A 144,179-nucleotide genomic window follows, 5' to 3' on the forward strand; every position below is an offset into this window, starting at 1 on the left:
CTTTACATTCCTACATCTACAGACCAGTTAATTCTTGAGTGGATTGATGGAGTTCCTTCAGCCTGTCTTGGCAAGATGTTTCAGAAGAGTTCAGCACCCTTCAGATATTAAAGATGCAATTCATATTAAAATTTATACTGTGTCTTATGTCTGCTTACCTAAACTTCAGTAGATCTTACTCTTAAACATCTTTTAAATTAAATGACACTATAGGGCATAGGACTCCAGCTGTTTTATATATATATATATATATATATATATATATATATATATATATATATATATATATATATATATATATATATATATATATATATATATATATATATATATATATATATATATATATATATATATATATATATATATATATATATATATATATATACAACTTTAATGATAAACAGAAACATAAAGTTAACTTATTTTTCAGACAGCCCAAGATACCTTCCTCAGCAATTTGTTTTTCTACTGAACTACTTTGTTAGGAAGTTTTTCTAGCAATGCCAAAATCTTGCAACATCATTTTGTATCTGGCTCTCTGGGATGATGGTTATAGCGGTTATTTGTAAGCTCTATTCTTTCAATTATCTTTTGTCAAAGCTAAATGTACATCTCTTCCTTAAGTCTCTTCTGGTAAGACAGCTTCAATTCAATGTTGTCCTTCTAAAAGTAGTACTGATCCCAATTTGTCTTTCACAAAGAGAACAAAATTATCTTGGAATTATATTTGAGTAGTATCTGTGATTATCTATAATTCTTGCCAGATTGTTTTCACATGTATTATTACCAAGTCCGATATCCACCATCCCATATATTTTCTTAGGTTTTCTCATTTGCCTGTATTAAATTTCAGTCTGTTATTTCAGCCCATTTGTTTATTGTATTAAAATCAGGTTGAATTTTTATTTCTACTCTATTTGCTATCACACCCCATTTTGCTTCATCTACAAATTTGATAAAGTAGTGCTTGGTCAGAATCTTCCATCCTTTTCCACAAGCTATTAATTAAAATGTGTGAAATGCCAGGACTGAGCCCTCCAGCCTCTAGATGACGTGCCATTTCCAAGCACTCTCTCAAACCAGCAATGAGTCTGCCTAATAGACATGTCATCCAGCTAATAGTCATCTAGCTTGCTAATATATCTTGTCATCGCTTTGAAGAAATCTAGATATGTTCCTGCAATATATTTAGGAAGTTACCCGAAGTGAAATGTGATTTCTTCCAAATAAATTCAGGCTGATTATTATACTGTACTTCAGATTCATATGCAATACATCTCTAGCCTGAAGATCCGAACTAGTTCAAGGTTCAATATTCTGTTTCCAACAAGCTCAAGGTGGAAACTTTCAGTCAGGTCCTCACAGTTGCCCAGTGGAAAGCATATACAGACTTAGGCAAAGAAGAAGTTGAGTAAATTTGTTATTATTCTGTTATCATCTGCACTGAGGAGCTATGCCATAAATTCTGTTCTCTTGTTCGTATTTTGAACATATCTGGAAAAAAACTTTTGTTTTTAGCATTCTTCACTAAGCCTTAGTTCATTTTGATCCTTAGCTTTTCTGACATAAATTCTACAATTCTAGGCTATAAATATGCACTATTTCTTCATGCTGTTCCTCTTCCTTCATCCTCTGTTCCTCTTTCTAGTTCCAGACTTTCTCTAAGCCTATTATGTAGCCACATTTCTTCTGCTGTCTTTCTTCCCCTATATATGGACACACTCCCTGGAAATGTTTGCTAACTCCCTTCTTAGAAACTCCCATCCTTCTTGTCCATTAGCTTCTTCTAACATGAAATTCTAATAATCCTCATTCTAAGTTTATCAAAATCTACTTTTTTGAAGTATCAATAAGACCAGCATTATGTGATCATTTAACAGCAGATGTTTTTCCTCTCTCCTTTATGTAAGATAAAGGAAACCAGAAGAGAAACATACTTCACTTCACTGCTTCTCTTTTGTGGGTACTATGAAAAAGTGGCTAAGCCAAGCTTGTCTTGAGATTGCCTATATTATGACTAACATCTGTATACTACTAAAACACTCATGTCTGTAACCTTTAACTGAGAGAAAGTGTATCATAGGCAACAATGTTTGAACGAAGACACCTCAAATGGGCTAAGTTAGAGAATGCACTCAAAATCTGGGAGTCATGATTCCCGTGGGATTGAAATTTGGCAAATTTCAGATTGCTTCATCTTTGGCATTTGAGCTCCTCTCTCTTTCCATTTACAAGTTCACCTCTTCGAACCACTCTTTCGGATTGTTTTCAAGACTATATATCAAATGTGGTATACGCGTTTGGGATAAGTATCTACTATTTTTTGAGTGGCTTGCTCTATTGTATTGCAGGGGTTGGAGGACGAGGACCGGCGTGCATCATGTCTGGCCGGGGAATTCCGGGAGCTGAAATCCAAACATCTGAATGTTGCAAAAGTTGAAAAACAGGGCTCTAGTCTAGAAAGAGCAACTCCTCCGCTCAAGTGCCCGGTTGACGAGACTGAACACCCAATAATGAGCGTTCCATTCCTTTCGCTGTCCCCCGCATCTCTGATAGCGTGCGCGCATGCCCATTTCCCCGCAGCCGTGAAAGTGAAGGAGGCGGGGCGATGGCAGGGCGTGGGTCTTTGGAGAAACGCTTGGTACCAGCGTTGCTAAGCGACGCGTGCTTGTCTCGTCTCTCTGCGACTACTCGCCGGAGGGCGCAATTCGCGATGGACACCGCCGGTGAATCTAGTGAGTCACAATTCATGGGAATTGACTCGGGCGGGCTCATTTTGCTCCTTTCTTCTCTTTTTTTCCAGTCCCGCCGCTTTTGTTAGCAATGCAGTAACATGTTTCCAAGTAACAATTATGAAGAGGGCTTTAAAAAGCGAGAGCCCAACTGTTAACTCTTGCGGTGCCCTAGTCCTTAATTGGTGGAACAGCTTTCATGGAAGTCCTTTGCGCATTTTGAATGGAAACATAATAAATAGAAGAATATGTAGACTTTGTGTAAAATAGCTTTTGGAATCACTAGGCAGATATACCAAGGACTGGTTATAAAGTGAAATTGGCAAAGCTGCTAAGTTTGTTTTTTCTCCACTGTTGCTCCTTCTTGAAAATCTTGTAATTCTAGAAATTCTCTCTAGTCAAAATTTTGGAAGTCAAGGAGTTTCCTTTTTGTTCCAGTGATATACAATTAGAAGTCCCTGAGAATGCTGGGAAGAGCTTTGAGCCTCTGGAAGAGAGGTGAGATGTAATACAATGAATAAAAAGTCAAAGTAGAGTTGTATATTAAGAGTTAAAAACAATGCATATTTTGCTGCAATCCATTAATCACAATTGGAATATAAGGTGGCAATGTAGTATGGGTTTTAAATTAAGATCCAAGATGCCCAGGCCCTTTCCTGGCATTCCTCATTTAGTGTGTCGCCTTGCTGGCTCTCAGAGGATGTCCCTGGCATCCTACCCACCCCATGGCACTTCCCATCCCTATGTTCCTTACCTGATATTCTGTCTCATCCTACCTAACAACCCTCCCATTACGCCACAGGAACTGCCAAGATTGCCATTACTAAACAATGACATTGCACTTTACAACCGCATCATTTATGCAGGCAATCCTGGTCCCAATTGCCATCATTACCCAGGGACTACCTCTGTATGGTCAGTTCTTTATCATGAGGAGTGTGGCTGAGTGCATCGGTTAGGTTTGGTTAACTTGTGACTAGTGGATTCGTTTTTAACCATGAATACTGCTTCTTTATGTGTTGTTTTTTGGTTTTCTGGTTTTTTAATAATTTTATATTTTAACACTGATAGCAATCCAGAATCATGAATTTGATGAATAAGTAAGTAAGTAAATATGCTTACCCAATGAGGTCACTGGGAAATAATTGGAAATCAGTCCAAGAAGCAATTCTTAAAAAAAAAAGGCTGGTATCCTAAGGAAAGTGGGAATTAAAGGCGAAGCAAGTAACCATTTCTCAAGCTTGAGTATGTGTCTCAGTTTTTATTACAGACAGGAATAATATAAAAGAGAAAAATGAAGACAACCAGTGAATCTCTGCCTTGGGAACATAGTACTGAGACTGTTCTCCAGTGCATTTTAAAGGAGTCCAGTAGTGAATTGGATAGTTTACAATGGCTATCCCATCAAGGTAACAAAACAATACACATTCTAGCTTTCACAGTTCATTTTTTATCACATGGTTGGGATAAGGCGAAGGGATACTTCCATAGTACTTGAATTATAAGAAGCCACACTCTTGTTTCCTGAACAAATGGAGGAACAAAATTACAGGAGCTATAAATAGCCAGAACCTCTGCCAAGAAAAGGAAGAGAGGTTTTTGCAGTGTCATAGATTGTCTTCTTTAAAATGGCGGTTCTTTTTCTCAAGAAAGGTAGAGGGATTATGCTGCTGACCTCTCACTATAAATGAGCTAATCTTCCAGGGAATCATGCTTTTTTCTCCCTCTTCTCTATTACTCGCAGCTAGAACAAAAACACTGCTCAGAAAATTCTGCCTAATTATTATACATGGGATAAAATCCTGGTTTAATTAAACAACTAAACAAACTTATAAAACCATAGCAGTTAGATTTGATCCTTTTGATTTAGTTCTCAGTGTAAACCACCTTACATCTCTTCCTCTACTATATGCATAGCTCTGCAGAGTTAGACATATCAATAACACCACAGGGCTTCTCAGCAAAGCATTGACCTTTTGTTGGGGAATTGTATTTCATAGAATTTGTTTAGAAAATAACCCCCTTATGGTATTGCAGTTTATTTTGTAATACTTTCCTTCAACAAATGGAGGGACAGTTGTATAAGCGGCAACACATTTGCTCTGTCTCTATTTTTTGTATTTTGACATGCAGTTAACAACTTGATGTAATCAATGACTCCAAATTGCATTTCATTTGGAGGCTTTTTTCTTTTTGTTTCATTTCATTGTCAAGTTTACATTCAAATAATGTTAAAGTTTAGGCACCCCAGTGCAGCAAAAAATCCAAGCTTTCTGGGTAAGATTCCTCTTGAAGTATTCCACCTACAAATATGGTATCCACATAGTAGTACAATGAATGATGGAGTGCATTTGTGTGTATATTTCCTGACAGATAATGCAGTCAGCATTGAGAGTTGTAGAGAGTAAGGAGAGGAGAAATGTAACTCTTTTCTTCCTGAGCATGATCGAGCATGATCAGTATTTTCAAAACTAAGTAACCATCTGCATACATGTTGTGCTCAAATATCTTTGGATTGGGGCCATTTTCTTTGCCTACAGGATCTTGAAAAAAAACAGTTGAAGGAAAAAATATCAGAACTGAGATGTGAACTGAGCTTTTAACATGACTTTCTATAATACAATCAGGATCACACCCCTAAGATGTGTCTACTTGCCAACTAATCAAGTCACCAGGCGTCTGGATCCAACTCCTTGTATCCTTGTCACACTACTTCTTCTGTTCATCCATCCCTCGTTCTAAATGAGTTTGATTCCCATCCACCTATAACTGACATGCAGCTTCAACAAATGCCTATGAAGAAAAATAATTTTTCTGGTCCAAAAAGCTTCTCCACATCTGCTTTATATGTTGATTATTGTATAAACAACCACAGCTGTGTCTCTGTTTTTAAACAGGGGCTTCCGATCATAGTTTTCTGCTTGCAAAGGCTGAAGAACTTCTGGAAAAGCGAATCAAAGATGGAGAGTCACTGGCATATTTTCTCAAAGGGCAACTTTATTTTGAAGAGGTGAAACTGTACAACTTTTAAAAGAAAGTAAAGTATATTGGAGGGAGACAGCATCAAAAGCAAGGATTAAGGACAATTTCAGATGCCAATATTTTAGAACTCATTCCCCCAATGTGGTGCTCTCCAGAAACAGTAGCATTTATAATTCCCAACTCTACTGGTCCTACTAGCTGGGGAGTATGATATTTCCAACACAGTAGAATAGCTTCAAGCTTGAGAAAATAATTGATTTTAGTGTAATTAAGAATATAGAAAATTACACTACTAGCTTGGTTTACATAGTCCTGTATTTGATTTAGTGTAAGTAAATCAGGCCTATATGTCTTGTTCAATAAATATTGGTTGCAAATACTGGAAGACTGCTATGTGTGGTCTTAGTTTAGGCATTCATATTCTACCCCAGGAGTAGGCAGCATGTGGCACTGACTTATATTGGTAAAACTTTAGTTCCCAAGCATTCCCCACCATTTCTCATGCTTGCTTGGGTTGTTGGGTGCTGCAAGGTTTCCAGTTTGATTGACAATAGGAATCCAGAGTCATTAACAAAGGGTTTGCACAACCTCCTCTTTTTAACACAAAGGTCAATGATCTACTCAACAAACATGCCAACAAGGATACTGCAATTCATTTCATAGGAACCATGTAGATTGAGAACAATGGCCTAATTAATCTGCACTATTCACATAGCCAAGGCGATTGGATGCTTGGGTGCAATAACAATCTCCTAATGTTCCCTAGTACCCAATAGGAAGAAGCATACTTTCTCCAACATAGCTTCCAGAATATTTTCTTCAGTGGAGAAATATGCATTTATCTTATAGCAGATGCAGATCCAAGGATTTGGATCCAAGCATTTTACTCTTTTTCAAGGTTTCTGTCCAGGAACCTATTTGCTGTTAGGCTTTTGTTTATGTTCTGAGGATCTAAGCCAGAATCAGGTATAAATATATCTTATAAGCATTTTCTTCTGAACATGCTTACCTATCATTTCAGGTCCTAATATTGTTTGAATTTGATGAAGTACTACTGTCCTTGATGCACTTAATTTCAAATTTCTAAGATGCTTAGTCACCCTTTTAATTATTTTAAATTAATATAGTATCTAGATAGGAATAATATTCTGAAAGCTTCAGCAGTTTGTAAGATTTACTAGCTGATTTAATCCTAAATATTTGATTTTCTATGTGCTTGGTGCAGAAACGTTATGAAGATGCATTATTACAATTTGAACAAAACACAGATTTTCAGTCCATGTATCAGTTGGGTGTAATGTACTATGATGGATTGGGAACTCCTCCAAATTCTGTAAGTTGTAACCAGAAAGTAAATATTCATTAATTTTCATAATTTATATACATACAGTGAGGGAAAGATTATTTGATCCCCATGCTGATTTTGTACATTTGCCCACTGACAAAGAAATACTCGGTCTATAATTTTAATGGTAGGTTTAACAGTGAGACACAGAATAACAACCAAAAAAATCCAGAAAAACACCTTTCAAAAAAGTTATACATTGATTTAAGTAAGTATTTGACCCCTTCACAAAACATGACTTAGTACTTGGTGGCAAAACCCTTGTTGGCAATCACAGAGATCAGACGTTTCTTGTAGTTGGCCACCAGGTTTGCATACATCTCAGGAGGGATTTTGTCCCACTCCTCTTTGCAGATCCTTTCCAGTCATTAAGGTTTGGAGGCTGACATTTGGCAGCTTGAACCTTCAGCTCTCTCCCATTTTCTATGGGATTAAGGTCTGGAGATTGGCTAGGCCACTCCAGGCCCTTAATGTTCTTCTTGAGGCACTCCTTTGTTGCCTTGGCCATGTGTTTTGGGTCATTGCCATGCTGACCTATCGACGACCCATTTTCAATGCCCTGGCTGAGGGAAGAAGGTTCTCACCCAAGATTTGATGGTACATGGCTCCATCCATCGTCCCTTTGATGCGGTGAAGTTATCCTGTTCCCTTAGCAGAAAAACACCCCTAAAGCATAATGTTTCCACCTCATGTTTGACAATGGGGTCTTGGCCATAGTGGAGAGTTTGGAATCTGATTGATTGCTTCTGTGGACAGATGTCTTTTATAGAAGTAACAAACTGAGATTAGGAGAGTGCTCCTAATCTCAGCTCGTTACCTATATAAAAGACACCTGGGAGTCAGAAATCTTGCTGATTGATAGGGGATCAAATACTTATTTCACTCATTAAAATGCAAATCAATTTATAACTTTTTTGAAATGCATTTTTGTGGATTTTTTTGTCGCTATTCTGTCTTTCACTGTTAAAATAAACCTACCATTAAAATTATAGACTGATCATTTCTTTGTCAGTGGGCAAACATACAAAATCAGGGGATCAAATAATTCTTTCCCTCACTGTACATTTATTATTCAACAGTAGCACAAATTCTGAACAAGAAAAATGCAAAGGGAATGAAACTGCAAATCTTTTAATTCCATGGTTCAATATATGAAGTTGTCCCCTCTCATGGGAGGTAGCTACAAATCTACAAGATAGTGGATTGCCTATATCAGGGCTTTTCAAACTTTTCACCCATTGTACCACTTTTAGTTTATGGCAACATCCGAGCACCACCAGTGGGCCTAGCAAGGTGTCAAAAACTTACAATGGCACTGAAAAAAGTGCCCCCCAAGCAACAGCCGAGCAAGACACCTGCCTGCCCGCCCGGCAGCGCTCTTCCTCCTGTCCGAGGTTTTCATTGTTGTGAGCATTTCTGTTGAGGACTGGCAGCAGGGGTGGGCTGTGTTTGGTTTGGTGGGCTGTGTTTTTATTCCCCCCAACTGCTGGGTGGTTGCAGCAGGTTTTGGTCACTTCACGTGACCCTGGGACACTGTGACTGTCATAAATATGAATCAGTTGCCAAGCATCTGAATGTAAATCACAAGACCCTGGGGATGCTGCAACATTCCAGCTGATCGGCGTTCCTTCTGGGCTCAGCAGAAGCGCCAGGATCAGCGCTGAGCTCCAGCTGGAGCCTGGAGCTAATCCTGGTGCTTCCGCTGAGCCCTGACAGCCCTGCAGCTCCAGCCATCTCTCGCTCAGGCTTGTGTGGTGCTGCCACCGGTTCAGCTCATTCCCCTCCCCCACTACCACTTTTGTAGGATGGTCGCGTACCACCTGCCAGGTGCCAATGTACCACAGGTGGTACCCGTACCACTGGTTGAAAAGCCTTGGTCTATATGGCATCTGCAAAATACAAAACTACAATGACTGGGAATCTTCTGCATGAATAGTCCATTTTTGACAACATGGATTTGTCAAAAACAAATCATGCCAAACAAATCTTATTTCATTCTTTGATAAAGTGACTAAATTAGTGGACTAGTGAAATGCAGCGGACATAGTATACTTGGATTTCAGTAAGGCATTTGACAAAGTAGGTCAAAACTTACTTTGAAAATGTGGGACAGGCATCATCATCACTAGATGGATTCGTAATTGGCTCACAAATCACATTCGTGTGATCCCTGTAGGCACCTATCAATTTAAATGAATGTCCATAAAAGTGGTTTATGAAAATCTATCAGAGGCAACCATCTCCAAAACCTATAGGCCACAAGACTTAAGTTGGATCTGCCAAGGTTTCTGTAAATTCGGAGTCGGGAATGGCAGAGGACAGATTTGAGATTGCTATTAATATGGAAGGTTTTCCCCAACTGGCTTAAGATGTTTTTCATTAGGGCAGCAATAGCTTAATTTTCAGAGCCAAACCTTTATTATGATTTTCTGAACCGAAAAGTCCTTTTAATAAAAGAGTTTATTTATACAAGATTTCTTGCTTGAATTTTGATAATTTTTCCTGAAGATTCTACTGGTTTTTAAGTGAAATAGCAATAGTACTTATATACCTCTTCATAGTGCTTTACAGCACTCTCTAAGGCAGGGGTATCAAACTCCTGGCCTGTGGGCCAGACGTGTCATCGGGAAGCCACACCCATCCCATTACCGGCAATGGCAAAACTATCCTGATACATTGCGCAACATCACGTGACGTCATGAGTTTGACATGTCTGCTCTAAGGGGTTTACAGAGTCAGCATATTGCCCCCAACAATCTGGGTCCTTATTTTACCGATCTTGGAAACATGGAAGGCTGAGTAAACCTTGAGCCGGTCAGAATCAAACTCCGGCTTATATTCCATTTTAATGTTACGTTGCAAAGCACCAAGTATCTTAGCTAGACACACCTCCTCTGGGTTTCACCTCAATAGAAATTGCTGTTGGAATCATATCTCCATCAATTAAATGTTTTAACATTTCATCTCAAACATGAAACCTTCATGACTTGGTCTGGCATGCAAGTAGATTGCTTGTTCACAAGTGAGTCATGTCCTGACATGATCACTTACTCTTTGCTTTGGTTCACCTGCAGAAGAAAGGAGCTGAATATATGAAGAAGATTCTCAATTCTGACTCTCCTAAAGCAAGACATTTAAAATTTGCTGCTGCATACAACCTTGGCCGAGCTTACTTCGAAGGACGTGGGACTCAATTTTCTGAAGAAGAAGCTGAAAGGTAACCTTTCTTTATAGTGCATCTATGTGTGGGCATATCAGCCTGACAATTTTGCAGCGAACTAGAATAATATAGTCTGAGCCATGATTTCAACACAATGGACTAATGCAAGGATAAGGGACTTGTAGTTCTCCCAGTGATGTTGAACTACAACACCCAAAATGCTTTAGCATTGGTTATGCTGGATGGGACTGCTTAGTTACAGTTTGATGGTTTTTGAAGAACTGTGTACAGTAAGTTTCACAACATCTGAGAAACTTCCACATGGCTATGAATGAAAATAATCCATCAATGTTACTATTGTTTTCTAGATTATGGCTTTTTGCTGCAGACCATGGGAACCCAAAAGCAAGTGTAAAGGCTCAGAGTACGCTTGGAATGCTGTATTCAGCACATGCTAAGGATCTTAAAAAGGTAGCTTTTTCTTTGGGGTAGTTTTATTCCAAGCCCTGCATTCAACTGGCCAAATAGAGTCTCTTTCCATTTGGAAATGACAAAAAAGAGGCAGCAAGACGAGGAGAACAGAGACCCAATGTGGTATAGTGACTAAGGAATTGGACCAGGACTGGGAAAACCCAGTCTACCATCAGCTACAGAATCTCACTGGATGATTTTGGGCCAAAGGCTCAAACAACATTCTTGAGGGATCTTATCTATTGGCTAAGTTAGGACGCTGAACTTGTCGATCGGAAGGTCGGCAGTTTGGCGGGTCGAATCCCGAGTGCCGCGTAGCAGAGTGAGCGCCTGTTACTCGTCCCAGCTTCTGCCCACCTAGCAGTTCGAAAGCATGTAAAAATGCAAGTAGAAAAATAGGGACCACTACGGTGGGAAGGTAACAGCGTTCCGTGTGCCTTTGGCGTCTAGTCATGCCGGCCACATGACCACGGAGACGTCCTCGGACAAGCGCTGGCTCTTCGGCTTTGAAACGGAGATGAGCACCGGCCCCTAGAGTCGGAAACGACTAGCACGCATGTGCGGGGGAACCTTTACCTTTACCTTTTATATATATATATATATATATATATATATATATATATATATATATATATATATATATATATATATATATATATATATATATATATATATATATATATATATATATATATATATATATATATATATATATATATATATATATATATATATATATATATATATATGCCAATAGATAAGATCCCTCAAGAATGTTGATATATATATATGTGTGTGTGTGTCTGTGTGTGTGTGTGTGTGTGTGTGTATAAATTACTAACAAAGAATTAAGGGAGACTAAGATGCATTTCTGACTCTTTAGTCTTCATCAGTCAGTCATACCCTGACTGACTGATGAAGACTAAAGAGTCAGAAATGCATCTTAGTCTCCCTTAATTCTTTGTTAGTAATTTACACAAATATATGAACTGTCCGGTGTGACTACAGCCTGTTCGATGGCCTTTGAGATAAGGCTGAAAACAGGAAATAAAGATTTGCCCCATGTTTGGGGTCTAGCAAGGTAATCTAATAGTTAACATTTGACTCATATATATATATATATATATATATATATATATATATATATATATATATATATATATATATATATATATATATATATATATATACATACATATACACACACACATATACATATATATATATACATATATATGTGTATGTGTATGTGTGTATATATATATACGCATGCATGCATGCATGCATACATACATACATACATACATACATACATACATACATACATATATATATATATATATATATATATATATATATATATATATATATATATATATATATATATGCGCATTTATTTTAAATTGGAAATTATGGTGTCTTATTTTTCACTCCAGAATAATGAAATAGAGTTATTTCCTATCTAAACAGCACAGGCAACTGCTGAAGAATGTCAGTTACGTACACAGTATCACTGCCAGTTTGAAGATTGACAATCTTCATATTTCTGGGTAGCTAGAGAGGTTTTTCCTAAACCCAAAGCATAATCTTTAGCTCTGTATCTATCAATCCACATAGCCTCAATATAGCAAAGATCTCTTTCTTCTTCCCGCCCAAATGATCTTTGGAAAGTTGTTTTTCTGCAGGCATTCTTTTGGCATTCAGAAGCTTGTGGGAATGGAAGCTTGGAATCGCAAGGCATCCTTGGGATTATGTATCTTCACGGACATGGCATACGTCAAAACGTGAAGGCTGCTTTGGAGTGCCTCAATCAGGCATCGGATCGAGGAAATGTCTATGCTAAAGGCCATTTGGTGGAATATTATTACAAAAGAAAATGTTTTATAAAAGCGGCCGAGTTTGCCAAAAGGTGAATTCATTTTAGTTTGTTCTTCAAGGGGAAGCTAATTGAGAAAAAGAAAGCATAAATCAAATTCACCAGTATTTATGTGGGTAGACAACTGAACATTTGTACCTAACGGGCAAGAGGTCAGCATATGTATTTCAGATGCTATGTGATATATACATTATTTAAAAATAAATAACATTTTAAAATCTCTCCTGTTGTGGCTTTTAAAGTCCTCAGGCACAAAGATTTTTATGCAAGAGCTTTTCCTATCTATGAGCAATTAGTATTTGCTATGCTTGTACACTACATTAATTCTGGATATAGTTTATGACTGTATAAAATCTCTTTTATGTACAGGCAGTCTTTATGACAATTTGTTTAGTGACCATTTGACATTACGATGGTATTGAACGAATGGTGGCTATGACCAGTTCTTGGAGATCCTGCCATCTGAATACTTCCATAGTCACCTGATCACAGTCTGTGTGCTTGACAACTTATTGCTGGTGGCAGCATCTGTGATCACGTGATCATTTGCAAATTCTCTGCTCTTTTTAATGCAATGTCATTGAGAGTTTTCAAAACAAGAATAATTAATACAATCTAAAGTAAGAAGGAAAAAATAAAATGAATTTAAAAATAATCTAAAGTGTGAAAAGGAAAAAATAAAAAAAAATTGGCTCCTGATCTTGTTATAGTAATTGTAAAGTATAGTCTCTTCTTTCTACAATGTATCCTATCTACGGTAATTGTCATAATCATAGATCATAAGTCGCTCTACAAGGGGCCATCCTTTAATAGCATCCAGAAGCTTCAGATGGTACTGAATGTAGTGGCATGTTACAAGTCTGCTCCACAAGCTGCATTGACAGCTAGTTTCCTACCAGGTCCAGTTCAAGGTGCTGGCTGGCTGGTTGGTTGTACCTACCTACCTACCTACCTATATCTATCTATCTATCTATCTATCTGTCTATCATCTATCTGTTAAATTTATTTGCCATCTCTTTCACAGTGGGGCTACTCTGTTTGCAATAATAAAGGAAGAAAATGAAAAGAATGTAAATAGAACAAAATAACGAATATACTGTATATCTTCTCTCTAATAAAACATGTTAATCTGGCCATGTCAGCACGTTTTATGTTCACAGAGTATTTCTGCGCTATAGATATTGCAATAATCTTACTGTATCATTTATAAAAACAAAGTTACATGTCTTTTTCCCAATTTTTTATCTTTCAACCCCAAGTCAATGGGGAATCCTAACACACTTCCCCGGCAGGGAAGGTCTCTCCCACCTGCGCACCCCTCCTGCACTTGTACCACTCGGGCCACTCACACACTTTCCCCAACCTTCACTGTGCTTTCCCTCTCGCTCTTGTACACCCTCCTTGTGCTGCCTCTCGTGCATTCCCCTGCACCTTCCCCAATCCAAGCAATACCGCTCTTGCACCCTCAAACTGTCTCTGACCCATGCTGTATCCCTTGCTCACCCTTTCTGACCTTGCCATGCTTCACACCCCACCCTCCCCAACATGTGCATCTCATGAACCCTCTACCTCTTCCCATGTTCTATGGTATCCCCTACCTGGAAGCAGCCACTTAACTTCCTGCCTGGAACTTGCAACTTCCTGCTGAGTTCCCCATTGAGCTTGGGTGTGGAAAGCAGGAAGTTGCTTCACCTAACAACTGTGGAATTCAATTAATGACTGCAACTGGGACTATAGGGATTGTCATCATTAGGCAACATGTTTGTGCTTTACAGATGCATCATTTAATGACAGCAATTCCAGTCCAATTGCCATCATAAGTCAAGGACTACCTGTATGTGAACTTAGGGCTTATAAACTATGGGCACATTTTTGTATAAAAGTCTAACCCATTAGACTTTTATACAAAAAGTCTAGTCTTTGGCAAAATTGTTCTTAGTAATTATTTGAATTATTCTTTCGTGTTCTGAAGTTACTATTTTTTTAACCTATGGTGCATCTCCAAATAGAGTAACAGAAAATGACAATGTTGAAAAGATAGCAGAGGAAACAGATTGTCTTCCTTTTTACATAAGCAGAGGACTTGCAATGGCTTCTTTCTACTTGGCCAGATGCCTCCAGCTTGGCCGAGGAACCCAACAAGATATAACAGCAGCTAAAAGTTATTATTCTAAGGTAAGAAAGGGGTGGCTCTATCTTTTTTAATTGGATGTGAGTTTACTTTCTTAAGTTTACTGTTAGGCTTATCTGTAATATACGAAACAGAATTACGGTATACATGAAAATTAAACCGTTTATAAAATATTTGAAAAGAATTTAACAAAAACATCAGATTGACTTAAATTAGGTTTGTGCCCCATTTGTTACTTCCACTTGAAGTGAAAGATTTCAAAGCCAACTTTAAGATAGATGGTACAGACATAATCATACAAATTCTAAATAGATATTCTTACTGTTCATGTGATTATCAAAGGCATGTATACTCTGCAGCCTGCAATCTCGCTGCTTTGAAGGACACTGTAATCTTAAGTGTGGGGAATACCAGTTTCTGACTAAGTCTACCATATTTCCAGGTTTATATGTTCCCTGCTTTCTCCACTTCTGTTTTTAGATTAATTAAAGTTTACGGAAGCTTCACTTGTTAATATTAAGTAAATTTATTGTGGATAAATTAGTTTTATGAGCTATGGCCTGAAGCTAGCTTGTTTCTAGTAAGTATAGTTAACATCACTCACTTTTTCTTCAAGCTTAAGACCATAAGGCAAGCTGCAAATACTCAAAAATGAAGTGAAAGCATTTAAATTTCTTGACAGCTATATTGGAGGAATGTGCTAACTTAGGTCGAGCTATGATTTAGTAGTATTCTTGACTCAGTTCCCTGTTTGTGTTTCAATTTTTTAAAAATTAAGTACCTTGTGACTGAGATTGGACATTTTCTGTGGAATAAATGTGAATATCCTCTATAAATAATCACTTTTTTCTTTTACAAATATCAAATAAAATAACCAATTATCAGTTTTCATTTTAACTATAGCAATAATGGAGTGAATTTATAATCCAAGAATAGTAATAATGATGCTTTTAATATTATTAAACAACATGTGCCTATCCTAGGTTCTTGGGAAGGATTTGATAAATGGACAAAAATGCAAAATCCAGTCTAAACATCTGGCAAGTATAGAATTCAGTTTAACTTTTTCCATGATAGATTTTCCATATTTGAAAGCCACCTTGCCATATCAGTTAATCTTGAGAGTTTTAAAAAAACAGATTAAGGAGATCAAAAGTATTTTTAGTTTAATGATTTAACCCAAAGAAGCTTAGGAAACAATATCTACTAGCACAGTGAGCTTGTACAATACACACAAGATCAATTTTATTTTTTAAAATATATTTTTCTGTTTTTAAAGGCATGTCGATTGGATCCTGCTTTAGCTGCTGATCTTGAGCTGACTGCTAATCATGGGAGAATTTAGAATATTATTTTGCTGAATCTGAGGCACACATTTCTTTCAGCTTCTGATTAATATGAGCAAACTTCTTTTGTCTCCCTTTTCTTCATTCAGAGTAATGCATATAAATTTCTTTCAGTAAAGTTATAACCATTACTTTTGTAAAACTATTCTTTAATTCTGTTAATATAATAAAAGTTGACTGATGATCACTGACTACATTTCTGAAGGCATTTGCAATTAGCTATCCATGGTTAAGACTGTGTGCTACGTCAATACTCTGCCTTACATAATATTTCTTGTTATCCTTTGTAGTTATAGTGGAGAAAGGTTGGCTAGCCTCTCGGAAGAAAAAGAAAGCATCTAGTAGTCCTTGCCTTAAGTACAAATTCTGTCATAATCATGAGGTTTAGAGAATGCAATTCTCTTGGGTTTCTCAGAACTGATTTCAAGCAAGATCATTTCTACGTCGAATGAGATAAAGGATAAGGGATAAAGAGAAAGCATAAAAACACTTCAAGAAAACAAACCTATACATTCACTAACCTATACCAGCTTCTTTCATACACTGGTAAAAAACAGAAGTCACTACAGGTAATCCTGCACAACGTGTCTTCAGATGCTGAAGAAAAGGACAGAATACAGAAAACCTATTTTTTTATTTACGATGCGCTGTGAGGTCGGCCACAAACAAAAGGAAATGTGGCCAGTCTACTGCATAGCTTCACACAGCTTATATGGATTCTGTCTTCTAGGTAAAAAATGGGTTCCAAAAAACTCCAGGAAAACCTTGGATGATTATTTGTCACATCAGAGTGCTTTCAGTTTGTGAATATCAAAGTGCCAGGAATTCTTCAGTTATCTTAAAGAAATATGGACTACTTAGCTATACAGCCTAAGATGATATAGTTTTAACAAGTTGTATACTGGATTAGTAGGCTTGTGTCACAGTACTTATTTTTGTTTACTATAAAATATATGAAATAACTTTGTCTAATATATAAAAACATTTCATTGTATATTAGAAAAAACACTGAGAACATTAAATCAGCAGTGTGCACATTTGTATAATTAATTTTAGAAATAAATTTAAAACATCCTTTGAAAGCCCTAACTTCCTAAAGGATTCTTCCACAGTTGCTGAAAAATTATTTGGTATTTTTTTTGCATCTGTTTAAATCTACTATTAGACCACATCCATATGAATAATTACTTGAAATCAATAAACCCTGAAATCCCTGGTAGATATAGGTTACCAATTGTGATATACAGATAATGCATTGCAGAAGTAAAGTACATGATAATTCAGGCCGCTGTGTATTGGATCCGTAATTACCATAAAATCACTGCAACACATTGTGTATTTAAAATCATTACATAAAGGTCATTGCTGCTAAAAAGAACAAGTTAATTGGCTTAATGTGTGAATCATTAAGTTTTTTAAAAAATATATATAAAAAGGTCAACCATCTCATAATTTGCTGGATTATGATTCTTCTCTGCACCTGTTGTTGGTAGTATTATGTTTAAGATATACATACCCTGAAAATACTGTAATTTTTTTAGCAGAACACATTAATAAATTAAGTTCAGAATACACATTGCTACTCTAACAACAATAGCTTACTATCTGTTCTTTAAATGGCTAAATGGGCAACCTTGACATAGGATTAAATATGGGTGTAACAGCCCTTTTAAAAGAGATACGTTTGCAGACAACATGCCCTGGAGAACATCAAAACGGGCTGGATGATTTAACTGCACTTCCAATTTATTAGGATGATAAGATATTTATATCCTGCTTAAGGATGATTCGCTCACAATGTATTTCAAGGTAGCACTAAAGTTTGGTTGTCTGTAATGTTCAAACAAATAAATACGTACATTTCTCTGAAACAACACTCCAACTTTCAAGCTGTAATAAAAGTTGTAAATATGAAGCGGTGCACTCTACTTTTATAATTTATTGCTTACAAATGCTGCAAACTATGGAAAATCTTTGGTAAAAATAAAAGCAATAAAATTTACACAGTATCTTTACATATATTGCACAAGGCTCATCAATACACAAGAAAATAGAGGAACAGTCAGTATCCTCAGCGAAAAAAATAACTGTACAACATCCATTAAGATATTACTAAAGCAAAATGCCTTTTGTAAATGTTTAAAATACTTTATATTTCATATATCTTATATTAACATTCACATTTCAATCTGTATCTTAAAGAGATTTATTCATATAACAAGTTAAATAAAAGCCAGAAACTACACATTGCTGGCATTCTACTCTATTATCTGTTCTTTTTAAGTCTGCTTTGCGTTGTGTGAATCTAAAAAAAAAGAAAAGAAAAATATACAAATTCTCAGAAGTTTTCAGTCAACCCTCCGTGGAAAAGAGGGAAATGTTTAAGTCTATTATTACCAATAGACATTCTTCTTACTAATTCACCTGAACATTCAAACCTGAGCTGCTTTAACCTTTTCTAAATGAATTCGCAGTTCAGGACACAATTCAAGTAGCAGCATTTCCAATAATACCTAAGAGAGAAAAATTAAAATGTGATTTTTTTTCCTTCTAAACTGACATTAGAACATCAAATATTACAGTATAAAGAGGACTGAAGCACACTTCCTCTGAAGGGACATCTTGGGGACCCAACAATGGCCAATTTAGGGGTTTCAGGGAGGCTGGAGGTATAACCATTCCAAAGAATAAGGCCTTCTGGTAAAAGCCTTTATTGCCCATTACAGCATGTTTCCTGATCTGTAACCAAATTTAAATAAATATTTTGTGTAGAGAAGTATAATGAAAAGGTCTCCTAATAATTTGTCAGAAGGCCCTCTGTTCTGGAACAGGATTGCTCTACTTCAGATTATGTGTAACAGCAAGTACACAAATGCACATGTGTACTCATTGCTTCAGCTACTACTCAGCTAGAGAAGATAAGAAATTGAAGGAAACATGGCCATAGTTCATTTAGGTGTGAATTATAAAAAAGGTAAAGGTAAAGGTTTCCCCGCACATGCGTGCTAGTTGCGTGCTAGGGGCCAGTGCTCATCTCCATTTCAAAGCCAAAGAGCCAGCGCTTGTCCAAGGACGTCTCCGTGGTCATGTAGCTGGCATGACTAGATGCCAAAGGTGCACGGAACGCTGTTACCTTCCCACCGTAATGGTCCCTATTTTTCTACTTGCATTTTTACATGCTTTCGAACTGCTAGGTTGGCAGAAGCTGGGACGAGTAACAGGCGCTCACTCTGTTACGCAGCACTCAGGATTCGACCCGCCAAACTGCCAACCTTCTGATCGACAAGCTCAGCGTCCTAACCCACTGAGCCACCGCATCCCTATATTATACTGTATATTCTCGTAATTGGGTTTCACCCATTCTAAGTAAAAAAAATAAAGTTCTATGAAACATTATATTAGACAGTGAAGCTTCTAGATCTGAAAAGTTTTAAATAACAAGCTGAGTCTGAGTTAAACTCACATAAAGAAGATGCTTATTGGCCTTGGTTTCTTGAAGTGCGTTGAACACTTTTATTACACCATGGCGAGCATTTTGCTGTCCAACAAGACTTTGGAGAGTGTCTGAAAGAAGCATTTTTTTTAAAAAAAAAAGAGTCTGACTCTGATTTTAATACTTTCAACCATTTATGAGGGAATATAATCTAAAAAATCAGTGTATAAATAAATAGGAGTATATCCACACTAGTGCAATTATATAATGATCCAAACTGGGTGCAATGGCAACAAAATAGTCTAACTACTGTAATAGAATAAAAGAAATGATGGAAGTTCAATTATCTCAAGTTCCTGTACTCTTTCTTCTAAATTCTTTATCCTCACTCTGAAATATCAATACCATGGAAGAGCTGTGGTGGCGTGATAGTTAGAATGCTGTATTACAGATTAACTCTGCCGGCTGCCAGCAGTTTGATCCTGACCAGCTCAAGGTTGACTCAACCTTCCATCCTTCTGAGGGCCCAGATTGTTGTGGGTAATATGCTGACTCTAAACTGCTAGAGAGGGCTATAAAATACTATGAAGAGGTATGTAAGTCTAAATCCTATTGCTATTAAATAGCCAAGGAGAAGATTTACTTAAACATGTTTGTTCATCAAATTTGACCTCTGCTGTCAAAAGAACATATATGTTAGCATGTAAAAGTAGACTGTAGACTGCAGTGTTATTATTCTGTTCTACTGCACTCAAGAATCAGAACTCACTGTTTTTCTTTCCCCCCTTTCCCTCTACATTTTTTCCCTTCCCTTTTTCCTCCTGCATTTTCCCACTATTTTCATTTTCTTTTGTATTTTATATCTTGATAAACCTAACAGTTTATCTAATAAAAATCTGAAACAAAAAATAATGTTCTAATATTGAAATAATGTCAGAATATCTCACCTGGAATGTTTTCAAGTAGTTTCTGCTGTGCTTTCTCTTTTGTTTCTTGACTTTGCTGTTCATTTGTTGGCTTTGGGCTGGATGCCAGTTTCCCATTTGGCCAAAATGCATCTCGAAAAATATTGATATAGTAAACAAGCATTGGCTCACTGAAGATCCAATTTACAGTGTCACGAATTTGTCTTGGAGGAAAGGCATTAAGAAAAAAGTTTTAACCACTTTTCCCTTTCTAGAGATACACACACACACACACACACACACACACACACACACAATAAAGTCAGGCCCCACATTGTCAGACAATCTAAAGAAGACTGTCACATCATAATTTGTAAATATAAAAGAAAATATAATTATACCAAGAAATATTCAGAGGTCATGAAGTCAAACTAAGTGTTTAGAAAAAATGGCAACCAATTTGAACACTTAATGTAATTTACATAAGAGTCTGTGACTTTTTGTATACCGTGTATTTTAGGTAGTATACACTAGTTGGTATCATGAAATTTCCTTACATCCCCATGTTATATTATGATACTCAAGCAATACAGCATGGAGCAATTGGAAATAAGTAAAATTGTAAGCAAGATTGCTAAGGAGAACCATAAAAATAGTCTCAAAGTATCATTTTATAACTAGGATCCTTCTAGAAAAATGAGTGCTAATAATTATACAGTACCAAATATGGTTGAGTGGAACAACCAAATGAAATATTGTTCAGATCAGCTTTCCACAATCCTAACAAGGACAATGATCTGGAATATTCAGCTGGCCAGGAAACTATGGGAGTTGAAGTCTACACACCTTAATTTCAAGGTGCTGGTGATGACCTATAAAGCCCTAAATGGCTTGGGTCCGGGATATCTGAGGGAGCACCTGCTGCTGGCATCAAGCTCCCTTTGTCCTGTGCGCTCCCACAGGGAGGGTCTTCTCAGGGTACCACCGGTAAAAGATTGCCGGCGGACAAAACCCAGGGGGAGGGCCTTCTCTGTGGGTGCGCCTGCCCTTTGGAACCAGCTGCCTGTAGAGCTTAGGACTGCCCCTGACCTTCGCTCATTCCGCCGGGACCTGAAGTCCTGGCTCTTTGAGCTTTCTGGCCTGGACTGAGAGTATTAATTGGGGTTTTAATTGGATTCTAATTGGGATTTTTATGTATTCAAGGTTAATGTAATCATTTTAATTGTTTTTAATTTTTGTAATTGTATTGTTTTTTAAAAAACCTTGTGAACTGCCCTGAGTCCTACAGGAGAAGGGCAGTATATAAGTTTAATAAATAATAATAATAATAATAATAATAATAATAATAATAATAATAATAATAATAATAATAATAATAATAATAATAATAATAATAATAATAATAAATTTGCAAAATTTGTTCTATACATTACAGTGGAAATAGTAATTATTATAATTATAATTATATTAATAATTACTTTATTGTAATAGAATAAATTATCATTTCTAATTTCAGTTAATGTGTTTGACACAATATAATTCATCATCCCATCAGAATTCTACAAATAGAATCTGAATGCTAGAAATGGAGACAGAGACAGGAAAAGTCACTTTCATTAATGCTCACCAATACACTGGAAAGTCTATTTTTAAGTCTTTTTAATGCAATCTAGTTATGTCACTGTTGCTTTAGGTGATAAATGTTAGGTTGAATAGATTGTTTTCCATTTAATATAATTTAATATTTTAATATAATTGAAGCATGATGTAAACTAAATAAGTAAATTGTATAGTTTAATAATGCAAAAAGCAGCATTTACCAAATTTTACTTGCCACTGTACTGTTTAAAAGTACAAGTGTTTTACTGATTTACCAAAAAATAGACTACTAATTGTCTACATTATATTCATGTAAATTGGAAAGAGGGGGGGTCATTTGATCAATTTTCCCCACATTTTAGGAAACCACAGAGATGTCTTTGGAAAAAGAATACATCAGTTAGCAAAACATGAATTAAGCCTAGGGAAGGAAGAAAACGTTAGGAAAAAATTAAATTGCTCTTCCGTAAAAGGAGGAGGGAAAGAAAAATACGGTTAGGCTTTCAAGATTCTGTTCTTATAGGCTAAAATAGAGCTCCAGTATTTCTCTGGAGACTGTTTTCTGATGCGGATATCTCAGATGTTGACACAAGCTGTTGTCCTGGCTAGGAATTACAGTCCTAATAGAAGAGAATATATGTAGCTAAGAGTTGAACTGTGGAGTCTTCAGTGCTCTCTGAGCTTCATTGATTGCAGACGCTTCATTTCCCAACTAAAATAACATTTCCAGTGATAATGAATGTGGAATTTATCTATTAAATTTAATAATTCTGCTCTGTTTATATGCAGTAGCTTGCCCTGCCAGTATTGCTGGGATATGTGGTCTTCTCCCTGGTACTTCCTTGATTAGGTCATTGTTTTCTGCTTGATATTAAGGTCCTACCACATTCAGGGACACCAGATTGAGAAAGAATAATTTTAAATATAAGACCTTCTAGGCATTTTAAGGTCTTCTTGCAATTCTAACATAGTTCAATATTATTTAGATGCTGAAAAAAATTATTTGTCTGTTTTAATATTTCTGAGGTTTCTCTTTTTCACAGCATTACAGCTAAAAAAAGATATTGCTATTCACACTGTTTCTCTGCTCATTTGCCTGTTCAGCAGAAAATCAGCTAATGATTTGGCACTTCTATTTCCATTAAAACTTTCTAAACCAGGGGTCTTCAAACTTGGCCCTTTTATGACTTGTGGACTTCAACTCCCAGAATTCCTCAGCCAGCGTACGCTGGCTGAGGAATTCTGGGAGTTGAAGTCCACAAGTCATAAAAGGGCCAAGTTTGAAGACCCCTGTTCTAAACTGTACCGTAGTTTGGAAAAACTCCCTTTTGCCTTAAACAGAGTGCTGTGCAAAGCAATCAAAACACATCCTTCGCAGAGAGCAAGGAAGCAAAAGACACCCCTTTGTTTGAGACATTAAAACAACCACATTTTCATATCTCCTGGTACAACTGGGCCAATGTGCTTCACAAAATGCCCACTGCAATGCTTTGCACAGTCCTACAGAACAGTAAACAAGTCTACCTTTCCCTTTGGACCTAACTTGCTTATTTATTTTATTGAATTTGTATACCACCCTCTTCCCGTAGGACTCAGGGCGGTTTACAGGGCAGTTAAAACCATGAAATACAAAAATTAAAATCAATTAAAACAATTAAATTAAATTCAAGCCCCAAGAGTAAATCTAAAACCCAATTAAATTAACAACCCCACAGTCTGGGCCAAACAGCTCAAAGAGCCAAGTTTTCAGGTCCCGGCGAAATGAGCGAAGGTCAGGGGCAGTCCTAAGTTCCGTGGGTAGTTGGTTCCATAGGGCAGGCGCACCCACAGAGAACGCCCTCCCCCTGGGAATAACCCGCTGGCATTCATTAACCGGCGGTACCCTGAGAAGGCCCTCCCTGTGGGGGCGCACAGGACGATGGGAAGATGATGCCGGCAGCAGGTGTTCCCTTAGATAGATATTTTAGAATAATAGAGCAGTTTTGAGCCTCTAATGTAATCACACGCCAAATCTCTTAGGTACCACCCAGTGTGATCAGTGACTGATCAACCACACATAGGATAGTAATCTTACTACACTACATTATTGGACCTGATTAACTTTTTATTATCTATTTTCCCATCATTATATCCGACTGAGGATATTACAAATGGCATTGCCATCAAAATGATTATCGCCGCCATCATCATCATCATCATCATCATCATCATCATCATCATCATCATCACTTTCTGCTATCTTTGAGCAGTACAATAGATCTCTCAATATCAATCACTGATCAAAATATATACCATTCACTGAATTAGTGTATTCTAAAGTATAATCATAGAAAAAGTATCACTTGTGTCTCCTGCTGATGGCATTTAATAATTGAAAGCAAGTTGGCTTGTGTCTGCCTAAGTGCACTGAACAGTATAAGTACTATTGTTTCATCTCCAGACTCTTTCTTCCTCTCCCCTGAGCCAACTGCACCACAGCACCTACTCTTTTATAATCCACATAAGAAAGAGGCTGTACCCTGCATTGTATTCCTGTAAGTCATATTTAATTCTGTTTCAATGCACGTCACTTAAATGTTAAAAATCAAAACATACATGGAAACTCATTAAATGCTGGTGATAGTCTTGCAATTTCTTGTAGAAAGGGAGTTATGATCAAGTATCTCCCCTGCCAGGTAACTCAGGACTTAGGACCATACGTGATTTAGAGTACACCTTATTTCAAAGTGTGTCAGAAATGTTGTTCTACGGAAACATGTTAGCGTACAGACTCTTATCATTATATACACTCTCATAGCTCATATTTGTATATAAGCATATATACATTTGATATCAGCTGAAAAATTCAGGGTCCCATCTCAACCTGTTTCAAAGCAGGTTTGTTTCCTGTCTAAATACCTCTGCTGTATCTGATGAAATAGTACAATGCAATTCTGTATCTTTATATTCAGAAGTTAATTGCACTGCTTTCAGTGTTATTTCTTCATTATTGTTACTTCTAGGCGTGGAATAATAATGTTTCTATTCAAATCAATAGAGATTACAAATCCAGACTTCATTGGCACAACTTCTGGTATATCTTGGGATAGAATGTTTACTGCATCATTCAACGTAGCACACCTTAGAAAGAACCCTTTCTATTTGTATGTAAATAAATACATCTATATAAACAAGTTTTGTCTGATTTCAGGATCAGGTCAATCAGAACCTCTATTTGGATTACTTCTGACTGCTTATGCATCAAACAACTAATTCTTAGACAGTACTTTTAGAAGCAAAGGAAGTATAGTACACTCACTTGTTGATGGTTCTTCCAAAAGTGATCTGAACTAGTGCAATTAGTGTCTTCCTCACCCACTTAAACACTAAAAAAAGAAAAGCAAGCAGCGCAAAGAAGTAAATGCAAAACCTGCAGTTAATGTCCATTTAAGTATACTGTTGTATACCTGGGCAAATAATTTACCTACATGAAATTGTGAGGAGAGATAATCCAGGGTTGTACAGAGTAATTTTCAACAGATGGTACAGGACTTTTCTTCAAACATATTCAGTGGAAAATTAAGGGCAAAATTCAGCTGAGTCACTTGTCATCTGATTCTGTGAAAGCCATACAAGTCTGTAGTGTCTGAGATCAAGTGACAGGTAAAATGAGGATAAACAAGTGAAATTAAATCCAGATATGAAAAGAGGTTCTATGGATCAGGCTCATTGATAGAGGCATCATTCTGTTCTGGCCAGCAGCTTTAGAATATACACCAGGCCTTCTTGTTAATTGTTTGAATAGTGATATGGGACAGGAGTGACTGTCTCATTAGAAATGACTGCTGGATCAATCTCTCCTGATAAGTGTATTAGTTACTGTTTGATTGGGATACTGGCAAAGTCCTTCATACCAACCTTGGTCACCACGCAGTCTGCAACCAAAACTACGATCGGGTCAAGTGATCCTATCGTGTAATCTCAGTATAACAATTGTACTAATTACCAATCCATTTCTACTTTCAGAATGCTACTTGATTACCTTTAATACCTTAAATTACTCTTGAGTTAGTTGAGAGATTATATTACTTTTAACCTGGTAGGGGATCATACAATGGTTATAAAAAAGTCCATACACCCTAATTAAAATGCCAGGTTTCTGAGATGTACAAAAAATTAGATAAATAAGATAAATCAGTTCAAAATTGGTCTGTTTTTTTACATGTCAAAAACTGGCATTTTAACAGGGGTATGTAGAATTTTTATATCTCCTGTATTTAGAACCTCCAGTTGATGTTCTTTCATTATGTATTAACATCAGTGTCAACTCCAACAACCACTTTAATTAAATTTACATTCAGCCAACCTTACCTATTTCAAGTATTTGTTTATAATTCACCAGTCACATTCAGCTATAAGCTTTTTCTTGTTTCAGAATAAATGTAACTAAGTCCATCTGCCTTGCTGCTGATTGCCCCCTTCTTTCTTCAACCTTTCCCAACATTAGGGCTTTCTCTAGGGAGCTAGGTCTTTGCATAATGCCCCCAAGTAGGATCTGAGCCTGGTCATTTATGCCTTCAGAGAGAACTGCGGGTTAATTTGTTCAATGAGTCATTTATTTGTTTTCTTGGTGTTCACAGTATTCTTGAGAGTCTTCTCCAACACAAATGTCCAAAAGCATTAATATTCTGCCTACCGAGCTTCTTCAAATTCCATATTTTGCTTCTGTAATGTCAAGGTAATACTACTGCTTGCTTGATTCTGATCTTTTAAGTATAGGCAGATCACAGTTTTTTAATATCTTTTCAAGGCCTTCATGGGTATTTTGTCAACTGCTGATTTGAAATATACTTATTGACTGCTTGTTCTTTTAAAATTGATGGTTGATTCTAAAAGGTAGACGTTATCTACCTTTTTCACTGACAATTCTAAGGTAGGTCGTTCTTTCTACTGTCATTAGCTTGCTCTTCTTTATATTTATTTTTAGTCCCATTTTTCAATGTATTGCTTGAATTTTATTACTTCTAGATCCTTTACTTTTCAACTATCAGACTAATGTCATCAGCAATACTGCAGGTTATTGATGTTTCTTCCTCCAATTTTAAAACCATGCTTATCTCCTTCTATGACATCTATAAATATATAAATTGTTTTATAAAGATATGTTCTTAAGATCCACAACAGAAATTGTATTAGTGGATCTAATGAGGCAGAAAAATAATCTTCCCAGGTTTAAAAATTATACAAGATGTAAATATTTTATTTGTTTAGTTTTCTGTCTTGAGCAAAAGCTGTGACTTTCCTTCATTTTATCTTCACAACGACTACGCTAAGAACTAAACTGAACTGAAATAGGGCCCAATTGGACCAAAGATGTCCAATCCATCTCTGCCTAGGGCACACTTCAACCTGGGCCTTTCAAGTTCTAATGTCACTTATTACTACTCAATTGCTTTTTATGTGCTAAACAACCAGTTCGTTACTTACTTCCTCGCAGCTCAAAAATCTCTCCTATTAGCATGAAACAAGGCTCTGCAAGGGCATCCCGTTTCCCATCCACATCATCCCCGTAGTCAGATAGATCATCATCTTCAGTTTCTTCCTGAATATCATAAAAATAGCATGGAAATTTAACTGAACTTTTAAATGCATTTCTGTTCTCTCTGTCTCTAAGACAGGAATAATGATTTGCTGTTTCAAATATTGACATATTGTGGGATAAATATAGGAACTAACTGTTAGAACCACTCTGAAACTAGTGAAATTAAAGACAATGTATACAACAGATCCTCCAATGTTTTGTTTATTGCAAAATATTTTTAAAAAACATTTATTATCTTGGTCATTGATTCATTTAAAATTACTCATAATTCTATCTGAATTTACTCCATATGTTCTGCTCTTTTTACATTAGTAAGATTAACAAACCTATTCCCCTACCTTTGTAATTTAGTTGCTTCCTTGAATGACATATCACTCTAAGTCAGAAACTAACAAACCATGTTATGGCTTAACACAATGTGACCTAGGTCTAGTTGTCTCATTATTTACCAATGCTTATCTACCAAAAACAATTTGCCTTCATCCACTTACCTCCTGATGAGAAAAGAAGTCACCAGGAAGCCTCTCCAAAAAGGAAGAGAGTGAAAAAGTTGACTTCTTTCCCTGTATGTCAATAATCTTAAGGTATTCAGGAGAAGGACTTAAAAAGGCATAAAGTGCTTCACTCTGACACAGCCTTTCATCAGAAAGCAATTTCTGCAGGAAAATGATATGGTATTTGAAGATACCAAGCAGTAGATTATTTTATATTTTAAAAAAGAAATATCTGCATATTACAATCCATTATAGTTGATTTAGTTATTTTGTAACAAAGCAAAAATATTTATCAGTAGCATCAACATCTTAGAAAATTGTAAAGTCAACAGTTATTCCTGGAATCAGTGTTTTGGGAAGGGGCTTCCAAGTGCATTCTGACAAAAGAACTGAATGCTGGTATACAATTAAAAAAAGAAGAAAACATGATTACAATTTATACCCTAAGAATGTTTTTTCCATCAGGGGATACAGATGTACTCAAATAAACCAAGGAGCTGTTAAGGGATGATCTGTAGACTTTGCCACCAGGAGAGCCAATGCTAATAATGTTGCATCCCTGGGGCACCAAGATGTGACATATTCACCCATATTGTGCAGCACCTTATTTTCACTTCTACCTTATGTTTTCTTTGATTATAAACTGATCAGAGTTGATTGCACACATGCATAATTTCGGGTAAGCAATCTGTAACACTCTACATATCACTGAATTTCAATTTCCAAAAGCCCAGCTAGGCAGATGGTAAGAGATCCCATAGCATTTAAATAAAAAAATATAAACGAGGGATATAGATCGGCAGTGAACTTATAGTTAATACAAAAAGTTGGGGAAATGCAAATTAGTTGGTTTGCCAAGTTGCATATATCTCTAGAAAGAAATGTATGTTTCACACTAAGAAAATTAAGTTATATATATTGTATTATGAATACTTGTTTCACATATCTCTTTGTTCTTTGCGTTATTCCTGTCATATCACGCGGTCAATAGTTTTGCATTTCACCCGCCACTTTGTCCTGTTCGCAGCATCGGCAGGACACACTCCTATGGCTTGCATGTGTTCATGCAGGCAGTCCATCCATTACTTTTTTGGTTGCCCTTGGAGCTGCCGGCCAGCTGGCCATCAGCTCTGACCACGTGTATGTACCACTGCAGGCACTTCAAGAAACATGGGCTTAGGTTTTTAAAAAGTATTCTACAAGCACTTTTGGTGTAATAACTTGATTTGATTTTCTGTAAACAAATAAGGGACGCGGTGGCTCAATGGGTTAGGACGCTGAGCTTGTCGATCAGAAGATCAGCAGTTTGGCGGGTCGAATCCCGAGTGCCGCGTAATAGAGTGAGCGCCTGTTACTCGTCCCAGCTTCTGCCAACCTAGCAGTTCGAAAGCACGTAAAAATGCAAGTAGAAAAATAGGGACCACTACGGTGGGAATGTAACAGCGTTCCGTGCGCCTTTGGCATCTAGTCATGCCGGCCACATGACCACGGAGACATCCTCGGACAAATGCTGGCTCTTCATCTTTGAAACGGAGATGAGCCCCTAGAGTTGGAAACGACTAGCACGCATGTGCGGGGGAACCTTTACCTTTAAACAAATATTCTGTAGTAACTGAATATATTGTAGTCTATTAATTAGTTATTATGGTTAATTATTGCATCCAGCAGAAATGTAAAATCTCAAATCTGGAAGCTCAGTCTTCAAATTCTGTAACTGGGACTTTTTTTGAGATTGGAAAACACTGATGAGGTCTCACTGTGGTAGGCACAGTGAACTATTTAACCATTTGTTCAAAGTTATGAATGCACTGAACAAAAGGCAGTTATAATCGGTTCTTGAAATAACAGCCATTGCAGCACCTTCAGGGTCATGTGATTAAAATTTGGGTGCTTGGCAGCCCACCTGCATTTGTGACCACAGATGTCCTTCAACTCTCCCCACCCCATCTATCTCACCTCCATCTTTGCCAATTTCTTCCTCCCACTGCTGATGAAGCATTCCTGGCTGAGGCAGCTGATGCCCCTTCATGAGGCCCACCTCTCTCACCTCTATCTCTGCCATTTTGACCACCCTGCACTTGCTCTTCGCGAGGCCTCATCAGCAGTGGGAGGAAGAAGATGATGATCAGATGGGGTGCAGCTGAGCTAGGATAGGTAGGCTGCAGTGGAGAGAAGGTCAGCAAAAAGGGCAAAGATGGGGGAGGAAGATAGATGGGTGGGGAGAACTGAAGAACAGGTAAGTTTGGCAGGGCAGGAGAAGCATGAGGTCTCCACCTAACAACGGCATGGTCCTCACCTAATGACCAAAACCGAGACATACCATCACTAAATGGTATGATCACATGATGTTTCGCCACTTTGCAGAAATCCCAGTCCTAATTAGGATCATTAAGCTAGGACTACCTGTACAACAGAACTTATTAAAAGACAGCCACTAAGAGTATTTTTTAGAGTCTGTAGTCTTTCCTCCCAAAACATATCAGAAAGTATCTGCTTATAGATGCAAAAATGGAACAAAGCATAGGTCCTTAGAGAATATAACACGATAAATGCAAGCTTACCTTTTTTTAACCAATTCTATCTCCTTAACAAGAATTTACATTCAACGTATTTTGAAACACTGACCTGTCACACTATTTATTCAAAAGTATATTTAAGCATTAAATCCCAGTGAAAGAAAAGGTATATAGACTGATGACAAAATTAGGTCATTTTATCAATCTAGAGGCTGAATTTGGAATGCAGTGTGAAACAATGTATTATCAGAAAAAGTAAAAAGGTGGGGGGAAACTTCTACAATGAACTCTCTGGAATTATCAACACATTAAGGAATCTTACCTTTAAGAAGTTATTTAATTGGTTCTTAGATTTCTCCATGAATTTCTGGTCTACAGATTTAAAGGGCAATTTGCTGAGTGATGGCAACTGAGTTTTCTTTAATGATGGAAAACACTAGGTAAGAAGAAGCAATTCCTAATTATTAATCCATTTTAATTGATAGGCCTAACTAAAGTCAACAAAGTATTAAATGAAATGACTAGGTAATCCTGATTTTCAATTTCTCTGCATGTTATACCAATACAAGGCAAGATAATATTGTGATACATTTAAAAAAAATCTCTGAGAAACAGATTTTTACAACTGCATAACATCACCATAGCACATAAACCAATTAAACCTCTCCAAAATATCTTAAATAAGCCAAAAGACCCAACAATCCAACAAAAAAAAACCACAGGCATCATCTAAAACAGCCTAAGGACTGTAACAGCTCCTATTTTTTAATTTATTTATTTTAATCCCATTATTACTTTTATACAAAATTCAAGGCAGCAAACATACATAATACTCATTCCTCATCCTATTTTCCCCACAACAACAACCCTGTGAGGTAGGTTGGGCTGGAAGAGACTGACTGGCCAAAGTCACCCAGTCAGCTTTCCACTTGGGGCAACCCCCAAGTCCTGCCTTATTAAATGAAACTATACAGTGCCCTTACATCCAAAAAACTCACCTACTGATTTACTGATTTACTTATTCATCACATTTATACAGCCCACCCATCACACAAAACAAGACTCTGGGCAAAACAGATTATAAAAAGAAACAAACATTAAAAATAATTCATAATAAAATTATAAATATTATTTAAACTATTTAAATAAGATTTAAACTAGTTCAGTAAGAACTCTCAAGGTAAGCAAGAATTCTCTCCACAATTTCAATGTACCTCGCTGAGTTTCCGATGCAGACTTTGAAACTCGTTGAGCTTTCGGACAACTGTCCACTCCTTCACTTCAACCATGCCAATCTCCCGTAATATCACTACAACAGAATAATACGGCACTTGTTCACCATTTTCTTCAATGACCTAGGAAAACAGTTATACAATGTTAATTCTACAGACCATTACTTTAAAGAACATTTATATTAACTTGTTTATATTTTCACAAGAATTATTGCACTTAACAGATTTTGTAGCAAGCTTATTTTCCATGTATGACAGAAATACAGAAGATTCAAATTGTCTTTTGAAGGTAAGAAACAAATATATTCCTATTTGGCTCTGGATAGGAAATATATAAAGAAAGAAAGACTGCATTAGGACTGGCAGACAGTTCAGAAGAGATCCTTACAATGGGATAATACATATGAAGCACCTTTCTTAGAAACATTCTGGCAGCCATGCTTGTGTGGCATTTTCAGAAGCTGCTCCAACTGTCTCTGTATGAACATACATTCAAATGCTGGGATAAATGATAAGCTGTGCCTTTGCATGCTCTCTGTCTCTCATTTCACACAATTCAAGAAACAAAGGAGGTGATACAAGTCTTATGTGCATGTTTTCAATAGCCTTTCCCAAAGTTTTAACAATAAAACTATAGAATATTGCAGCTTCATCTACACCTGATGACATCACAGTAGACATACTATACTTCTTTATGGTTTATTTCTAAACAATGAAACAACCCCTACCTGTACCTCATTCTTAGGTAAAGGTAAAGGTTACCCCGCACATGCGTGCTAGTCGTTTCCAACTCTAGGGGCCGGTGCTCATCTCTGTTTCAAAGCCGAAGAGCCAGCGCTTGTCCGAGGACGTCTCCGTGGTCATGTGGCCGGCATGACTAGACGCCAAAGGCGCACAGAACGCTGTTACCTTCCCACAGTAGTGGTCCCTATTTTTCTACTTGCATTTTTACGTGCTTTCGAACTGCTAGGTTGGCAGAAGCTGGGACGAGTAACAGGCGCTCACTCTGTTACGCAGCACTCGGGATTGGACCCGCCAAACTGTCGACCTTCTGATCGACAAGCTCAGCATCCTAACCCACTGAGCCACCGCGTCCCTCTACCTCATTCTTAGAGACCCCTGAAGTAAACATTTGACTAGCAAGACTCCATTCATTTAACAGAAGCAGCAGCAAAAAGATGAAAGAACATGCCATACCTCTCCAGTATTAATGAAGGCTTTCCACATGCCAAGATTTTCACACCAGCAATCTGTTCTTTCAATATGCAATTGAAGGTCACTGTGTTCTCGCTCCATCAGACTGATTTCATCTTTCAATTTAGAAACAATCTGCCAAGGGAAAAATATCTGCACAGTTGATTTAGATATCAGTGTTAAGCCTTAAACTGATACTGATCAGTAGCAGTTTTCAGCAAACCAGTTTATTTAAAGTAAGTTAGTCAATCTCAGCAACTTTATATGAGGACTTCAACTCCTTTGATTCCCTACCCAGCGTAAGTTCACACACCTTAAATTTGCTGAAATCGAGAAACACCAGTATGAGCAACAATTCACTCTGTATCCAGGGATTAAACTTGTTTATAATCCCAGATTGTTTTGGTCTCTTTTATTCCTGGTTTGTTTTTATGTTCTAAGTCCATTTCCAACCCACAAAGGAACAAGGCAAAATAGTTAAAGTGTGGAAAGAAACTAACAAGAAATTGCATACACACTCTCAAATCAGGTACCTGGCTTAGAGTTGGATATCAAGGCAACTGATGATGTTGCCAATGGCTTTTCTGGCAGATATGTTATTTCGCATCTTCATAATCAAAGACAATATGACCAGAGTGAAGGAAAGAACACACACGTGCACTCCGTCAGCTTTGATCCAATTTTCTCTCTTTTGTCCAGTGCAGAACAGAACCAAATAGCAAATAATGAAATCTGGCTTTGTGACATAAACAAAAATCTGGGATCTTCATGTTCCAAAACTATTTGCCAGCCACTGGTATTTTGTAAGAGGATTTCAGGCTAGGAATCAGGATTTGGAGACCAATAAATATAAAACAGACATCAATAGAGAAATAATTACCGCACCTACCGGAGGAAATACTGATATTGAATGGATTCCATACATGTTTTAAGATCTTTACAAAGGCAGTAATATATAATCAATAGTAAATGAGAAGACAGGATAGCAACACTTAAATTTACCTTTGAAGGAAAGACCCCTTAAGCAAAACTACCTATTACTCTAAAATACATTGATTGATATGCTTTAAAAAAATATAGCCATCTACCTTTTTGTCAGGTTTTGGTGAACTGCAGAGAGAATTTAGAGCTTGTCTCTTATATTCAAGTTTGTCATTTAATAGGCGTAGTTTATTTACAGCATAACTGGTCTGCTCATTAATTTCTGAGCTTCCTCCATCAATAACTTCTTCACAAACATGTCTCTAGGAAAAACAGAATTCATTATCAAGTAAGAGTTTCATGGATGCCTGGCATATTATCAAGTAAGAGTTTCATGGACGCCTGGCATGTTATCATGCAAAGAACAACAAGTGCAAACTAATAATGAAAATATGAAACTAAAATGAGATTTTGATTTAAATCTCTTTGACTTTATGAAAGTGTGCCAGTTCAGGCAAGTTTCCTTTGGTATGTTTAGTTTCTGAGCAGAGAATGAAAATATTAATAAATAAAGACACCCATAATATTTACAAAACTATTCATCAATATTTTTTATATTCACAGATGAAAAACATATTTAGGATTTACAGCCTTGTAACTGTGTACGACAAGTCCTTTGCCATAACTTTACTTATGTTTCTCCTCAAATACAGAAGTCCTTGGCTAAGAGAATCAAAGCGTCTTCACCAGAAGTGTCATAAAATTTTAGTTCTGATTTTGTTCTCAAAATCAATAGAAAGTGCATTTGTTTTCAAAATGCTGTAGAATACTCAAATGTTTTATATATTATATTCTTACATCTTCTAATACTTTAATACAAGTCACAAGTCTTATATATAGAATTGCAATAGTAGAATACTTGCTCATTCTATTCTCATTTTGGAACATGGTTTCTAAAATCAGGAGTTCATACAACTTCTAATTATGATAAATGTACCAAAGAATGCTTGACTAGGAAACATGCATGAACATTCTACTGTACCTGTGCTAATGCAAGTATAATAATATGCTAGCTGGGAACATTGCTATCAGATTAGTCATAACTAAAAGCAGCAAGAAGGTAAGAAAAAAATCTTTTTATTTATTTATACAATTTATAGGTTGCCTCATATCCATTATGTTTGGTCGCTTACAATTACAATTTTTAAAAAATACACAAAAAATCATGAAAGGCCATAGAAATAATATATAAAAAAGAAAAAAGGGCAACCCCATGTAAACTGTGTTATGGTAACCCATTCATGAGGTAACACTAGGGCACAAGTGATGGTCTGAAGAGCTTCTTGATCAAACAAAGGCCACTGCCACACTAAGTACACTTGTACAAAGGCCATTTTGATCACAGCTGCCACCTGCTGGTTGTGCACTAGTCTCTTGTGGTGAAGTGCAACCCCTTCCCAGACCAGAAAGGAAATTTCTCCGCAGTCAGATATATGTAGTCATGCATCATGTAGTCATGATTGAGCCAGAGTCTGGCCTCCCATTCAAACCAAACAGCCTCCAGAAACTGGGACAAGCACTTGACTGACATAGCATCACTTCACTGACACAGAACCAAGAAGCGTAGTTTGGAATCATCAGTATACTGATAATACATGATCCTAATCAACAGATAACCTCACCCAGCAGATTCATGAGGATGTTAAATGGAAGCAGCATTACCTATCAAGCCCTGCAGAAACCTCAATTTCCACCCCATCTCCTTTAGCCCTGACTGAAACTGGCCATAGAAAAAGAAGACCAATGTAAAACAGTGATCCCATCCCCAAATCTCAAGCTGCTGCGATTGACAGTATTAAAAGTCATTGAGGACTCAAGGTCATCCACAAGAATGTCCAACGCTGGCTGAATAATGTGACTTGGCCTGAAAGCCAAATGAAAGGGGTCCAGATAATCAGTCTGCTCTGGAATTGAAGCCCAACCCCATTCTCAACAAACTTTCCTATAAAGGATGATTTGAGAGTAGATGGAAATTGTCCAGAATTGTTGGATTCAGTGATGGCCTCTTGAGGAGAGGGTGTACCTACAAGACTGCAAAGACAATCCCCTTCATACAGTTATCACTACACGGACCCAATGGCAGGTCACCTCTCAGAAAGCCTTGATCAATGGGGGGAGGGGGGACATGTATTTAACAAACAGGTGGTTGAGCTCACAGATTGGAGGATCCTGCCCACTTGATTAGGAATTACAGGCAAAAATACATTCCAGGTAACTTTATAAAACTGCCCCAGGTACCCCTGTTGGAATTGTCCAGTTGGAAGCCAACTCCAAGTGAATCTGAACCACTTTAACAGTCAAATAGCAAGAATAATCCTCACAATGGTCAAAAAATGTTCCTGTCACTTATCCCCCACTCCAGAGAGCAGGTTACCTTAAAAAGGGCCATCAAAGACAAATGTGTCATATTTTATTTTAAAAAAGAAATTTCTAGGAAAAAAGTTAAGGGCAATCATAAGGAAACAGGTTATTTCACCTTAAAAGGTGTATATAAATCAGATAGGAAACTATCTTCATCTCTTCAGAAACAAGCTCTCCCAGGCATAGTTCTTCCAAGAATTTCCTTATTTGTTTTCCATAAAACCTCCTTCCTCAAAAAGTAGAGTAAGAGAATCATCTATCTGTGAATTTCATGCTATTCGATTGAGAAAACAGTTTCACTGGCAAAATGAGACCATTTAGAACTGGAGTTTTTGGACTTTAAAGAAAATTAAAGGAGAACATAATACGTCTTGCTGTTGAAGATAAAACATGTTAGTAATTTCACAACAATTACAGTAAAGGCTCTAAAAGAGGAAAAGGTAATTGGAAAATAGTCTAAGATACCTGAAAGTTCCTGAAATACAGTAAGGGATACTAGTAAAGGAAAGAGCTACCTGGACAAAGGGGGGAAAAAGCAGAAAGGCATTTGTAGGCCCAACTCACATCATCTTTGTCATCAGATGCCATCTGGACAGAACTCCTCTCTTCTTTCTTGATCAGCCTCTCATACAAATCACTGACAATGAATGATGGATAGTATCTGTCTTTCAGTGTTTCATAAACATCAGCCTGAATTTTATAAAACACCTCAATGCCCTTGTTACCCACAAGACTCTGTTGTATCTCTTTGTAGAGTATTTTTTCCACAGGAATTTCTCTGCTTTCTACAAAAAAATCCTGATAGATTTGACTCACAAGTTGAGGTATTTCAGCCTGAGAAGAAAGAAAAACATCCATAATCATCAGCAATTGTTAAATGTTTGTTCCAGCTGAGAACCACAATACAATATTGTTTTAATTTGAAAATTTAACATTATACTGACAATTCCTCCTCTAACCCAATGATCAAAAAACAGTTACATGAGAAAATAAAATTCCACAGAACTTCACTAGATACAACCAAAATGAAAGAACAGGCTCGAAATATTGAAGTTCTCCAAAGTTTTTCAATGGGTGAGGATGGTCAAGAAACAGCAGATAATGAAAGAAACCAAAGTATATGCTATCATTATTGCCTACAGGTAGTACAGAACTCAAAAGCTTTCATATTTTTCTTTGTTCTACAAACTGAATATTCTTAGCTGTTTTGATGATTGCCAAATACTGATTCTGGATCTTATTACCCTAATTCAATTTTCTGAAGCAGAGTCCCAATTTAATATACCTGTATTTGTATACAATTGTATCATTTGTAGATTTGGCGGTTTGACTGTTCTTCACCAGCCTGTGTCCTCAAATAGTGCAGTGCCCCTAAAAGCACCACAATGGAAAACAATCTCAGAGTATTGAATTCCATATTCAAATCATTGTCTCTTAACTCAATCAATCCTACAAAGTTATTGTAAGAAGTAGGAACTGGAATGTAGGGAATATCATGAATAAATTTAATAAAGTGTAAATGACAATATCAAATTCAAGTGAAATATATAAATAAACAAAAGATTACAGATATGATATGCTAGAGAGTTCATAAAACAAAATCAAGTTTTCCACTGGAAAATTGATACCCAAATATGGTGAACTATTTTCCTGTTATTACTTTTGAAAAATTGGGTGAATGTCAGGCATTCAATAGGAAGGAAATATATTAACAGCCTTCCTTAACCAGTTATAGTGCAGATATGCTGACATGCTGGCTGAGAATTGTACGAGGTACATACGGAACACATCTGGAGGCATCAGGTTAGGAGGATGATCATAATGGGGTCAATTTAAGTTAAGCAGCAAAATAATATTCATAAAACACAACTCAGTTCTCGGTTTTAGAATTAAAACATAACAAGGAACAAAAAACATGCAGCTATAAAATTTTGGATTTGAATTCCAGCCTCCATTAGCACCCATGATTCAATCATCAGATACCATAGCTTACATTTTCAGTACCTCATTTTCTTAATTCTCTCTTCTTTTCATATGATAAATGAGTCTGAGGTCTGTCCCCTATATCATCCCATCAAAGAAATGATTTATGTACTAAAGCAACTGCCATTTATGAGCTACATTAAAAAAAACTAAAGTGCCTTTTTCCATTTGCATATAAACATGGAGCCAAGATGGTCTGGCAACACTGTTTTTATGCCACATCCCCACATTGTTGCCCTCATACAGCCCAAGGATGAGATACTTTAAGTTGTTCTTAAATGGGCTTGTAGTGTTTTCTCTCTTATTCCAACATGATCCAAGGGCAGCACAGGTATACAAAATCTGCTAGGCCATCTGTCACCTATTTGTTTGGAGAGAAGTCACTGTAGGAAATTGAAACAGGGCAATAGAGACAGGATAGAAATTGACAATGAGATTACCAACAGTTCATACCTGTTTTGAATTTTTGCCAATTCAAACATAGCAACGGGAAAGGCCTTTAAGTATTTTGGTGCAACACTTACAAACTAAATTTTGCCACAATAAAGACTAATTTTCAGTAACCACACTTGTCATACTTATTCATGTACCTTGTTAGCATTCTTCAAGTATTCTACAGATTCCCAATAGCTGATCAGCACTCGTTTATCCATTCTTTCCATGTATATTTGAAAGTGCTCTCTGTAGGATGGATTACACAATATATCTTCAAACTGAAGTATCTGAGAGGTAGGAATGAATAACATTATGACAGTTAACTATTTATAAGCAAGCCGACTGGTTACAATCTCTATTACATGGAATAAACCCACACATGCCATTACTTACTTAAGGCTGCAAGGAGCAGTAAGAATTTGTTGGATCCCGAAAGCTTTTTTGTGCCTCACAGATTTTATAATACCCTCTAAACTCAACGTTCTTCTAAAAACATGCCATGCTGTTAGAGCAGAAAAATATTTCCTTCAATCCAAAAGAACTCCTTATAGTATTTGTGAGAATCTGCATATGTCAATAAGTTCACGTTCTTTGATTAGTAGCTCTGATAGTATAAGTAGTTGCATTTCAGCTTCTTTTTTCAAATTTTAGTAAGAATACAATAATATAAACACTCAGAAAATAAAAAGATAATGCATAAGTTCCCCATACATGCTGTGGAGAGGTGTAAAAAGATTGCAGTCATAATTGACAGGTTAGTTGTATTACTCTCAAATTAGATATTCTACACAAATAATGCCCGTTCTTGAAACAGTATCTCATAGACTAAGTCCTAATAATTCTGGCATGAGCATTAGTTTAATGTCCTCTAGGATATGAGTTTTAGCTTCTTTGTGTCTTAAAATGTGCAATTTATCCATAAATATAAGACACAGCATGCAGAGTATTTCATTTGATGTTTCAAATAGTGCTACATGGACAGTGTGGTACAAACTGCACTACTAGCAATATGGCAGTTTTGGCCACATTTCTTCACAAATGTCACTGAATTCGTTAAGACCTGCTACCTAGCAAATTAAATTTGAAAGGACTCTGGAAACATGTGAAAGGGGCACTATGCCCTTTCACTGTGGTATGAATGAATGATTTCCTTAAAGCATTAAAGTAGCCATGTCCTCTGGAAGGCTTACTGTCATCGCCCCATCGGAGCCTGGTTTGGAGCAGGAGTTGGAACCGGGACCGTCCAATGGGCATGGCACGTCTCCCTTGGAATGTTTGGAGAGGCCAGGGGCTGAAGATGATGCTATCCCAGGTCCCTCAGGCATTGGGGGAGGTGGTTGACCGGACAGAGACCTGCCTGCCCTCATAGACATTGGGGAGGATTGGCTGCAGACAGGCAGTGATGTTAATAAGCAGCAGATCCCCGCTGATGTGGAACAGCTGCCTCCCTCATTCAATCCAAGCGCATGGAGAGTAGAGCAGAGGCAAGCTCAAAGGAGGGCTTGCCCTTTGTACCTGGACTCTGGACACTGCCCCGTGAGTTTGCACCTTCTTTTTGGACTTTCTTTGTTGCTTTCTGGCTTTGGGGGACTGAGGGTGGCTGCCTTCTTGGTAGTGTAGAGTAGAGCCTTACTGGCCACAGTAGGGCTCGTTGTTGTGGCATTTAATCAGAGCAATAAAGGATGCCTGTGTTCTGTACCAGCCTGCTACCGGCCCTGCAGAAAAGGCAGGGACAACCCCTTTTACAAGAAGGCAAAAGGCTGGAACTAAGCCTGCCAAATTTATGGATACAAAAGCAAACAGAACAAGACACGAACCATGAAACAGGAGCTATTCAAGCGGTTGCCTTCAGCAAACCAGCCCTCCCATGCATTCCCTTTTTATACAGTTCAGGGCGTGGCTTCTCTCTGCCTCCTTCCGAGGTGCCCCATTGCCTTCCTCTGTTTACTCCTGATTGACTGCCTCCTGACTGCCTCCTTGAACAGGGCCAGCTGTGGGTCATCTTCATCCACGCTGTCAGGCTCACACAGCTGGGTCTGCGTCATGACCAGGTGGGAGGGGCCTGGCTGAGGGCTCTGTGGAGCCTCAATATTATTCTCAGCAAGCTCTTCAACACCCCCCTCCTCCTCCTCTGAGTCGTCCGACCCAACTGCCGAACCCACAGGCTGACCCTGAATCACAACAGCCTGCCTCTGCCTAGGCAACCTGGATCATAACATTTGCACGCTTGCCATGAATATACTCTGTATATGACTGACATTTCTTGAGTTGCACCAAGTACGAAGGAAGAACAGCCAGCAATGGTTTTACCTAGAAATGAACTGCAAGAGTCAAAAACATACCTTTAAAAATTGGTATCTCCATTTTTAGTCTGCAGAGAGCCAATTTAGTGTAGTGGTTAAGGCACCAGGCTAGAATTCAAGAGATGGTAAATTCTAGTCCCACTTTGGGCATGAAGGTAGCTGGGTGATCTTGGGCCAGTAACTTTTTCTCTCAGCCCTATGAAGGAGGCAACCCACTTCTGAAAATTCTTGCCAACAAAACAGCAGGGACTAGTCTAGGCCATCAGCAGAAGTCAAGACCAACTCAAAAGCACAAAATAAAAAGAGTTTCCTACATTTCCCTGGTCTTCCCAGTTGCAATGTATGGCAGTGAAAGTTGGACCATCAGAAAGGCTGAGCGCCAAAGAATTGAGGCCTTTGAACTATGGTGCTGGAGAAGACTCCTGCGAGTCCCTTGGACTGCAAGGCGATCAAACCGGTCAGTCCTAGAGGAGATCAACCCTGACTGCTCTTTAGAAGGCCAGATCCTGAAGCTAAAACTCAAATACTTTGGCCACCTAATGAGAAGGAAGGACTCACTGGAGAAGAGCCTAATGCTGGGAAAGATTGAGGGCAATAGAAGAAGGGGACGACAGAGAATGAGGTGGCTGGATGGAGTCACTGAAGCAGTAGGTGTGAGCCTAGATGGACTCCAGAAGATGGTAGAGGACAGGAAGGCCTGGAGGAACATTGTCCATAGGGTCGCGATGGGTCGGACACGACTTCGCAACTAACAACAACACATTTCCCTGATCCCATGGTGTCAAGCACCAGGAACAAAGCAAGACCTCCCAGTTGGTTTTCAAAGACAATGTGAACTTGATTCTTCCAACCTTTTCTCAATATTGAAAAAAGCCTGGAAAACCTTGAAATGTAATATGCACCAAGCTCTATAAGAATGAAATTCAATGTACAGTAACGTCACTATTAAGCCCCTAAGAAAGTATAAGCATCAGTGGCAAAAAAAGGCAAACCATTGTCTATAAACTAACATTTATTTCAGTTCCTGAAGTTAGAAACTTAAGATTTTTACATCTCTGAATCTCTTTTAAGTTTTAGGTAACTACATACGTCCCTATATGTATAGAAACTGATTCTGGAATCTTGGCTTGGATATGCCATTTCCATACTCTTTTTTCAATAGACTACATGGCAGAGCAACACCTTTTTTCCCCATCTCAAATTTTGGATTCCCTCCCCCCAAAGATAGTAATCATGTTTTAGATGCAACATAAAGAAGAAAAGGTAGCACTATTTCTTTGGGAAGAGCCCTGGTGGTACAGTGGTTAAAGTGCAGTATTGCAGGCAAATTCTGCCCACAGCCTGGAGTTTGATCCTGACAGGGCTCAAGGTTGACTCAGCTTTCCATCCTTCTGAGGTCAGTAAAATGAAGACCCAGACTGTTGAAGCAAAAATAGTGCTTCAACACTATAAACCATCCAGAGAGTGATGTAAAGCAGAATGGTGGTGGTGGTGAGGAACTACAGTATATATAAGCCTAATGCTATTGCTTTTGTATCCTTCCAATTCTACAAATGCCACTTCTCCTATCCATTTTGCCTCCTTTACTGATTTATATAGGGGCCTCCAAATAAATGTACTTTTGCATTTTCTGACTGGTTCCACCAACACTTTTCATTCCCCCAGAAAAAAAATAGTAAAGAAAAAAACAGAACAGTTTTTAGAAAAATGAACCTCTGTCTCTGTTGTTCTCCAAATAATTTTAGGCAGGCCTTCTATTCTGTTCTCCCATGCATTTTAGAAAATGTGCTAGTTCTGGACCAGCTCTACTGGACACATTAATATGTCTCTTGAGAGTCATGGCAAAAATGTTCAGCAATGGCTTAACTTCTGAACTGTTTTTAGGCACGCAAACAAGTCCCTTCTGATTATTTTTTTAGACAACGCATGAGCTATAACAATGCAACCTTTTCTCAAATTGATCACTCTTACTGGACGTTTGCATGAAGGAAACATGTCAGAGCACTTTTCAGTGGCAATTGCATGCTTGGTAGAAACTGGACTAAGTGCTGGTTGAGAAAAAAGTGCAGTGCTGACTCCCCCAGTCTAAATGCTTCTAATTTTGTTGAGTATTATAGGGAGGAGGCATAGTGCAATCACCACTTAGCTGCTAAAATTAAAACCCAAATACTCTGCACGTGGCACCTCACTCATTCCCTCTACTCCATATGTCTCAGCCAGCCCCACCTCAAACAAAGCTTTCTTACCTTTTGGCTCTGAGGACCTTCGCTATCCTCAAAAATACCATCTTCTGGTTGGTCATAAGCAGGGCCTCCCAGAAGTCGTATGCGTTTTTCACATTGTTTTTTTGCTACTGTTAGTTGATTAATATATCTTTTCATATTTCTGGCCCTCAAATGATCTGCTTTCATTGCAGCAGTCTCTTTAACCTTGTTCTCTGTAGTAAAATTAAATGTCTGGTATTAAAAAATAAATATAGACTACATTTTAATCCATATAGCAGTAAAATCTACTTAAAATCACAGTGCATGGAATTCTGAATGTCTTACATTATGAAATGCATATTGAAATATTACATACTGCAGTCCATCCATAGAAGTAGGCTGGCTTGGTCACTCAACAGCGAGACACTGGTGAAGTGGGCACAGCAGTGCCTACATTTTCTGCATCTCCTGAGAAAAGTACATCTTCCTTCCCCTGTCCTTACCACTTTCTATAGAGCAGACATGTCAAACACAAGGCCTGGGGGCCGGATTTGACCCGCGAAGTGGTTTCATGTGGCCCGCAAAGCCATCCTGGAAACAGTGAGGGAACGGCCCCCACTGCCTTGGCCCTGGCCCAGAGACCCTCCTTCTGCCAGAGACCCTCAGATCTGTCCCACTCCTGCCCAGGCACCCTTGATGCGAACGATGTAGAGCTGGCCACGCCCACCCAGTAGGCTATACACACTCTAGCCACACCCACCCAGTAGGCCACGTCTACCCTGGCCATACCCACCCGGCCCCCTGAGGGCAACCGCAATGTTGATGCGGCCCTCAATGAAATTGAGTTTGACACCCCTGCTATAGAGGGACGATCAAGAGCATCCTATCATATTGCATTACAGTCTGGTTTGGAAGCATTACTGCTTCAGAGAGGAAGGCACTGCAGAGAGTGGTGAGGATGGCAGAAAAGATTATTGGCAGTTCAGTCCCTTCTATCCCGGACATGGCATATAAGCATTGCTTGAGAGGGTCCGAAGCAGAACATCCAGATTCAGTCACAGTTTTGTTCCATACAGTATCAACCTTGTGAATTCTTAAGCTTCCTCTTTCCGCTATGTATTCAAGATGCACAGTGATTAATGTTTATATGTATTTATATGTAAGGGTATAGGTATATACATATGCATGTATATAGCATGTTTATATGTATGATATGTATGTGTACACTTTTGACAGCAGGCAACAGAATTTCATTTTTAATATGTGCCAGTGTGTCCATAGTAAAAAATGACAATAAAGGTTATCTTACATAAGATAACATAGGTATTTGCTTCTAAATGTGGTCAGTTAGATGGTTTAGCATTTAATTCTATATTCTGGGTTGAGTAAAACTTCCTCAGATTAGGGGAAGCAATGTCAACAATCCTGGTTAATTATCAATGATAAATATGAATTATCTCCAGCAAACAAGCCAAAAAGATTTGTAAGAGTTCTAGTTTTTCTTTATTTTTTGATTTTAATAAAATCCAAATTATGTATCCTAGCTAGTAAAATCTGGAGGAAAAATAGTACATTTTATTAACATTACACCAATGTATTGCTCACAAAAGCATATATGCAAATGTATAATCAATCATTCTCTTCATATATTTTAGTGTAGTCTTTGTGCTCCCAAATGAAGCATCTTTTTTTTAATAATCGCTAATTTCCCTATAATTTACTCTAAAAAAATCCCACAAACCACTTTTTAACATACCAGTGAAAAGGAATGAAAAGATAATAGGTAAAAAACCAAGAAGGCTGCCTCTACAAATAAATTATCTTGACTGTAAATGATGCTTCCATAGCAACTATTCAAAATAGCTGAAGGAAATTGCTGTATATTTGTGCCACTCTAAACCTGAATATTAAAAAAAAATCAGACAAGTAGTTTTTTCCACATAATCATACATAATCGCACTATATCAAACTAAGGTGCAGATTTTATATTTATCAGCAAATAACAATCTTGCTGCATTTAAATATGCATAAAATGATTAATCTTGTCAGATGGAAATATATGTAATTTAAACATTTTAGTTTAGCTGTTGCAAACTTTGAAGCTGAAAAAAACATAAGAGCAAAAGATAGAACTGTTCATTCAAATAACCTTTGTATGCATCAGGTTTGAGGCCACTCAATAATTCTGTTTTTTTAACTCAAATAGCTTAAGACGATATTTTCAGAACAATGAAAATACAGACCTGATCTATATATTACATTGAGAAACCAAACGTAATGCTTAAGGTGATTGGCGAGGCTGGTTAAATAGCATTCAAAATATTAATAAAGTATCATATATATTGTGAAAACTTTTTTTTTCAAATCCTGAATTCCCTCCACCAATTCAGTTATAGTTCCCAGCAAGAACCACAACAAATAATTGCAGACCAGCAATTATCCTCTTTTCATAGCAGTCCATGAAATAATGCAAAATACTGATCACATAGTAGTCAATTAAAATTGCATTAGTTGCTTAATATACAAACTCTCAGGTCAGAGCATAACATTACCACTACCTACAGTATTTGGTAGCAATGGGTAAGAGTTCATAAATATAAATTCCACTGAGTGCTTGCAGTAATACCCCCATGGTTTTTCATCATAACTGATTACAACACCCATGTCACAATCAGTGATTCAAATTTGAATTATCAATGGATTCAGCCATTCCATTACATGTGTGCAACTTAGAAGAATGAACCCTGTATTATAAAATTACAAAAACATTAAATTTTCCAGGTCAACTATCCCTGAAGCAGTTGATCTTCAGTCAAATCTAAAACTGTTTCTCAATCGCAGGGCCTTTAAGATGTGTCAACTTCAACTTTCAGAATTCCCCAGCCAGCATGGAAGCTGAAATCCACACATTTGAGAACTGAGAAGCACTTCTATTTTATTGCTTATTTTATCCTTTTCGACAAATGTTAAGAGAATCCCTAACTCAATTTACAGGAAATAATTTGGGAAGAAAATCTCATCTTCCTATTATTTATTTATTTAGACTTGTATGTTGCCAATCTTGCCTACAGACATTAAATTATGGGACTTATTCCTTTCTCTGAAGAAAGAGAAGACTTTAAAAGGGATTTCTTTATTTTTTTTTCTGCTGGATGGGTGCTTTGGATATTCAGAAACCAGTGACTGGTTGAATCAGAGATCATCCATGGTTGAATGGATAGTTCTTTGCAAGCTTCTCCAGCAAATGAAGCTTTCTAGTGACCACGATGGCTAATAATTGCCACTCACAGTCATTTCAATATGAGATGGGCAGCAAATAAATTTAATAAAATAATAAATAAGCCTCATAAACATAAGCTGAATGCTCAGTCTAAAAAGTGTATACAGTTGAAAAATTGTGTTAATGAACAATGTACATCTCTAATTAGTTCCAGTGAAGTTAAGGAATATATTAAAGAGGGAACTGTACCAATAATCAATAAATGTATTCAACTGTCATACTGTGTTTTTGTGGGACTGTGCCCATCAGGCACAAAGATCCCCAAAGCAGGAAAATAAATTCTGTTTTCCTGCTCTTCTACAATTTCCAAGACACAATTATTTGATTTTTGGCTAACTGAGCTAGTAATAAGGATCGATCAGATTTTTGTTATAAATTAAATTCAATCTGAGTGAAAACCAAGGATTGTTGCATTCTGCAACGCATTCTTGGAGATTTTTAGAATACATGATCACAGTGAAAGGAGCAATGGTTTTGATATCAATTTATCCCATGCAAGTACTAATCAGCTCTGATCATCCTTCTTAGATGCAGAGTTGATACACAGTCAGCTTCTTGCTGTCACCTGTTTAAACAGGAAGGCATAGCATTTCTCTTAATGGTGATTAAATACTACATTTCCCTAAGGGTACCAGTACTGAAGGTTTAGCAGGTTTAATTCTTAATCAGAATTTGAAATTACTTTGGTTTAAAAAACCCTCATTAGGAGAAAACCCAGGTTAGATTTTTAAGCCAGGGAGTAAAGAAGAGAGGGGATACATCAGCCTTATGAGGCAGTCCAGACAAGAAGCACACCTAGAAGTACTAGTTCTAATTTTAGTGTAAGTTTAATTAAGGGAATCCTGCTAGTGTAAAAGGACCTCTCTCCCTCCTCAACTTTATAGTCCAAAAAATGCCTAGGTTCCCTTCTGAGATGTTTGCTTATACCCACATTCTTTTTGTGGACTAAGCTACCCTTGTCTGACTATTGTCTAGTTCAGGGGTAGGCAATGCTGGCTCAGGAATTCTGGGAGTTGACGTCCACGTGTCATAAAAGAGCCAAGGTTGCCTACCCCAGGTCTAGTTCATGGCTCTTCCACCTATCTCCTAAGGTCATTCCTACCACCATTAGAGGGTGCTACAAAAAAAGGAAGGGAGTTAGGTATCAACAGTTAACTTTCAATCATATTATGAAATCAAGTGACTACCGGCATTAGCTCAGTATAGGTTAATCCATGAAAATCATGTGCCAAAAGTTTTAAAAAGGGATGACTTCACGATTATTATTGTCTCTCTGAAAAATACATGCTGGCCTTCCTTAAATTTGTTTCAAAGAAATGAGGAAAATGGTGTAATTAATTACAGAGCTGTGGAAAAAAAATAGAAGAAGTCTGGTAGCACCTTTACCATTTAACAAATTTTATTAAAAGGAATAGGCTTTCGTGAACTGCAGACTTTTAGTTTACATCTTTTCATACAATATGCTAGAAAAGAAGCTACCAGACTGCTAATATGATTCTTCTCTTCCAAATCAGAAATATATGAAACACAAAATATTTAATGATCAAAACATCTTGACTTCAGCTGTTCCAACTTTTCCAGATATGTTCCAACAACAGAACAGGCCATTTGTATGTTAGAGCAGGGGTCCCCAACCTATGGGCCGTGACCTCTTGGCCAGTGGGCCACGGCAATGGCTGGACGGTACAAGCACATGTATGCATGTACTCCCCCCCACCCATACTAGAGCCCGTGACCCCATTTGCGCATGCACGAATGGGGCTGCTAGTGCTGGGTGGATGTGCGCGGCCTGTTTGCACATGCACAAATGAGACTGCTAGCGGGGACAGGTGTGTGAGGCCCGTTTGCCCATGTGCAAATGGGACTGCTAGCGCCAGGTGGGTGTATGCAGCCCGTTTGTGCATGCTAGTGCTGGGCGGGTGTGTTCTACCCCATTTGCGTGGTGTGCACACCAATTTAGAAGCTGCTCTCCTTCCCTTCGAGCCGTGAGCACGGAAAGGTTGGAGACCTCTGTATTAGAACACTTCTGATAAGATTGGAACAGCTCATTCCAAAATCAGATTAATTCTCTTTCCATCTCCCTCTGCCAGCTTAGGTTAAAACCCGTGAAACACTTAATAGGCTTGTTCTACAAATGCAGGGTGCAACTTACAAAATAGGGGATATACACTGCTATAACTCTAATGCATTATTGTCATCCAAAAATCTATTTTTCCTGATAGAAATGATGCAAAAATGGTAAAATATGATAAAATAGCTAAAAAATTCAGAATTAAAATTGGCAATGCTTTGTTACCTAGAACCACCAGTAAGCTTCTTCTGCCTACAGAATTGTGTGTTTTCCCACAACAGCTTAAAAGCTACACATACATTACCTATCCACATGGAAATGTTTAAGGGGCAGAAAGCTGTTTCATATATAATTTAACTTATAATTAACTGAGACACTAACTGATACTACTGTATTTACTCAAACTGAAATCTCTTTTAAGTAGAGGTGGGAACAAACCCTTCTGAAAAAGAATGTTCACTAATGGAGTGTTTGTTCAAATTTTGAAAGAGACGACTAACCTCATGCTGAAAAGTACAGCAAACAGGTACTCCTAGTGGCCCATGACCAAGTAGGTGAAAGAAGAAAGAAATACATGTCTTTAATCACACCTTTCCTTGAAAGCACTTGGCAGGCTGATATGTAAGAATACCACCATTCTTTTAAAGTCTTTCCATTCTCCCTCTTCTTTCTGAATGAGCTTAAAATTAAAACTTTGTGGAATAGCATATATTTATGAGATAAAATTTTTTATTTATTTTTTATTTTAATCCCATTTATATCCCGCCCTTCTCCGAAGACTCAGGGCGGCTTACAATTTAAGCACAAACCAATGTGCTTAGCAATAGCCTTCATTCTATGTATATGCCTGCTTAGGGCTTTCCCACCCCAAGCGGCATTATTACAAAGTCAGCTTATTGCCCCCAACAGTCTGGGTCCTCATTTTACCTACCTCGGAAGGATGGAAGGCTGAGTCAACCTTGAGCCTGGTGGGATGCGAACCTGCACTAATTGCAGGCAGCTGGTGTTACTTAAGGAGGCATTAGCCCACTGCTCCACCAAGGCTCTTAAATGATTGATATTTCATCACATTGTGCTTGTTTCTGATACAATGTCAGTGCATGAGCCTATTATTCAGCTCAAACCTAAAACCAAAATAAGTACTCATTGTAACCACATGTATTATGTCTTATTAGTCCAGAAACACATTAAACCCAATATATCTTATAACCAACTTGCTTCTCCAGTTTCACATGTTTTCCATGTGGACAAAAGGCAGACTGGGCTGATTCCAATCAAAGATAAAGCAAACAATCCTCTAGCAATATCTAGTAATATATAATTAACACTGAATTATGTGAATTATTCTAATCCTTTTCCTCTCCAGACCAAATATAAAATATCCTGCAAGTCACGAAGCATTATTTTAAAAATTGACATACTGATCATTAAAATATATTTAAGTGGAGGGGAGGGGAAATGTTGTGAACTAAGACTGCCATCATACTCTATTCTGGATCCAGCTAACTGTGGTTAGAATTAAAAAGCAGAAGCATTTGCGTGAGGGCCAAGGGAAGACAGAAAGATGAAAGTTGCACAATGCAAGCTTATCTTTTTTATAAGTGCGCTACGCATGACACACTTACTGTATATGAAATGGACAGGGCTTGCAATGTAAATCCAGCAATGCTGTCTTGTCATTCTGATAAAATTCTGAAAGCTTCTGCAGATATTGATGTTTAGAGAGCTGTCACAGTCAAGTTGGTTTCAATAAGAGGTGACTACCTTGAAGAAGTAACAGCACAATCAGCTATCCTGTCACTATCTTCTAGAATCCCCAGAACTAGGTGTCCAAAAGTATAAAGTTATGTTTTCAGAACAGCCAATATGAAGCCTGATTACAGTCAGAGACTAATTTAATAAACAAACCATATTATCTTTCAAAATCCCATTACTTCATCCAAATAAAGCACGTGAAAAGATGTTTCCTCTGCAAAGAAAGACAGCTAGCTCCTGGTTTTTCTTTTTTTAAACTAGAGGAGAATATCCAGGGTGTATGATTTTTCAATAACACCTCTTAATGATTTTATAGAACATTGGAATTGAGGGAAAATTCAATTTCCTGTCAAAGAAAGAGAGATGCACTCAGATTGAAAAGCTACATAGAAAAGCTCTGTGATATTTATGCCATGTCCAGCATTTCATTCTCATCATTGCAAAAATTCAATAAGGATTAGGTGTCAGCTTGTCAGAATGCCATTTTTGGCAGAATGTATAGCCAAGGATATAGGAAAGAAACATCTGAAGCTGAAATCATTTTGCAGAGAAGAGGATTTATCTCTCTTTGGGGGGAAAAAGGAGGGGGGGAGATATATTAGCCTTGGTGGAGCAGTGGGCTAATGCCTCCTTAAGTAACACCAGCTGCCTGCAATTAGTGCAAGTTCGCATCCCACCAGGCTCAAGGTTGACTCAGCCTTCCATCCTTCCGAGGTAGGTAAAATGAGGACCCAGATTGTTGGGGGCAATTAAGCTGACTTTGTAATAATGCCGCTTGGGAGGGGGTGTGAAAGCCCTAATAAGCAGGCATATACATAGAATGAAGGCTACTGCTAAGCTTGTAAGCCGCCCTGAGTCTTCGGAGAAGGGCGGGATATAAATGGAATTAAAATAAATAAATAAATAAAATAAAAAAGGGGCACTTAAGGGAAAGTGTGTAGTAGCAATGCTTACCAGTCATGATGCTGGAGGGCAGAAGGAAAAGAAGCAATTGCCTCTACCCTTATTTTAACTCTCGCCAACTGGTCACAGCAGAACATAGTGGCTGTGCTTACTTTTTTTTCTCCTCTCCTCTCATTTCATCTCTTGTATATTTTTCTTTCAGATTGCAAAGGAAAATATTGTATTTGTAAGTTACTGTCAGAGCCTTTTTGATTCAAGGCTGGAGTAAAAATAATCCAACCATCATTCATACATATTCATGATATTTTTTTTTAAAAAAATTAGTAATGACATTGGAAAAAAATATTTTCTAACTCCAACATAGATCTAGTACCCAAAGTAGAGAATATATGAAGCGGGGCTCTTACTATTACCTGAACTTGGTTGTTGTTACAGATATTTTATTACCCAGCTAGGTAACATTGCCATATCAATCTGTGTATCATATCTCCCATGCCTGTTTCCAATGATGTTATTTAGCCGGGTAATCAAACTTCTGCAGGAAATCCAGAAGCCCAGAAAATGCCAGGAACCCAGCATGACTATTTGTGGTGATCTCATATCAGAGTTACTACTAATGTTTAATAGGTAGTGCCACTCATGAAAGAATTAGTCTTGCTGTTTTTTCCTGGAGGATTATCATCAGCCCCACTAAGACCTTTGGGTAGCTGGAATATTGAAAGAAATGAGCCATCCACTTAAGACCCACTCCCACCAAGACCACTGAAATCACACAAACTCCCTGCAGACAAATACTAGATTAACCTCTACCTTACACTGCACCCAAAACAGCAGCATTATTCAACAGCAATAAAAGAAATTACACCTCAAGCACTTCAGCTAGTTTTGTCAACACAATTAGTTCTGCCATATTTTAAAGACAGTCTGCTAAATGATGTATAGCAAAGGGTCAAGGCATAGCATAACAACATTAAAGTTATACAAGCAGTTTCAGCACAACGTGAGGAATTAGGATCAGATTAGTTATTTTGAACCTATCCTATATTTGAGTTCCAAAGATATAATCAGATCAGAGAGGCCTGGAGGTTAAATGTGCCTACATTTATACTGCATCAGTGATATTTTTCCTCTATAGTTTTTTATCCATTGAAATAAACAATCAAACCCCAAAAATATGGAGGGAACCCCAAAATACTAATTTTGGGATTATATTATGCCCAATTAGTTTTATTGCCTTGAATGAAAAGTATAAATCATTTCAAATAAAGTACCAATCTTTGTGCAGGCTGACTTTTGTATATAGGATATGGAATAGCTGCTTCCTTTAAAACCCGCTGCATTAACCCTAGAGATTCCTAAAAATGTACTGTAGGTGTTTTAGTTTGCCCCCCCAAAAAATTGAAAACCTCTTCTAGAAAAAATAAAGTTGCTGCAGTATTCTGCTTGCAAATTTGATCAAGACTTTAACTAGGAAGTAACTAAAGCAAAATTTCTGGGTACCACTGATACAAATGCCTGATAGAAATGGGACCATAACGCACCATAGGTAAAGGTTCCCCCGCACATGCGTGCTAGTCGTTTCTGACTCTAGGGGCCGGCGCTTATCTCCGTTTCAAAGCCGAAGAGCCAGCGCTTGTCCGAGGACGTCTCCGTGGTCATGTGGCCGGCATGACTAGACGCCAAAGGCGCACGGAGCGCTGTTACCTTCCCACTGTAGTGGTCCCTATTTTTCTACTTGCATTTTGATGTGCTTTCGAACTGCTAGGTTGGCAGAAGCTGGGACAAGTAACAGGCGCTCACTCTGCTACGCGGCACTTGGGATTCAACCCGCCAAACTGCCGACCTTCTGATCGACAAGCTCAGCGTCCTAACCCACTGAGCCACCGCGTCCCTTTTATAACGCACCATAGTCTTCCTCTATTAAGTCTTTCTCTACTTATCTACCCATTCAGATACTTTGCAAAAGGGAAGCAACAAAGAACCCAATCTGTTCACAGTAAACCCTGTAAGCTTTTCTTCCAAAGCATTTGGAAACATATTTCTAAAATTCAGCTGAAAGAGATGTTAAAAAGTGTTCTGCCTTTGTGGAAACCAAGTGATGCAGATGTCCAATAACATAATAAGATTTTGTCTGTGTTTTCTCTCTTTTACAAAACAATAGCTATCAGCAGAGAAGTCACTCTGTTCCACTATAATCTGAAAAAAAATACACATTTCAACAGTCTTTTTCTAGGGAACTACACAAAATTGGCCATTTAAAAATGTTCAGAACAACAAAGGTCCTCAAAATTGAACAAATAATTATTTTACTATTCAAGCTTCAAGACCTCCATTGTTAATTTTAGGTTTGTTTGTTTGTTTGTTTAAAAAAAAAGAAATAAAGCACACAAGGATCTATTTATACTACCAGCTAAGACAGACATATTTATTTTTAGCTTCCAGTTTCTGCAGCTTCTGTTTATTATTATATGACATTTTAGTAAATTAATTCACATATCCTTCATACTTCTACATTGATCTTATTTTTATAAATAGTGTTCCTCTAAGAACACGAACAATAACCTGAATAACTCATCAAAATAGAAAATAAAATTATGCACATTTAATAAATGCAAGTATGCATACATAAGAGGGAAACAGATCTTTTTCCAAAAAGATAAACTGGACAAATAGAGGTTTCTTAGAAGGGAAATATTTTTCTTAAAGATCAAAAGGCAATCAAGGCAACAGAACCTACATCAAGTAGAAATACAGTAAGAGAAGCAAAATACACAACTCTTATTAAGAGTACTGGGATTGTAAATGAAAGTGGTTTCTTTGCTTCTGCAGAATTTAAAAAGTCTAAGACAGGCATTATTTTAATTATCCAGCATTGTTCTTATGATGAAAGTGCTTCACTTAACTGGACCTGAATCTTTTAAAACTTGACATCAAAGCACACATGGCATAACAACAACAACAACTTCTTATCTATTGCCCGATTCTCAATAGATTTGGATGTCTTTAATTGCTTAAAACAATCAATAAAATATTTAGAATGATTAAAAACTATAGAAGCACACCTAATTTTTAAAAAGTAGGCACTGAAACAAGTATTAAAAAATTCATTAGACACATAGCATCATATAGTCTATACAAAATACTTTTTTATTTAAGTTTTATTTTGAAAATACCTGTGGTGCCTTAAGAAAAGCTGTTTTTGAGGAGCATGTTACAACACTCTAAAATCAGAAACTTCTGAAACAAAGAAAGCAATCAAATAAAAGTAGCAGTCTGAAAAAAAGTTCCTCAAACTGCAAAATATTTAAAAATCACTAACTGAAAAAAGAAAATAAAGCATGTTTGTCTGGTGCTCAATTAAAGATAAATCTGCCCCCCTGTAATCCTCCTGAGGATGTTCCAAGGTAGGGGTCCCCAACCCCTAGTCCATGGACCAGCATCTGGCTGCGGCATGCCAGAAACCAGGTTGCACAAACAAGAGAAGCCCCATCCACAGGCTGCAGGCAACACACGAAACCACGCCTCCTCCAGTCCGCGGAAAAGCCTCTCTCTACGGAACCAGTCTTTGGTGCCCCAAAGGTTCCAGAGCACATACAGATCACACATAATTGCAAATATCAACTATAGTTAGCATTCCCAAGACAGTGCAACTGTAATAAATGCATGCCTGTTGCCAAAAGCCTAAATTTTGACCATGTGACCGTAAGTATGAAAACTGGTCATAAGTCAGTCATTGTAACTTTGAAGAGTCAGTAAACGAATGGTTGTAAATCAAGGATTACCTGTAATAAATTACAAGACTCTGACTTAAAAAGGAAAAAAATGGTTTTCTGCTGTGTCCAGATCAAACTTTAAACTGCCAGAATGAAGATACCTTCATGGCTTTGTTGTTGGTCAAAGTAAGTTATTATTGGTACGTTTCTGGTAGTAGCCAACATACCAGCAAATGAGCTGGGCTCTGTGTCTCTCCACATTCACATAGCATGTTGTATGGCTAAGAGCTTCCACTTCAGCATATCGGTTCTACACTTAGGCACTTCAACCCTCATCCAGTTCAGGTTCTCCAAGTAGTATAAAGGAGATTGGATCCTTCAATCATATATTCCTTTAATGTTATTAATTTCTAAGTGGTCTCCTTCTTCCATCTTTTTATTCGATTTTGTTCTTGCGTACCCTCAAGAATGTTTGTTCTTGCCATAAAGCTTTTCCTATGTCTGAGTCTGACTGAACTGTTGATTCCGCACAATATATCAATATTTTTAAAATCCTCACTGGTTTGAAAAGTCAGCTGCACGCAATATATTTTGTTATTTTGAGGAAAACATTCCAGAAATCCTTAGACTTATTTTTTTAGTAGTTGTCTGATTCCTATAGTACTGGATGCTTTGTGAAATCCATACCGTCATATAGAATTTTACAACTACAAATGGTCAGTCACTGCCATTTCTGCACAAATGATTATAAGCACAATTTAGCAATTATGTTTAAATGTGTCGTAAAAAAACAACTTACCTTTTTGGCGTTTCATTTGGGGGATGTTGCTGATAGTGGTTGCTTGAACTATTTCCACCATAATCTGATACCTGAATTCAAAAAGAAGAAAAGGCCAAGTTGCTGACATAATCTTCTGTAAACTCAGTATTACATTTTCCAGAAATAATGAAAACTAGGGTTTTTCAGGGAATAAGACTGAGATATTGGTTTTATGCAATATCAAGGATAAGAAATCTGGGCTTTGCTCTGATGAATTCCTTAAAAAGATACTCATGTTTCTTAAACCAATACACCGTTAATTATATAAGAAGGTATCTTTTTTTGTAAATTGCTTTGATAATGTGTGTGTGTGTGTGTGTGTGTGTGTGTGTGTGTGTAAAACAGATTGTTTATTATTGTGACACAGTCTTTCTCTCTCATACATAGACACCATCAAAACATTTAAAACTACTAAGAAATACTATAGATAAATCCACTTTATGTATCTGATATTAAGCTGATGCCTCTAATAAAGCCTCTAATGAAGCCTCAAATAAAATGAGTTAGTCTTGAAAGTGCACACAGGCTTCACTTTTTTAAAAAAAATTGTTGCAGTCTTCTTGCTCTTGCAAATTATTTCACAGGTCACTCATAAATATTTTCAGTTCTACAACCACAAAAATGCATCACCCACATCAGTATGTTATTTTTATAGTTTTAAAACATATAATAATATGCAGTTTCTCTTTGTAAGCTGGATCTAAGTAAGTTGCATAAAACTCAATTAGAGTAATAGTTTATAATATTCAGATTTCCACTTAAATTCAGATTCCTTCAAGTCAGTTGGGTCTATTCTATGGCTGCCACCCTATCTACCACCTGGCTCACTTGCTACAGGACTGGCTGGAGAAATATGGCAGCTCTAAGGAAGTAGGAAGGGCTTCTACAACTTCCAAAATCAAAGCTGAAAGTGCCCCACTGCACTGCAAATGCAGTCTTAAGACAGTGTCCTCCCAACAATGCTCTCATTAGTGCCAACTTCAAATCATGACACATCTCACCGATTCATCTACATCCAATCTTTCCAACACTGCTGCCAAATCTTCCATCAGCCTGCTCCCCCATCTTCCCAGAAACATTATGAAACCTAAATTTAACAGACGTAGGATGTTCTGCAGGGGGTATCTGGACTCAAATTTTATCCACTGCCTGTAAAGTTGATAAATATAGGACTATTAATATATTAATATAAATGCAAACTCTGTCTGTGCAGGAGGGTTTGGTATCACTTGGAATAATTCTAAAACACAAGTAGTCCTTGCTTAATGACCAGTCTCTTGGTGATCGTTCCAAGACAAAGACAGACCCAAAAATTACTTACATCCTGATTCTGCAACTTCCAAAAACTGCACACACACACCCTGCACTCAGATGACTGCAGTTTTGGTGCTTGGCAACCACTTCACCTTTATGCTTGGTTGCAGTGTTTCAAGATCAATGACCACAATTTATAATGTATTTGTTTTTTGGGTTTTTTGCTGGTATCCCAATTTTTTCCAGCCAGTTTTTAACGAAAGTGCTAAAATAATGTATGGATTTGCTTAATGAACATTGCAAAAAAGTCATAAAATCAGGTCCTGTCACTTGGATGCTTCTACTTATGACCATCATGACTGATAAAAATTCCAGGCTCCATTACAGTAGTACGTTGAGGACTAATTGTAAACTTAAAAAAAAAACAAATTATTTTATCAGAACATTGCTAAAATGTTTGAAGATTTTATTCTGGGGGAATAAACAGTTAAGCCAACCCTATATTATACATCTGGACTGACAGCCTTAGTTTCTCCTGAGTTAAGTTTCTCAGAAAAAAGACTACTAAGATGTCATCTGTCAATGATCAAAGACTGTTTTTTTTAGTAGAATAAACTGGAAAACATAACCTGAAATATATGCAATATAGATAGTGGACTTAGAAAGTGGATGGGATAGAACCTTGAGAATAGTCTAGAAATTCTGTCAAATTATAAGTCTGGTTGGGAAAAATAGAACAGCTCTAAGAGTATAAGTAATGAAAATTGCCAGTATACACTAAAATTAAATCCCATAACCAGAATTCTGGCATAATATAGAAATCTATCAAAACCCTACAAACATTTGTCAGTATATTTTATCAAGAGAAACAGTGTATAAAGCCAGTATTTATGTTGTTAAACAACGTAACCACAGCTAGTGCTAGTTCATATGAAACAGCTGGTTAATGTGCATATGTACACTTTAGCTAAAAATAAAATCTGTGGAGTTTATCTGCAGAGATGAGAACTGCCAAGGTTATACTGCTCTTTCCCACAACTGCCATGTGCCTCAAAAAGGTATTCTGGCAAGGTTATCACTGTTAAAGAATGAAATGAAAGAAAGATGGTAAATCTGCAAGAGACCAGATGTTGCCAAGGTACATACACCAGCAGTTCCAAACAGAATGATCAATGCTCTTCCTCATTTTAAGGCTGAATAAAACCAAGAGTGCTTTTACCACTAAGTTTTCCCAAGATAACTCTTCACAATGAAAACAAATTGTATTCAAAGAGCAACTGAACTACTTGATCAGACACATTGTTCAGTTTATGAATTAAGTGAAAATTGTTGAAATGGCAACTTTAATACACTTTATGAGATAAATGTTGAAGTCCTGAAAATTAAAACTGAAATTTTAAAGGGACATGATGTAAGATATACAAGACTTTTGGTGTTCAAGTAAACCCCAGATTCTCTTTAGTTATAGCAGAAACTTCAACATTATTTTCTGTGGCTCAAAAAAGCAACAGGAATGTTCAGCAAGATAAAAATTCTTGGGGCTTGCTGTTCTGTGGTCAGGAAACCAGAATAAGCTGTTTCAAATTCTTGGGTACAGAGATGTAAACCATATATAGGTCCATATATAGCCTATATATGACTATGATAACATTAGCGCCATAAATACTGAAATATTTGACTTTGACACATTTAATCCACCTCCATTAAAGCAACAGAGGGGGAGGGGGAGTTGTTATGTTTCCTGGGAACAAACATCGAGATACCTTAATCGTTTGAGGAACTCAACATCTGAGTTACAGTTAATAAGCTTGATGAACTCTTCATAAGAAGGAGCATATGTATAGGCTCTCTTGTGACGCTCAATCAGCTGTTCTCTGTATTCCATCTGGACAAGCAACATGTGGTTGATGTAGTTTGGATCACTCAACAGTTCTACTATTGGTTTCAGTACTAAAATTAACAAAACAAAAAACAAAAAGAAAATATGTTAGGTAGAATCAATCCAACACTTTTAATAAGAACTTATTTCAATATATATAAAGTTTATTTCTTAAAACATATAACTCAATTCTACTCAATACTCAGGGAAAAAACCATTGTATTCCATGATGATTTTTCCTATGTTAAAACTCGACTTCTACCCGCCTTTGCTGAAACAGAAAAAATAAAGTTCACAACACTTTTAAAAATTGTGATCACAATTTCAAATTGTGATTTGAGAATCAATTTACTACAATATTGCTAATCTATTCTTGTAAACATCACCTTATAACATTGGAAAACTGGTGCTATAAGCTTTAAATCAGTTGATCAGTCAATTAAACCTTTAGAAGAAAAATTGCTAAGAACAAGTTTCAAATTAATGCCATCCAGTATTTTACATAACTGCTCAATTTGTATACTAACTTAAACAAGATAAATACATGTATAGCAGTTTGGATTGAGATTATCAAATAAACTCTTTTCCATTGGTATTTATTTCTCACCTTTTGCTGCAAGTATCTCTGCTAGGATTATACGCAGGCTTAAAGACTGAGCATCCTTTGATGGCAGAAGACAATAGACCAGAGTCTGAGAGCATGCTTGCAGGAATCTTGCCTCTTCTTCAGAATTCCTCAAACAAGGATGCAGTAAAAATGGCCGTGGTTGTTCTTCCAATCTATAAATGAGACAATATCACTGCAATTAGACTTCAATCACCATTATTTAGAACTACCAAGCCAGAGAAAAACATGAGAAAAGTATTCCTTTTGTTGAATTGTGTACTAACAAATTTCACAATGGCGTATGGAATAACTGTTCATTTCTCCACTACAATTCTTTGCCTTTTGCTTATTATTCTAAGAAAGAGAGAAAGAGATTTCTAAATTAGTTCTAGCCATAACCAGGAAAACATAATGACTAGTTCTTATAAAATCCAAATTCGGGCTAAGAAAAGCTGAACTTTCCAATTTCTTTGTACTACAGTACATTAATTTTGTGCAATTCAGTAACCTCAGTGAAATTTATTAAATTTATTCAAAGCTTTTACTTATGTGGATTTAATACTTAGACATTTACCATTAAACCTCTATCTTAAATTATTCAGTAACTTAAAACATTCTTACATTCAAAACCTGGCTTGATTGTGATACACTGTTGGTTTTTTTTAAAAAAGTCTATTAGTTAGGCAAGTACCACAGTAATGGTAAGCATTACAGTGCTTCCAGACATATTTGTTTTGTTTTACTTTTAGGCATTAAGTGACTAGCAAATTACAGATATGTAGTATCTGCTTATGAGCTACACCTTAATCTTTCAAATACATTTCCCAAAGAGATGTATGCAAGAAAGAAATTGCATACAATGCCTATGAATTTACTGGGAGGTATACAGGGCCAACAACTGCTCCAACAAAATCCTACGCTGTGCCATCCCTTAAATATGGTCAAAGGCACAAAGGAAAGGAAAGTGGAGAGGAATTTCTCTATGAACTTCTCACATAACCTGTATTCTCCACTATGATAGAGATAAAAGAAAGAAAAGGATAGGAGGTTAAGAGTGGCATTGCCAGAAGAAATGGACTATGCTGCCTTCCAGCTCTTGGATAAGCTTAAGAGACGTTTTCACATTAGCTAATTATATCTCCCAAATCCCAAGTATAATCAGTGAAAAAACACAGAGAAGACGACATTCAGTTCTACATGCTATATCCATCTACAGAACCAGTAAACATCCAAGTTATTTTCAAACAAAATTATCACAAAATTGTCAGTGGGTTTAGTTTTATTTTTACAAGAGAAATAAGAACAATAATGTTTACATCAAATCTTCCGTATCATGCAAAAAAATAGATCAAAGTACTGTGATATTCAGCCCTTATACATTGAAAAAGTTTAAAGAGGGGATTTGCAAATCATTTAAACAATAAGAATGTATAAAGAATTAATTTAAGTTGAACAGTTCAATCTTTTAAAAACTCTCACTTTTGCTTTGATTAAAAATAAAATATAATAATAAGCAGGGCTTTTTTTATAAAAGAAAAGGTTGCCGGAACTCACACATGTCATACAACCCACCTTGCCTACCCTAGAAGGTTCCATTCAAAAAAGGTGCCGGAACTCCGTTCTGAGCGTTCTATGAGAAAAAAAGCCCCGATAATAAGGCACTATGTTTAAAACAAAAATGAAGCATAGTCGAGCAGGACAGACTAACTATTCCACTTTGATGGGGAAAAAATCAAATTAAAGAGAAAAACAGCCCACAAGTTTATTTAATAGATCATTAATTTCTGAAGGGGGTAGTTTCATATACTCAGTAACAAATTACATTATCTCATTTAAATTTTGATTAATATACTATTGTATATAGTTTTCCAGGTGCCCATGTGTTATTTCTGGCTTTTATAATCTGCAAATCCTGAGAAAGTAACATTCCATCAATCTTGAAGTGCTAGCATATGTTGTTATTGTTGTTGTTGTTTGCATAGTCAGTCACATGTTTAGACTGGAATTGTCATTTTAGTCCATCTATCAAGTCCTTCCCAAGGACCTAGGGTAGGTAGATTTTGTTTGATGGCGTTGAAAGATATCATTCCAGGATGTAAACTGTTCTAAATTAATCTTCCGATAGTGTACAACTGGAGATCCCAGATGTTTGGGGATTGTTCTTGACAATAAATATTCTAGCTGAATAAGCCATCATATTATTTTATTTCTTTTCTCAAAGAAAGTTTTCTTACATACACTTATGAGAAAACCACAATTTTATTTTTTCCATAGTTTCAAACTACATTTTATTACATTTTAATATAAAATTTATTAAGTAATATTTCTATTTTTATGGACATAATGGTTTTAATTTTTTTATAAAAAGCCATCAATTTTCAGAACAACCTGTAATATCAATGTGAGATCTATTTAGCAGACATCCAGACTACCAACCAGTAAAATATTTCCAATGTAAGTCTGCATGCAGAGGGCAACTATATAAAAATATATTGGATTGGATTGTGTTAAAAACTGGAAACTTTTTTACAGTGCTAAGTACCAAAAGACATAGCAGTAAAATATTCCACAACCCTGACTCTTCTTCACTATACCTTAGTTTCAAAAAACAAATACTGAGTGTCTCTGGGAACCAAGATGTACACTTAGATACAGAAAAAAAATCAGTTTACATTGATTTGTCACTATGAAACTCAAAGACGGTGTACTTTCTTTTTCACAGCACTATATATTAGTAACTGGTCCAGGAAAGCAAAAAAAAAAAAAACACTTTTCAAGGGAACTTGGGTTTGTTTTATTTAAGCCTTTTATCAGTTTAATTCCATCCTTAAATAAAGATGTGTCTTTGAAGTTATCTTGATACTTCTTTACCTTGACAGATCTCTTGTGATCCCTAACAGGCATGACTTGAAACTGAGAGGTGGTTTCCACAACAATAAATCTAAAATTTTCCTTGGCTTTTCTATTAGGGCACGTAACTTCATAGCTTTATCTGCATATCTCAGATACCTAAGTTTTAAAAATTGCTAAACTAAAAGATGTTTGATTAGGAATTTATGGATAAGATTTAATTTAGGCTAGCAACTGTAAAGAATGTGCAGTAAAATGGATGCTCAGTTTGTTAAAGTTAGCTAAAAAAGGTAGACTAGAGAAGATCAATTTTCTACCTATATTTAGAATGTTTTGACAGGCATTAAAGATTTACAGATAAAAATCCTCTCATATTTCCCATATTTGCTACATGCGTTAAAATGAGTGTACTGGAAAAGCTATTAGAGGAAGGCAAAGGATAGAGTACAAACAGTACTTCAACTATCTTTCAATCTATTTCTCAGGTGAATTTGATTTTTCTACACATTTTTAAAGCTGTAAGAATATCAATGGCAATTAAGCAACTTGCATATAATTTGTCACAAGACATGAGAATGTTAAAATCATATAGGTTGTACTGAACATGTAACTAAAATAAACTCATACCTTTAATTACTATCAAGGCCAGAAAAAAAATGAGAGTGGGCTGTGGCATAATCATAAATTAGCTTTTTGGAAACAAAGCAGCACTATGCACATCTTTTTAGTAGAAGTCTGTCTTGAGATTTAATGTAGGAATTATTCCACAACTGCTATTTCAATTACGGAAGAAAGCTAACTTCATCAGAAGAAAGTAATCTATTTACTTGCATCACCTCAGTAAGATTTTAGGCAGAGAAAGATAGATAAACAATCTCTACAATGCATGAACATAACACAAGATGCACTTTTAGAGCAGTCTCAATTAAGCTTTTACTTAGAATAAATGATTTTTTTTTGGCTATGATACTTCCAGTGAATACTAGCCATGTCTTTTAAATCAGGTAAACTAAATAAAGTAAGATTATCAAAATGACTAAAAGCATATATCACCACATTAATTAACATCACTTCTTTCATAATGGTCCTACTTTTCTGCCTAGACTACCTTACTAAATAGGTTATAGCAAAATAAACCCTGCTGCCAATTTTTCTATTATTTCCAGGGCCAAGTCATTTTGTATTCTGCTCTGATAATTTCCCTCCATGTTCTTATATGTGATGCTGCTTTTTAATCCAATTAATTGGCTTTTTTTCACTTTGAACATTTCCTGGAAAACTCATCAAAATATAAATACAACAAATTGAAAACAACTGGTCTATAATTATCCATTGAGTTTCAATGGCCTTGAAATTCAATTTTCTAATTTTCATACTACAACCATTATTAAATCATGCTAACTTAAAGACTGCTACTCAATTATTAAATCATTTTAAATAAGACAGGAGGAGGAGGAGGAGGAGGAGGAGGAGGAGGAGGAGGGAGTGAAGATGAAGAGAATCCCAAGCTTTTTCGTCTAAGTTCTGAGCATAGACCCATGCTCTGCAACTTTTACTAATACAGTCTCTTGCCACATAAGGTGCAAATGACAGGGAAACTCACTTTTCCATAAACTGCTTTAATGAGAAAGTAGACAATGTCCCTGGATAGGAAACAGAGGATATCAGCACCTTCTTGTAGTAGTAATCCTTTCAACTACTCCAACCAACCATTGCTGTAATGTTCAGCAGAATCAAAAAGGATATCTAAAATTACAACAGAAGATGTCATTGCAGGAGTTCATATAAATCAGTGGTCCCCAATCTTTGTGGGTTGGCGGATCAACTGGGCAGGAGGGGGGAACTGGGTTGCACGAGTGGCGGGCCAGCGCACACATGTGCGATTGCCTGCCAGCCTGCTGCTTGCACAAGTTGAGTTATTTATTTATTTATTTATTTATTTATTTATTTATTTATTTATTTATTTATTTATTTATTTATTTTTGGGACTTATATGCCGCCCTATCTCCCAAAGGACTCAGGGCGGCTTACAATAAAAAACAGCAGTACAAAAATTAAAAACGAATTAAATAACAGCTATGCGTGTGCACGCTCTGGCCAGCCACTGGCATGGCCCAATTCCAAATAGTAGTAGGCTGCACCCAGAGATTGGGGACCCCTGATATAAATGACCCTGGGAACAGATATCTGAAGATTTTAATCTCTTTGCAAGAATAGAAGGAATGAGTCAGGCACCCATGTCTGAAACTACCTTAATGTATACTTAATGCATATACTTAGTGCCATATATGTGTGTTGGATTTCAAATCTTATAACCCTAGTTAACATGATTATTGGTTAAAAAATGTAAGCATTAATGGCAAAAGTTAATATTTGTTAAGCTTATTTGCCCAACTTTAAAAAAGAGCAAAAACCTGAGTTATCAAACAGAAGAAGTATATTTGGAAAAATAATTAAATACAGATATATGTTCTTGAAATTTATAAAATTCTATAAACAAGCCTAATCATAGCTCTGGCTTTAGTGAAATCCAGAATTTGAATCTCTCTGGAACAATGCTGTACTTGAGCAGACCATCTGTAATTCAGCAGCATGATACTGAGACATAATGCCCAACATTTTGGACCTGCTTGCAGCACCTTTGTCAAGAAGGCATGTCACCACTGATGCTTCCACGAGTACTACCTCAAAGTTGCTTTTGCCATCTCAATACAGTTCAGACACAAGCAAAAAAAAAAGTAACCATAACTAACGCACAAATAGAAAAGATACATACCGTATATACTTGAGTATAAGCCGACTCGAGTATAAGCCGAGACCCCCAATTTCACCCCCAAAAACTGGAAAAAGTTATTGACTCGAGTATAAGCCGATCCGCCGTTCTGCAAGCCTCTGCCGCCAGCAGAGGCTCGATCCGCCATTTTGCAAGCCTGAATACACAGGAATACCCTGTGTGGCCGCGGCTCGTCGGCAGGTCTCCGTTCCTCCTGCCGACCTTTGGGGAGGTTTGGGCGCCTCCCCAAACCTCCCCAAACCTCGGCAGGTCTCCGTTCCTCCTGCCGACCTTTGGGGAGGTTTGGGCGCCTCCCCAAACCTCCCCAAACCTCGGCAGGTCTCCGTTCCTCCTGCCGACCTTTGGGGAGGTTTGGGCGCCTCCCCAAACCTCCCCAAACCTCGGCAGGTCTCCGTTCCTCCTGCCGACCTTTGGGGAGGTTTGGGCGCCTCCCCAAACCTCGGCAGGTCTCCGTTCCTCCTGCCGACCTTTGGGGAGGTTTGGGCGCCTCCCCAAACCTCGGCAGGTCTCCGTTCCTCCTGCCGACCTTTGGGGAGGTTTGGGCGCCTCCCCAAACCTCCCCAAACCTCGGCAGGTCTCCGTTCCTCCTGCCGACCTTTGGGGAGGTTTGGGCGCCTCCCCAAACCTCCCCAAACCTCGGCAGGTCTCCGTTCCTCCTGCCGACCTTTGGGGAGGTTTGGGCGCCTCCCCAAACCTCGGCAGGTCTCCGTTCCTCCTGCCGACCTTTGGGGAGGTTTGGGCGCCTCCCCAAACCTCCCCAAACCTCGGCAGGTCTCCGTTCCTCCGCGCAGACCTGCCGACCTTTGGGGAGGTTTGGGCGCCTCCCCAAACGTCCCCAAACCTCGGCAGGTCTCCGTTCCTGTTTGGGGAGGTTTGGGCGCCTCCCCAAACCTCCCCAAACCTCGGCAGGTCTCCGTTCCTCCGCGCAGACCTGCCGACGTTTGGGGAGGTTTGGGGAGGCGCCCAAACCTCCCCAAAGGTCGGCAGAAAGAACGGAGACCTGCCGAGGTTTGGGGAGGTTTGGGGAGGCGCCCAAACCTCCCCAAAGGTCGGCAGGTCTGCGCGGAGGAACGGAGACCTGCCGAGGTTTGGGGACGTTTGGGGAGGCGCCCAAACCTCCCCAAACAGGAACGGAGACCTGCCGAGGTTTGGGGAGGTTTGGGGAGGCGCCCAAACCTCCCCAAAGGTCGGCAGGTCTGCGCGGAGGAACGGAGACCTGCCGAGGTTTGGGGAGGTTTGGGGAGGCGCCCAAACCTCCCCAAACAGGAACGGAGACCTGCCGAGGTTTGGGGACGTTTGGGGAGGCGCCCAAACCTCCCCAAAGGTCGGCAGGTCTGCGCGGAGGAACGGAGACCTGCCGAGGTTTGGGGAGGTTTGGGGAGGCGCCCAAACCTCCCCAAACAGGAACGGAGACCTGCCGAGGTTTGGGGAGGTTTGGGGAGGCGCCCAAACCTCCCCAAAGGTCGGCAGGTCTGCGCGGAGGAACGGAGACCTGCCGAGGTTTGGGGAGGTTTGGGGAGGCGCCCAAACCTCCCCAAACAGGAACGGAGACCTGCCGAGGTTTGGGGACGTTTGGGGAGGCGCCCAAACCTCCCCAAAGGTCGGCAGGTCTGCGCGGAGGAACGGAGACCTGCCGAGGTTTGGGGAGGTTTGGGGAGGCGCCCAAACCTCCCCAAACAGGAACGGAGACCTGCCGAGGTTTGGGGAGGTTTGGGGAGGCGCCCAAACCTCCCCAAAGGTCGGCAGGTCTGCGCGGAGGAACGGAGACCTGCCGAGGTTTGGGGAGGTTTGGGGAGGCGCCCAAACCTCCCCAAACAGGAACGGAGACCTGCCGAGGTTTGGGGACGTTTGGGGAGGCGCCCAAACCTCCCCAAAGGTCGGCAGGTCTGCGCGGAGGAACGGAGACCTGCCGAGGTTTGGGGAGGTTTGGGGAGGCGCCCAAACCTCCCCAAACAGGAACGGAGACCTGCCGAGGTTTGGGGAGGTTTGGGGAGGCGCCCAAACCTCCCCAAAGGTCGGCAGGTCTACGCGGAGGAACGGAGACCTGCCGAGGTTTGGGGAGGTTTGGGGAGGCGCCCAAACCTCCCCAAACAGGAACGGAGACCTGCCGAGGTTTGGGGACGTTTGGGGAGGCGCCCAAACCTCCCCAAAGGTCGGCAGGTCTGCGCGGAGGAACGGAGACCTGCCGAGGTTTGGGGAGGTTTGGGGAGGCGCCCAAACCTCCCCAAACAGGAACGGAGACCTGCCGAGGTTTGGGGACGTTTGGGGAGGCGCCCAAACCTCCCCAAAGGTCGGCAGGTCTGCGCGGAGGAACGGAGACCTGCCGAGGTTTGGGGAGGTTTGGGGAGGCGCCCAAACCTCCCCAAACAGGAACGGAGACCTGCCGAGGTTTGGGGAGGTTTGGGGAGGCGCCCAAACCTCCCCAAACGTCGGCAGGTCTGCGCGGAGGAACGGAGACCTGCCGAGGTTTGGGGAGGTTTGGGGAGGCGCCCAAACCTCCCCAAACAGGAACGGAGACCTGCCGAGGTTTGGGGACGTTTGGGGAGGCGCCCAAACCTCCCCAAAGGTCGGCAGGTCTGCGCGGAGGAACGGAGACCTGCCGAGGTTTGGGGAGGCGCCCAAACCTCCCCAAAGGTCGGCAGGAGGAACGGAGACCTGCCGAGGTTTGGGGAGGTTTGGGGAGGCGCCCAAACCTCCCCAAAGGTCGGCAGGAGGAACGGAGACCTGCCGAGGTTTGGGGAGGCGCCCAAACCTCCCCAAAGGTCGGCAGGAGGAACGGAGACCTGCCGAGGTTTGGGGAGGCGCCCAAACCTCCCCAAAGGTCGGCAGGAGGAACGGAGACCTGCCGAGGTTTGGGGAGGTTTGGGGAGGCGCCCAAACCTCCCCAAAGGTCGGCAGGAGGAACGGAGACCTGCCGAGGTTTGGGGAGGCGCCCAAACCTCCCCAAAGGTCGGCAGGAGGAACGGAGACCTGCCGAGGTTTGGGGAGGTTTGGGGAGGCGCCCAAACCTCCCCAAAGGTCGGCAGGAGGAACGGAGACCTGCCGAGGTTTGGGGAGGTTTGGGGAGGCGCCCAAACCTCCCCAAACGTCGGCAGGTCTGCGCGGAGGAACGGAGACCTGCCGAGGTTTGGGGAGGCGCCCAAACCTCCCCAAACGTCGGCAAGTCTCCGTTCCTCCGCGCCCTGCCTGCCTGCTTCTTTCCGCTGCGGAAAGAAGCAGGCAGGCAAGGCGCGGAGTTTGGGGAGGTGCGCGCGCACCTCCCCAAACCTCCCCAAACTTCGGCAGGTCTCGGACGGCGGTGGCTTGGGAGAGGTGCGGGCGATCCCGGAAGCACCAAAGCCTCGGCCGCGCACAAGTCCTCGGTAAGTTTTTTTTGTTGACTGGAGTATAAGCCGAAGTGGAATTTTTCAGCCCAAAAAGTGGGCTGAAAAATTCGGCTTATACTCAAGTATATACGGTATGTGTGTTTGTGGGATGTGTTATTACCTGGCATTGGCTGTTTTAAGATCACAGAAATGGTTGAGCACAGCTTTCACTACATCATGGCAAATGACTCTAACTACATCAATGTGACTGAGCCTGTGCCGCAGCTGCTTGGCCGCTTCCCAAAAGTCTTCAGACAGTAGATGATACAGCTGTCCTTCATCTCTGCTGAGGTTTCCATACCAAGACAAAATGTAATCTCGGTAGATGTAGTCAAAAACTGCAAGAAAGAAAAAATATCAGGATGAATCCATATTTAACACCTCCCTGACTCTGCCAAGTCAGGTAGGAACTATACCTGAAAAAGCTGCCAACTTTCTTTTTTAACATTTACATTTTCTTCCTTCTCTAAAATAAGAATGGCAATCTTACAACACAAGAAACACAATCCAAGAAAAAATTACTGGAAATCAACACAGAAAGCCCGTAAGTGGATTTGTTCAGCCAGATATTTGAACGGAAAGTCCAAGAGACTTATCCCAATCTCATGTTAAAAAAAACCAAACACCATAATTGTTGGAACAAAGTAGGTCTGTCAAAAATGCATCATAAGCAAAATCAAGTTCTATTCTGGGGAAAAATTATCAAAAATGATCAGCACCTACCTTCAGCCTGACAAATTTATTTCTCAATTTGGCAACCAATGTCTACTGTTTTGCATATTTAACATAAGGCTCATAAGTATAGAAATATCTGCTCCTATAATAGTTGACATCGTGTAGCATTCTACTTTTACCTCACCTATTATACTAGAATTGATTTTGGTTATCAAATTTACAATCATTTGATGAGTTGATTCAAATAATGTATAACCATGCTTTTACACCTTATTTCTATAATTTCCTAGGAACCAGGATCTTCTACTCTGGTTGCTCTTACCTCCCACCATATCCCAATGCCTGAAAATTGGTTTTATAAGGAATGGCTACACCAATAGCAGGATCCTACAACTGATTCTTTCCTCTCTAGGAATTCAATATTCATGAAGGTTCCAAATGAACAATATCAAATATTAATGAACCTTAAATATTAATGTATTTAACATTTTAAAATAATAATGCATCGTCACTGATTATTCTCACAGAGAAAAAACTACTGTATGTTGTTGCTGGTCCTGTTTTTTTCTGAATAAATTGCTTCCTACAAAACTTGCATTTTACTCACGGGTTTCATCCCACCAAGGGTAGGTAATGCCTGTTACCTCAAATTTGACTTCCTAAATTAAACCTTCCTCTTGATTTTTTATATCTGCATAAGGACACTGGAATCTATTGGTCATATAACTAACTTAGTCTTTTCTGTATTTACACAATCTATTTTTTTCTTTCACAATCTTAGGATTGGGGATCATTCAATGAAGCTGACTAGAAGGATAGAACAAAAAAAAGTTTTTTTTAAAAAAAATTCTAATCAACGCTTGAAATAGATTACTACACGATGAGAAGATGACCACTAACTTGGATGCGTTTAAGGTGACAATCTATCAAGGTTATTAGCCTTAAAACTCAACGTAATCTCTACCTGGGGCTGCATGTTTCCAAATCATTGCAGGGGGACAATAATGGGAAAGAGGATATATTTCTAATTCCTCCCTGTAATCACTTCAGAAGCATCCAATTAGCTACTGTGAGAAAACAAATGCCAGACTAAATTGGGTCTGGGCACAATCCACTCTTATTTGGTCACTTCAGCAGTATAGAATTATCAGCTTTGTTGATTTGAATCTTATAATAGAAGCCAGCACAATAGACGATAAGAAAACACACCAAGAACTATTCTGATACTGCCCTTCCCATGTCTTCAGCTGCCAGATACGTGAATGGTACTGTCCAGAAAATTATCTAGTATCTTCCAATTTGGAACAAAAGAGGAACTTTGCTGATAATGTAAGATTGGGAGGCTAACAATGGACAATAAGCAGCAATGGCAAGACTGAAAGCATACAGTGTATCTATAGTGGAAATACAACCAAATTTGAGCAAGAATGACTCCCATATACTGTACACTACCGGGCAAATTTAGACAATTGGAGCATGATTTCTAGAAAAAACTGAGACCAATCAAAGATATTAGATGAAAAGACTTAAATAGATACTAGCAACAATATATAATGTTCAAAGTATAAATACATAGATTCTGCTCAGCAACTGGAAAAACAATGAATAGAAAAATGTATTAGTAGAAAAATTGCTCAAAATTACTTTAATCATCTTTTGTATTTATCCTTGTGCTATTCAACTGTTACTAATGTAAATCTTTTTTTTCATTATTCCAATAATCCTTTTTTAAAAGTGCACTGTCCAGTAACCAGACAGCTAATTCATAATACACTAGAGTACTTGATCATTTAATTAACAGAGCCAATAGGATTTATGTATTCTATAGTTAGGATAACAATCTGAGGCAGCTGGATGAAACACTGGAAGTATTAAACGTCTTCTTGTACTTAGTGCTGCATCCCCCATCTTCCTGGTGTCTTACGCCGTAATCCTAGAATGTATGAGAAGTAGGGTATTTACTGATACTGATACAAATAAAAATGCTGTGGGTCTCCTTCTGGCGTTGAGGCTTGAGACAGGATTGTGTATATTCACTCTCTAGAAAGCAGCTGTTAATCTTGTGAATAGCAATGGCATAAAAAGCTAAAGTGTAAAGACTTAGGATTGGGGATCATTCAATGGCTGACTAGAAGGATAGAACAAAAAAATTGGGTTTTTTAAAAAAAAATTCTAATCAACTCTTGAAATAGATTACTACACGATGAGAAGATGACCACTAACTTGGATGCGTTTAAGGTGACAATCTATCAAGGTTATTAGCCTTAAAACTCAATGTAATCTCTACCTGGGGCTGCATGTTTCCAAATCATTGCAGGGGGACAATATCTAATCATCCGGTCAAGCGAATGATTAGAGGTCTTGTGGCCAAAACAATCTCAACCTATTCTCAAACTTTAAATGGGTAAGAAGCCCGGCTCGCTGGCATGGAGCTGGGCATGGAATGCGAGACGCCTAGTGGGCCACTTTTGGTAAGCAGAACTGGCGCTGCGGGATGAACCGAACGCCGGGTTAAGGCGCCCGATGCCGACGCTCATCAGAGCCCAGAAAAGGTGTTGGTTGATATAGACAGCAGGCCGGTGGCCATGGAGACTTTAGACTTGGTGTAGATGTTGAAGGCATCAGGATAGAACCTGGGAGACTTGAGTTCTAGTCTTAGGTACAAAGCCAGATGGGTGACCTTGGGGCAGTCACTCTCCCTCAAGCCTAGGACAGAGGAAGTAGCAAACCACTTCAGAAATTTTGCCAGGAATACTGCAGGGACTTTGTAGTAGTGGTTAAAGTTGAAGGCATGGAGGAAAAAAGAATGCTGAAGAGGCAGTATATGTTATTGTTTACAGATGTCAAACATGGAATTTCTTATTCCAGAGCTGCCAAAGTCATCATTATTTGGCAAGGATCATTTTGACATTGTCAAAGCAAGCAAGTGCAATGCATACTCCACCCTGGATACTCTTTTTTCCTAACTTGTAGAAAATGAATACATTTCCCAACTGACAGAGTTATAATATGCATTTTAAGTATACTTGAGGGACCTTTGTATAAATTATGCCAACTCATATTTCCATAATGAGATAGATGTGGACATAAATCAAGTAGCAAAATGTCAGATGCTTCATTATTTCAATATGCAAATGACATAAAGTGATGCAAATGATGCAATTGCATTACTTACATGTTTGTTATGCAAACTGGAATAGAAATTCAGACTAGATTCTACGATACTGAAATCTGGTAAACAGAGGTTTAATTATTTCTGATGAAAATAAAAGATGTTGAAAATACATGTAATTCTTGCTAAATGTTCAAATTTGAGCAAAGAGAAAAATAAGAGTATGAGATATTCCAAAAAGACCTTAGAAGACTCCTACCTTCTTTCAGAGCTTTGTCCATGTTATGAGAAATTACCACTCTCCTTGACTGGACTGGTTCTTGTACATTTCCAGATATGAGGTTCTAAAAGCCAGAAAAAGATACACCCATAATAGACATGGTTGAATACTGCATAGAACAAGAATTGACTAATGCATCCAACACAAACTGTGCTAAGTCTGATATAATGTACAAAGTATTAAGTACAAGTTATCATAATTAAATAAGAAATTTCCTTCCAAGCTAATGTTTATGCAATTTTATATCATAGAATCCATATCTGAATTTGGCTTTTTAAAAACTCAGTAGATTATGTGAACATTAAAAAAAAATCAGTTTATATCAGACATGTCAATCACAAGGCCCGGGGGCCAGATCCGGCCCATGAAGTGGTTTCATGCGGCCCGCAAAGCCATCCTGGAAACAGTGAGGGAACGGTCCCCACTGCCTTGGCCCTGGCCCAGAGACCTTCCTTCTGCCAGAGACCCTCAGATCTGTCCCACTCCTGCCCAGGCCCCCATAGGCACCCTTGATGCGAACGATGTAGAGCTGGCCATGCCCACCCAGAAGGCCATACGCACTCTAGCCACGCCCACCCAGTAGGCCACGCCCACCCAGGCCATACCCCCTTGAGGGCAATCGCAATGCTGATGCGGCCCTCAACACCCCTGGTTTATATCCTACCTTACATATCTGTCCTTCATAAAGTGTCTCTATGAAATATAAACAATTGTAAATAAAATGTGATAATATATACTGGTAGTACATTTAAATGTTTGAAAATAATGTATACTCCTATACATAACCTAAAAGGGCAAATATCAGTATTTCATAACTGAAACACATAGGATACAGGGATGGTCTCTCTTTTCTTACTTATTACTGTAACATCTATAACTTACTGAATATCTATGGGGACACCATCCCAAAAAGATGAGCTGCTGAATGCCCTTGAGCCTCACCACTACTTTCTCCAGGACAAACACTGCTTCACTGGCCACAGAACAGCTGATTAAGTGAGCCAGACATTCTTTTGCAGCTCACTAGGAAGATTTTTATTTATCTATCAGTGTGGTCCTTTCCCCTCTACACATTGCTCAATCTTGGTCTGCAGATAGATGATTTTTTTTTAAATTCCATTTATATCCCGCCCTTCTCCGAAGACTCAGGGCGGCTTACAAGCTTAGCAGTAGTATTTGTAGGATTTAAAAGACGAGTTTATTTTCAGAGCACTCATGAACATTTTAAATGTTGTCCCAATGATACACACAAAAATCTTGACATGATAAGATGGACAATTACATAAAAAATAGACAGGATATTTTATGAAAAAGTGAATCTAAAAGAAAACTAAACTTATTGGAAAAGAAAGCAGCCAAAACAACAATTATAAGCCCTGCCTGAGCTTCTTGATATCCTCTCTGGGTTGGTGATTGAGTTTCCCAAACTTATAGTTTTGGGGGACTTCAATCTACCATCCCTGGGAGGATCATCTGAGTTCATGGCTTCCATGACGGCCATGGACCTGACGCAAGTAATTTCAGGACCGACCCTTGACCTGATTTTCTTATCTGGACGGTGGTTAGATGATCTTGGTGGGGGCTCCCCAATTGTTATGCCCCTGTCATGGACCGATCATCATCTCCTGCGGCTGGTCTTCCGTTTTGCCACGCCCCGCCGTGGGTGTGTGGAACCAATTAGATGGTACCGCCCCAGACGCTTAATGGATCCTGAGAGGTTCCAGGCAGTGCTGGGGTCCCCACCTGCCTCCTTTGCTCACAGCTCAGCAGATGCCTTAGTGGAAGCCTGGGAAAGGGCAGCCACTGAGGCTCTTGACCGGGTTGTACCCTTGCAGCCCCTGACCCGGTGCAGATCCCGTCGAGCTCCATGGTTTTCCGCGGAGCTCCGGGAGATGAAGCGTCGGAGACAGGGCCTAGAGAGCGGTTGGAGATCCAGCCGATCCGAATCCGACCGATTGCGACTAAGAGCCTATATTAGGTCTTATCTCGCTGCGATAATGGTGGCGAGGTTTAATCACTTCGCTACCCTTATCGCGTCCGCAGATAATCACCCGGCCACCCTGTTTAGGGTGACTTGCTCCCTCCTTAATCAAGAGGTGAGGGAGGAACCCTTGCAGGGTCGTGCCGAGGAGTTTAACCAACATCTGTCGGACAAAATCGCTCGGATTCGGACCGGTCTGGACTCTGACTGGGCAGAGTCTGGCGATCAGGACACGGGCGGTCTTGTTGATATTACCTGGGAGGAGTTTGATTCTGTGACTCCGGAGGAAGTGGACAGGATTATGGGGAGGCTGAGATCCACCACATGTTTATTGGACCCGTGCCCTTCCTGGCTGGTCTATGCAGCCTGGGAGAGGACACGCAGCTGGTTCCAGGCAGTTATATCGGCTTCTTTGAGTGAGGGTAGCTTCCCTGCCGTCTTGAAAGAGGCGGTGGTGAGGCCTCTCCTCAAGAAGCCTGCCTTGGACCCAGCTGTATTGAACAACTTTCGTCCGGTCTCCAACCTTCGCTTCCTTGCGAAGGTTGTTGAGAGTGTGGTGGCGCATCAGCTCCCTCTGGTCCTGGATGAAGCGGATTATCTAGACCCGTACCAATCGGGTTTCAGGCCCGGGTACAGCACGGAGACGGCATTGGTCGCGCTGGTGAATGATCTCTGGAGGGCTCGGGACAGGGGACATTCCTCTGTTCTAGTCCTATTAGACCTCTCAGCGGCTTTCAATACCATCGACCATGGTATCTTGCTGCGGCGTCTCAGGGGATTGGGAGTGGGAGGCACGGTCTTACAGTGGTTCTCCTCCTATCTCCAGGGACGTTCGCAGACGGTGTTGACAGGAGGGCAGAGGTCGACCGCGAGGTCTCTCGTTTGTGGAGTTCCTCAGGGGTCGGTCCTCTCGCCTCTCCTGTTCAACATCTATATGAAACCGCTGGGTGAGATCATTCGTGGTTTTGGAGTTGGGTATCATCAGTACGCTGATGATACCCAGCTTTTTCTTTCGACCCCAAACCACCCCAGTGATGCCCTCAACGTGATGTCCCGCTGCCTGGAGGCGGTTCGGGTCTGGATGGGGAGGAACAGACTTCAACTCAACCCTGACAAGACTGAGTGGCTTTGCATACCTTCATCCCGGGTCTATTCGGATATTCCATCTCTTTCTATGGGGGGTGAACTATTACCCCCCGTAGATAGGGCTCGCAACTTGGGAGTCCTCCTAGACTCACGGCTCACCTTGGAAGATCACATAGTGGCTGTGACTAGGGGGGCTTTCGCCCAGGTTCGCCTGGTGCGCCAGTTGCGGCCCTATCTAAGCCGGGATGATTTATGCACGGTCACTCACGCGCTCGTGACCTCTCGTCTAGACTACTGCAACGCTCTCTACATGGGGCTTCCCTTGAGGACCACCCGGAGGCTCCAACTGGTACAGAATGCAGCCGCGAGAGTTGTGTTGGGAGTCTCCCGATACTCCCATGTTACACCTCTGCTCTGTGAGCTGCATTGGTTGCCAGTTGTCTTCCGGGTGAGATTCAAGGTACTAGTAATGGTGTTTAAAGCCCTACATGGCAGGGGTCCGGAGTACCTTAGGGAACACCTGCTGCCGGCATCAACTCCCCTCCGCCCTGTGCGTTCCCACAGAGAGGGCCTCCTCAGGGTGCCACCGGTCAGAGAATGTCGATTGGTGGCCCCCAGGGGGAGATCCTTCTCTGTGGGCGCCCCGGAACTATGGAATCAGTTACCGGTTGAGCTCCGGACGGCGCCCGATCTTCGCTCCTTTCGCCGCGATCTAAAAACATACTTGTTCGAACAAGCCGGCCTGGCCTGATGGGGGATTGGTGGAGTTTTTATTGTATTTTATTGGGGTTTTACTATGTTAATTGTTTTTTTTAGTGGGCATGTATTTAATCATTTTTTAACTTTTGTAATTCTGTGTTTTTTATTCTTGCCCTGTTCACCGCCCTGAGTCCTTCGGGAGAAGGGCGGTATAGAAATATTAATAAATTAAATTAAATTAAAAATTAAATAAAGGGACACTCAAACAGTGAGAACTATGCAAAACTATTAATGTTTTTTAGCTGAGTTTCATTATCACAGCTGAAGCTGTCAGTCCAAGGTTAGAAATCTATAGGCAATCACTTGCCCATCTATCCTATCTGAATGGTTTCTACAGACTAAGAACAAGAAACCTTCATTCTTGAAATCTAGAAGGTAAAAGAAATGTTGCGTCATTGTCCAAAGATAGCAGTTATCAGCAAACTCTCTCACTTAAGAAACCGTTTGCATTACTAAGGCCTAATTAGTTATGTAAATATACAAATCAATAAAAGAATTGTTCAGTATAATGAATAATCTTGCACACAAAAACAGATTAGCCAATGAACAATTGTTAAAGACTCAAGACTAGCAATCACAACATGTTGTAAGTTCATAACTCCTGTCGACTTATATGCAATATTGTTCTACAAGGTGCAGCTGGAATACAAGGATGTTTAAAATATTAATTTCCAATGAGACTGTATTAATAACAGTGTTTTTTAAAATCTTGACAATAACAGCACTCCCTTTCAGAAGATATCACATCCAAGTGAAAAGATTACATTCAACAGATATGGTCACTTATTTGATTCTGCTAATTATGGTCAACACATCTGATATCATAAACATCAGCCATTAAAGGTACAAAAACAACAAACCAAAATGCAAGATCATATTGACAATTATCTGTAGCAAATTATTACATTCTACACCATTATACATAGCAAACATACATACAGCACATCCCACATTAACACAGTAGCATCACAACCTTCTCATTTAATGTACATATTAATGTAGTTAGAAATATGTAAGATAAATGTGTGCATACATATAACACACAAAAGCTGCTTTTCAATTTCAGATGCTAATTGGTATAGAATCAGATTCATTAACAAATTTTTGAGTTTTATATTAATTTCTATATAAAATGTACAAAATGTTGGCGTGCAACAAAACCATAATCATTCTGATCCTGGGTACATGTAATCAAAACCATAACAAAAAGATTACACATCAAGATGCATAAAGGAAGTAGCAGCATTTAACTGATGAGGGTTTAACTAAGTAGATTTTGTACCTGGCTAGGACTTCGATTAGAGATTTTTAGAGAGCTCTTGAGCTCTAAGCTTTCCCAAAGCTGAAAAATATTCTAAAAAAGGCGATGTAAATTCCACAGTTGCCCATGAAGTCACCAAGAATCAACTTCAATTTGAGGAAAAATTAATCTCAAAATAGAATATATGGAATCTGTCTATGGAGATTCTCAGTCATCCAGGTCATGGTTGTCTCAAAGATGCTTTTTCAGGAGTCGATTGGACTTTTTCTTTGAAGATGTTAAGCTTCTCATCCAAGAAGCTTCTTCAACTCTGACTGAATGGTCGGGAATGGAAGGATTTATATTCCTTGCAGACAGCTGGTCATTTGCATTCTTTTAAAGAGTCATTGAGGTCACTTGGAGATTTATCTGTTTCTTTGGGGCCACCTGAGTAGTGTAAATGGGTGTGGAGCCTTCTTGGAACTGCTGAAAGGACTGTGTTGTAGACTAGAGATAGATGTCATATCCCTTCTCCTCTGTTGAAAGAGGGCTGTTCAATTTTGACATAGATGGCCTCTTTGACCCTTCTTTCAAACCAGTGGTCCTCTCTGTCCAAAATGTGGACTTTGCTGTCTTCAAACCTTCCTCTTCAAATTATCCCCACAACAACTACCTTGCTAGCTGTGGGAAATATTGTGAGAAAACTAGCCAGGAATATCCAGCTAACTCCATGGCTAAAAGAGAACTGAAGCTAAGTTTGCTTAATCAAAATCCAACAATCTAATTGCCATACCCCAGTAGCTTTTTTCCCCAATAACAGTGATAATATATTGTCAAGCAATCCATTTTCACCATAGTAGGTCACAGGCCTGCCCATGGAAGCCTATGTATCACCTTGAAGGAGTGGTTATGAAAAAAACATGCCCACGTTATCAATGTGCTAAAAATTACTACTTCATTGCTTCTTTTTACCATTTGTTCCAGACTGAAGAGCTAAAACAATGCAGAGAGTTCTGCAAGTTTGTAAGTTAGCTTTTATGCAGAGGCACACAGAATCTTTTTTTTTAAATTAAAGGTATGCAATTCTCAAGGCTTTTCAATGGGTTTGCAGTGTTTGTTTTTATTTGTGACCCAGCGGTAATCAAACATCTGGTCATGCTAGCAATGTGACCCATGTTAATCCTGCAGGTAAGTCCTCCTTTAGCAACTGCCTCATTTAGTAACCATTCAGTTATGACACTGATGAAAAATTCACTTTATGATCAGTTCTCAGATTTACAGCCTACATCCATTTATAAAGCAAAGGAAAGCTGAAACAAGATAAGCACAGTTGCAGTTTCACTTAGCAACTGCTTCATTTAACAACCAAATTGCCATCCCAATCGTGGCCCCTAAGCAAGGGCTATGTACGGTGAAGGACTGTGTACCAAAAATACACTGACTTCCCAATCACACCCAGGTGTCAGAAAGCTCCTCAACTTTTCCAAAGTAACATTTTCCCAAAGAGGGGAAATGAAAGTCGCACACCCACCCACCCACCCACCCACATCCCCTCTTCCCATTTTTCCTCGACCCTCTGTAACAGGTACAATAGAGCTTTAATGTCAGGCAACAGTGATTTATTGAAAGCCTAGAATACCTGAAGGCCTCTAATCCCCAACGCAGACGACAGGTAGTAGATGGGAGGTCTCAGTTGTGAGAGCTGGCTTGTTTCATCGATTCAAGGCACTTGGATTCAAAAGAGGGCTGAGCCAAGATGCTTCCCGGCTTAAACTCAGCCCCGTTTCCCAAAAAAAGGGGGGGGGGAATCACCAGCCTCGAGTCGAAAAGTGTCGAGGCTGAGAAGAAAAACCAACTGAGGTCAGAGAAAAGAGAATCGCTTACCCCGGCAGTTCGCCAGAACGACGCCGCGCTCGCTCTTCCCAGGTAACGGCGTTTCCAAGCGGCGAGGAAACCCGGCGGGGGGCGGAGGCGGCCCCGACTTTGGCTCCCCAAAGCCAGCAGTAAACCGAGTAAGAAGGCGCCGGCAGCACAAACCAGGTACAGGACAAGGCGGAGCAGGAGCCAGGCCACGTACAGCTGTCCGCCGACCTCCTCCTCCTCCTCCTCCTTCTCCGGCGGCGGCTTCTGCTGGCCCAGATGGAAGAGGAGGACGGCCAAGCCCACCATCCCCAGTCCGGTGGCCAGCATGGAGCGGGTCCACAGGATGGGAGCCTTCGCCGCCGCCGCCTCTTCTTCGTCCTCTTCGCCGTCGCTTTCGGCCGCGGCCGGGACGCTGCTACTTTTCTTGCAGGATTCTCCGCGCCCGGGACTTGGGGCTCCAGAGGCGCCAGAGCCGACCGCGGCGCCCGCGGATTCCACCTGCCCGCTGCCCCTGCCAGAGGAGGTGTTAGCGCCAGTATCGGGCAACATGCTGCTCTAGGAGCCGCCGGAAAGCAGCACATCTCCCGCGCCGGGGCCCTCTTCGGAAGGTCTCGGCTCCCCCGTTGAGGGGGATTTTCCTCAACCTCCGGCTCAAGCCCCTGGGCGCGCAGAAGCCGGCGCTGCTCATGCCCGAGAGGAGCGAAGGAAGCGTCCCCGCCTCCTTCCCTCCGCTCCTGACACCAACCACAGAGGCCAGCTCCGTACGACTGACCTCAGAGGCAGCCGAGGCCCCACTGGCTAGGTTTGCAGACGGGGAGGAGCAGGAGGAGGAGGGAGGGAGGGCCTGAATGACAGAGCGGCCGGAAACCCAGCCACGTGGGCCGGCTAAGCAAGGCGGAACCAGTCGCCTAAAAGCAGCGAGCGGGACCGCCTTCCTTCCTTTACTTCCTTTGGCTGATGGTTACATCCATCTTAGCGCTAACCGGGTTTTTTTTTTCTGAAACCTTCACTGACTGTTCTTGGTCGCCGTTTCGATAGTGATTTGCAGGGCTGTTTCTTCGCTACGCGCCTCCAAGTACGAGGGAGGGGGAGGGAGGGAGTCATTGTAATAGGCTATTTTCTACGCTCTTCTGTTGCGCAATCCAGCCTTACGCATTAGTGCAGGGGTCTTCAAACTTGGGCCTTTTATGACTTGTGGACTTCAACTCCCAGGATTCCTCAGCCAGGCACGCTGGCTGAGGAATCCTGGGAGTTGAAGTCCACAAGTCATAAAAGGCCCAAGTTTGAAGACCCCTGCATTAGTGCAATAATCCTTAGCCCAAGTAGACGTGCAGTTGCAGAATAGCTACCTGCAATGAGACACATGGCTAATACCGGTCCTACCACGCTCCAAGAAATGTTTTTTTTAATGGAATCCTCGATACTCTCTCAGCTTGTTTGCTTGCCGATGTTTTATTACCAGACTAGGTAACACCTTCGGTTACCTAGTAATTGAGTAATGTTTTCTCAGGTTACGGTTCGCCGTCCAGTGAAACCGACCGGGAAGTAAATACATCTAATGACAGCATCATAACACAGACATCTGCAAATTTGCTCACCTAATGAAGCAACCCATTATTCATTTTGGGGTAGTACACCAAGTAGGTATCATTTAGATTTTCACAACACTATTTACAAACCCTGGTGGCTATATATAGTTCTGGCGCTTAATTTATGAAGAAAATAATTCTATTTTAGCTGGTGCCAAAGTGTTTAAAGCAGTATTTTTCAAACTTGGCAACTTTTAAGGTGTCTGTGGTCTTCGACTCCCAGAATTCCCTAGCCAGCATTCCGTAGCATAGGGATAGGCGACCTTGGCTCTTTTATGACTCGTGGACTTCAACTCCCAGAATTCCTGAGCCAGCCATGCTGGCTAAGGAATTCTGGGAGTTGAAGTCCACGAGTCATAAAAGAGCCAAGGTTGCCTACCCCTGCCCTAGCATGTTACCAATTTCGAAAAACACCATTTTAAAGTGTTTTAATCCGATCTCTTGAAACGCTTTTAAAGCTGCCTGTTCAGCTGAGCTTAATTTGGGGAAATACCAAGCAATACAATACAATTTGACATTAAGGGGGGTGTCACATGATTTAGAAAGCCATATATTTACAAAAGTTATTTGCGAAGATTTCTAAGGCTGCGTCAAACATAGGATGCTGGCTCGTTTAGCCGGCGAACCCGCTTTGCCTCAGCTCCAGCGACCAAGACTCCGTGTTTCCCCCTACCGCTTGAAAAGAGAGCCCGGGCGCGCCAACGCGGAGACGGAAATGTTTGTTTCCATCTCTTCTATCCCTCCCTTTCCTGGTTACGCAAACACAGCGCGGGAGGGAGAGTCCGGACTCGCTTGCGGGAGACTGGAGAATTGTGGAGCGAGCGCGCAAAACGCCTTTCTTTTTGCCGGCTGCGGGTTAGTATCCAGCCCATCCCCGGGCACAGCCTTGCTTCGGCCTCGTGGCTAGGTTAGGGGGCCAGTCGCCCCTCCGCGAAAGTGATTCGATGCGGGCGCATCACCGTTTCGGAATGGAGGGACAGAGCATTTAGCGAAGTACCGGAGAAGAGTGGGCGAAATTCCGTCCCTTTGTCCCGAGGGCTGTGCCTCGGTAAATAGCCATGCTGAATGCAGCAAATCTGTTTCACGTGGCTGGTATCTTATGGCTTAGTTATCGGAGCTAGTAAGAGTTATATTTTTAATTTATTTGTAAGTTTTTTTTACACGTGCAAATTGCAACCAACGTGCTTTATACTCGGACTTAGAACGGATGTGGGGGCCGTCAGGTGTTTTGGTGAAACTGCGGAAGAGGCTGAGGGCTCGGTGAGAATCTGACTTGTTAGTGGCGGGGTTACGACTAATCGTTCCAAATCGACTCGCAAACTTGCCTTTCCGTAAGAAGTCGCAGTTTATCCAGCTAATTGTAAGGACACACTGAGGACAGCTGTCGCGTCGGATGTTTTCTTCGAAGGCGTGTATTTCGGGGCTGCAGAAGATGACTCGGTTTTGCAACGTGCTAAAAATAAAGCGGTTTGGGGGGCTTTGCCGAAGCTAAATTAATTCTGCTTACCGCAGGCAATTATATTTTATTTAAAACAGTGCAAATCATGTTCTAATGCAGTGCATGAGTTAAATGCAAAAATAAGCAGTTTGCGAATTCTAAGTGAGATCTCGTCTAGATATTTGTAGATCATGGGAGTAGAGCAAACTGATTACCATTTCAAGATGTATATCATTTTTAATTCCTTAAATCAGGGGTCTTCAGCCTTGGCAACTTTAAGACTGTGGACTTCGACTCCCAGAATTCCTCAGCCAGTACCGTGCTTTAAAGTTAGACCATATTGCTTCTTGCAAGAAAAAACTGGATGGAAGGAAAAATATATTAGGGACAAATGTTTTCCTTCCTCTCCTCACTTTTTGAGAGAGTGAAATAGCCTGTTGGCTTGTAAACCTTTCTCCAAAGCGTCAAAGTGGTTGTTGTTTTGTGTCTTGTTTTGAAGAGATTAAAACAACAGAAATGATAGTTCTGCCCTAGCAAAGCAATATGTGGGTTGTAGAGCATGGCTGATGAGCAAATTTATTCCTGAAATAATGGGCTTTAACAGTGCTGAAAGAAGACTTACCAGACAGATGAAAAATTGGCATTTATCTCTATCAGATGTTCTCAAGCATTTCAGTGTCAGTACCCATTTGTGTTATTAACAATGATTGAGGGGGCCCAAAGAGCTTTGGTTTATGTGGATTGTATCTATCAATATTTACTGAATTAGAAATTAAAACAAAGATTTTAAAATATTGTCTCCATAGTCTTCTGGAAGAATCTCAGGGCTCCCTAGACCACATTTTGAAAATCGCTGTCTGTATCATTCCTTAACTCTGGGTCAGGTTGACTGCATGCTAAATATTAACTAAATTTGTTATGACAACTGCAGTTGTGCTATACATATGTTAAAACAGTTGTAAAATATTCTCCATAGCCTGCCTCCCTCAACTTCAACAATCCTACACAGCAGTTATTATAAGGTGCAAATTTAATTTTAAACACAATTACTTCTCTGTTGCATTTCCAAGGAGACACAGAAATAACGTTTTATATAGGATTGTGTAGGTGTATCAGCACAGGCATATGCAGTGTTTTGTAATGATATCTATTTTAATTTCAAATTCTTTAAATTTTAAATTACCAAAATATGTGGAATGCATAGGTGTCTGCAGAATATGGTTAAAAAGGTAAGACGGCAAACATGATAAAAGTTAAACTTTTTGCCTGTTTTTATGTGCTTTGCAATATACCTAAAAAAAACACCAGTGGGGTTCAATTGTACCAGCATAGTTGCCATCTATTTTTTTTTAAATCAAACTTTGTGAATACCTAGGGGGGGGTGTAAGAAAGAAACTTCATCTTCCCACTTGAAAATATTCTGTATTTCAGTAATAAAATAAGAGTTCATGGCTGAATTGGTAATGCTAAATGATAGGGAAGGATATACTATGAAACCAATTTTTAAAAGTCCATCTATGCCTATATATGCCATACAGCTCAATTAAAAAGTAGCTGTACTTCCAAAGAATAATAGAAACATGTAGGTAGCATCATGTATGTGTATTTAGAACCTTGTTATCTACAGTAGAGTAGCCACATAAGTGTATTGTTTATTTGTTTATTTATTTATTAAGGTCTGACGGTCTGATTCTATCTTTATTTAAGCATGCAAGGCAGCTGGATCACCTATAACTAGTCATTCATAGCCCTAATCATTCTTTTTATTATTTTTATTTTAATATGCTATTTATTAGGGTTATTTTAAAGGCCTAGTCATTCCCTCTTAACCCTGACCACTCAAAGCCCCACAACAAGCCCTGTTTGAAAAAGACAATACACACACCCCCTCATGTCACAAACATTGATAAGCTTTGCTGTAGTTACTAAGTGAATGCAGGGGGAAACAAATATTAGGAGCAACAGCCATTTTGTTACTTACAGTAAGTAGTCTGTGGAGAGGATTACAAAAATGTGTTGTTAAATATAGACAAATAACCTAGAAAAGAGTTCTTGGAGAAGTAGAGAATGTATTAGGTTAAATGGAAATTAACTAGGGGGTAATTAGGGATAATTTAATAGTGCTTTTCTTAGTACAATCAATAGAATTGTATACAAAACAATAATTGGAGCCCGGGGTTGGGGGTGTGGGGGGATCCAGGTATCTCTTGTACTCCATGGACCAGGCATGCCCTGGGATGACTTGCATGGATGAAAAACTGTATCTGAGTTACTGTTGATTAAGAATCTTGAGCCCAGTGTAGGACAGAGTACAAGATTGTTTGTTGTTGCTATTATAAACAATTGAGAAGGAAACAAGCTTTTGGCAAACTAGTGTCAATATCCAGAAATAATCTCCGGCCTATTCCTGAATATATTAAACATATATTCTGAGTTTAGTGTCATGACTAATATCCCTGTCTTGAGGAAAAAAAATCGCAGCAGCTCAGCTCACAGCAATGTCATAGCAACTGAACTAGAGAAGGATAATTTATTATTGCCTGGCATAGCAATTAATGAATTAATGTGAAGCCTCCTTCAAATATCACTGACTCAATGAAGCTATAGCAAAGGGTTCAGGCGATCTTCCAGTGTGAAGTGCTTAACATTGCAAACTGGATTGAAAGGAGGCACATTGATATCTCAAAGGCTGTCTATTTTATTGTGTCCATAAGCATTCATAGGTGAGAGGCTGCTTCAACAATGTCTTGAAAAATCTGTTACGTTATAAAAGTATTTTATTCAATCTTTTTGGAACTAATCAATAAAATGTCTAAAGGATGGTAATACTCCAACTAAATATCAACTGGAAGTATATTATTGTAAATGGAGAACAGATGACCATTTTTATTTCACTGTAATGGAACACAAGTACTGTAATCAAGGCTTCTTTTCTTTAATGTGGTATTATACTGTTTTACTATAACAGCCATAGTTGGACATTATTTTTACTAGGACCAAACAAGGAGCTTGCCAGGCTAGGTGGTACAAAAAAGGAGAGAATGAAAAAAGGAATGGAAAAACCTATACATTGTATCAGATGAAGATGGCAAATTAAATGAATTAGTCAATAATAGAGGGTGCAGATATCATACAAACTTTATAGATGAAATTATTCCCTCTTTTCAGTTCTGAAAATGTCAAGGTACCACACAGATCTGATCCTTTCAGTACGTTTGGGGGAAGAAACCTTTGGTTTTTTCCCCAGTCTCCTGCCTTCTTAAATGCTTGCATTGCTCCTGACGTTTTGAATTTATATCATCCACCTATGATTTTTATTTCTATCTTTAAATTAGTGCATATATTATTATTGGATTTTAATAATACTATAATTAATGTTATTTTAAATTACATAGTCGTTCACTTGATATAAAAGTAAATCCACAAACTTATATTTTCAATATATATAATTAATATTGAACAGTATTAAAGCAACTTGGTTTATGTGATTGTACCTAATGAAACAACAGAATATTGCATAAAGCTGTACTTGTAATTGCTGCTACTGCAAGAGGATAAGTTAAAATATGTGTTTGGGGGGGGAATTTGCTGTAATAAAAGGTTAGAAAAAGATTTTTCTTTCAGTGATTGGTATAATAATTCCAGTTTTCTATTTGTAGGAAAAACACTTAAGCAGTATTGACTTCAGTATGGACCGATATGAAGATATATCTGATTGTGAAGTGGATCACTCTTTCTTTGATAGTGATTTTGAAGAAGAGGTGAAGAAAGACAGAGCAACAACAGGAATAGATAAAATGGAAAATTCTGGGCATGCACAAATAAAACATTCAGTTACAGATGATTGTCATTTGAAACAGGAAGCTAAAGTGATGGAGGATAACAGTACTGAGGAAGAAAAGCAATCTAAACGGGCAGAATCTCAGAAGGAACATACGTTAGGCAATGGTGCGCATAATTCAAATAATGCTCTTTCTTTGTTAGCTTCTTTAAATCTGGAGGATCCAGTTGATAGAATCACAGCACAAAATGAACAAGCCCTTCATGAAAACATTCCAGTGCATATTCCCCTAAGAAAGAAAGAATGTGAAGAAAATTACTACACAGATGGAGAAGACAGTAGTGATGATAGCAGAAATCAGAGAGTTAGACATAAGTTCTCTAAACAACCTAATGGTGCAAAAGTTAATAGGAAAGTTAGTTCTTCCTCCTCCTCTTCCCCCTCATCTAGTTCTGATACAGATTATTCTGATGGTTGCTTGTCAGACTCATCATGTTCTTCAGAAAAGAAAAACATAACATCACCACTTCTTTCATCAGAAAAACAGTCAAGCCAAGGAATAAAGTCGGAAATAAAATCAAAACTGGGTGACCATGCAGAAGAGTCTGAAGATACAGTGACTGATGTAACTCCTCTGTCAACACCGGATATCAGTCCCATCCAATCTTTTGAAGTAGCAGCATCCAATGATAACAAATTAAAGGTTAAAAGACAACAAAATGTGAGCCAGGAGTTATATGGTAAGTTTGCAGAACTTATTAAAGCATATACATGGCAGAAACACTAGGCTTAATATAATTCTTTATACTTTTTTCTCATTAGAACCTGAGGTAGATCACAAATGTCTTCAAAAGGTACTGCATGAAGCTATGGACTTGAATAACCTTTTGAAAGGTATTTTTTCTTTTAATTCTTCAGTGTTATTTTTCTCCTTATACTTTCATTGTAAGTGTATTCCAATATAGTATTTGGAAGGGAAGGATGGCTTTATAGATTGCTTTGAATGTGAAAAATATGTTCATTCTTTACACTGTTTTCTAGACATAGTAATGTTAAGTAAAAATGTATGAATTGAAATAAACACAACTTAGTTTTTAAAATTCTGTAATAAGTTATGTATCTTTCAAATGAAGCTGGGCTTGGTTAGTCACAAACACACACACACAACCCACACACAGAGCTGACATGCATATGTAAATAAAATTGTATCTTTATGACCACATATTTTACTTCAAACACTTGCAGCCTATCATGAGAATGCATTTGGTTGCTGTAGTTTTTCTGTCCACTGTTGCATCTAAAGCTTTGAATGCACCATTGACCAGTTAAATTTTTTTGTTTATAAACATGACATCTAGTTTTAGAGAAAGATGTTAAAGTATCACCTATGTAAAAGCAATACTGGTATTTCTGTGAAGCTTATGGAAAGAGTACTACCTTGGGAATTGGAAGACGTGATGGGTGTGCTGTGAACAATTGGCTTTGAGGTTGTTTTGGGGTTTTTTAAATGCTTTTTCTGTCAGCTTTTCCAGGTAGATCAGACAGGGTACACACCAGATGAGCTAATTCTACTTCATAGTAAGGCTACATTAACAGAATCTTGCATGTCTGAAAGTACAGATCTCCTGTGGTCTCTTCTATTGCCTGATAAGTTAGGGAGGTTCCTTTCTAAGTTTTTCTTCTCTCTCTTTTAGGCAGCTGCGGGCTAAGCCCCCTCTTATCTACCTACACTGCCCCTCCCCAAAGTCACTTCCAAATTACCATTACAACCTCTCGAGATTTTTCATCTGGTATTATTTTACTTTTACATAGGGATATAGGAGAAATAAAGCTGGAAGAGCATGTATCTTCTTAGATAAAGAGCAGTAATAGTCTTTTACTCAATTAAAACTGTTGTAGTTTGAGGTATATTTGATTATAAATGCATTTCAGTTAGGCCTTAAGTTTCAATTCATTACTTTGATCATTTTTGGTGAATAATCTACATTGTGACTTGGTGAGGAGGGTCTTCTTTCAGTTCCTAGACTTTTAGTACTTTTATTTTGATAATAGTACAACTGTGGGAAGGAGGGACGCGGTGGCTCAGTGGGTTAGGACGCTGAGCTTGTCGATCAGAAGGTCAGCAGTTTGGCGGGTCAAATCCCGAGTGCCGCGTAGCAGAGTGAGCGCCTGTTACTCGTCCCAGCTTCTGCCAACCTAGCAGTTCGAAAGCACGTAAAAATGCAAGTAGAAAAATAGGGACCACTACGGTGGGAAGGTAACAGCGTTCCATGCGCCTTTGGCGTCTACTCATGCCGGCCACATGACCATGGAGACGTCCGCGGACAAACGCTGGCTCTTCGGCTTTGAAACAGAGATGAGCACCGGCCCCTAGAGTTGGAAACGACTAGCACGCATGTGCGGGGGAACCTTTACCTTTACCTTACAACTGTGGGATTGGGCTTCAGCAATACTGTACTGTATAGCAGAAATAGACATCTTTACTGTTATGTTCTTTAGAACAGGGGGCCCCAACCACTAGTCCATGGACCAGTACTAGGCTGTGGCATGCCAGCAACTGGTCTGCACAAACAAGCAAAGCCCCATCCGTGGGATGCAGGCAGCACACAAAACCACACTCCCTCCAGTCCATGGAAAAACCTCTCTCCACGGAACCGGTCCCTGGTGCCCAAAAGGTTGGGGACCTTTGCTCTAGGAGGTGGTGCTGTGGGACCATCATTCAGCACTAATGTTCTTGGCTAAAGTGTTCTTTCTTGCATATTGGGTAATATGTACATAAAATCATTGAGATTATCCAGAACTCGATGATTCTCAGCTCTATTACTCTTTGTTAGGAATCATTAACTTTTCTGGAATATTATCTGATTTTAATAATGTTGGATGAGGAGGAACAAGTTGAAATTTAATCTAGATAAATTGAGATTAGTAGACTGGAAATGTAGTTTCTTAACCTTTTCTGGAAGAGATTGTGCTTCCCCTAAATGATCAGATTTATAGCTTGCAAAATCTATTTGATTCTCCTTTCCCAGATCTTCATATAGTAGAAAGAAGAACATCTGGGTAGACATAATTATACCAGCACTGATTTATCTAATATAACAATTGTTATTCATTCAGACTATGAGGATCTCAGTTGATCCATTACTTTTCCTTATTGTGATTAAAGTGCCTCAAAGAGATGAGATACTCTTCCTCAGCGAAGCACTAAAATGAAAACTGATTTATTGATCTTTACTCATAAACTTGTGCATGCCCAAAAGCCCCCATACCACAGTCATTCAAGCCCTCCAGTTTGAGGCACAATGCTTTAATGGACTGCTTCACTCAAAGCTTCATTTAAATAAAACTTCAAAAGTTTGGAAATCCTAATGTTCATACTTAATTATATGATGATGCAACAGAATCTGGAGGACTATCCCTGAAAGATACCAAAAAGGTTCAGTTAATTTAAAATGTGAGAAGAAGTTAACTAAAAACACAGAATTGAAAAACCTGCAGTGAATTGTTTTCTGGGTTCAGTCCAAAATATTTGTCTTATAACTGTAAATAGCTATTGTCTGACCAAATCAATTTACTATGTGCTTACTAAGTTACTACATTTTAAAGAACCTTTTTTAAAAAAAACCTATAATGCTATTAATCATAAATTCAATTGCAAATGTAAAATCAATAAATGGATCTTCAAATACTTTGTCCCATTTAATTGTTCTTCAATTGATAGGAGAAGTCTTGTAGAAAGGTATTGTGATGTATTGCTGATGTAAGCAGATTCTTATTAAGGCAGGCTGGCAGTTAGAAATGTTTCAAGAGTTGAAGAGCTGAAAGCAGGATTTCTTCATGTTATTAAAACATATACAGTATCTGTGTATCTGTTTCTCTCTGTGTTGAAAGAAAATAGGTGAGAAAAACAAAGAGGGAAATTAAAATGTTTAGAACTTTAGGCGAAGCGTAAAAGCAGATTTTTTTGTCAGATTTTTTTAAAGAAATATATATAAGATTTATTTTTCCACAAACAATCTTATTTGCATATTGTCTAATTGCAGTCTTTTCAGTATTGTTTGTGATTGCCATAGCTGTCCTGTTGCCAGAGTCATAGAAATATATACATCTCTGTCTTTTTCAGCCAGATATTATATATTAGAGTTTAGGAAGAAGCTATTTTGGTTCTCAGTAGTAGATGTCATAGTCCTGCAAAAGGAATTAGCAGCAAATTCGGGAAATGGCTTAAAGGGGAAAAAATAACATCCAATATAACAGACTGTATGATATCCAGGTTTAGCATGTTTAAATTTCTGTGGCTGCCTACATTGGCATTATTTAATATCTAGAGCAACATTTGACATTTCATTGACTGTGAATTTTAAATTAATTGATAAACTTGCTTTTTTCTCTATATATTCTGGGTCCCAGTTTAGGGTATTATGACACCAGTTTTGGATGGATGTTAACATTTTCTCTATCAAGTATCAAACAAGATCTTCATCAGTACATGAACTCTATGAATCTATAGTTAATGTATTGTACATTTTTTTTCCTTGAGGTTAAGAGATGGGATGTTCTGGGCTGCCTGAAATAGTTATTTCACTAGTTCAATGCTTAAATAAGTTTTTTTTTCATCCAGATTCAGCCTATCAGTTTAGTATTAATAAAGAAACTCTCCTTCTTGGGATGCTTTTAGATAACAGCTTAAAAATTGCTAACATCCACCCACAGAGAAAGTAAATTTATCTCCTTTCTAATCTGGAACTGGGCAGCACATTAAAGGAGTAAATCCATTTAATGAAGATGGCATTAGAGTGGTTGAGTCAGTTTCCTTGAAGAATTCTTATATTCAGCATTCCCAGCTACCTACCCATTTTTTGTAAAAAAAAAAAAAGGATAGGAAATAACCTATTATCCTGCTGGTCTTTGATAATATTTTTTTTTGTCCACAGCTTTATTTATAGAGAAGGTCAGAATATTTTTAATGCTTTTTGGTATAGACCAGGGGTCAGCAACCTGAAACAGTGAAAGAGCCACTCGGAACCGGTTCCCTCACAAAAAGAAAAACTGGGACCCGCAAAAAAATGTTTGCGCACGCGTGTACATGTACACATGCGCAGAACAGGGTTTGACTGAAGAGTGGAGCCAAGGCGAAATATGCACCTACCCTGCATATTTGAATTGATTGGTTGAAATTTTTTAGTCCCACTTTTTTTTTTTTGGACTGCACATGGCAGAGGACTGGGAGCCGCAGGAGACGGCTGAAAGAGCCGCATGCGGCTCCGGAGCCGCGGGTTGCAGACCTGTGGTATAGACTAATGTTAGAAGTTTTCCATTACTCATAAAAGAAGTGTGGTTTAATCTGGGGTTTGGGGCCTTTACTTACATTTTTTTAATTGAATTACTATGTATCAAGTACTAATGTATTTCCAACTGTACTCCGTAGGGTTGTATGATAGAGCAAGACTGGGGTAATTTATCCATTGCAGAAAGATAAAGCATTCTAATATAGAAGACATTCTCTAAATAGAGAGGCATCAAGCAATGAAGGGTTGAGATGTGTAAGTTATTCTTTAATATTTAATAGCATGTAGCTGTTTCTCTGCATTTCAATATAAAAATAGAATTTTAATATTATAAAATGATTATTTTTGGTCACTACATTTTCTATAGCAAAAGTTCCTTTTTCTGATCAAGCCAAATACCTTAGTCAAGGTCAGAAAGCATTGGCCTTTCTTTGGGAAGATCCAAAGTGATGAGGAATGTGGTGGTTAGTTGCCACCATTGGACATCTCATGAAGTGTCAGAATAGAAACAATGAAAACATTTCTGTTGCTACTTTCCCCATGGACAGCCACGGTGCTCCAGCACTGAGCTCAATTTATTTATTTATTTATTTATTTATTATTTTAACTTATATACTGCCCTATTCCCGTAGGACTCAGGGCGGTTTACAGGGCAATTAAAATCATACCATACAAAAGTTAAAAAATTTAAAACAGTTAATTAAAACAGTTAATTAAATTTGGAGCCCAAAATTTAAAAAGTTAAAACATTAAAACCCAATTAAAACCCCTCAGTCTAGGCCCGACAGCTCAAAGAGCCAAGTTTTCAGGTCCCGGCGGAATGAGTGCAGGTCGGAGGCAGTCCTAAGTTCCATCGGAAGTTGGTTCCAGAGGGCAGGCGCACCCACAGAGAAGGCCCTCTCTCTGGGAGTCACCCGCCGGCAATCCTTCACCAGCGGTACCCTAAGAAGTCCCTCCCTGTGGGAGCACACAGGACGATGGGAAGTTGATGCCGGCAGCAGGTGTTCCCTCAGATAATCCGGACCCAAGCCATTTAGGGCTTTATAGGTCATCACCAGCACCTTGAATCTCACTCGGAAGGCAACTGGAAGCCAATGCAGCTCGCGGAGAAGAGGTGTTACACGGGAGTATCGGGGAACTCCCATCACAACTCGCGCGGCTGCATTCTGCACCAGTTGAAGCCTCTGAGTGGTCCTCAAGGGCAGCCCCATGTAGAGAGCGTTGCAGTAGTCTAACCAGGAGGTCACGAGCGCATGAATTTGCTGCTTGGCTCCCGGATGTTTCATTACCCAACTAGGTAACATCTTGTTGAAGATGTTACCTATTTGGGTGACAAAACATCCAGAAGCCAAGCAGCAAGTTGGAGAACAAACCTCTGCCTAAACCTACAACCCGAACAACAAATATTCTCTACAATTTCTAAATTGAGCTGAGTCTCAAGTAATACTCAACATGGTCACAGGTTCTTCTCTAGAGAGGTGGGGTGTTGGACAAATTGGGTCCCACCTTAACTCTTCAGCTTTAAAGCTCTTTCACACTGCATTGACACTTTCAGCAACTATCAAGACTGCTTGGTGATTGTCTAAAACTGAAGTTCTCGCACACAAGGTTTATGGAGATAATATTGAAAGTGATGAATTTCACCAACACGACTATTTCCCATTTAGAAGCTCTCTTCTCTAGAACATTTATTTATTTAACTATTCTCATTATGCTTATTAGAGGCTGCCATAGCAATATGATAGCAAAATGGCTGAAATCTAATTTTAAATACACAAACACTAATTAAAAATAATTGCTGAAACAAATTCATGATTTATCAGTTATCCATTTAAAGAGAAACACCAAGCAGTAAATGATTTCAGCTAGCAAAAAATAACTTCAGAATCCAGATGTTTATCGTAAAATATGTGGACTAAACAGTAGGATTGCAGAGGCTTGTTCTAGTACCTCCAGTCTGTACAGTCCCACTCCTTTTCTAAAAAAATTTCATATTAGTTACAGTTAATTTTGTTAATCTTAAATGGTTAATTATAACAAGCCAATTTCATAATTTCTAGTTTGAAACTATGTTTCACAGACTGTATACAAAATAATCCACAGTCTCTATGAATTTAGAGACATAAAAGCAAACTTCAATTTTTTTTTAAAGCCATGTTGGAGAAAGAAGGATGAACAGATTAGTTCAAGTCCGTATTTATAATACTGCTATCTGTGTTATTGTTAGCATGTTTTGGTAGCACTGCTTTATAATAAGGTACCTCTGAACTATATTATTAGCTCCATTCTTTCTTCCTATGCAATTTAATATATGGTAGATACCTGACTAGCTATTTGCAAAGGTTAAATATTTTTTTCAAGACATGAAGTGAGATACTTGTAACCATGCTAAAAGAATCTCCACTATTCCTTCTGCCAAACAATTATACAGTAGTACCCACAAATTTCAAATGTTGTCCCAATATATCCTCCTTTAATAGTACTGTGCTGTTGTAGCCCTACTATACAGTTTTGATGAAAAAAATAACTCCAGAATGCTTGACTTCTAATAGCTAAAGCATAAGTGCATAGCATGTTTTATGTTTTGCCATATTTTAATTCTTTATTAAAGCTTAAGCAAAATAAAACTCAATTATATACAGAATAAATGTTTAGACTGTGCAATCTCATGTTCTCAGCAATTTACAGAAATAAAAAATCCACAACACAATATATAGGTTGTCCTTGACTTACAACTGGTTATTTAACAACATTTGAAATTACATGGATCTCACCAGGGGATATTTATGACCTGGTTCCAAAATTCTGATGCCCCCCCTGTGTAGTCACATGACCACATTTCAGGCCCTCAGCAACCTACCTGCATTAATGGCCATTTGCAGTGTCCCATAGTTGAGTGTCCGATGTTTTTATCAAAAAATGGTATTTATTTCTACTTTTGGCAACACCAGAGTGAACCATTAGTTCGCTTAACAATCATAGTAGTCACTTATTGACTGCAATAAAAATCAAAACATCAGGTCAATCATGTGGGAGACTCACTTTACAACCATCACAACTTATAATCATGATGGGCAGGCTCCATTATGGTTATAAAACAACTTCCCAGTTGCAATTAACAATTACAGTGGGACTAGGCTAATTAATTAAAAGCCCTCCAGAAAAGGTCCCTTTTGATAAATTTCCAAAAAGCATCAGGGTCAGGACATCTGAATTTCTCAGAGAAGGATATTCTGCTATGGTGGGTTAGGACGCTGAGCTTGTCGATCAGAAGGTCAGCAGTTTGGCGGATTGAATCCCGAGTGCCGCGTAATAGAGTGAGTGCCTTTTACTCGTCCCAGCTTCTGCCAACCTAGCAGTTCGAAAGCACGTAAAAATGCAAGTAGAAAAATAGGGACCACTACTGTGGGAAGGTAACAGCATTCTGTGTGCCTTTGGCATCTAGTCATGCCGGCCACATGACCACGGAGACATCCTCGGACAAGTGGTGGCTCTTCAGCTTTGAAACGGAGATGAGCACCGGCCCCTAGAGTTGGAAACAACTAGCACGCATGTGCGGGGGAACCTTTTACCTTTTTTTTAACAGAGAAGAATCTCTTTCTAGTATCAATCCCTAATTTTGTACTAGTACAGAAATATCAACATTTTCCCTGTGTTTGTATTGGCCTAGACGCTATTCTGGGGGTCCCTTGTTCCCATGTTAAATGGGGCGTTATAGGATAATTGTTTTCAACTTCCGTGAGTAGTATCCTTTCCATTCCCATCTGTTCTTAATGTTCATGGGCATTTTAGTTTCTACTAAGATGGTATAAATTCTTCTGAAGGGTTGTTTCAGACTATATGCATGCACTTCTTCTTTACCCTAACTTCTTTATCTTTTGGAACATTATGAGTAAGACATTTTAATTTTATAACAGCTTTCCTGTGAAGTAGTAAGGATTTATTGCTGGTTGTTTATATCATTATCCCCTGAATCTTTATCAGATGATAACCAATTATTACATCAATATCCCTATGGTAAATGTTACAGATTTAATCCAAATTAGCACTGTTTTCAGGTATACATTGAGGAACAGACTGCTTATGTGCTTGTTAAAGCAAAATTATAGATACATTATATATCATTTAAGGGATAATTGGCAAAAATACATATAGAATAGCTATTTTTAATGTGCCACCTCTTAACAGACATCACTGATTTGAAAGTACTGTAATTTCCATTTTATGTGTCTTGCAAGATTTACTACATTCTCAAATTTGGAAAATGTTTGTCGACTAAATGATTTCTAAAATAGTTTCACTGATACCAGTAGTGTTTAATTTTGCATCATATGGAGTTCCACATAAATGTGGAGAGAACTATTTATTTGTTACGGAAACTTTATATTTATTGTACATTCCTTGGAAATATTAGTTCTTGGAACTTGTCTTTGATATAATTATGACATGTATTTGCAAACCCCTTGCTTTCAATGGTATTCAGTTGAAAGGGATGTATCTCTATTGTAAACCAATGGTTTGACTGCTGTCTTATTTTACAAAATGTATCTCATGGTGCTGTTCTCCATATGCATTCTTTTTATGCACCTTTTCTATATTACTGAAGTCAAAAGTATACCTTAACTTCCACGTTCTTCCCTGTTATCTATTGTGCATTGGCGTATCCTTTATGTTTCTTTCTGAATCCTGAGTACCATCTACACATGCTACTCTTACCTCTCTATTCCTTTTCCAAAAATTCTGCTTTCCTAAATATATTTAGCAATATAGTATAGTGAATTAGAAGTTTTGGTGGTTTTCTAACTAAGTGGTGAAGGATCTGTTTAGGAACAATTCCTGTTGTTACATTTAACTTTCTGCAACATTTTTGTACATACCACATCTTCACATGATATTTTGAAAATAAATTCAACAATTTAATAATTCTATTAAATACATTCAGCAATTTCAGGCTCTCTGGCATTGAAGTTATTTTCAAATATTTTACAGCTTAGTCATCTATCCAAGTCATCTGTCACACAGATGGTAACCAGCTTGCTGCAAACTATGTTACAGAATCAGTGATTTATAAATTTGGTAGAAGAGTAGTAACACGAAAGAAATTAAATATCAGTGCCAAAGGCTTTTTAACTATGGTATATCAACAGCAGATCAATTAATGATCTGAGAAGGGGTAAGAAATTCACTTCGATTATAGATTAAAAGTAGGCAAGACATGTTTAAGAAATTTCAAAACTCTTAACATTTCTAGAAGTAAAACGTGAAATGTCACAATCTTCAGAAAGAAAAATAGATGGCAATTTTAAGATTGTGCACAACTTACTGTCATGAACTGATTTTTTTGTATCTGAAACTATTTAAGTGTGACTGCATACCTGACACTTATTTAGATATGCAAAAAGTAGACCTGAAACTTCAGCAATCAGAATGTTGGGAAAGTCCATCTCCTGCTCACCATTCTGTACTAAAAATTGTGAGAACGTAAGTCAGCACCTCCTTTAGTTCTCCTGGTTGGCCGATAATCTGCTAAAGAGGGATGGATGATAGCATATGAATAATTTGATTTAGTACTGAGTAAGATAAATATTCAGCTCTATTTACAAATGCACTTTATATTTCTAATTGGGTCTGGTGTTCACATTGCCTAGTTCCAAATCAAATTTAAGAATGATCAGATGAATTAATTCTTTTTGTAATAAGCTTCATTTTGTCTCTGCCTTATAATGTATACTAATTCTGTGGTGATTGTAGGGAATGTTTATACCATAGTGTGTTTCTTCTGGAAGCAAAAATTGTGGTGCATTACACTTGAGCTCTGTAATTATTGGAAAGAAATGGCACTGCCTTGTTTATATAAGGTTCCATTTTATCACGACTGCAGAAATATTATATGCTTGGACCTTTTTATCTTAAATCCATCAAATATATTTGCAATTTAAGTCCTATAATTTCCACCAAATGTCATGCTGTCTAGAAATTATGGGAGCTATTGTCTGGCACATTTGGTGATTATAAACCTGAGAAAGGCTGTGTAAGAGGGTCTTGTAATATAATAAATAAGCTTCTGTTACCAACTTCAGAATTGGGGGCCAACAAAGATAGTTTGTGTGGCTAAATCTGAAAATAGGTTTTATAGTTTTGAAGTGATCTTTTAAAAGCCTAGTCATGCTACATGCTTTCTTAAATATGTACTTGTGTCCAAAGCTTTTCTGCAGTTGGAGAAAAAGGATCAACAAGAACTGGCTTTGAATCAGTCTTCTCTAGGATCAAGGAAAAACTACTCATTCACAAATGAGGAAGTTCAGCAAATTGATCGGGAAAACCAAAGGCTCTTAAAAGAATTGACAAAGCATTCTGCAAAACCCAGAAACAAAAGTGCTTCAGTGAAAAAACCTTCAGGCTCAGCACCCAAAATGTACCACAGTGCCATCAACAGGCAGAGGGAACAGCAGAGGATCGACAGAGAGAATCTGGTTAGTTGGAAGTTCTGGATTTAACAATATTAATTAAAAACTAGACTTCTTCAACTTAGTATGTTAGGCAAGTCTATCCACACAAGTTTGAGGCTCATGATAGATGAGCACCTAGCAAATTGTATTGCATTGTACCAGTGCTTTTTTTTGTAAAAGAAAAAGGTGCCAGAACTCACACATGTCATACAACCCGCCTTGCCTACCCTACAAGGTTCCCTCCAAAAAAGGTGCCGGAACTCCGTTCTGAGCGTTCTGTGAGAAAAAAAGCCTTGCATTGTACTATAAACCATGGGCTTGCAAACTATGACTTAACGCATCATTGTTTTGTTCTCTGAAAAGTGGGTATAATCTTATTAAATCAAAAATCTGACCTGTAATTCAATTGTACTAGCAGTGGAAGAAAATCTATCATCTGAATGCCTATTTATAAGTGCTTGCTGTGGGTGGGAGAGATAAAAATCCATTATCTGAAAGTATCCAAATATGGATGATAAATATATGGAGGCACTAAAAAAACCACTGCCATAATGAACTTCAGGATTGGTAGAGATGGTACCCAAACCTGAAGATGCCTGCTTATCTCAAATTTTATCAGCACAATGAGATTTCCAGTGGTTCCTCAACTGATGGTCCTTGGTTATAGGTTGTCATATACGACTTGCTCTTTATTTAAAATTAATACAATTGACAGAAAAATTCTTTTAACCCATCAAATATGCTTGTTTCCTATTCAATTTCTTGCCCATTATAATTATCTGCATTTTCTTTTTTCTGCTCAATTGTGTCCAAATCTTGGAGATTGCCTAGACAAGTCCCTGCAGTTTCCTTGGCAAAGCTTTTCAAAAGAGATTTGCCACAGGCTCCTTTGTAGGACTGAGAAAATGTGATTAGTCCAAGGTCACCCAGTTGGCTTTGTTTCTAAGGTGGGACTAGAACTCACAGTGTCCTGGTTTCTAGTCAGATGCCTTAGCCATTATACCAAACTGGCTCTCATTACTTGCACTAATTTCACTTAAATTTAAGCAAGTTTAACTCTGTGTTGGGTTATGGAACATGTGGCTTTAACCCAGTTTTCTCCTCCTTTTGATTTCTCTATAGTATAAAGAATAAATGTTTGAGCTTCATTGGAATAGTATTTGCATATCTTTGAACTATGCAAAAAAGTTGTTGAAGTATCTTGATATGCATTTGTGTGTACATGTGTACATATATTTATCTATATTGTGTGTGTGTGAACCTAAAATGACATGATTCTTTTCACAGTTGAGCATCTATCTTAGATATAAGAAAAATTAACCAGAAAGGAATTCAGTGATCTCGGTAACAAGCAAGAAAAAAACTGATTGATGATATTAAGTCACTCCATCATTTTATTTTAGCCATTGATCAGCAAACACACATGATGTTGTCAGTAACACACAATTATAGCCCACAACTTAATATAAAGTGAAAATAATTGAAAACATAGCCAACAGTCAATTTCAGTTTCTGTAGCTGTTCATTCCACTACCACTGAAGCATTGTAGTAACCATGGCAACAGATCTTGAGGCAAATGAAAACTCGTCTTCTGTGTAATAGTTCTTTAGAACTGGTCAAATATTCATGATGTAGTTTTGCATGAGAAAAAATTTCTATTGGATCTGCAATGTAACATAGAAAAGACTGGGAATGAATTTACGGTACCCAGATGAAATTGGCCGCCTGTTTCTGATTTTTGGTGCTATATACTGTTTCTAAAATATTCAGAATTTTAGGCTGCAATCAAAAGCCACAACATTTAGTCCCTTTTTAATATGGTATTCCAAAAATGCATGAATACATGCACATACCGTTGGCCCCCATGCGCTCGCTGGCTTCTGTGTGCGGGGGCCGATGGTGCCAGGTAACAGCCACCCCAGCCCTTGCCTTGCCCCATGGCAATGGCACCTCCACCCTGCCTCGCTTCACCCCGCAGGATGAGTCTTCTGCCTACCGCCCCACCTGCCAGAGACCTCCTGGAGCTCCCCCAACCCTGCCCACCCCTCACAAGTGTCCCTCCCCACGGGTGACATTAAGGTGACCACATCCACCTTGGCCACACCCACACAATCTTCCATGACCACAGCCACGCCCACCCAGTGGGCCACGCCCACCCAGTGAGCCACGCCCACCTGGCACCCAGCAATACATAAGTGGGTTTGGGGTTGCAGTTTGGGCACTCGGTCTCTAAAAGGTTTGCCATCACTGATCTGGGATATGCACAAGATTCCTGCTCCATACACAACAATCTTTCTGTTTCCATTTCTTCAAATCACAAAATGTAGTACTAGATAGAACACAGTAAAAAAGCAAGTTTGTAAACAAACAAGTATTTGTTCCAAATAACAGTGCAAACTAGTTGCCTGTAACTAGCATAGAATGTAAGAGCTTTATAAGTAAAATTCACAACTCCTTAGTACAGACATGTCAAACTCGCAACGTCATGAGACGTTTTGGGACTGTTTCGCCATTGCTGGCAATGGGGTGGTTGCGGCTTCCAGATGATGCGTCTGACCTGCAAGCCGGCAGTTTGACACCCCTGATTTAGAACATCTTTGGCTTTTTCTGCTGTTGTGCTAAGAAATTAGATGACCATGAGAGCAAGGGCACCCTCATCTGTGATTTCCTATGGAAATTCATCTCCAGTGAGGCTTGTTTGGCCTCGCTCACTCTCTCATAGTCAGCATGCTAAGGTTGTTGAGCTACTCGGTATGGAAAGCACTGGTCCCAGGCCATTATGGCATCGCTTTATAGTTTGTAGGTTTTGCCTTTTATATAAATGTTTATGTAGATGATGAACAAAGGCAAAGCCACCAAATGAGTGTTCCCAGCTGCCCTGTTGTTTCTCCATTCTTACATAGAGTGCTTCCTAATAACACTTTCAAATTAGTGTACTCCAGAAATGTTGAACTAGAGTGTTATAATTCTAGTGAGAAATTAAAGGAATTGTAATCCAAGACATCAGATATTGTGGAGGCCTGGTTTTGGTTAAGAGATTCTGGTATCTCGGGTCATAATGTGAATGGAATGCACTATCTGTTAATCAAGGTGTGTCTGTGTGTTATTAAAGGCTTTTTTGAAAAGACTTGAAGCAGTGAAACCAACAGCTGGCATGAAGCGCTCAGAACAGCTCACAGACTATCAGCGGCAGATGGGCTACTTTCGCACTGCTGGAACTCCGAGGCGAGGAATGTCTGCCTTGAATCATCATAGTCCATCTAGTAAGTCATTCCAGAATCTTCATCTGCTAAGTTCAGTTTGATTGAAGTGTGAAAAACAACCCCTCACTGGCCTTCATTTCTACTGTTTGATGAAATCAAATCTGATCATCTTCTATGCCTTAATTTCTATTCACTATGCAAGGAAATTATGTATATCTCCTTTTGTACTTTTTCTAGTATTTATAGGGTATTTAATATTTACATGTTCACTGAGGTCATTTTGATGACAAATAATATCATTTACCCTAAGGATTGAATCTAAAAATTGTACAATACAATTAGCACTTACCCAAAGTGAGTTGCTCCTACATATTGCCAAGCCCTCTATACTACATGCATGTTGATCTGAGCCCAGAATAAATGAGTTACTATATCTCAAGTAGCAGCAATAACCACTGAACAAGCCTACCTTTTTCATAAGCAGCAGCCCACCTGTTGGTGTTCAAATCCAGAGAGCATTTCTGATCCTACTCTGCTATGTGATTTAAAGTGTATACTGTTTAAACTTGCTTAAGTTTATATTGTTTACTTAAAGCTCCATATGATCTCTCTTGTGTACAATTTTGACAGGAGGTACATCCCGAACTTCCAGTCATAGTGCATCCAGTACTATAAATCGAAGAAGTGAAAATCCAGTTTTTGATAAATGGTGCACTGCAGCAGTTGAACCCCAGTAACATTCATGGCGCCTGGTTATAAATAATTTGCACTTTGCTATCAGAATTCTAAACTCTGATGTTTTGGGGATTACTGTAATTCTGTGCAGGACTGTTGTAATATTGAATAATTAAAGGATACTGGAAAGTAGTATTAACTATAAATGGATACAATCTTGATTCTTTTTCTCATCTTTCTAGTATGTGTTGGACAGTATCTTTATAGTCAGTATTTCTTAATACTTGTATTAAAAAGTGACAATATTGCAAACCTTATTTTCTCAAAGTCAAATGAAATTTAGGTTTGAAAACTTGTGTTTAGTCTTAAATTTTGAATTACCATGAATTTTAATGTAACTTTGTTATTGCAAACTTTTAATTTCCTAATTTACAAGATCTAACAGAAATATTAGATGGAGAGAACATATAACATACAACTTGGCCTTGGTGCTATCAGTTGCAACATGGAAAACATAAACTGAATCTTTTCAGATCAATTCTAGTTTAATTTTAAAAATGTGGATTTTAGATAACCAGTAGATATCTAAATAAAGGTAAAAAGTATTGTCTATTATCTAGAACTCTTGTACTGTAATGTGTTGACAGTTTTGGTCTGTGATGTATTTGCACAATTATATTTATTAAATTCTCTAAAATTTTGTTTCTTGAAGTAAAAATGAACAGAAATCTTGTGGGTGCACTTCTTAAATCTTGGCACTTTGGAATCTTTCCATAAGCATATTTTTCTTTGACAAAAACTACAAAGTGATTAGTTATGAAGGTATGAAAATTGTGCATCTGTCTTTTAAAAATTAAGTAAAATATTTGATTGAACCGCGTTAGCGTGCATTTTTTCCTGTAATTTGAGCCAAATATTGTGACTTGGTTTTAAAAATCACATTCTACTTTTAATTATATTTGTAATAGTTGTCTGCTCCAGAATATTATCTGGATTCCCCATCATTCATTGATTTAAGAAACAATTTCTAGTTAATTTCCTGTTTGAATTACATACGCATTTATCTTTATATTTCTACAGTAGGTTGTAATAGACTAGGTTGAGTTCTAGTCTATCTCAATTATCTGTCCATAATTATCTGTACAATACATCAGTAAATTCATGTTTGTATATAAATTGCATACATGAACAAAACATTTGCATTTTAATGAACATAAGCTTTACATGAAGAGGCACCAAGACAGTGCAATTACAATTAATTAAGTATTGAAGTAATACAAAAGCAAAACTATGGAGATAAGCCTGATTTTCTTTATAAATAGGAACAATATAAAGGGAGAATGCAACAATATCTAGAAACCATTTATTTCTCACAGCATGCTTGTCATTCCAGCATATTTCCTAATGATTTCAAACACCACTTCTGCAAATGGATGGTTTTTTTCAAAAGGTGCTATGGTACTTGCACCTGTAAATAAGGTACTAGAGTTCATTTTAGCATTTTATTTGCAGTACCATCCAGCTTTATATTTTAAACACTTGTGGAAAAACAACCTCCTCAGAACATAAGGAATTTATATCTAGTAAATATTCTAGTCATCAGAAAACATCAGGAAATGGATGTAATACATTTTATATGCCCATATATGTTTTATCAGTGAACTACTACTAAGTAATGCAAAGGTACACAACTCCAGAACCATATATAGCTTCTAAAAGATTTTAGATAGGAATGAATAACTTCTAAAAATTCTCACTCTTTTGTAATTTCTGATATGGCATAAATGGGAAGTACTAAATGCATGAACAATTGTTTTGCGTTTTTTAACTGAAAATGCAATCAAATTTAACATCTATTCAGCTCCCAACTGTGAAGGATACTGCAAAACCTAGTGTAAACAATAGACATTTCTAGAGGAAGACAGAAGTTTCCAAATACATTAATTAGGAGATTAATACTTTTTTTGCACATTGACTTTCTCTATTTCAGTTCTCTCACACACTGGTGTCATGAAGTCTATTTCTAGAATGCCTCCAATTATGATTCAAAAAAATGGTATCTATATTTCAAGAAACTCATTAGATATAGTGCATAAGGTTGAAGAAGATTGTAATGGGGGGAAAGGAGCAAAAAATATGAGAAAATAAACTTGTACCTTTAGACCTGAAAGATTTTATTAATGTAGCCTTACAATAAAGTGGAATTCACTCATCTAGTTGTGTTTTGTGCCTGGTTTACCTGGATGGGCTGTCGGACCCAAGGCCAGAGATGACACAGTGAAGTCCACTTGGCTTCAATCCTTTATTTGCTTACACCTAATGGACAGAATCTTGCTAAACTCAGGCTATCACCTCACTAACCTACTAGATATATCCTGAGAGATTGTAGATGTGGCTGCCTTAAACCTCCCCTAATCCAGCTCAGGATTGCTAAGTCTTAATCCGAACCTCTCTGGGAAAACTTTGTATTGCCAAAATTCCCCCACTGCTTCTCCAGATACACATTCCATCACAAAGGCTGACAGTAGTAGACAACCCATGACTCATTGGGTCATCCTTTTCACATATAGGCTGCTGCCAGAACCTCTCTCCTCATGACCCTCAGCAGAGCCCTGATGAAGCAGCCGCCTCACCTGCCGAATTGCCTGCCACTTTGCTGAGGGGTAGGGGAAACAAAGGGAGCCACAGAATGCAAGGAGAACTACCTTCACTCCCCAACCCCACATTGTCCCCAAGAGCCCCTTTCTTCCAGGAAGGAAGAGGGCTCACCCATTGATCACTGGCACTCCCTAGCCAGCTCTACCTCCAGCAGGCATCTCAGTCACTTTCTTATCCTCCCCTCACCACCCACTGCCATTAAGAGAGTTCATATTTTGCCCTCACTGGTCACCTGTCAGGCCTTGTTGCTGGCTGATTGGAGGTATCACGCAACCTCTGGGTTTCTGGGAAGTGTAAGGAGCACTGAAGTGGTGACAACTTTACCAAATTTCAGTCCCATGGGAACAATGAATCCTCAGTTTTGAATGCATGCAGTATGTTATTCCGAGACAAAATCTGTCAAGGCAGAGATTTCAAACAGACTACCGTCACTGAATGTTCCAGGAGCTCAAACTGCTTTTGCTCTTTCCAACAATTAACAAAGAAAATAAAATGGATGCTGTTAACCATATGTTGGTGATCATACAATACTAAATTGAATAAGAGGTGAGCTGTATCTGACTATACAGGTAGTTGTCGACTTACAAACACAATTGAACCCAACCTTTCTCCATTTTCTTGCCACAGTTGTTAAGTGAATCAGGCATCCCCATTGACTTTGCTTGTCAGAGGGTCACAGGTGATCACATGACCCCAGAACATTCCAATCATAATAAATATGAATTAACTGCCAAGCATTTGGATTTTGATCACGTGACCATGGGGATGCTACAACAGTCATTAAGTGTGGGGAAATGGTCATGAGTCACTTTTTTTCATTGCCGTTCTAACTTTCAACAGTCACTAAATGAACTGTTGTAAGTCGAGGACTAGCTGTACACATTCAGCAGCAAACTTCCTTTTAGCATCCACCAGGAGGATATGATCCCAAAGTTAAAAAGTATGGTCATTATTGTAATCACTACTGAATATTTTAGAGATATTAAGGCCTTGGGGGGGGGGAATTAGATTTTCTCATCCAGACTATGACATCTCTGGGAATGTGCATGAGCATTGCAATCCTAACATGACAAAAAGGAAATACGTTTGACATAAGTATTTTTTCCAAAGTGTGAACAAAGCGATTAGAGATAAAATTAGGAGAAATGAAGAACAGCGTTTCTTGTGGTTTGCTATTTGCTGCACAGCTTTTAGCTGTTTTTTCTTATGAGTCAGAATCAACCTCATAGTTGTACATTTTGTTGCTAGCTTAGAGTGAGAAAGAGAAACCTGTTCTCTGCCACCCCCACCCCCTCTCTTCTACCCTAACACCACACATTTGCACACACACACTCATCTCTGAAAACATTCTTCACTAGCAGCTGGAAGCTACAATCTTGAAAGAACTTCTGCAGTGGCTTTATCACACAGGAAAAAAAGGTTTTAATTTATAATATTTATTAAATTCACTTTTCTAGTTGTTTAAATACTTATCAACATACCCCCTCAGGAAATATTTTTATTCATAGGATTATTGATATTTGTCAAATAAATGTATATATACAAAGACCTCTTCAGCTTTCCATACAAAAAAGTTTGACTTATGTTATAAAGCATCACCAAGCAATCTTACAGTTCCACAATTTGACCTCTCAACTGGATTTGACCCACAGTAGCCACCTCTGTTTCCGTAGGAAATATTTAGTTGCCTTTTAACTCACATGTAAATATGTAACTAAACAGAACATAAGAGGCAAGTAGTTTGACTTGCTTAGACATATTTCTTGATCTCATCATACAAGACTAACACAAAAGCACCTCCCATGCCTCTTAGCACATTGGACCAGGCACCTTTGAAGAAAGCCTTGCCTCCTTCATCTTTAGCAATCTTCTTCCAGCAGTCAATTGTACCCCTGTACATGATGTCAGCTGTGGAAGTAAACATATTCAGGTAAAATCATTGGAAAGAGAGAAATAGATCAGTATAACACAATCATTCCTCTAATTCCAACAAATAAAGCATTATTGGATAGTTGCTCTCTAGTTCTTTCTTCAAAAGGTTGTAAAGTAAAAATTGCATTTTTCCTCTTAACCTTGAAGCTCAAGAGATAATTTCATCTCTGTGTTTAAGAACTGAACTGATCTGAAGGCAATATTGTAACAGAACAAATGCAAATAAGTATAACATTTTTCAAATTTTGCAAATTGTGTTTCTGCAATAATGTTTGTGTTCACTGCTATATTCCAAATAAAAAAGCAGAAATTAAACTGAAGCTTTCTTAGCATTAAATTGGCAACTATATGCTCCTGGAGATGGGGAACTAGAGGTAGCTGGGAAGCTAAATCAAGCCCCAGCAGTCCTGTTCGCTATGTGGCATTTTTGCCAAAAAACAGAAGTAAATGCTGATTTTCAACAAAAATGTCACAAATAACAGACTAACATAACAAAGTTGGAAGGGACCTTGGAGGTCTTCTAGTCCAACCCTTCTAAGGCAGGAAGCTCAGTCTATACCATTTCAGACAAATGTTTGTCCAATCTCTTCTTAAAAACTTCTAGTGTTGGAGATTCACAATTTCTGGAGGCAAGTTGTTCCACTGATTAATTGTTCTGTCAGGAAATCTCTCCTTAGTTCTAGGTTGCTTCTCTCCTTGATTAGTTTCCATTCTTTGCTTCTTGTCCTGCCTTCTGGTGGTTTGGAGAATAAGTTGCCCCCTCTTTGTGGCATCCCCTGCTCATGTGATCAAGGGACACTAAATGGCCATAAATGTGGGCCAGGTGCTGAACGCCCAAAATATAGTCACATAACTGGAGGAGTGGGGTTCGGCAGCCATCATATGTACATTTGGGGTGGTCCATTGTATCTTTGAACAGTCACTAAGTCAAGGTTGTAGCTGAGGTCAATGAGCAAGACCCACTAACCTACTAGGAACAGACTCTTTAGATTAGATAAAGAAATAATTAAGCTTTGTGCCAAATGATGTCAAATCCAGTTTTACTGTCTGAAAAGCAAAAGTGCTGAGAGATGAGGGAATTGGTTATTTTCTTACCTCCTTTCCTACCAGACTGCATCATCATTCTACGTCGGACGGTGTCAAAAGGGTACGATACCAGACCTGCCACTGCAGTTACACTCTGGGCTATCATCCAGCTGACTATGATGTGCACATTCTTCGGATCAGGCAGCATGCCTATTATCAAGGGAAAGTTGCCCAAAGATGAAAGCAGGAAGAAAGGGGGAAATTGTCAGTATCATTTATAATTTCTGTTCCATGCACCAGCAGATCTATGATACTCTGTCTGCACACTGTCTCTACCCTGAAGCCACAGCAAAATTGCAGAGCTGTCTGGTAGAAAAAAGAATATATGTGCATGTCAGACATTACTGATGTCAGTCCATTTATACAATTACAGGTGGTCCTCAATTTACAACCACAACTGAACCCGAAATTTCTGTTGCTAAGCAAGACAGTTAAGTGAGTTTTGCCCCATTTTATGATCTTTCTTGCAACAACTGTAAGTGAATCACTATTGTTGTTAAGACAGTAACATGGTTGTTAAGTGAATCTGGCTTCCCCATTGACTTTGCTTGCCAGAAGTTTGCAAAAGGTGAACACATGACCCCTTGACATTGTAACTGTCATAAATACATGCCAATTGCCAACCATCTGCAACAAGTTGGAAAATACAACTTCAGTTCATGTTTTATTTTTATTTATTTTTACTTTTATTTTTTAAATAAAAAAGCCTTGATAAACTCTATGGCAGTGGCCCCCAACCAGGAACTGGTTCCGTGGAGAGAGGTTTTTCTGCAGACCTGAGAGGGCATGGGTCTGGGTTTGGGTGCTGCCTGCATCCCACGTATGGGGCTTTGCTTGTTTGCATGGCCCAGTTTCTGGCATTCCAAGGACCAGTGCCAGTCCACAAACCAGGAGTTGGAGACCGGTGCTCTATATGGGATGTTTCAAGAGTTATAGTTACTGTAGCTTTGTGCCCTCAGTGAGCTTTCATGACTAAGCAGGAATTCAACTGTAGTCTTCCACTATTCAGATGCAACATTCTAACCACTGCAGTGTAATCATTATCTTGAAAAACTGTAGTATACTGCCAATTTTTTTATACTTGAGTAGTGTCTGAAGAAGTGTCCTAGATCTAAAGAATTGTTTCTTAACTGCATTGCCATTCTGCTTCTGCAGATGGCAGAATTGTGTTAACCTTGCTGAGACTGGGAACCTACTGTATGTAGAGTCAGACCTGTTAGTACTTGGAAATACCAGAGTAGATGATTAGAATGCAAGTCAAAAATACAATCCCAGTAGATGACAACAGCAAACCACTTCTATAGTGCTGTCAAGAGTACCTCACAACAAATCAACTTCAGTCCAAGGAGATTTTCATCATATTGCCATCTTAAAACATCTCTTAAACTCAGAAATGAGTCACCTTATTTACACACATATTGCTAAGTTACACTGTAGTTTCTTTATAATTCAGTGATATGTGTGAATTTGCCTGTCATTAGCCCAAATCATCATGGCTTGTTTCACAACTTTGGCTTACATTTTATAGAAATATGGTTAGGATTAAGATGTAGCTTGCTGAAGGCTAGGAAAACTGTACCAAGGTAGGCTGGTGTATTTTGATTTCAGCATGTGCCATCAAGTTATTGTTGATTTTAGCAACCACATAGATATTCTCCATGATGATATTTGGAACATTAGGGAACAAGAAAATATAGAACACCAAATTGTCTAACTTTGAGAGATTATTACTATAATTATTTTTTAAAAGACTTATTTAAATTTAAGTTGATAGACCATAGAAAGTTGATTAACCATAGAAAATCAATTTATTGCTTCATATAGAAGAAATCATACTTATCATAAACCATTGAAAATTACAGATCAAAAAGAAAATTGAGTTCTATATCTTTCTCAATTATAAGTTGATTCACTCAAGACACACATTTTTAGGCAGCATTTACAAATCCCATCAATTGAAATGTAACTCGTTCATTTCGCCGGGACCTGAAGACCTGGCTCTTCGAGCTCTCTGGCCCAGGCTGAGAATTTTAATTTTAATTGGGGTTTTTACTTTTTTCAGGGATTGATTTAATCTTTTTTAATTGTTTTTAACTTTTGTATTCCTTGTTTTAAATACCCTGTAAACCGCCCTGAGTCCTTTGGGAAAGGGTGGTATATAAATTCAATAAAATAAAATAAATAAATAAATAAATAAAGCTGTGTTCAGGTTAGCCTTCCTTTCATTGGGCCCCCAACAGCCATGTTAGCTGGGAAGATATCTAGAAGGCCCCATCTTGGGGAAGCCTGATCAGATCATTCTTTCAGCATCACTAGATTTCTGTTTCTTACCTTTAGCTGTATCGTAGACGCCAAAATAAGCAGCTCGGTAGATGATGATGCCCTGGACTGACACATTGAATCCCTGGTAGAGACCCTTGAGGCCATCAGATTTGTAGATCTTAGCAATGCAATTGCCTAGCCCAGAGAACTGCCTCTCATTCAGCCCTTTGCCCACATCAGCAGCTAGCCTAGTCCTGGCAAAATCTAGAGGATACACAAAGCAGAGAGATGTTGCACCTGCTGCACCTCCAGAGGCCAGGTTGCCTGCAAAGTAGCGCCAGAACTGCTTGTGTCTGTCCACTCCCCCAAGGAAAATCTGCTTGTACTTGTCCTTGAATGCAAAGTTAAGGGCCTGGGTGGGGAAGTATCGGATGACATTGGCCAAGTTGCCTCTCCAGAAGGAAATGATGCCTTGCTCCTTGGGAATCCTTACCACACAGTCTAGGATTCCCTTATACTGTTTTTCAGCTGTGATTTGTTGGCTAGCGTGCTGGACCTGTTGAAAGAATGAAACAAAAAAGGGAGGGAAAAAACACAAAAGGAAGGGAAAGGGAAAGGATAATTGTTGCTTGTGTAAATCTCCTCATAGCTATGAACACATACCTATATTTCACTGCAAAATGTGGAATTTTGTTCCATATCAAAATCAGTTATCAATTCAAAATTAACAGCAATAGCATTAGTGCATTTAACTCTATTAATTTATTTGGACACAAGATCTGAGAAAAATAAATATAACAAATATATTTGTTCCTTTAGCCAGTTCTTATTTGCTCATGGGGAGCCTGTGGGGAGCTATATGTACATATCTTAAAAGGTGATTAGACAGTGAAATTATACAAAGCTATTGAAAAGGAGCATTTGCAAAACATGTACCAAAAGGAAAGCATCATTTCTGAAGTATTAAAGCAGCCGTGTCCTCTGGAAACCCTGCATGGATTCTTTCAAGGTTGTCCTTAGCTGCAGGCACAGTTGCTTCACTTTCCCTGAGACTGCCAATACAGTTTTCTCTTTGTACGAATATGCAATACGGACAGTCAGGGACTGCCTTCAAAACAGCAGTGTTAACCTTTCAGAACACACCTGTTTTACTATTTCAAGGAAGTGCACTTTTGTCATACCAATACACTTTGTGTTTGTCATTGGTTTACATATCAGCACTTTGTGAAGCACCCCTTTGCACCACTTTAATAGGTTGTATATGTTAAATAAAAAGAGATTATATTATTTCAAACAAAAAGAACCGATTCATATACACGCAAGCTTTCTTTCACGTAAGCTTCTCTTTTGGGAATTTAGTTCTTTCAGTCAATCTACATAAAGTTACCAAACCATTGAGCCTTGCAACAAACGTTTATGCAACAGAATAGTTTAAATGGACTAGGTTAGGAAATATATGAGCAGGGCACAGTACCAGTTGCACTGCCCATTGAGTATTACTTTTGATTGGGCTGCATGGCACACCGCATGTACAAGAGAATAAACAAGGCCTGAAGGAGTTTCCTCAAGCCCAGGGTAGCTTGCTGTACACCAGACATGTCAAACACAAGGCCCGGGGGCCAGATCCGGCCCGCGAAGTGGTTTCATGCGGCCCGCAAAGCCATCCTGGAAACAGTGAGGGAACGGCCCCCACTGCCTTGGCCCTGGCCCAGAGACCCTCCTTCTGCCAGAGACCCTCAGATCTGTCCCACTCCTGCCCAGGCCCCCATAGGCACCCTTGATGTGAACAATGTAGAGCTGGCCATGCCCACCCAGTAGGCCATAAGCACTCTAGCCATGCCCACCCAGTAGGCCATGCCCACCCAGGCCATACCCACCCGGCCCCCTGAGGGCAACCGCAATGCTGATGCGACCCTCAATGAAATTGAGTTTGACACGCCTGCTGTACACTAAGCCAAGAAAAAGGGCTGCACTGATCTTCTGTCATCAGAACTGCACAACTGCAGTTTCCATATTTAGTCACTTCATCTGACACTAACATTCCTACTCCACTCCTATTAACAACCTCACACTTGGCTCCATGCAAGGAGACTTTTTTTTTTTTGCTAGAAATACAGAGAACTGCTTTGAGGGAGAGCAGATTTGCTCTATTATTCCAACATGTCTTAGAAGAAACTTGTGAGAAACTTATCAGGAAGAGTCCCCAAGTAATTTTCTGCATGTTCCCATCAGGGAGGAATGTCTTCGCTCTCCACTTTTTAGGAAACGCCGGCCGAACCAAACAGCCTTTCCAATGGCAGGTGCCAGATTAATATCTGAGCAGTTTTCCTCCCAAACTCTATGGATAGAGAGCATCAGCACATCGCCAAATTCAGGCACTCGGCTCACCTGTAGCAGCAACTTGATTCTTTCAATAGGCGCTACAGCCGTCTTGGAAATGGCAGCAGCGATACCCCCCGCCAAAAAGTCCTTAAGAAAACTGAGAGCCTGGTCAGCCATACTAAGGAGAGCGACACTCCAAATCCCCTTCCCTTTAAAAAAGAAGAAAAGAAAGAAAAGAAAAGAAAGGGGGAGAGAAAAAAAAGTCCCTACAGAGTAGGCAACTCCCCAACCAACTCTACACCCCCGTCGGGTCACACAGCTTCGGACAGACAGCCCTTTACCTTTTCCAACTATTTATAGCCTTTCCGGGTCTCGCGATAAGAGGAGGACCGGCGGGGGGGGAACTGACCCGCCAGCACATTGGCTAGGACCCCCCATCCTTGGAGGGCACTGTGGGGAGGGCGCCATACTGCTCCCTCCCGATGGGGCAACCTCTGAGCGAGGGTCGCCGGCAAGGGCACATTCATGTTATCTGGTCCCCTTCAAGCGTTAGGACACGGCATGTGCTCGCCGTATTAATAGCAACAAGGGAGACGTAGGACGGGGCGGGGGGGGGAGGAAGAGAAGAGCGGTCCTTCGGGACGAGGCGTTAACCCTTTGGAGGCTCCTCGCCGGCAGCGCCGGGCGAAGGGGACTGAGATGCGCGCTTGGCTTGGAGGAGGGGGCGATCCCCATAGAGTGGACCCTTGAAAGGCGCTGCCCCGTTTCAAACTTTAGACGAGCGCTTCCCTCTCCTGTCTCCGAAACATCCTGCCGCGTATCGTGGTTATAGAATTAAGTTGCAGAATCGGTCTCCACCTGGATTTACGGGTGACCCCAGTGGAGAAATGCCATCAATCTTTTTTTTTTTACACACAGAGAGGGAAAGAAGAGGTCGCTTTAATTAGTCATTTAAAATATTTATAAGCTGCCTTTATAGGGTAACTTTGGACAATTTCTTTATATAGTAATAATGATACTGGCCGCTAAAAAAAACAACACGTAACTTGTGAGTTTTCAGCCCATGCTGATGTTGCTATACTGCAAAGCTTTAATGGGCTCTTTATTAATTAGATTTTATTTCTCTGTTTTATTCTATTTTAATAACTTTGTAACAATGCAGAAAATTTGGATTGTTAATTGGATAGAATAATAGCAACGGTAAATATAAATAGGTGAGAACACAATTAGCTGTGTGGAAATGTAAATGAACAGTAAATGACCTAGAGGTGAATTGGCATCTTTTAATACTTATGTAACATATTTGTACGCCAGGTTGTAAGCTTGAGAATAGGTTGGGCCAAACCTGCCTTTGGTATGATGTAAAAACAATTATCTAGCAAGAATTACCATATCATAAATTTAGCACTTCTTAAAAGAGTCTTGTATGTTAAGAAACTACTGATATATAACTTGTTTGGGCGTGGAACAAAATCCCTGATTTACAGAGAATTTTATATAGGATTGTCAGATGCAAAGAAAAACCTGTAGTTTAACAAGTTTAATTTTTCCTTTTTGAAACATTGTCCCTTTTACATAAAGTTACTTTATCTTGGAGAAAATTTTAGTTTCAGGTGCACATGGTATTTGATGTTTATATATGTCAATACATCAGATCAAATTAGCTTATTGTCTATGTTAATTGGTAAAAGCCTACCAATGATTTTCCTAGCTCTGCTGTTAAGGCCCTTTATTTGTCAATATTGGACTGAAGTGATCCCGTTTCCTGGGGAAAGGATATACTATTAAACTATGAAAAGAACCCTTTCATGTGCAAATATGTTTTGCCTCAATATTTTAATTGGCATGCCTAGGTGTTCTCAAAGATAAACGAACACCTATATTTTAAGATGGTGGTAGAATAAAATTCTGGGAAGCAATGAAATTCTGTACAAAATAGAAGGCTACTGCTTTAAAATTCAGCTGAACTGCTGCTCTCAATTGCCAGCTATTTTTTTCTTCCAGTGTCAGGAGGATAAGTTCACTCTTTCCTGGTAGGGTCTTCTAAGGACAGGACTGTCACATGATTGGAACACAAATGTCACTTAGGTGGGAAGAAAACTGGAGCAGGACTCCTGACAGCACATGACTAGGAAACAAAGTTCTAACCCAAAATGTAAAATGCCAGCACGGGAGATAGTTGTGCAAGGTGAAATATTCTTACTAGGTGACATCATGAATTTGTGGTTATAGGAAGCATGCTTGAACCCTTGTTTGCCTTATCTGCTGTGTGGCTTTTTCACACACATGATGAATAATTAAAAGTATGTATTATAGAATTTAATAGCAATTGATTTCTAATAAAATTTCATGATCTATGTGGATACCTAACTCGCAAAAATGTGACTGGACAGTGTCCAACAATAAACAAAATTGCAATAGAACAGAAAACACAACCAAATAATTGGGGTGCACCAATATAAGACTCCAAATTTCAAAATGAGCTTCTTTAGTCCCAATGTCACTTCCTGAAGGCTAACAGAATTAGGACAAGTCATATCTCAGGAGGAAGGTACCATCACAGAAATGGTATGTTCCCTAGGTGTCACGAGATAACATTGCTTTAAGGAAGGAACCTGGAACATGTCCACTCAACCGGAGTGTGTAGGGTGGGTAGAAACCACCAGAGATAGGGTTTCTTGCAAATGACTGTACTATACTGTACAGCAGAGGTGTCAAACTGCCAGCCCACGGGCCGGATGCATCATAGCGAAACCGTGCCCACCCCTTTGCCGGCAATGGCAAAAACATCATGATACGTTGCGACACTTCATGTGACGTCGCGAGTTTGACACCCCTGCTGTAGAGGGTTTTATAGGTGATAACTTGAACTGCATCTGGAAGACTGCTGGAAGTCAGTGCACCTCGCAAAGTAAAAGTATTATATATTATAGAAGTATTATATTTATGTTGCTTGATACTTTGCTGCATTCTGTTCTTTTTTGCTATAAATTGCACTTGTGTTTTGCTTTATGTTAATCCTAACTATAAAATAGTTTTTATGCTCTTTACTGCAATTGAATCCATTGAAGAGCAGCTTCTCACAGCATGGAGGTCAACATTATTTGCCTGCTGATATTCTGCTTATTAAGGTACTATTAGAGATGGTTATTATTGACTAGATGAAAAATCAGAAAACTTTAATCAGTAAATAGACAAAGGAAGAAATGCATCTGTCTAGCTGATGCAGTTTCTTGTGTTAACACAAAACAATGAACAACATAGAAAGTTCTTTAAGTTGTGAGTTGACTAATGTACTGAATCGTTCAGTCAAATAGGAAACGGGGAAACAAGCAGAGACAGGCAAGCGATGGGATAAGGAGGCAGGTACAAATTATATCATAAACCTTGCAATGACTTACAGTGAATTATGACAAGATGGCCCTATTTCATCGCCATCACATTGATAGAGTGTGGCTTGCAACAAAGTTCATGTTTTCTCAGTATTGCTTGTTTTAAAATTTTGAAAGTATACAAATATATTTGCAAATAAATTATTGAATTTGGTGCTGATTGTATGATGCTGGGATAAATTGCTTTTTTGTATTTTAATCTGGTTTGGAAAACACTCAGCTTTACCTAGAAGCAGCAAAATAACCCCTTTCTTTATGTAGCCACTAGTTTTAGATACAAACTAGTTAATTTTAAGTCCCATACTGTATTGTACTGTACTTTATTTGGCCAAGTGTAATTAGACACACAAGGAATAGATTGTCCCTGAAGGAAAGGTAGAGAAGGTCATTTCTATTGTCTCTAGACCAGAAATACTTTTACCTAACTAGTCACAACCATAAAACTACAAAGGGGAAGAGAATTCTCCATAGAGAATTGTGATTAAATAAGTGGTGAGTATTTACCATCAGTCTAAGCCAGGGGTGTCAAACTGCCGGCCCACGGGCCGGATGCACCATGACAAAACTGCGCCCACCCCATTGCGGACAATGGGGAAAAAGTCGTGATACGATGTGACACGTCTCATGTCATTGTGAATTTGACACCGCTGGTCTAATCTGTATAACCTCAATTGTTATCCCCATGTTATAAAAGCCCTTTCCTTTTTTGTGTGTAGTTAATTTAAAATCAAAAACTCATTTCATACTAGCCATTCCAGCCTTGATTTCTTTTTAGTGTTGGATCATAGACACAGTATCAGGGACTCTCATCAAAATACATTTAGCCCAACTACTCAAGGTCCAAATTTACTCAGGAACCAGTAGTATATATTGCCTTTGAATACAGAGCTTCAATTGTGAAGAATGGGGAAGTATAAAATAAGACTGGGAGGCTTGTTAATTCTAATGACCTCCACTAAACTTCCTCTGGACTGACCTGTTGTTTTCACACAAATTGTGGCCTATTTCAGCCTTATTTTTTTTGAAGAGGAGTGACATCTCACTTGAGAAAATACTAAACTATAACTTGACAACACCTAACATCTGGCTATCCTAGGAAGTATGGCATGGTTTAACTAGAATCTGTCTCTGTTATAATGCAAGTGACCTGAAGTAGCCCTGTAACATATACCGTAATACTATACCTATAACAAGTCTTCAGCAAGACTCATTTCAATCTAAGCCAAATATTTTCACCTCTATGGTCTATTCCTGCTAATGTTATTTATAATTTTAAAAAAATTGTTATCAATTTTTTTTTCTAGAAAGACACAAGCTCTGTTCTTGATTAATTCTTTTTGAATCTTCTACTATTGGAATGAGGCATTCCACAAATATTTAAATAAAGTTAGTTTCAACTATTTTTTTGGAAGCTCTGTATGTCAAATGTAGCAAAAGTATTTTAATGTATTTTAATTAATTGCATAAAGGTAAAGGTTCCCCCACATATGCATGCTAGTCGGTTCCAACTCTAGGGGCCGGTGCTCATCTCCGTTTCAAAGCCGAAGAGCCAGCGCTTGTCCGAGGACGTCTCTGTGGTCATGTGGCCGGCATGACTAGACGCCAAAGGCGCATGGAACACTGTTACCTTCCCACCGTAGTGGTCCCTATTTTTCTACTTGCATTTTATTTTAATTTTATTTATTTATTTATTATTATTATTATTATTATTATTATTATTATTATTATTATTATTATTATTATTATTATTATTGTTGTTGTTGTTGTTGTTGTTGTTGTTGTTGTTATCGCATTTTATTTTAATTGCATAAAGATGTACAATTAGTAGGATGTACACTTCTACATAGTCCTAAATATGCTGTCCTAAGTATCATTTTGTTGCCTGAGTCCAAGGTCCCACCAGAAATGGTATATAAAGATATGATTGATCACAAAACTCCATATTTTAGGTTTAGACCTGGAAAAGGATTAGTATGATCATCCCTCTTCTTAATGTATATTAAACTTCATACCAGGGTGACAATAAATTTTGACTCTCCAGAAATGTTTTAAAAATCCTTTAGCTAAAGCTTAAACTTCACAGAATTAACACAGCTAGATACTTTGGCTTATTGCAAGCAAGAAAGTTATATGTATATAGAAAATGTAGCTATTGCACAAAAAAGAAAATAAGCATGTGTGTGTAACTGAGGGATTAAATCCTAGAAATTTCCTCTCATCCCTCTGAGATTACAGACATGTGTTTGTCTCCCCCCAGACTTTCACATCTGTACTATGCTTACGTAACTCTTAGCTCTCTCTCTGGCCTGAGATTTGCTGGTGCCGCCCTTGTCAGCATCGGTGCCTACAATGCATATGATATCAGGCATGATTGATTTACCATGCCTCTTCAAGATGGGAGGTTTAATGAAAAGATTATACATGAAATATTGCATATCAACTTTTGTAACATATTCCCAATCCTCCTGGGTATTTTGCAAAAACAGACACAGTTTGATGCATATTACCCAACATTTATCGAATCAGGTTTGATAACATTGAAATTAATTGCTTAAGAAAGCTTTGCAAATGTATGTTTCTTTTTTGCCACTTGATGGCAGAGCAAGCAAGGTTTAGATCTGTTGAAAATAATTCTAGTCCAAGGAAGTTTTAGTCTCATCAGTGTTTTTCAAACTTGCCAACTTTAAGATGTGTGGACTTCATTTCTCATAGTTTCACAGTCTGCTACCAGTTTGAAAACACACTTTGGATCTTACAGTATCTGTCTGTCTGTATATCTATCTATCATAGGATCGATCAATCTGTCTTCAGTCAGATTGGTAATAACTTTGCTTAGTCTTCTTCAAGTTAAACTGGCAGAAAATGTCTAATTAAGATTATACAATCTTAAAAAAACATGTGGATACTTGTAATATGATAGGACAGACATGTCAAACACAAGGCCTGGGGGCCGGATCTGGCCCGCGAAGTGGTTTCATGCGGCCCGTGAAGCCATCCTGGAAACAGTGAGGGAACGGCCCCCACTGCCTTGGCCCTGGCCCAGAGACCCTCCTTCTGCCAGAGACCCTCAGATCTGTCCCACTCCTGCCCAGGCCCCCACAGGCACCCTTGATGTGAATGATGTAGAGCTGGCCACACCCACCCAGTAGCCCATACGCACTCTAGCCACGCCCACCCAGTAGGCCACGCCCACCCTGGCCATACCCACCTGGCCCCTTGAGGGCAACCGCAATGCTGATGCGGCCCTCCATGAAATTGAGTTTGACACCCCTGTGATAGGAGAATGAGGAGTAAATTCTGTCTCATACAAATATTGATGGCATAGTTTTCTACAAACAAACCAAAGGCATAGATATTAATTATAGGTATATATTAGGATAATACTTCAGAAAACCAGAGATTATCATCCAAAAGGTGTCAATATTGAAAATTATTTGCATTTATATCTGATTTATATCATCCAAAGGGATAAAAAAATATGTCAGGCTCTTTTCCAAATCATTTTGTAATGTTAAAAAAAAGTTTATACTGACTTTGGTAATAAACTGAGACATTGTTCTCAGTTCTCAGATAAGCAGCATGTAAATTTGATAAATAAATAGTGGAAACTTGTCATATTTGAATAATATTAGGCAATAAATCTTTCTCAGGATTATTTACTTTGCTTTAATTCTGCCACTATATATCTAATATTAAATAAAGATAGGTCTCACTAGGTTTCTTATTTGCAGTCCTATAATAAGAGCGAAATAAATTGCAATCAAAAATATGATAAATAAGAGATCTGTTTTTCTTTGGGGCATTATTCAAATATATTGGCCAGTTTTCAACACTGAGTGGATGTCTTAGATTTCTATTACATGCCATGGTTTGTGGGGTTGATATGATCACTTTCTGCCAGGCATCGGTTGCTAGACTTGAAAAGGAAAGAAGGAGGGAGGGAGGGAGGGAGGGAAGTGGGACAACTTGCCACCGCCAACTCGCCGTAGCCATGTAGCCATCTCACTGCAGGACAACTTGCCATGGGACAACTCACTGCAGAACAATTTAACAATTCTATTTAATTATTTTAAATAAATTAAAAATATTTAAATTTTTGTTGATCACATTTAATTCTGTCACTCCTTTTGTACCCTTTCTTTAATGTTTCTGTTCTACAATTTCTTTGTTATTAGTGTACCTTTTGTCCAGCCACAAGTTGGCCATGGCAAGTTGGCCACGGAAAGCTAGTATTTTCTTAACAGACTATGTTGCTTTTATTATGGCTACTATTATCGTGTACAATAAGAAGCTGAATTAGAATTAGGAATATTTTATTTGGTGTGATATTTTTTTCATGTTCTAGATAGCTTTTTTGTTTTAGACAAAAATTGAGATATATGTTGGTCTGTCTTTTCTTAACTGTAATTACCAGAAAAAAACAAACTACGTGAAATAATGTTTTCTTTTCTCCCAACCGTACCTTAAGAGTCCCAACTGGGCATAATTATAAACTAAGGAAAATAAAATCAGAAATTGCATCTACAAAATTAGAGATCTTTATTTTAAATCATGTCGTGTAATTGAAAAGAGGGTGCTTAGTACAAGCCTACAATGTACATAAAGCTGAGAAAGGAACTAAAAGTAAGTCTTTTCACTGCCTTACCCCTTTTCCATTTCCCGCAAAGTCAGCTGCCCTTATCAACCCTGAAAAAAAGGTAAATGAAAGCCTAATTCAGTATTGTTTATTTCTCCTTATGCCAGTATTCGGTGGATTAAGTTTGGATGAAACACTTTCTTGGTGGTGAATAAACAGTTTTAAAATATTTGTATTCTAAATATCCTAAAGGCCATTATGAAGATGCTTTGCATAAAAAGGCAGTAAGAAGCTTTTTGCAACCTCCAAAAAGCCACTTTTTCCCTCCTCTACATTTTTCTTTCATGCTAAATAGTCCAAATGAAACGCCTTTGAAAGTTAACTAGTTTCTGCAATAGCAGTGTTTTAGTATAATGAATAACTTTTCATAGAGGACAATTCCACATCACTCAGTAGGACAGTGTTTCTTTTTCTATATGCCACCAATAGAGGGATTTCAGTGGCAGAATTTCTTTCTCTGAGAAAGCGATCAAAACCCTGATTAACCTCTCATAGTCACATGGTGCTCTTGGTTTGGGGACCAAAGCAGGAACAAAGAGTTAATGGCAGCCATATGTTTGCAGTATTGTGGATTGCAATGACCCAAATGTGAACTTGGTGAGTGCCTGCAGCTAACCACTGTTTGTTCCAAGGTGGTGTGCAGATTACTGATGAAGAACTTGAGCTGCTTCTTGACAGCCTCCTTCTGATGGAGATGGAAGTGTCAAATATTCCCATTTCACAGCTGGGTTTGATCCACAATTTACAGCATTGACATTTTAAACATGCCACATTTCAATTATGGTCTGTTCAACAGAGAACTTATGCAATAACTGAAGAGACCAACTTTAGGTTAAAGACATGTTTAAAGAAAGTTCATTTGTCTTTTATGACATGGGATATTTTGAGGAAATGTCATTTGTAGTCTTTTTGCTGAATAGTCGATAAATAGCTTGACATTAAAGCCATTTCTAAATGTGGGCCAAGTTTTACTTAAAATTGTCTGCAGTGCATCAACAGGAATATGTATACTGTTTTTTCCATATTGCCAGACATGGCATAAAAGCTGGAAGTAACATAATTTCTTCAAATATTATTTCAGTATTATGTGTTTGATGCTGAGTGTAAATGCATTTTTTCAGAGATATAAGACCTGTTTTAAGAAAGATTTTGACTGAAAGCTTTATTTCTCTAGTCACTCCAATTTTATTTTCTAAGATAATCTTATTGTTGATTTTATTTTTCAGGTATTTTAAGCATAAGTTATACTACTTTTTTGAAAAAACAGCTTAAATACATTTCAAATATACAAATTAATGTTACAATGTTTCAATTTCCTTGATTATAAATAAATAAAAATAAAAATAAAAGGTAAGGTAAAGGTTCCCCCGCACATGCGTGCTAGTCGTTTCCAACTCCCGGTGCTCATCTCCGTTTCAAAGCCGAAGAGCCAGCGCTTGTCCGAGGACATCTCCGTGGTCATGTGGCCGGCATGACTAGACGCCAAAGGCACACGGAACGCTGTTACCTTCCCACCGTAGCGGTCCCTATTTTTCTACTTGCATTTTTACATGCTTTCGGACTGCTAGGTTGGCAGAAGCTGGGACAAGTAACAGCTGCTCACTCTGTTACGCGGCACTCGGGATTCGACCCGCCAAACTGCCGACCTTCTGATAGACAAGCTCAGCGTCCTAACCCACTGAGCCACCGCGTCCCTTAAAAATAAAAATAAATTGTACAAATCAGTAAGTACTTTGATAATCAAATAAGGGAGAAATGTAATATTGTATATCAAGCAGAAATACAAGTATTTTTATATATATGAGGCCATTCCATAGCAAAATCATTTAAAGTTTTCACTCAGGAATTTCTCTATTTACACTTTCAGAGAAAGAGTCAAAGTCTTCTTTCACTAAGCATTGGGGTTGAATTAGTCATAGCTGGGTTATTTTTACTGGTTTTAATTGTTTATATTTTTACTGTTGACTATTTCCGCACTTTATGGGTAGACAGGATAGGCATAAATCAAACTAATTTTCTTATTTCAATATAAAAAGTTATATATCCCATATTCTAATGCACAGGTATCAGGTCAAATTTTAGATCAACTCTTGGCTTGCCTGGGCCATGCTAAGTGAAGAGGAATTGTCTTGGGCTGCATATAAAATATATAATTGATGTATATAAAAAACTTATTTTAAATATTATTATGATCTTGGGGGCTGCATTACTAACTGTCCAGGACCACATGTGGTCTGTGGGCTATAGATTGGACACACCAGTTTTAGATAAATGTTTTGTGGGTTGGAGCTTGAAATAGGATCAGCATTAGATGTCCTGTCCAAAATGGGACCAATCTTCCATAAATTATAATGTGTTTCCTACCTACAAAAGGAGGCCAAACAACTACTTGCAGATGCCATATCTAATACAACCCAACCATCAGGAAGAACAATGCATCAATAGTAGCTAGTATAATCATTTTGAAAAAAGTTTAAATCAAACACACGAGAAAAGGTAGTACTGTACATGGACAACATACATAAAAGCAAGTTGCCTTATTCTAGCACCACAAGTGTGTGACTTGTGACACTTTCCATTTACTCTAAAGTGTGTACACCTAAACCCTAATTTTTATTGGATCGCTGCATGTCCCCAAGCGGATACCTTCTTCATTCAGAGTTGGCTGAACAAATAGTCTCCATTTCAGGGGGCATAGATGCACTCAAAGTTGTTCATCCAAACATGGTTTTAATTGTAAATAAAATTAAGATAAAAAATTAAATGTAAATAAAAACATGGCTTTAACTGTACATATTGTCATTTAACTTTCCATGACTGTGCTTTCATTTGGATAGTGAGCCTAAAGTTCAGTGCCATGAGAGTTGCTCTTAATTGCTGCATGGGCGACTGTCCCCATAAACTAACAGTAAGTTAGCAAATGATGAAAGCATGTTTAAAAAACATTGACATTCAGTTGGGTTACTGCACCTCTGACCTCAATTTAGTAGCTTGTAAGTACATAAATATTATGAGAAATGGGGACCAAATTCCACTATAGGAATATGTTTACTTGATCAATTAATTTTTCCATTCCGCAATAGCAAATCAGCACATGTTTTCAGCCAAGTCACATTCAGTTCTAAGGGAAATTTAGACTGATGATTTAACCATCATAATCAGGTTTTGATTGATTTGGAAATGAAGCAAATATAGTTTCTCCCCCCCACCCCACATGCTGTAGCTGAATAGTTGTAGGCAACTTGATCTAGATAGGAATTCTCACTTTGCCAATATTCTAGGGCCACACAAGCCATGTCTCTTTCTTCCTCCCACAGAGGATGAGTGATCCATTCTTGGAATCAGAAGTATTCATTTATCTTTCCCTCTCACTGCAGCCAATTGTAAACCATTGTTAAAAACATTGTTCAGATGCCCCTATTACTATGTATAATGCCTTAAGCTTTTGGAGAAAAGGATATAAATCTAATGAATAAATATAAATGTATGAACACTAATCAGTTGATGTACTGTTTTCTACCTTCAAGAGTGTTTAAATAAAGGAATGGTATCAAAAGAAATATGATTTTTCTCTTTTCTCAGGAAATCCTGAGAAGAGCCTTGGTGGAGCAGTGGGCTAATGCCTCCTTAAGTAACACCAGCTGCCTGCAATTAGTGCAGGTTCGAGTCCCACCAGGCTCAAGGTTGACTCAGCCTTCCATCCTTCCGAGGTAGGTAAAATGAGGACCCAGATTGTTGGGAGCAATAAGCTGACTTTGTAATAATGCCGCTTGGGGGGGGGGCTAATAAGCAGGCATATACATAGAATGAAGGCTATTGCTAAGCACATTGTGCTTTAGATTGTAAGCCGCCCTGAGTCTTCGGAGAAGAGCGGGATATAAATGGGATTAAAATAAAATAAAATAAAATAAAATAAAATAAACTGTCATTTTAAGAGCACTAATTCACAACAAACATTCAAAAGATGCAAATAGTATCAATGTAGTTTCAGTGAAACAGTATACTCAAAAAAAATATGTTGCTGATACATTTTGTCTGTCTGATTGATGTAATAGTGTCTGTAGGGCAAAAGGCAAGTACACTGTCTTTTTCTGATCAAGTATGAGAAATTCAGTAATCTAAACCAGTGGAACAGTTTGCCTTCAGAAATTATGGGTGTTCCATCACTGGAGGTTTTTAAGAAGAGACTAGACAGTCACTTGTCTGAAATGGTATAGGTTCTCATGCTTGAGCAGGGGGCTCATCTAGAAGACCTCCAAGGCCCCTTCAAACTCTATTGTATTCTTTCCCAGTCTGGATATTTGAGCTTTGTTATAATCAACCTTCTACCGTGATTTTGTTGCTGTTTCTGTCATATGTCCCCATGTTTCTTCAGTTGAATTAAAATCAGCATTTGGTTATTTTAGAAATGTCATGGATTTGACTGATTATAATTAAATGCCAAAGCTTTTATTTAAATACCTTATTTAATACATAGTGAAGAGGTTAGTTAATTTTGAACTCCACTAAGTAAGGCTTATCAGTGGAGGGTTTTTAAAATGATTTTTTTAATGATTTCTCTATGTTTAAAAATACTTTTCGTGTTCATTTGTTTTAACTAAGCCCTCAACTCAGCAACAACTGGACACACTCACAGTAAGTTTTCCTGCTTGGAGAGATGAAAAGGCTTGCGTAGCAGTTTTATACTAATTCAAATCTAATTAGGTTTGATATATACAGTGTTTATGGACAGACAAAATTGCTGTAAAATATATTTATAACAATAAATATATAACAATACATAAATATGCAATTTCTCAGGTAAATTTTAGCTTATAATGCTGACATCATTCATTTTATTATTTTTTTATACCTTGCTTGTTATAGATGTGGTGCCACCACTGTTAATAGGATGTAGATTGATTTCTGCCCCTTTCAATTCATGTAACATACTGCATGTAAACTTGAACAATAAAATGCAATTGCAGTGTTTACACAATGCATTACACTCAAACCATATGACGCCTTACTGGAGTGTTCTGAAATCCTCAGGTCTTTCCTTTTATCCTATAATCAACTTGGGGTGTGTCTAACAAGAGTGATGAACTTCTCTATTCAGTACACTCCAGAAGAGAGCATAGTTCTTTACTGTTGCAATGTTCAGAAAAAATAACTTCTGGTGAATCATAGGGTACATGAAGATCTCCCTCAGGTCACTAGAAGTTAAAAAACAAAGAATCCAATCTACTTTCTTAAAGTATTATAAGCAGTTGTAATGCAGTTTATTGATGCTGGGAAAAGTTAGCCAATTGCAGTTTACTCAATAAAACCTATTTAACTAAATTACAGCATAGCATGATATGTGAACGTGTATCTTGAATGTAAGTATAATATTGAAAATTCTGCACTAAACTTCTGAATTTCTGAATTTTATGTGGCAACAATTATATCTTCAGAAGAGATACTCTATCTCAAAAACAACTTAAAATAAAGTTAACATGGATGTGTCATCCTTGCAATGACCTCCTTAAATAGTTAAGAACAATGGAAATTGAGAGGAGACTAGTTTAGGATAAAATAAATTGGCAAAAAACCCCGGTCAATTTTGCTTTACGTTATATTTTAGCATCTGCAAAACTAAAACTTCCTTCAGGAAGATTGTAGCTCACCCTGAGTGATGGGCAACTTACTTTCCCTTCCCCTCCCCATGTATTAATATGCAGAAAACTAAAATCTCAAATTCTAGAACTAGAATAGTAAGCTTTAATCCTTGCATTAATGAAATGTCTAAGATTTATAAGAATGGGACCCTAACCTCAGTATGTAGAAATTCCTGTAGAAAAATTACTCAGTGATTTGGGTGGAAAACGTACATTTAGAGTAAATTGAGAAAAGGGACTGAGAAAAGGGACTGATGTTATAAAACAGTCTTCTCTGACCAAGTGTCCCCTAAATGTCTTGGTGCTACAACTTCCAGAATTGAGGAAAGGCTTTAGTAATAGAAGCCCAATGAAGCAGCAATGTGTCCCCAAAAGGTAGGGGGGAAAAACATTGGGGAGATTTTAAGGTACATATTCCTTTCTGCAATTCTGCACTGCATTAAACTAAGTACCTCACTTTCCTTATTCTGTGTTATCTAAGAGCAATAGACTAAGGATTTGCAAGTCAAATTATCCACATGATGCCTTTTGTCAGCCAATTAAAACATCTTCACTGAGACCTACAGAACTAACCTTTGTGTGGTCTCAGATGGCACTGGTTACTTCATGCATTTGGCAGTGTGAATTCTGAGACGATAATAAATATGTGTGGGAACTTGGGGTGCAGGGAGCCAATCTTAAAAAAATCTAGGATCAGTGTGAAAAAGGTGGGGGGGAAGGCAACGTTAGAGATGCTGGTCAAAGTTAGTCGTGGTCAAGCTTGGGGTGAACAATAGGGCAGTGTTGTTATGGGCTGCTTTTACGACTTAGATATTCTTCCCATGTCAGTATAATCACTACTGGGAGGTAGCTCGATTAAGGATTACCATATCATTAATAGTATCCATGACTTTTGTTCAAAGGCTACTTGTGTAATGTTGCCTTGTGGATGAAGCTTCCTAATCCGCTGAGCTGCAGCTGTAGAGGAGGGCCTTCCTCAGAGCTGCCACACTGACTTCCCTGTCCCTTTGGATCAGTTCTCAAAAACAGACAGAAACAACAGTCAACTCAAAGCTAGAAAAAAAGAAACATCCATTCTACATTTCCACATTCATCCCCAAACTTCAATCCCTGCCAATGTCTCCCATTCATCTCTTCTCTAACATCCAGATCACCACTCGGATGGTGGCCAGATTAAAAAGGAAACAATGCAGTTTTAAATGTAAAGTTTGCATCTAATTTTTTTCCTTTGCATGAGAAAAAGCACATTTATTGTATCTGTCTGACTAATGCTCAGCCATTAGCACATCAGGCCTTTCTTATTTTCTTTAGCGACGTGAAGCATAACTTGTTCGTGTAGGCTCAACCAGCTGTACTCCTACCTAAGTCCGGCCAGGCCTTTACAGAATAACCTACAGACCGCTTTCTTAGATTCTGAAAAGCTAAACCTGACTAGATGAACGTACTAAACCTAACTTTAAAAGACCAGTTAACTACAATTTAAAAAATTGATAACAAAAGAAAAAAATACAGTAGGAAAGATTAAACTGGCTGTACAAAATGAGAGATGACTCTACCATTTGATTAAGTGAGATGGCTACTTTAGGTAGATAATTTGGGGACTTCATAAAAGATTGTTTTTGTATTGTTTCAGGTTCCAAGGTAACTTAAGACTCTTCTCTACAGGACCTGTTTACTATAAAGAGAGATGGTACCTTTGTTTGCACTATTTCACACAATAAATTGCACTGAAATGGTACAGCCTAATTTAAACAGAGTTCAGTTTGTGCATGGGAAGTTAACCATTCTGAAAGAACGAAACGTCCAAGATTAAAAACAGCAGGTTTGTCCTTGTGATAAACTGAACTAAAGCCTCTGTTGTGGTAAGAGGCTTTCTGATAGCCATAGGATAAAGATTATGCAGAATTATTGCAAAAGACCACATTATTTGTTTTACTGTATCTATTGACTATGAAAGCCCAATTTTCTTTTTCTTTTCTTATTACACGTCTGTTGATATATTAACATCATAAATGTCTTAAAATACATATTTTATTTGTATGTATTCTTTGTCTTATTTGATTTGTCTATGTACTAAGTAATTTAATTATCAAGGAAGATGTTATTTTGAGTGAAGTTTAAACCAATTCACAAAATCTTTAGAATTTCAGTGCTTTCCCAACAGAGATTTTTAGTATTGATTTGAGTTATGATTTCAGTTTATACTTCACAGTATAACCAAAGCTCAGTGACAATTAAAAACCTCCAAAGCAAAGCATCATATAGATTGATATTTTATCAGTCCAGTGGCAATAGCTGAAAAATAAGGTACTATCCTCAGCAATTGGGTTCCCACATTATACTTAATCCTGAGGGTCTTGATTTGTTTTTGCTTAGCAAGCTTCACTATTTAAGACATAGTTAAGATTTCGTATCACAAATCAGTCCAGCCATTATAAATGCTTATTCAACAAAATATAATTATAACAAGCTACAGTTTTGCACAATGTATGAATATAACCAATGAATCCAGAAAGTACATTCATATTACAATCTATGCATCAACAATAGAATTGGTGGGGATTTTTGGCTTATTTAGGGAACCTGACAATGTGTATAAAATGTTTACAAGTAAATGCACTTTTAAGAGAAAAATGCATTTAATATGTATCCACTCTATGGTATGCAAGTATATGTATGTGTGTGTGCACTAATGCACCCGTTGCTCATATCTGTCTGACTCATAAACAAGGAATTCTGAATGTTTTGCAAAATTTAGAAGGATAGATTATATAGATCCTAGATTCTGGTAAAGCATTCTGTAAATCTTTGGTTTTTGTCAGTGGAAGAATTACAGTTGGAATGAGTACATACTCGCAAGCAAAAATAAAACTAACAAAATAGGGCTACCTTCAGATCTTGTTATGCTTTTGAGTAACTCCATATTTCATTTCTTTCCATAATAGAACCAATTTATTTTAACAATGAAGATTAATTACTAGGCAAGTTGAATCCTGTTATCTGGAATTTGTTAGATAACTTAATTCTTATTCCAATATATTTTACTGTAAGTGGCCTTTTTTTAGTGAAGAAGTAAACATTCTCAAACATGCAATTTGTAGTGGTTCATTAATAATGAAATTAAAAAACCACTGTGAAGTTTAACTTATAATAAAATACCACATTACCCTGACAAAAAATCTGAAATAACACTAATTGATTACATTAGATTACTACATCCTAACCCTCTGACCACAAACTCACTGCTGAAATTATTTTCATCTGCAGCTTATTTTCTCTTCCGTGCTTAGGCCTTGTGGGCTAACATAAAATTTGAGTCATAATTCCATGTTTATACAATTTCTGATCTGTTTGATTATCTGAGACTAAACATCTGGCTTGCCACTGTTAAAACCCCACAGTCAAGAATTTATCGGTATTGTCTTTATATTGGTAATAGCTTTTGACTGAGATATCCAAGATCTTTTACGCAGGGTTTAAGCAGGGGACAGACAGCTCTGACATTTCTTGGAAAGCTGTTCACAGGACCTTGCCTGGGGGGGGTGTGTGTTCTAATCCAGGAAGAGCCACTCTCTCTGTGTGTGATCTGACAGAGTGACATATCACTTGACCCCAGTCACAGCAGCTGTATTCACCGGTTAGAAAGTCAGCCGTTAACAGAAAGGCAGATGATGCTTTATGTGCAAGCCTTTATCTGTTAAATAAATGAAAAAATGTCATCTCATGCCCCTTCTCTTCACAATCAAAATATCTGTTTATAGAGTACAGTCAACACATTTGAATTGCCGTGTTTCTCTTGCAATATACCAGATATAGTGGGGGTGGAGGAGATTGTCTTGGAAACAATCCCAAAGCAATGTGGATATCTGTATGTTTAATTCACACATTTAACTTTTCACTGTATAATCTGATCCATATTGTATATGATAGAAAAAGGAGATGTTAGTGTATAATTGTTTTCTTTTAAATTAAAAATAACCTCATTAACAAGAGGCCCTTGAAGGAAAAGGTCCATATTGTGTGTGACATAGAGAACTGTATGTACAACGTAAAAAGTTCTATCTTCTACGCATGATAAAGCTAACAAGGAGAAATGAATGCTTTAAATGACGCTGAAGAGGGCACAGTCTCTCCTCTTTAACATGCTCACTGATACATCATTCTGCAAAGAGGAACTTTTTAGCCTAGAACATGAAATATTGTGTCAAATCAGTGCTGCACAGGAATATTTCGCATTTGGCATCATCCATCAATATTTTGTAAAGGAGCAGGCTGACAAATACACTTTTTTGCTAATGCAGTTAGATAAATGGTTTAAGCAGAAGGTGGGTTTTTTTTAACTTTTTCATCATTTCAGTTCAGTTCATTTTATCTGATCCAATCTCTATCTTTACTCAAGGAAATTTGTCGTAGTGTCAAAAGAAAGTTGTATATAAATAGCCTTTTTTTCTCCAAAAAGACAGAGGTTTTCCAGATCCTATACATAGAAGGGATCCTATCTAAGGTATGTTCAGTGAAATTAGCAGATGAATCTCAACTTTAAGCCAATATAGCTGGACAGTTATTACCCAAAGATATTGTTTTAAGTATTTGGGTTTCCCCACACATTTCTATCAATTAAATCACTTGGCTGCATCTGACAAAAAAGGCAGAGAAAATATATATTAACAGTCAAAAGTAGGTGGATGAAGAGAGGTCAAATTCTTCTTCAAGGCTCTTAATGAAAGTCAGAAAAGATCCATATCATAGTTAGCCTTGTTCTCCTATCTGAAATGTACTGTAGATACATTGGTTCTTTTTCAGTTTGTTTTTTAGTTTTCCAGAAAAGAGGAAAGCAAAAATGATAAGGATTTTCAAACAATGTGGATATATATTGTCTTTTTGGGGGGGCAGGGGTACAGAGTCATCTGAAATACAACAACTTCAACCTGCCAAAGTTGTCACCAAATACAGCAAGTCTATTAAAAGTAGTTGAGAGTTGGTGTTCTCCTCAATCTATTTGACCTTAACTTTAGCAAGTGTATAGATTACAACTAGAAAGTCTGGATAAAAACAGGAATCCATTTTATAAGCTTCTACACTGCCTGTATTAAGCACAACTATAAAACTCTAGACCTACATGGACTTTAACTCTCTGAATTTCCTAGCTATCACATTGAAATCCACATATCTTAAAGTTGCCAAGACTGAGAAACATTGCTCTTGACACTACTAGAAGACCATAATCAAAAATTAGAGTTTTGGTGTTCATTGATGCAATTTTGTAGTCAACCCACTTGTCAGGACCCACCCCAATCCACGTCTTAGGGAAAAAAACATCTTGGAGTCAGTTCTAGTCCAAAAGGAATTTTTACTAGGACATGCTTGGTTGTGGAAATACAAGACAGGACTTGATATTGTTTTACAGATTGAAACTTTATAAAGAGTTCCTGGTTCAACCCCCCTTCCCTCAACCCTATTTGGTCAGCCCCCCATCATTTTACTTCGTGTCATCCCTTTCGTGGGAAAAAGGGAACTTTGAATCTTTATGGTTATTGCCTTCTTCCTTTACAGATTCAAATGGAGACACAGGCCAGATGCCTTCTTCTCTAACCCTCCCTTTTATTCCTCCAGTTCAAAAGGTTTCCCTTGGTCTTTGAAATAACCTAAGGCAGGCTGAATCCACATGCGCTCCTCCTTCCTCGGGAGATGGCAGAATCCATGGAGGGGGGGATAATGTTTTAAACATACATTTATGAATGTGATATAAATGGATTCTGACACCACTTTTTGCAGCCTAAACATGATATAGCTTCTATGTGTGTATGTTTGTGTGTGCATACATGTGTTTGTGTGTGTTTTAAAACATTCATGTAAAAATTTTTTTTAAAAAAAACCCCTCATGTTTTCAGATTTTTGACAACTCCCCCTTAAAAAGTTCTCAATGAATTGCACTGGCAATCTCCAGTTTGCTCTTCCTGTTTTCTTTCTCAATCATAACTTCTTGATTTCAACACTACTATAACTCATTTTTTCAAAATTATTCACGAAGAGAGTTTTAATGCTCTTCACTAAGCAACTCCCTATGCATAAATCCATCCATGTGTTCAGATTATTCCAGCCCTGTCTATTCTCATTAAAAAAATAATCCTCACAACAATCAAAATCTTTCACAGCAATGGAAATTCTTGGTCATAATTGTAGATGTCTTAACATTCCCATCCTTATTTTATTAATATATCATATTTATATCTTGCATTTTTAATAATGGGTTATCGTTATTATTTAATTTCCTGAATCCAGTATTTCCCACTCTTTGGGAGTCAATAGAATTGTCTGTCAGTAACAGTTTCTCTCTTTTTACTGCCTTCAATTTTGTTAAGAAATAGGGTCTTTTCCAAAGTCTCTTTCTTGACAGTGCAAATCCAAAATATTAAACTTTAGTTTCATTACTCGTCCTTTTTATGTTCATTTTGATTTTCCTTTTTCTTGTTCTCTAAATATTCTCAAGTCCAGAATGGTTCAAAGGCACCAAGCTTTCTTCTTTTGATCTTCCTAATGATTGAGTTTTCACAGCCACATATTATGATCAGCAAAACCGTGGCTGCTCAATATGTGAAGATAGTTAGTTCAAGGGGGAGGTCAGAGAAAGACAAAAAAAAACCCCTCTCTCTACATGAAGACTGAAAAAGTCAGCTAAACATAGCCCATACATTTGTTATTGGTTTAATATGTAATTTCTCTACTTTATAAGACAGACTGTTGTCTAGAAAAAATTGTGTTTTGGTAAGCCCCTGTGTTTTTTTTAACTGCTTTGCATCTTCAGGGCAATTGAACTGCTTTGCCACACCAGAGTGGAAAGCATCCGTGCCTAGTGTTTGCCTTAGTAAGCTATATCCAGTATACATACTTCTTTCTAGTTTTATTCTATTCAAGTGCTTAATTAAGAGTCTGTCTTGGCAGATCATTCTTCCAGCTTCCTGTCTTTACTGAAATGCACAAAAGCAGCAAACTTCCTTCCTGGCAAGGCATTAACGTGATATGAGGCTAGTTCTACTTTAAAGATGTGATATCTTGCCTTGTGCCCCCAACCTTCCATGCTGGGATGTCATGTTCCTTGCCCTTAGGGTCACATCTTCTGCAGAACCCCCATGCTGTGAGCATGCTGTGGCATGCTCTCCTGGGTCAGGAGGTGACAACTTTAGCCTCTATGACCACGGGAGGGAAGTAAAATAACACTTCGTTTTATCCATTGATATATTTATCCTTCTATAAATATAATACGGTAGATTGCTAATCCTAACACCAAATCTATTATAAAGCAGGTCTCTTGATTTGTGCCTTTGGACTGCTGATTCTGGACTGTTACCAGTTTACTTCGTAAAGAGGCAAAACGTTTCTCCGAAGAATGCCCAATGAATTCATCTCCTTTTTCAACTCTAGGTAAATCTTTCAGAGGCACACAAGCCACCTTTATGATGTGACATTTATAAAAGGTGACATCTGAGTGACATGTTTGAATACAATGAAGTTTCATTGGTTTAGTAAAATGTGTATTTGTTACCAAATCTTTAAGAAAAGTAGTTTTTATTTTTATTGACTTTCATTTCCTTGACCTAAGTATTCATTTGTTAATTTGCTGATTGTGAAACTCCATTCCCTACATTCGCTTCCTGAATACTAGTGCAAAATACTTTGTGTTGCTAGGCTCAGCACCAATTGACATCACATATGGTTTTTCCCCTCAGTATCTCCTACATAAAAGTCAATGTTTTGATCTCTTTGAGGAAAATAATGAACAAAATGGGCCAATATTGTAGCTTTAGTGCTAAAACTGAGCCTTTTCAGAACTGCTTCTTAGCACCTGCAGCCACTAAAGTCATTTGCACACACATAAATAAATTAACAATGAATAAATAATTTAATCCCTCCAAACACATATACATGCACACATGCACACTGCTACGTTCAAATTTGATCCTTGGCTCCCACTGAGTTTATTTGTTCATTTCTAATTCTTCTGTCATTCCTCCCCACTCCTCTTTTTTGATAAAGTCTTCAGATACTTGCTGGCCGTCTGTCAGGCTCATTTTATTATTGTTTTCGCTTGATTAGTTCTGTATGTACTGGGTTGCTCTTAAAACCCACATCTCTCATGGAGTCTCCCCAATAGCTGCCTTTTCTCTTGTTTCCTGAAAAGGGATGGAAAGTGCCTGCCCTTTCTCTGGACAAAAGCCCTGATTTTTTTTCTTCTTCTGGTTATTCTTCTGAAGCTGGCTCCTTCCGTTCACCCAAGCGCAAAAAAACCTCATTAGGGGACACCTTTCTTTCTGTCTTCTATATGCAATGCATGTAAGGCTTTCATATGTCAAGTTTTTCAGGTCTTGGACGAATTTGAACATTTTCCCCTTTAACCCTGCAAGACTATAAGTTGAGTTTACCACACATGGCTGGCTTGCATCTTTTGGCTTTTAAATGGGTTTGGCTCAAGGGTCTTAAATTCTGTTTCTTTTTTTAAAAAAGATCTTAACGTAAAGCCACCTTCATACAAAAACATAAGGGTGCTACAGAAATACATTCTGATATGGATGTATCAAAACTCAGGATGAGATAAAAATTACCAACTACAGCTAATGCTTCCCTCTGGAGTATCCACCAGAAATATTTTTTCACCATTCTAGTTAACTTATTTGCAAGAACAGTCTTATCATGTTTCAGTTGATAGGGAAATACCATTTTTTGCTTTATTTCAAGGTAAATTTGAATACAACCCTCTGCTATAAGAATAGAAAACATCAGCTTTGCTGAATTCATGATCTTGATAAGTCAGGATTTCTCTGACCATGATTTATTGAGTTAGTTTTAAATGACTGGTTTCTTACCACAGATTAAACCATAAACAATGGTTAAAACATAATATCTTATGCATATCTGTTACAGCATGAAAGTCCTTGCATCATAGCTAATGGAACAAGATTTCATGCAGCTGCTTGCAAAATGTGGCAAGGTGAACTGAGTGTAGCACTAATTAAATACATTCATTTTATATTTGCTTAGCTTGTGTGCTATTGTACTGATTCAACCTTATTGTTTTTTAACTTTGATAAAAACCAGTAGTTCTAAATTATCATTTTTTATTGCTTCCTGTATTTTTGCCTGCAGTTAGATATACAAGCCTGGTATTTCTAACTCATTTTAACTGTGACCTGGGTGTCTGTGTGCAAATGGGATCCATTGTTCATACTTTTTTTTACTGTTTTTATTGCTTCTATTATCCTATTTGTGCTGGTCTATGACCATAAAAATGATTGAGAAGACACATTTTTCTTCCTTGTTCATTTCTTCCCAAGGTCTCGACACCATCAGTTAATTGTCCCACATTCAGAAGGCCCCATTATTCTTATATCCTTTACCAATTATCTCAATTGTTCATCATGAACAATCACTATTTACATTTATTCTCTGCCATGTGCATATATAAATAGATCTAAACCACATATTTGAAACAAAGAGGTCTTTTTAAATCAGATAAATCATCAGTCATCAAGCTTATTCATTTTCAGGCTTTTTAATATTTCAATAACTTTTTCTGTATTCTCTTTTCTCATTCTCAGCTGTCCACTAATGGCCACTAGCAGGATTTATTTCTCCTGGATCGTATTCATTCAGAATGTTGGACAGTTCTTCCCAAATTAATCTCTGCTTCTTCCATTATCACCATTCTTTGGAGCAAACTTTTGTATGCATTCAGCACAACCTAGATGACACCAGTTCATACTTTTGATGTATGTGTTATCTTTCTTCCAGAATTAAACCTAGCTCTTCTCTTTTCTGCATCTGGCATCACCTATTGAATTTCACAAGAAGAGGGCTTTATTCATTGTATTTCATCCTTCCTCTTTTTCATTCATTTCATTCATTAAATCGTGCTCTTTATCAATTAGTCCTTTTTCCTTTCACATCACACTCTTCCATAGGTTTTGGTCATTATTGGTCTTCACTGCATATGATGGCTTTGGTCAAATGAGATTTACACACACACACACACACACACACACACACACACACACACACACACATTGGGGCAAAGCACAACAGATGAAACAACCAGTTTAGTATAGCAGTTTAGGCACCAGAAGAGTTTGTAGTCCCACCAGAGGCACAAAGCCTGCTGAATGACCTTCACCAGTCACTTTCTCATAGCTCTAGGAAGAAGGCAGAGGGGAACCAAGAGATCTTGTAGTGACTTAAAGGCAAGAGAGAGAGGGAGGCAGGGAGGAGAGAGAAAGAGAGAGACAGAGAGAGAGACAGAGAGACAGAGACAGAGACAGTGATTGACACAGAGAAAATGAAGACTAGATTACTTTAATCATACATTTAATCATTCACATGCAGCATTCCTATCCATGCTTGGCATTTCACTCAATATATTTTGTGAGTGTCAGATTTCATACCATACCTGTCAATAAATCTTTCTCCAGGATCTGTAGTCAGAAGCTTCAAGGATATGATATGATTAATAGCTTTCATTCAAATAAAATAAGTCATATATGCCTGAAAGATCTACAGTAGAACACAGAATCAGTATTTTTGAATTAATGAATTCTTACCTATTGTTTCCCCTCTTTTGAAGGTTGACATCTGTTCTGTCTTTACATGATGATTCTCTCCAACATTAGTTCCCACTTTGCCAATTTTAGCTCTTACAATGACAGTCAAATGCTGTTCGGTATTCATGCCTCTGTTTCATATAAATCAGATTGTAGATCCACTCAGGCCCAATTTGATTGTCTTATGGAGAGATGGGCAGCAAACAAATTTAATAATAAATAAATTTGTTAAAAATCATGTATTCTGCAATTATTCAGAAGTAATCAGAAGAGGATAGCAATCTCTAACAGCTAAAGTGTTGAGGAGCCTGTAGGGAGCATTCTTCATGACAAAAAATGTAAGATTTCCTATAAATTATTTTCAATAAATTCCTTCAGACAACTGATAATTTGACAGTACTTTTTGCAGAAAGCTGGTTCCAGAAAGAACGTTGATTGTGCTAAATTTAAATTTCATGGCCTTAATATCTAACTTTTCTTGTTGTTTTCCCATGGCCTGTTTTGTGTAATATGTCACCTGATGAAGAGTTCTGAGCAAATCAAAAGCTTGCCATGTTTGAAAGTACTAACAAAGATATTGCTTAATAAAGGTTATATATTTTAATTGACCAAGAATAGATTGCTTTCAATGTTGGATATTATATTTTTCTCCAGTAGTATATACGTAGCTACCTTTATGCAACTGACAGTAAATAAACAAGCATTCACAAAATAACATTCACGGTAAGCATTCAGAGTGAAGCACTTCTCTGTAGCTCCCCTGACCTGTGGAATAGCAACTCCCAGAAGTCCATCTTATCTTGACCTTGCTGGCATTTAGGAGAGCTGTGATTTCTGGCAGGTCCTGGGCAGAGTAATTTGTCACCCTGCTGTATCACTATTTTTTTAATTGCATTGTTGTACCTCAACATGAGTTATCTCTTCCTTTCATCATTGTATTTATGTTTCTGATCCTTATTTTCAATGTGCTGCCTAAGGTAACTTCAGTAATTGAGGCAACAAATGGATTGATTAAATAAATAAGCGACTTTTATCATTTTATAAAGATAGCAAGAGAATGCATAGAGATAACCATAAAGCATTTTGCATTATGCTTTATGTCCATCTTTCCTTTTAACACACCTCAGCATTTTCCTTGTTGAAAATATTTGTTCCCAATATTAAGGGAGACTCAGTGCCTGGACTTCTGTAGCTTAGTCTGAACCAAAATATTTTGCGGTAAGTACTGATGGCCATGGAAATATATTTTAAAATGAACAAAGAGACAGTATTTTCTATTATACTTGAACCTTTTAGGTTCAAGGCTGTTTCAAGTAGCTCTAGCAAGATGTACATATGGACATCAATGAGTGGGAAAATACATCATATGTGTCATTATTAAAAACTATTTATAATGTTGTTCTGGAAACTTATGGACATAGACATAATATATATAAGAGCTTCCTAAGTGGGGGAAAATATCCCTGACAATGGAAGGAAACTGCTTCATTTTAGCTAATGTGTTAGTTTAATGAGATTTAAAATCTTGATTTATGATGTACCATGTTGCATGATCCTATATAATTGTAGTTTAATATAGTCAACCTTGTTAGTAGTTAGGGTACTATGCTACATCAATCCCAAACAGTATTATAGCTTAAAATTTGGATTTGATATAAATAATCTGATCTCCAATGATTATTCATAATTTAGGGTAGGTTGGCCCAGGTCATTGTGCTTTATAACACCTCTACTACGCGAGCTGCATTGGCTTCCGGTTGCCCTCCGGGTGAGATTCAATGTGCTGGTGATGACCTATAAAGCCCTAAATGGCTTGGGTCCGGGATATTTGAGGGAACACCTGCTGCCGGCATCAAGTTCCCTTCGTCCTGTGCGCTCCCACATAGAGGGCCTTCTCAGGGTGCCGCTGGTAAAAGACTGCTGGCGGATAACACCCAGGGGGAGGGCCTTCTCAGTGGGTGCGCCTGCCCTTTGGAACCAGCTACCCATGGAGCTTAGGACTGCCCCCGACCTTCGGTCATTCCGCCGGGACCTGAAGACCTGGCTCTTTGAGCTTTCTGGCCTAGGCTGAGAGTTTTTAATTGGGGTTTGATATTTTTCAGGGATCAAATTTAATTATTTTTAACTGTTTTTAACTTTTGTATTGTATTGACGTTTTTAAATACTTTGTAAACCGCCCTGAGCCCTACAGGAAAAGGGCGGTATATAAATTCAATAAACTTAAACTTAAACTTATTTCTTAAATCATGGTTAGGCCTCCTTGTGGGTGAATGAGAGGGAAACACAGTAGGAGACAAGACATGTGATCCTATAAGATAGGCAGAAGGTGATAGATAGATAGATAGATAGATAGATAGATAGATAGATAGATAGATAGATAGATAGAACCACCTCATACAACTGCGCTTGTATGGAATGTTTCAGCATAGAAAGAAGGTCATCATATTGTCATTGAGCTTTTCAGTCAAGTGGTTTCATACACAGAGCAGTTAAATCAACAACTAGCTGCTGAATAAATGGGAGACAAAAGCAGGGGTGCTCTCTTGCATGCCCAGATGTACAGAGCGGAATGAAAGTCTCTTTTCAGTTGGTTACTTACCAAGTATTTGCTATGAAGAACACTAGAATTAGAGTCTACTAACTAGATGATAGTTTTCAAAGTATAACTCCAGCTGTTCCTTTTTCCATGGTGTCTGATTACAATCTGTTAACTCCCTCCTGTTTTCTCAGATGGTTTTTCTCTGGGAAACCATGTCATCCTTTTAATATTCATGGATATCTTTGAACCATGCCTGCAACGTCCAACATACCAGCTTGCCATTTTGCATCATCTGAGGTTAATGCAGGCAGGCGAAGTTGTCATGAGAGCACACGGGGCTGGGAGGAATTGGTTGTTTGTTCAATAATGCTTGAAAAGCACACGTGACCTCTGTATTAAGAAAGCTGCAGTGGATGGTCCCTGGGTGTACTCAGACCCATGCTGGTTGCCAGGCTCTTGTAGCAGCTAAGACAAATTCAAGGCGACTGAGGCCTAGCTTTGTCCCTTGTGCAGAGGGAACCTCTGATTTCATGGGGATGATTATTTTTATTCTTGCCCAACCAAGGATGAAGCCCAAGAAACAAGGGGTTACAATGGTTCACCACCAGCCCAAACTGCTAGGAAATTTGCTCTTGTATTTTGTTGGAGGCACTATACAACTTAATTTAGAGGAGAGCACACAAGAAAGAAGAAAATCTGGTGCTATTCAGGTATTGGGGGGTGGGGGAAAGGGAGGAAAATTAGCCTCAAAACATATTTATTTCTTCTTTCACCTAACATAATATTTCTCACTGTCTGAAAATGAAATTAAGACTACTTCAGACAGCAGGTCTTTGTAACTGAGCACCGAAATGAGGAGAGACTCGGTTCTAAAATGGGGAGAAGCCAGGAGATGCAGAGGCGGGCAAAGATTATGGTGGGACAAGGGGACAAAAATTTTATCCCAAGCCCATTGTAAATCTAAAGCCGAGGTTATCCTCCTCTGTTAAATGAAAAGGGGAGGGAAGGGCACAAAGAGAGAGATTGAAGAATAGAAGCAACTTTTGAGACACAAAGACTGTCTTAGGCTGCTGCAGGTTTGCAAAATTATATGTAAATGACATTGGTTTGACTGTGATGGCCTTGGGCTAATCCTAGAAAGAATATTGAGCAGAGAAAAGTTAGGAAGGAGGGAGAGTTTTGATCTAATTTGGTTAACAGTATTCAAAATGTTGAATAAATTAATAATAATTTATATTTCCAGGGTAACAGTGGGTCTGTAATGCTTCAGTGCCAAAGGAGATCTGAACGGCTTAGTGCTAGGAAGAGAAAAACAGTCAAAGACTTTTTCTTCATTTTCTGCCTCCAGAGATGAAGAAAATGTGTGTAAGACATGTTTTTTTTTATAATAGACACCAGCCATTCTTCCACTACCACATGAATTTTATCCTATAGATAGACACTTAACAAGAGCTGTTTTCTTACAATGTTCATAATATGGATTTGGACTCATAACAAAACTGGTTATTTACCTTCCTTTCATCCAATTTTAATTTTAAGTCACCTCTCAGACCAGATTTCCCCCCCTGTATTTACAGTTTAAAGGAGAAAAATATACTATATAGATGTTATACACAATTGTAATGAATATCTTTTTTGTCCCTCTCAGGAATTGTGGGTTCACAAATTGCAGATTAACCTATTCGATGACCTTAGCAAAGAATATAGTTCAGCTCATGTATTAAATCAGCAGGACAAAATGGAATAAGTTACTCTGCATGGTCACATGATTTACATTTGGATGCTTGACATCTGACTCACATTTATGATGGTTGCAGTGTCCCGGGGTCATGTGATCTCCTTTCGCGACCTTCTGACAAGCAAAGTCAATGGGGAAACCAGATTCACTTAACAACCATGTCACTAATTTAACAACTGCAGTGATTCATTTAACAAATGTGGTAAAATGGGGCAAATCTCACTTAACAAATTTCTCACTTAGCAACTTAAATTTTGGACTCAATTGTGGTCACACGTTGAGGACTACCTATACAACATAACTAGTCAAGCCAGCCTTTCATCCAGCATCATGACTGAGGCTGGGCCAGTTATCCAGAGGGAGACAATAATCAAAGTCTTCCTAGCTACTGCAATGAAAGCAGGAGCTTACCAATTCCTTCTTTTTCTCTTTCTTCCCTCTTCAGAAGAGAAATGGTTTATAAATCTGAAACAGCCCAATTGGGGGATAGGCCAACACCAATGGAATCATGAGAGAATTATCCTCCACCAGCACCTTCTTTCTGCTTCCTATTCCCACTCCATGTGGCCATGGGAATTAAAACATAAAAACAAACTCTTGGGAAGTCTGTTGTTGTTTTGCTGCTGCTGTAGGATAGTTTGTTGTCTGTTTTGTTGTCTGTTTTGGCAACATGGAAGGTTGCCATTCTATTGTCTCTTCTTTGTTTCTATGCTATGGCTGCATAGCTCCCCCCCCCATTTTGACTAGGCTAGAATGTTCATATAATAGATCCTTTAGCCCACTTAGACTATATTATGTGAACAGGACCATTCTCATCTGTCTGCCAAAAAGAGATAGAATCTAGAACCCTAAGCAGTTTGTAGCACAATACCAAAGTAGTCAGATTTCTAAGTGTTCTGGAATAGCAACAATTTATTTTCTTCACTCCTATCCACCACCAAGAAAATGTAATAGGAAAGTTTTGTGTAAAGAGTTTGTGAGCTCTACGCTCTAGTAACAACCCTTAGCAGAGATGTATACGATCAGTAGTTGCTGTTTTCATTCATTCTAGCTGAAAGTCACTGTTCTGAACTTTGTACAAGAAGAAAATAACAGAAATCCCCACAGGTTCCATGTGGCTCATCCTTCTATTATACTTTATATTCTTTGTATGAGTATGTACTAAGTTCAGCTTCTGGCAGTATTCTAGAGGAGTCAATAATCTGCCTTAACATGAAAAATATTATATATTTTATAGAACATGCTGGAGTTTTCCCATTTCATCTCAAAGAACACAGTACAGGTAGTCATCGACTTATGACCACAATTAAACCCAAAATTTCTGTTGCTAAGCAGGATAGTTGTTAAGTGAATTTTACCCCATTCTATGACCTTTCTTGTCACAGCTATTAAGTGAATCACTGCAGTTGTCAAATTAGTAACACGGTTGTTAAGTGAATCTGGCTTCTCTATAGACTGCTTGTCTGTAGATCGCTAAAGGTGATCGCATGATCCCAGGACACTGCAACCATCATAAATATTAGTCAGTTGCTAAGCATCTGACTAATATAATATAATATAATATAATATAACTAATATAAGCATGGGACGTGGTGGCTCAGTGGGTTAGGACGCTGAGCTTGTCGATCAGAAGGTCGGCAGTTTGGCGGGTCGAATCCCGAGTGCCGCATAGCAGAGTGAGCGCCTGTTACTCGTCCCAGCTTCTGCCAACCTAGCAGTTCAAAAGCACGTAAAAATGCAAGTAGAAAAATAGAGACCACTACGGTGGGAAGGTAACAGCGTTCCATGCACCTTTGGCATCTAGTCATGCCGGCCACATGACCACGGAGACGTCCTGGGACAAGCGCTGGCTTTTCGGCTTTGAAACGGAGATGAGCACCGGCCCCTAGAGTCGGAAACGACTAGCACGCATGTGCAGGGGAACCTTTACCTTTACTTTAAGCATCTGAATTTTGATCACATGACCATGGGGATGCTGCAACAGTTATAGATGTGAAAAAGTCATTAAGTCACTTTTTCCAGTGCTGTTTTCACTTTGAATGGTCACTAAATGAAAGGTTGTAAGTCAAGGACTACCTCTATTTCAGTTAAAGTTTACCATTTAAAGTTGCTCCTCTTTCATGTGTAAAAATTGTCATGAGTAGGTTGGTAAATGTATACTCATTTGGCACAGACATCTCCCCTCTCCTTCTTAAAATCAGTACAGCTCTCTGCAACCTTATTGATCTTTGTTTGGAAAGCAAACAATATACTATTGGAGCAAATATTTAGAAGAGATGGATAACAGAAGAACGAATAAAGACATCTCAGGCATACACACCTTCTTCCCTCAGCAGTTCATCTTTATTCTTTCCCCACCATTAGTTACATATCTGTTTATAATTATGGGAGGGCCATTGTGGTGCAAGGTAATATATTCTTTCAGATAACTAATGGGCTTAAAGATGTTCTTTTCCTTTAGGGATAACATGTCAGAAGAAACCATCCAGTTCTCTATTCAGCCATGAAAGACACAGGAGCCCTCTTTGGAAACAAACTGGACATCCCAGATGTATGCTACAACACAGATGGATGTTGGCCAGGAGGCAGGCTAAATGTATTGGGGTGGGAATGGCCAATCAGGTTGAGGTAGTGGCGATCCAGCCCCTGTACTGATGGCAAGTAAGTGTTGCGCTGCTGTCCTGGACTAGGGAGGGGCATAGCAGTATTGGGAAGGTAAGGAATGGTAGGATTTCGGGTTGAACCATGCCAGGAGAAGTGACTGTGCCCAGCTGCCTGTGAGAAAACAGGATCGTTAGTGCCTTGACCCAAGCAGTCTGGAGCTGGGGGAAGCTGGTAGGAAAAGTCTGACTCTGGAAGAGACCCCAAGGAAGCAAAGAGAGGTTCTGTGATGAAGTGAGCTTTGGATTGCAAGAAAGCCAGAATCCGAGCATACTTGGTATCTTTGGTCTCCATTCTCTCCACTGTAGTCAGGTAATGAACTAGATTCTTCATGCATTCATGATAGCCATAATAAAAGTAGTTGGCAAATTCAGCTAGAAGTTCTGCTGAAAAGAAAAAAAAGAAAGAAAGAAATAGGATTGTATGCTTGGCTTTGGGGATTTTTGGTTTATATTTATGGGAGTTATATTTCAGTATAATTATTATCATTTGTAGCAGCTAAATTAGCAAACACTTTTATTTTTAATTTAGTAGGCTAATTTCTGAAACTGACAGTACCAAAATATGGCAGTTCTCCAAGGTAGTTAACAAAATATTAATAAAGGTATCTATGGAAAAAATGACATTTATTGAGTATCCAGTGGTGTCAGAAGTTATAACCACAAAACTGATTATCAAATCAAGAAGCTTTACTCCAAATTCTCTTAACAGAAAATTTATACTGTCTCAGACTTTCCCAGCATGTTT

At 38.5% G+C, this 144,179-nt stretch overlaps 5 protein-coding genes across 7 annotated transcripts in view; 2 read left to right on the forward strand and 3 right to left on the reverse strand.

Annotated features, from left to right (window-relative positions):
- Positions 1-4,029: 4,029 nt before the first annotated feature.
- On the forward strand, positions 4,030-17,672 carry LRP2BP (LRP2 binding protein; the record flags this gene model as incomplete). The annotated part of the gene is made up of 8 exons (XM_081332258.1): positions 4,030-4,144; positions 5,633-5,745; positions 6,943-7,050; positions 10,104-10,279; positions 10,591-10,693; positions 12,379-12,602; positions 14,579-14,744; positions 15,980-17,672. 8 exons carry the CDS (start codon positions 4,030-4,032, stop codon positions 16,043-16,045), a joined length of 1,071 nt encoding a protein of 356 aa, XP_081188384.1. The 3' UTR covers positions 16,046-17,672.
- A 99-nt stretch (positions 17,673-17,771) lies between these two features.
- On the reverse strand, positions 17,772-80,303 carry SNX25 (sorting nexin 25). Of its 3 annotated transcripts, XM_081332253.1 has the most exons (21): positions 79,576-80,303; positions 72,605-72,689; positions 68,680-68,896; positions 59,550-59,722; positions 58,827-59,013; positions 55,789-55,859; positions 43,310-43,500; positions 38,916-39,047; positions 36,907-37,176; positions 34,089-34,244; positions 33,004-33,135; positions 32,029-32,124; positions 31,789-31,929; positions 30,897-31,010; positions 28,056-28,220; positions 27,450-27,564; positions 25,282-25,348; positions 20,427-20,608; positions 19,510-19,610; positions 18,471-18,559; positions 17,772-18,351 (listed from the first exon to the last, which is right to left on the reverse strand). In XM_081332253.1, exons 1-20 carry the CDS (start codon positions 80,101-80,103, stop codon positions 18,479-18,481), a joined length of 3,204 nt encoding a protein of 1,067 aa, XP_081188379.1. In that variant the 5' UTR covers positions 80,104-80,303; the 3' UTR covers positions 17,772-18,351; positions 18,471-18,478. The 3 variants fall into 3 exon arrangements, with proteins under 3 accessions (XP_081188379.1, XP_081188380.1, XP_081188381.1); XM_081332254.1 differs by lacking the exon at positions 32,029-32,124 and having other exon boundaries at positions 17,772-18,559; XM_081332255.1 differs by lacking the exons at positions 28,056-28,220; positions 32,029-32,124 and having other exon boundaries at positions 17,772-18,559.
- Positions 80,304-81,905: 1,602 nt separating this feature from the next.
- CFAP97 (cilia and flagella associated protein 97) lies at positions 81,906-102,678 on the forward strand. Its single transcript, XM_081332353.1, is given in 7 exon segments — positions 81,906-81,998; positions 86,241-87,102; positions 87,185-87,256; positions 97,855-98,123; positions 101,213-101,363; positions 101,934-102,006; positions 102,008-102,678. Coding segments are annotated over 6 exon segments (1,452 nt in total). The 5' UTR covers positions 81,906-81,998; positions 86,241-86,270; the 3' UTR covers positions 102,063-102,678.
- Positions 102,679-102,886: 208 nt separating this feature from the next.
- SLC25A4 (solute carrier family 25 member 4) lies at positions 102,887-112,632 on the reverse strand. The gene is made up of 4 exons (XM_081332354.1): positions 112,305-112,632; positions 109,986-110,472; positions 107,664-107,804; positions 102,887-106,544 (listed from the first exon to the last, which is right to left on the reverse strand). The coding sequence occupies exons 1-4, from the start codon at positions 112,413-112,415 to the stop codon at positions 106,387-106,389; spliced, it is 897 nt and encodes a 298-aa protein (XP_081188480.1). The 5' UTR covers positions 112,416-112,632; the 3' UTR covers positions 102,887-106,386.
- A 30,695-nt stretch (positions 112,633-143,327) lies between these two features.
- The window catches only part of HELT (helt bHLH transcription factor), a gene marked incomplete at both ends in the record, with an annotated part of 3,338 nt that continues 2,486 nt past the window's right edge, over positions 143,328-144,179 (reverse strand). Inside the window, one exon of the mRNA XM_081333265.1 lies at positions 143,328-143,818. Within this exon, the coding sequence (XP_081189391.1) occupies positions 143,328-143,818 (491 nt within the window). The remainder of the gene's footprint in view (positions 143,819-144,179) is intronic.

Source organism: Vipera berus (genome assembly GCF_964194415.1).
Source record: "Vipera berus genome assembly, chromosome: 7".
Taxonomy (NCBI): Eukaryota; Metazoa; Chordata; class Lepidosauria; order Squamata; family Viperidae; genus Vipera; species Vipera berus.

Coding starts and splice junctions, on each gene's coding strand:
- SNX25 (XM_081332253.1), bottom strand. CDS start 80,103: ATGTTGCCCGATACTGGCGCTAACACCTCCTCTGGCAGGGGCAGCGGG. Junction 33,136..34,088: donor CACCAAAACCTGACAAAAAG/GTAGATGGCTAT, acceptor TTCCCTTGGCAG/ATTGTTTCTAAATTGAAAGA. Junction 27,565..28,055: donor ACTTCTTTTCTCATCAGGAG/GTAAGTGGATGA, acceptor TATGATATTCAG/GAAGAAACTGAAGATGATGA.
- SLC25A4 (XM_081332354.1), bottom strand. CDS start 112,415: ATGGCTGACCAGGCTCTCAGTTTTCTTAAGGACTTTTTGGCGGGGGGT. Junction 110,473..112,304: donor GAATCAAGTTGCTGCTACAG/GTGAGCCGAGTG, acceptor TTCTTTCAACAG/GTCCAGCACGCTAGCCAACA. Junction 106,545..107,663: donor GCAGTCTGGTAGGAAAGGAG/GTAAGAAAATAA, acceptor TTACTTCCACAG/CTGACATCATGTACAGGGGT.